The 144,179-nt window shown below is 43.2% G+C and overlaps 2 protein-coding genes across 3 annotated transcripts; one reads left to right on the top strand and one right to left on the bottom strand.

The window, feature by feature from the left end:
• Positions 1 to 8,983: 8,983 nt before the first annotated feature.
• CCN3 (cellular communication network factor 3) lies at positions 8,984 to 14,153 on the top strand (the record flags this gene model as incomplete). Of its 2 annotated transcripts, XM_084279771.1 has the most annotated exons (5): positions 8,984 to 9,049; positions 9,164 to 9,395; positions 9,723 to 9,974; positions 11,701 to 11,909; positions 13,857 to 14,153. In XM_084279771.1, 5 exons carry the CDS (start codon positions 8,984 to 8,986, stop codon positions 14,151 to 14,153), a joined length of 1,056 nt encoding a protein of 351 aa, XP_084135897.1. The 2 variants fall into 2 exon arrangements, with proteins under 2 accessions (XP_084135897.1, XP_084135896.1); XM_084279770.1 differs by having other exon boundaries at positions 8,984 to 9,395.
• A 44,781-nt stretch (positions 14,154 to 58,934) lies between these two features.
• Positions 58,935 to 131,147, bottom strand: ENPP2 (ectonucleotide pyrophosphatase/phosphodiesterase 2; the record flags this gene model as incomplete). The annotated part of the gene is given in 28 exon segments (XM_084280259.1): positions 58,935 to 59,528; positions 64,402 to 64,558; positions 65,157 to 65,289; positions 67,621 to 67,698; positions 68,801 to 68,936; positions 69,367 to 69,503; positions 71,945 to 71,996; positions 72,273 to 72,445; positions 73,799 to 73,886; positions 74,026 to 74,113; positions 75,923 to 76,050; positions 76,856 to 76,887; positions 79,441 to 79,566; positions 80,936 to 81,047; positions 84,390 to 84,545; positions 89,224 to 89,296; positions 90,024 to 90,089; positions 93,245 to 93,300; positions 102,241 to 102,360; positions 103,528 to 103,607; positions 104,662 to 104,759; positions 105,986 to 106,046; positions 108,057 to 108,182; positions 110,270 to 110,425; positions 116,238 to 116,340; positions 130,865 to 130,918; positions 130,922 to 131,065; positions 131,067 to 131,147. Coding segments are annotated over 28 exon segments (2,985 nt in total). The 3' UTR covers positions 58,935 to 59,357.
• Positions 131,148 to 144,179: the final 13,032 nt, after the last annotated feature.

Below are 144,179 nucleotides of genomic sequence, written 5' to 3'. Positions count from 1 at the left end.
GATTTTGGGAAGATCAGACAATTGGTCCAGGAACTATGGCTGGGAACGGTTCCCTGGAAGGGCATCCAGCTCACCAGCCCAAAATGTGTTACTCGCAGACAGTGCAGGAACCCAGAACGGATGATGCAGAAAATGCAGATATATTACTGCCTGAGATAAATGATAGATGCTCAAAATCACAGGTCTGAACTGAAATGTATGGCCTTCAACATTATTCCAGATAGGAGAAGGAACACTTCATGCCACGCATGTGTCTGACACAAGCCTCTTACATGTACTCAAGTTCCTGCCCTTTTCACTCTGAGACAGGAAGGCTGTCCTGCACTCTTAAGACCCGTCACAGAGTGCAGCTGCTATACAATGGGTCAGAGCTGGCTATGGAGTACTCTGTAGGGAACACATTGCTTTCACACTTCACTGTCTTTACTGGCTAGCCATTTGCTGTATGAGCAAACGATAGTTTTAACCTTAAAACCCATTAATGGTAAGAATTTCTTCTGAGACTTCCTCTACACCTGTGGCACAAAGCAACAACAGAGTTTATTAAGAATGTCCAGTTTAATTGTACTTCACTTCTTTGCCTTGCCTAGCATTCTCAGTAGTTTACAGTTTCTACTTCAGAGCATTCTCAATTCAAAAATCTCTGGAACTGCTCTTTCCCAGGACACACTGTAAGTCTTTGTTTATTCTCCCAAGCTTTTTCTTTTTCAATTATGGCCACAAAAGAATATGACAAAAGCACATTGGAAAATGAAATGAAAACTATAAAATATGTTTTCATTACTTATGGCCAGATTATGCAGCACTTGGCAGAGACCAATACGGATATGGGGAACAGGCACAAAGGACAGCCCTAAATCATGCCATTTGGTAACAACACTTCCTTGGAAACATCAGGAACTGTCAATTAGCTGAATTAGGATCTCATTAGCCATGCTCTTTTCTCTCAGACAAGCCCTGAAGAATGGCTATTCTTTAGAGAAGAAAAAAAAAAAAGATGGGCAAACCCCACTCTGCTGAACTAACTGAACTGTCTGATTGCAGAACACCCACTTTATCACCATTAGGTTCTTCAAATTGCCAGCCTCTTCTTCCAGCCCTTACTCATGCAGGTATTCTTATTCTCAAAAGCAATCCCAGAGGCAATCATTTAATAGCAGTTTTGTCCAGAAAGAGCCAAAACCCAAACGTTCCACGTGACCTATCTCTATAGCTCTTGCTGAAGCTCCTGAAATAGAAATTAGGTGATACATTCCTCAAGGACCTTATTGGCCCTCTGCACCAAAATGACTTTCATCTAGTGAATAGAGAGGAGAATTTTCCCCAAATCTGTTTATCTATCATCATCTCATGCAGTGAAATGGACCCAATTTAGATTCTCAGTAATGTCAGCCTGGTAATTTCAGACACAAAGCACAATTACACATTTAGGGATAGTAAACTTTAAAATCAAATTAAACAAGCAAATAAAAAAAGTCTTTCATTTCTTTTGAAGCAAATGTTTATGACCCTTTTCTGGAAGAAGTCTCATCCCTTTTATTCCCAGTGTAGTCAAAATTAATACTACAGAACATGAGTACATGTTACTGAATATACACACCTACTGTCACCCTGAGCAGGAGCAGGCAGCCACACCAAATCCCAGGGCACCCAACAACTACCCTCAAGTTCCTTGTAAACAAAAGTCATTTTGGTGGGCTGCAGCACAGCCCTTATTTTACTTCAAACACTTTGTTCAGTCATTCTGCCATCTCAAGGTAATTGTACTGTTTTATGGCCATAAAGGTACTGAGAATCCCAGGGCATGAAAAATTAAACAGAGTATCTGCTCTAGAGAATGACAACTTTATGCTGTATGGCCATTGAGCCACTCCTAGCCTGTTATTTGCACTATCTGTAACAGTGTGGATACCACGTTTGTGCTTCTTGGCTGTCTTTTCTAAAACTCTCAGCCTACATGAAACAGCAGAAAACACTTCCCTCTCCACTCTGACTACAAAGGGCAAGTCCTTGCTGCTCCCCATAGCTTTTTAGACATTAGAACCAATTATAAATGAGAAAATAATAACAAAAGCTTTCCTATAAACCTAAAATTCCTTATGTTCCCTAAAATAACAAAGCTGTATCTAGCAACTTCACCTGGTGATTTGTGCAATAAGCATTCCCAGCAGGCTCTCCAGCTGAGATAAGTCTGGAGGAAAGAAACTGATAGAACTGCTTTGGTAGGACATGCAGATTGGAATAAACTATAACAATTTGTGAATGTCTTTTGAGTGCATAGAATCAAAAGTAATTGTGCTGGTTTGGCCTGGGATGGAGATGATGTTCTCCACAGTAGCTAGTATGGGGCTTTGTTTTGGATTTGTGCTGGAAACAGGGCTGATAACACAGGGATGTTTTCATTCCTGCTGTACAGGGCTTGCACAGAGCCAAGGCCTTTTCTGCTCCTCACCCCACCCCACCAGCGAGGAGGCTGGGGGTGCACAAGTTGTTGGGACAGCTGACCCCACCCAACACAAGATGTATTGCATACCATATGACATCAGGCCCAGCAGATAAAGCTGGAAGAAGAAGGAAGGGGGGACATTTGAAGTGATGCTGTTTGTCTTCCCAAGTCACCATTGATGGAGCCCTGCTGTCCTGGAGATGGTTGAACACCTGCCTGCCCATGGGAAGTGGGGAATGAATCCTTTGTTTTGCGTTGCTTGTGTGCCTGGCTTTTGCTTTACCTGTTAAACTGTCTTTATCTCAACCCATGAGTTTTGCCTCTTTCCCTCTTCTGATTCTCTCCCCCATCCCACCGTGGGGGAGTGAGCAAGTGGCTGCGTGGGGCTTAGCTGCTGACTGGGGTTAAACCATGACAGTAACACTGCAACTCCCCATCCCCATGTAATTAATTTTGACATTTTCTAAATGATGTTTTAATTTTAAATGCTATTTAATTCCAAAGTTTTCTTTTTTTACCAAGTTTTAACTTGCCCAAACTGGTTTTAGGATGACACAGGAGGCATATCTCAAAAAAAAAAATAATAATTAAACATCCAATTCACTGTCACTTGCATGACTCTTCAAGTGCTGCAAAACTGACAGAATCATTGCATACCCCGTAGGATCTTTTCAGAAACAGATTGTCTTACTCATGGTGAACTACTGTTGCTCCTTTAATAACTGCTGAGCAGACTAACCTTTTTAGGATCAGGACCATTTTCCTTCTCAGAGTCTTTCTAGTAGGGTACACAGGGTATTTTCTGGGCATTCACTTGATCCTGCTGAAAAAGACATATCAAAAGACATCAAAATACAGAACCTCTTCTACGAACTGAGTTCTGCTGCCCGATGGGAACAGACATCCCACTACGAATAGGAAACACTGAATTTTGATCCAAAGCTGCTGGCACCATTCATGAATCCGCATAAATCTTCATAGGAAACAGCTTTCTCATCTTTCCTCAATAGCTCAATGAGAAATAAAACAGTTCATTAACATTGACATGAGAAGTAATGTAGCCAGCATCTGAGTCTCATATTTGTAGTTCAGGTGCCATTTTCAAGATTAATCACACCATTCATCAATATTAAAGCCCTAGAAGTTGAGGATGATCTCAAAACCCCAGTTAAATGTTCATGTCTGGTTACCTGTAGCATATATGGAAGAAAAGGAGGTAGAAAGCTAAAAACTCATGAAGTCAAGCAGCAACTTCAAAACTCCAAAGTACTTAGACTAGTCATATAAGCAGAGAAAAACATAGGAGAGTCCAGCTGAACCTTGGACAGATCTCTTCCAAACCACAATGACTGTGGTACATATCTCAAAGTATTAACCCCCAGGGAGGGTTAATTTGAATGGCTCAGGCTAGATAAGAATAACCATTAAGATGACCCTACATATTACTTTATGTACTCAGTCATCCAAGTGAACAACACGATTCATACCTCACAAATCTCCTTCCAACGTTTCTAGCAGTTCAGACAGATAGGACTGTTTTAGTTAAAGCCATTTCACCTGTGGCTGAAGAACCTCTCATGCTGTTGCCATGCATGTTGAAGGAGGAACCAAGTGTGATGGCTTGTTTTTGATCAGTCAAGGTGTGTAGAAAGCTGATAATATCACTGATATCATTAATTTACTGGGGCATTTATATAATTCTTGTTTGTTTCATATTTAGGTCATGTGTAACAATAACAGCCCTAAAAGATGTTAGGAATTTACAGCTGTCATCTAGGCTGAGGAGGGCTAGCTACAAATCTAAAATCACAATATTTTCAAGGAAAATATTTTCAAGGAAAATACTGTGATTTGTAGACTACCAGAAAGGGCATAAATTTATGAGACTGCAGGGCGAGGGATGAATCACCTGTCTAGGAAAAAAAATCGTAGGATAGAAGAGCAGAAAGAGAAGGATGTGGTATTTGTGGCAAATTTACTCTAAAAACCTCATCGCTTTCCACGCACAGAGAATGGAAGAGAACTCAATGGAGCTGCTTTTTGTGAAGCAGTGGCCTCACATGAGGCTGGACAGGAGCCTGGCTTTAAACAAAATGATGTTACCACTAATGTTTGAATTTTTGTAATGCTTGATACATACCAAGGAACCTCTGGATAGGAATAGGATCAACTAGAAACTCTCTAAAAGTTAAGCCAGTTTTATTTGTAACCTCTCCTTCCAGTCTTTGATAAAACTTCCTTTGATGTTTGAGTAGTAAAACATACATAACCCATCTGGTGGTGTGGAAGTAAGAGGGATAGGTAAAATTGACATATTTAGGGTTATTAGCTCTAGAGAGGTAAGGATCTGAATAAACATCATGTTCAGACAACCAAGACAGTTCAGTGGAGCAGAGTCTGACTGGAGACCTGTGACTAGCGGTGTTCCCCAGGGCTCAGGGTTGGGTCCAGTCCTGTTTAATATCTTCATTGACGACTTTGATGAGGGAATAGCATCCACCCTCAGCAAGTGCCGATGATACAAAGCTGGGAGGAGTGGCTGACACGCAGGAACACTGCGCTGCCATCCAGCGAGACCTGGACAGGCTGGAGAGCTGGGCAGGGAGAAACCAGATGAAGTTCAACAAAAGCAAGTGTAAAGTCTTGCACCTGGGAAGGAATAACTGCTTGAATCAATACAGGCTGGGGGATGACCTGCTGAAGAAGAGCTCTGTGAAGAAGGACCTGTGGGTCCTGGTTGATGACAGGTTGGCCATGAGCCAGCAGTGGTGTGCCCTCCTGGTAGGTAAGAGAGCCAATGGGATCCTGAGGTGCATCAGGAGGAGTGTGTCCAGCAGGTTTAAGGAGGTGCCAGGGCAGGTTTAGGTTGAATATTAGAAAAAAAATTTTTACTGAAAGAGTTGTCAGGGCCTGGAACAGGCTGCTGAGGGAAGGGGTTGAGTCACCATCCCTGGATGTGTTCAAAAAAAAGGGTAGATGAGGTACTTAGGGATATGGTTTAGCATAGGATGGGAATGGTTGGACTCGATGATCTTCAAAGGTCTCTTCCAACCTTGTGATTCTGTGATTCTGTGATCCTTCCCCTCTACTCTGCCCTGGTCAGGCCCCACCTGGAGTGTTGTGTCCAGTTCCGGTCTCCCTGGTATAAAAAAGACAGGGATCTCCTGGAGAGAGTCCAAAGGAGAGGTACAAAGATGAGTAAGGGCCTGGAGCATCTCCCCTGTGAGGAAAGGCTGAGTGAGCTGGGACTGTTCAGCCTTCAGAAAAGAAGACTGAGGGGGGGACCTTATTAATGTTTATAAATATCTGAAGTGTGGGATGCAGGGGGGAATGGCCAACCCCTTTTCAGTGGTCTATGGGGACAGGACAAGGGGCAATGGCTGCAAGTTGGAGCACAGGGAGTTCCGCACCAACATGCAGAAGAACTTTTTCACAGTGAGGGTGACAGAGCCCTGGGACAGGCTGCCCAGGGAGGTGGTGGAGTCTCCATCTCTGGAGATATTCAAGACCCGCCTGGACGCCTATCTGTGCAATATGAGCTAGGGAGCTGCTTTGGCAGGGGGGTTGGACCCGATGATCTCTCAAGGTCCCTTCCAACCCCTATGATTCTATGATTCTATGACAGAGATTTAGCCCCAGGTAGTCCTGTGGAAATCCAGAGTGAGAAATCTTTGACTGCAAAACCTGATATTGGCTGATGTAGGAGCTCATACCAATGTTGCTGACTTTGGGTATACACTGTCTGCAGTAAGAACAAAGTTACGTCCCTTCTCAAAAGAAAAGATCTCTGAAAAGCCCTTTGTGTCTTGACAATGCTGAAGTGCAGCTCCTTATGCATTCACAGCAAATTAGAAACTGAATTTTAAAGCTAAGATTAGAGACCACTTCCATGCTTGTTCTCCTTCACAGCTGCAAGTTAGCCTTTTATACACCTATACAGGTTATGTCCCTCATGACCAGAAATTACAGATTACTGACTTGTTTTCCTCCTACTCTTCCTCCTCTTTCCTTCACTGTGACCCTGGTGCAGGAAAGCCCTTAAGTATATTCTTAATCTCAGGATTCTGTGGCTGGACTCTGTTCCTGAACTCACACCTCTCAACACTGTTCTGCAACTGTGTTTTCCTGAAGAGTAAAGAGCAGAGGATAATTTCTTTACTTATTAGGAGAGATTACTCTTTGCAGCAGCCTTAACCAAGGTGGCAACCCAAATATTAACTCACTTAAATACAGTTCTTTAAAGGAAGCAAACCCAGCAAAACTAAAATATTTGTATCTACTAATTTTATATAACAAATAAATGGTATTCATTGCCTGCTGAGCCAGAGATACCCTTCCACCTGACCATTATTTTGCTCTGTGAGGAGTAACAAAGAGTACTTTCATATGATAAGAAAAGTATGTCACCCTTTAAAAAGCTGTAAAACAAGTACAGACAAAAGATTTGCTGTTAGGAAGATAAAGCTGCATCCTTGAACTGGCAGTTCCAAGGGACTCTGAATTATGCATGCTTTGGAGGGACTGAAATATCCGGGAAAAGGTATTTGGCCCTGCTGCACTAAACTGCAGCATCACTTTATTTTCATAACTGGTGTTTTAGAAACAGTCAGGGCCTTAGTAAATTTATTAAATGCATGTAAACCAGTTTCTTTTTCCAAATTAAGTACTCCAGTAAATATCCTTTTAATTTCTTTTATTCTCTCTGTAGTTTTATGTGGTGAAATTTTTTATAGACCAGAAAATACTTAAGAGTGGTGTGAAGTAATCTCATTGAAAGGGAATGTAACTCTCAGTGTCTGTGAATGATTACTGGCACTGAAAACCTCATCAGATTCACATATGAAGGGACAGGCAAAAACAGATCTTGTATGTGCCCGTCTGGCTTACAGCCTGGCTTCTGGGAAAACTTCAGGAACATTCATGTTTCTCTTTAGCAAATCATAACGCTTGGCCAAGAGCATCGGTTCACAAGCAAGGTACTGCAAAGAGTGGCTTTGTGCTGACTGCCTAGTTCAGGAGCAAGAGGCAAAGAAGCAATAAAAAAGAAAAAAAAAGAAAAACAAAGAAAAGGGAGATAAGGAAGGCGAAATGACCTATAAGGTATAGGATGATTGAACCTCAAACCCGTGACCAAGCCATTAATAAGACTTTAGCAACCCAATGTTCCCCTTGGCTCATTCTGCTGTTTGTGAATGAGAAAATGAAGGGCCAGTATGTCAACGGAGATTACGCGTTGCTGCGCCAGTGAAGTCTGCCTTGCCCAGAATGACAAGCTTCTCCAGAAACCCTGTTGCTGCCATTCAGCATCAAGAAAGGAATGGTGACTTCTATCCAAAACAAAATTTATATCTGGTGATTTCTGGGTTTGTGCCGAGTATTGCTTTGGCTTAGAGCTACAGCAGCCTTGTAAATTCATGAGTACCACTTGTGTCATGTCTTAAGCTTAAAAGGCATCTTGTTTTCACTAGTCTGTCTACAACTTTTGTTTATTTTTCAAATATTTTCTCTTTAACAAGCCACAACAGAATCCAGTGCATATTATGTGCCCCAGACAACCGGGAATAGAGAATATCTGTGTCCTAGCAAGACCCAAGCAGGCCTGCCTTGGGCAGAAGACAACTCCCGACAAATAAAACCCGTTAATAGATTTAGTCTTCCTTATGCTTGGCCTAAATCTGTCCTGCACACAGTGAAACAACTGCACAACACCACCAGAGTTGCTTCTCCAAAGCATTCCCAAGGCTTTGAGGGTCGGGTCTGCATCTTCCATGGCAGCACATTGTGTGAGCACTGGGGAGTCTGTTACCAGTGCAGCTCATCATGTTGTACACAGCCCAGAAGGCTCCCAATTCCCCACCAGCTGATACACCTGAGCTGCTCTGTCAGCCAGCAGTACCTGCGGCTTGAAACTGAAGCATTAACTGAGGAGCACACCTCACCCCCACGGCCCCTTGTCCTCCCAGGGCCTCCACAATGCCTCATGCCAGGGTCAGAAGTGGTGTAGCCTCGAGAGGTGCTTGAGCTTGGGGCAGCCAGTTGCAGAAACCGTGGTGGAGCCCCTCAACAGCAGGGAGGCAGCGTCGCGCTTCCCTACCATTCATAACCGGCTGCACAGCTCGTGTGGGAGATGCCTGCGGGCAGCGGTGCGGGTTAACGGGGGCCGCAGGGACGGGTTGCGGGCGGCAGCCGCCGTCTGGGGCAGCACCTCGCCTCAGGCGCTCGGCCAGCCCGACACCCGGGGGCGGGGCCGGCTCTCCCCTCGGGGCTCCGCTCCCTTCTCCATGTAACGACTCCGAGGAGAGGGCTCCTGCCTCTGCCGCCCGCAGCTCGGCGCCGCCGGGGCAGGTGGCGAGAGGAGAGGGGGGAGCGAAGCGTCCGGCCCCGTTCCAGCTCCCCGCCTCCGTCCCGCGCTGCCCGCCGCGGAAGGGGGGGAAGGGGGTGGAGGGGGGTCCCCAACGGCCTCTATATAAACGACTGCAATGGCTCTGCCCGCAGAGCGGAGCGGCGCGGCGAGAGGCGGCGGCGGCGGCTGGGACCATGGTGACGGGCAGCGGGCAGCGCCTGCCCGCCCTGCTGCTCCTCCTCCTCCTCCGGCTATGCGAGGCAAGTGCGGGGCGCCTGGCAGCGCCGGCGGGTGGGGGGAGTCGGCGGCCGGCCCACCCCTGTGACCATGGCCGGCTCTGTGACCTGGCCCTCGGGGTCGTTTTGTCCCCGCAGGTGAACGGCCGGGAGCCGGCGTGTCCCCGGCCCTGTGGTGGGCGCTGCCCAGCCGAGCCGCCGCGCTGCGCCCCGGGGGTGCCCACCGTGCTGGACGGCTGCTCCTGCTGCCTGGTGTGCGCTCGGCAGCGCGGCGAGAGCTGCTCCCCGCTGCTGCCCTGCGACGAGAGCAGCGGCCTCTACTGCGACCGCGGCCCCGAGGACGGCGGCGGTGCTGCCGGCATCTGCATGGGTAGGTGGCGCCGGGCGGGCCGGGGGGACCGCGGCTGGGAGGCCGGCACCGCGTACCTCGCCTGCGGCAGCGCTCCCTGGGCGGTGGGGAGACCCTCCCGGTCCGCAGTCCTCCGCGGTGCCCACTGGAGGGCGTCGGCGTCCCGCTCCCCTCCCGCCGTCCCACCGGCGAAGCGGGTCTCCCTCAGGACCGCCCGCGCCGCGGCGGGCCGGGTGCTCTCGCTGCCGCGGAGGGGTGGGGGTGGCCCGCTGCGGGACGCTGTGGGAGGCGCGGGGAGGATGCCGAGTGGGCTCTGTCTCAGGGAAACGCGTTCTCTTTTCTCACCAGTGCTGGAGGGAGACAACTGCGTGTTTGACGGGATGATTTATCGCAACGGGGAGACGTTCCAGCCCAGCTGCAAGTACCAGTGCACCTGCCGAGACGGGCAGATCGGCTGCCTGCCCCGCTGCAACCTGGACCTGCTGCTCCCCGGCCCCGACTGCCCTTTCCCCAGAAAAATTGAAGTCCCTGGAGAGTGCTGTGAGAAGTGGGTCTGCGACCCTAAAGATGAAGTGGTTTTGGGAGGTTTTGCTATGGCTGGTGAGGAAACTAAAGCTCGTTATCGCAGTCATGCTGATGTGCTATCACGCTGGAAATATCCGTGGGGTTGCTGTGTCTATGGCACATCGCTTTGTGCAGTTGGGTTCTTTCTGGTCTCTTTTCTCATCTAGATTCGCCAGGAAGTGTACCAGTGGTTATGAGTATGGGAAAAGCTCAATACATAACAGAGATTCAGGGGGTGAATGTGCATAGCAGTTTTAAAGGCAGGCTAACTTGAGTTAGTTCCCGGGTCTGGAATTCTTGTTTATCCGGTACAGAGTAGTGAGTGCAATGGAACAGGGTCAAGCTCATAATCCATCAAATATTTCCCCCCCCCCCCCTAAACCAAAGCTGCTGTCTTTCTAGCTGCTGTGCAAAGATACGTTACATCATAAACACTATTCTGATAGCTTAGCCTACAAGAGACTTCTTTCTCCTAAATTCCCCAGCTATTACAAGTGGTCATCATGGTACCTAAAATGCCAAGAAACTCCTGTCTCTAACCATTATTGTTGGCATCAAAGGCATTACAACGTACTTGGAGTTATAAATGCAATGTGTGGGTGTTAAAAACCCAACCCATTCCAAAATGCGGAATTCATAATGTGCTTTTGAAACTGAAAAAAGCTATATATTATTTTCCCCCTATTGTCTTACTGAATTATGTCTCCATGCTCTTTAAATTAGACTATTAGTTCAACACAAATAAAAAGCTACTTTTGCTGAGATTTGAGGACTCTCTAGTTACTGCTCTCTGTGGTCTTAAGCAGTTAGTTATACTGAAACTCAGCTAATCCATTTGAAAAACAAGTAAGGAAGGATCCAGGAAGAAAAGCTCTAAGAACTTTTCAAAGGGTTATGAAGTTGTAAGGCACATAAGGTATAAACAAAAAGCTTTTCACCTTTCTATCTCACCTTTTCTTTGATTTATCTGTCAGTGACAGGCTAATCTGTAAAATGCTGACAGATGGATTATCTGCATTCTTTTTAGGAATGACCATCCCTCTTGGGAGGCCACCATTTGGGAGCCATGCAAGCTGCAGAAATGCTGTTGCAGAGGAGCTTGACAGCGTGAGCTGTGACTGACGGCTCAGTCGTGTTGCCTCAGTCTGTTAGCTCTTACGGTAGCCACTGCACCAGCCTGTGTAGTGTTTGCATAATACAGCTTAATGCTGCTGTGAGAGCAGGATGATGATCAGAGTTGGCTATGGGTTTGAGTAGCTGTGGCAACTCCTGGAAATTGCACTTACTGCCTCCCTGCCATCACCCTGGCTATAATCTGTCAATAACTGACAAGAATGGGTGACTGCATGAGCATTGGAGTGAACAACTTCTGTGCTGTTTATTGGTTTAGATAAATCATTCAGCCTCTGTCATACCTTATGAGGTAGCTTTAGAACAGATTTTTGATGTATTTCTGTTGAAAAGAGGTAGAAGTAAAGAGTTACAGAGTTCTAAACTAGTTAAAAAATTGGCAGCAATTCTTCCAGCTGTGAACTTGAGTGAGCTGAATCTAAATGCTTTGCTGATTAGACATTGATATGCACCTTTCTGTTATTTTTAGGAAGTTGCCATCCAGGGCTACCAGAAAAGGCCGTTTTTAAAATCCTTAAATCCTGTCAAAAGCATGTGCATTTCGGATCTTATTTTGTCTTGTGTTTCTTCCCAGATGTAGTAGAGTTCAGTTTCTTCCTGTGGTAAAGTTCTGCGTGGTTTTTGTCTCCAGCCTACAGACAAGAGGCCACGCTCGGGATCGATGTGTCAGATTCAAGTGCCAACTGTATCGAGCAGACAACAGAATGGAGTGCTTGTTCCAAAAGCTGTGGAATGGGCTTTTCCACCCGTGTTACCAACAGAAATCAACAGTGTGAGATGGTGAAGCAGACACGGCTTTGCATGATAAGACCTTGTGAAAATGAAGAGCCATCTGAAAAGGTATGCTGCAAAGGGAGCAGAGTCTCTTCAGTTGTAATTCCAAGGTTGCAATATTATGGTCTAGAACGCTCCAGATGCAAGTGTACATTAATAGACCTTTGAGTGTACATGCAGCAAGCCCAATGTTTTTGGTAAGCAAAATGTTTTTAGGCTTCTGCTATTTGCTCAGTAGCTTTGTGCTGCATCTCCAGCAGGTCAAACGAGGTGATTCTGTTCCTCCATTCCACTCTTATGAGAGCCCACCAGGACTACTGCATCCAGATGTGGGGGTCCTCAGCACAGGAATTACATGGAGCTGTTGGAATGCGTCCAGGGGAGGCCACAAACATGATCAGAGGAATGGGGCACCTTTGCTGTGAAGACAGGCTGAGAGAGTTGGGCTTGTTCAGCCTGGAGAAGAGAAGGCTTCAGGGAGACCTTCCAGCAGCCTGCCAGTACCAGGAGAGGACCTACAGGACAGCTGGAGAGGGACTGTTTGTCAGGGAGTGTAGCAATAGGACAAGGGGCAATGGGTCTAAACTGAAAGAAGGTAGATTAAGACTAGATATAAGGAAGAAGTTTTTAATGATGAACCTGATTAAACACTGGCACAGGTTTCCCGGAGAGGTGGTAGATGCTCCATCCCTAGAAACATCCAAAGCCAGGTCGAATGGGGCCCTGAGCAACCTGATGAGGTTGACGATGTCCTTGCTCATTGAAGAGGTGGCTGGACTAGATGACCTTTAAAGGGTCCTTCCAACCCAAACCATTCTATGAACTGATCCCAAACTGATCAGATGTATTGTACGGGCAGACTGTTTTGACAGCTCACACAATCTGACTTCTCCCACAAATACAATCATACTACCTGTATGTATGCCTCAGAGCTGCTCCAACCATGCAGATGGCTATGCCAGAGTTCTAGTGTGTTGAGCATCTGAAATCCTGAAATCCTGCAAAATCTGCTTGGGTGAATTGAACCTTATCTTAATCCTAACAGTGCTTTCTTCCAAAAGCAGATCCAACACTGGCACTTCAGCTGCAATCAGTGTGTATCTAAGGGAGCTGACCATTTTCCTGCTTTCTACACATTATACAAGTGTTGCTGTCAGGGAGAATAAAGTAGCTAGATTAAAGGACCACCAGTTCATGTAATATTCTGAGTGTTGGAAAGCATTGCTAAGGCTTTTTGCTGAATACTCAGTGCAGTTTTAAATACAGTGTTTTGAAAAGGATATGAAACATGTGGGAAGAGTTGGGGAGATTAACAAGAATGATCAGAGGTCTAGAAAACATGTTCTGCTTATATAAAATTGATTGAACTGAAGTTTTTATGGATGCAAGAGAAGAGAGATGTGTTCTTATAACTGTGCTCAGATACTGTAGCCTGTTCTGAGTCCATGAGGGATACAAGAAGAAATGTTTAGACTGCAGAAAAATTAAGACATGATTGAAAAGCTTCCACGCAGTAAGAATAGTGAACTGTTAGGATTGTCTGGGTCAGATGTAGAGTCTCTGTCATTGAAGACTTCCAAGGACAAGTTAGACAACTGTCTGTTAGGAACAACATGGATAAAGCTGATTCTGCCTTGGGTCACAAGAGTTGGCAATCACTTCTGAGGTCTGTTTTAAAGCTCTTGGCTTCATGATTCTCTCACGGAACTACACTAGCTAGAGAAATTTTCCAGTATAGTTTCGTAATGAATTGTGGTTTGGCTTGTCATGGATGTCCAGAGCGGGCTTTAATTATTTGTCATTTATTGCTGGCCCAGTAACACACTGGTGTCAAAGGGCAGATCTTACAGGAGTTATCTGTAAGGAACTACTGAAGTAGCTGCAGAGTTTTATTGCTGTGGAACGAGCAAAGACAACAAATTCAAGTTTTCAGAGTATCCTTGCATGTCAGTTTTGTAACTGCTCTCTCTCTTAGGCAATGATGCATCTAATGTGTCTTCGTATTTCTCTTAGAAAGGGAAGAAATGTGTCCGAACAAAGAAGTCCCTGAAAGCTCTTCGCTTCGAATACAAGAACTGCACTAGCGTGCAGGCTTACAGACCCCGCTACTGCGGCCTCTGCAGCGACGGGCGGTGCTGTACCCCACACAACACCAAAACCGTTCAGATTGAGTTCCGCTGCCCGCAGGGCAAAGTCCTGAAGAAGCCGATGATGTTGATCAGCACCTGTGTCTGTCATAGTAACTGTCCCCAGAGCAACAATGCTTTCTTCCAGCCATTGGATCTGACGTCTAGTGAAGCAAAAATATGAAAAGTATTCATTAGGCAGCACAAAAGGTACGAACGGTTTATACAAAACTTGACCCACAATCAGGTGAATGTAACAGCTGCATATTTAAAATATCTAAGGTGTTTTTCAAAACAGGCTAGGCGCTTTCTTTTCTCCTATAGTTTATTAAATACCTCATTTTGCATTTGCCCCCTTCAAATATCTTTTATTCACTTGAAGGAAATTTTGTACCTTGGACAAAGCCTTCTTTTTTTCATGACGGTGGCATAAAGATTCCAAAGTGAACAGATAGTCTTTCTCCTTGAGGTAAGGGGATCGTGCCACAAGCTCTGTAAATGGATTCCTTAGGAAATGCATCACATAAGCTTCCAGGTTCTTAACGTCACTTTGCATGGTGCATATAAACATGTAAGCAGTGTTCTTTTTCCGTTCTAATGAAACTCAGTTCTGATGACAGTAAAAATCTTACTGATGGAAGTGTTGCATTCTTGTGTCTTATAAAATGCCTTCTATCTTTACCTCTGACTTTCTCTGAGGGTTAATTTTTCACATAGCCCCAGAAATGACATAGCTATGATGTCATATGCTGAAGCATAACGAATAGAGAGCAATTACATTTCTATCTGGTAACTTCACTAGCAGTCTAATCCAAAACCCACTGACGTCAACGTCTTAGAACCAATGTGTGTCTGTAGATAGAACTATTTGGATGCAAAACCAAAATTTCTGTAAAATCCTCTAAAACACTGACTGTATCATATGGTGCTTCATTTCTTAGAAAGAGATATATGTAAATAGAAACTGTATATATTGTAATATAACTTTACTAAGGAAATAAACTTTATGTCATTCAAAATATTTTTTCCTAGAGTTGTTTTTCTCAAACTACCAACTTTTAAACAGCTAAAAGCAATGGAAAGAAAAAGGGTCTGCAGAGTCCTAAAATCAAAAGCCACCCTCCCCTGATGTTCGTAGTGTCCCTCATTGTAACTGCTGCCCTAACAGGTACACAGTGTCTTGGGGCAGGAAAGGATGAGCTGTTTCTGTGGCAGTCATTAGAAGGGAGGTTTCTTCTGGAGTAAGTTAGCCTGGGAGATAGGATGAGATAAAAAAAAGTGAGGTTTGGATGCAGTGTGCCTTGAAGCATAGAGGTGTTGGGGAAGAATAATTGTGACCTGGAATTTAGGGTTGGGTCTGAAGTACTAACGACGTATTTAATTTTGCCTTGCAACATTTCTGCCTCATAACAGCAGCCTATGACCCCGCTTGTGCTAGATACTGTACAGCAATATCCCCAAGGAAGGTAGGGTGGTGGTTTGACATATATTAAATCATGTAGATTGTGTAAACAGGTTGTAAGAACAACTGTGGACCTTCAGCTGCCTAGTCTATGGACCCAAGCTTTGCTCGGTGTGTGGCATACTCTGTTAGATATACCAGAGTAGTACTTAAGCCCACTGATCCATAACCATGTGGTAGGAAACAGCTATCTCTTGGAAAAAAAGCAGCAGAAGGATAAATCTGAGCATAGTTGACCTAGTGTCCTACATCTCTCTAAGAGCTAGCAACCTCTAGTTTGGTAAGTCCTGAGATAACCGCAGGGTGGAATTCAGCTCCAGGATAAGTCTCCTAAAATTGGTGTCTACATGTAGAAAGCTAAATGCCAATTTCAGCCAATGGAGTCTAAAGTAAAGTGTGAGCAAGCATCAACAACTGAAGGTTTTTTTGGTAGCTTTAAGTAATCCTGGGAAGTATGAGGTGGTTGTGCTAAAACCCATATTGATTCAGGTAAGGTTTAATAGATCTTGGGTTCTCACCTGGGCTCACACATGGCTTTCCTCACTACCTGTGCCAATGATAAATCTGTTTTCAGTCATTGCTATTGTCAGCAACACATCCCTACCTGCGTTACACTCTTCAGACACCTGGAACAAGAGTGGTCTTGACCCTCATCAGGCATATGCTCATGTATGGATGCACACATACTGCCCATGCACCAGTTAATTCCTCATCACAGAATCATACAGCAAGGGTGAGGTTTAAACCCCAGCTGACAACTGAGCACCACACAATCAGTTGCTCACTGTCCCATGGTGGGATGGGGGAGAGAATCAGAATGAGAAATAAAGGCAGTTTAACAGGTAAAGCAAAAGCTGTGCACACAAGCAAAGCAAGACAAGGGATTCATTCCCCACTTCCCATGGGCAGGCAGGTGTTCAGCCATCTCCAAGACAGCAGGGCTCTATCACACCTAACAGTGACTTGGGAAGACAAACGCCATCACGTGTGTCCCCCTCCTCCCTTCTTCTCCCCCTAGGCTTTATCTGGGGAGCATGACATCATACATTACACGATATCCCTTGTGTCAGCTGGGGTCAGCTGTCCCCTCTGTGTCCCCTCCCAACTCCTTGTGCACCCCCAGCCTCCTTGCTGGTGGCGTGGGGTAAGGAGTAGATAAGTCCTTGCCTCTGTGCAAGCCCTGCTCAGCAGGAATGAAAACATCCCTGTGTTACCAGCCCTGTTTCCAGCACAAATCCGAAACAAATCCACAAATCCAGCACAGTCCCCATACGGGCTACTATAAAGAAAAGAAATTCTATCCCAGGCAAAACCAGCACAAAAGGTTCGGGTTGGAAGAGCCCTTTAAAGGTTGCCATTTCCAATGAGCAGGGACATCTTCAACCTGATCAGGTTGCTCAGAGCCCTGTCCAATCTTGCCTCGAGTGTTTCTAGGGATGGAGAATTTACCACCTCTCTGTGAAACCTGTGCCAGTGTTTCATCTGCCTCATAATAAAAATGCATTCCTTATATCTGGGCTGAATCTCCCCTCTTTCAGTTTAAAGCCCCTTGTCCTGTTGCTACACTCCCTGACAAACAGTTCCTCTTCTGCTTGCCTGTAGACCCCTTTGGGCACTGGAAGACTGCTGGAAGGTCACCCTGGAGCATTATCCAGGCTGAACAAGCTCAACTCTCTCAGCCTGTCTTCACAGCAAAGGTGCCCCATTCTTCTGATCATCTTCATGGCCCTCCTCTGGACTTGTTCCAACAGCTCCATGTCTCTCTAACGTAGGGAGTTCGTAGAGTCCTTCCTGGTTTAGCATCCCAGCAACCTTATGTCCTAGGCAATGAGTAGTGCTAGAGAGCATGAGGGAAGGACTCCTCTCTGTGGCTGAGAATCACTTAAGAAGCAGTTTAGAATCTAGGGATGAGGGAGGAAAGACTATTTAAAACTACTTCCACCTCACATGTCTAACATCTCCCCACCCCTACCTGAGACTCAGGCTGTTTTGTGCACTGCTTTTTCTGATATAATGCAAGCTATTGAGTATTTCTCAGGATCATCTTGCAAGTTCCATGCCTCTTGATATGCAAGAAATGCATGAGCTACTGAGCAGTGCAGCCCCTGATTGCCTGACCAAATATTAATAGTCTTTGGATTAATAAAATCCCGTTAATCCTGAGCCAGGAGTAATTAGAAAGGAATGCAGTCAACCATTGATTTTCTACAAAACAAAACAGTTCACTCAATCACTTCATTTTGACAGTTCCTCTACTTTCAAACTCAAAGTCATTTATACCTGTGCATAAGCTTATCGTTATTGCATTGCTTCCACTTCATGCCTTTGCTTTCCTTTCATGTTACCTGGATTTTCATATAATTCCTTATGTTTTTCTTTTATTGGATCATATGAGCAAAGCAGAGGCACCAGAGAGAAGCACTTCAAGTAGCTTTCCACTTTCAGGCAAGTTGAAGAGCTTATCTGGGATATGAACCCTCAACCCCTTGTACTTTAAGACCATCCACTACTCTTAAGTTTGTGGGTTTCTTCCCCTCTACAGACAGGAGTTTAATCTCTGATATTTTCAAAGAGACATAAACCCAGCTTCCTGCTGAGGCACTTCTTGTGGCTCATCCATCACTTCCTTTGAAAAGAGGACTGTGTGCACTGTGACATACGGGTTCAATTCTAACTCAAGCAACTCCTTTTGTCCATAGACATTTCCCCAGCACTTGAAACTACGGTCTCCACTTCAGTACATCCAGTGCCAAAATGCCCCCAACAACCTTCCTCAGTGCAGCTCTACACATCTTTAATCCACCTTGAGAGAAGGGAGCTGTATTGCTGTAAGCACTACAACCTTCACAAAAGTGCTGCAATGTTCAAATCCTTACTAGCTATCTTTATCAACACCAGACCTGTTGCAACTTCAACGTCTTCTCACAATGCTGTAGCACTTCAGCAGGAGAAATATCTGTTTGAGAGGAACACGAATGTTTCCTCTGATCAAAAGTAGCCGAAGATCTGACCCAGTCTGCCTTTGTTTTTCAGACTACATGCATAATATCAATTCAGTGGGTATTTTTACCTCAACTCAGTTGATACAGCTTTTCATCTGGTATCAGTTTTGTTTTTGTTTTATTTGAATACATCCACTTACCTATCATAGTCTTTGGGCCAATTTCAGCCTGTTCCTGCAAAAGGTCATAATACCGATTTAAAAAAAACCCTGTGACATTCATGTAAGTAAAATCCAGTGATAAAATCCTGAACTTCCCTGTTTGAGGGCTGTGATTTTCTCAAACAAGCAACATTAACTTATTCTGATTGAGCAAAATTAAATAATTCAAATGTCAGCAATTAATTTTCCCATCAGAGCATCTCAGAGAACTTCACATTCAACGTGGGGGTTCATATGTATTGAATATGATATGCTGATGGCACAAGCACAAAATAGGCTGCTTGACTTGTTCATCCCATACTCTCTGAATAAATTTACCATTCCTTTGATACTACCAGTCAAGGACTGCACTAAAAAGTAAGCTGGTTAGAAACCTTTTATTCATTGATTGATTGACTGATTGACTGACTGACTGATTGATTGATTGATTGATTAATTCATTCATTCATTCATTCATTCATTCATTCATTCATTCATTCATTCATTTACTTGTTCATTCAATTGACCAGCTCTTGGCTAAGTGCAAATTCAGTAAGTGATGTTGATGATAGCCAGTCTTACCCCTTCAGCACATATATCCAGTAGACCTGTTTGTAACCGCTTTGTAGCCAGAACTGTTTCATCTCTGGGACTTCATTACAGCAGCACGCTCCTTGCATTTAATTTGCTTTGAATTTGTCTATTTTGGCAAAATCATACTGCAAATGTACCCCTTTTATGCCTTCACTGACTATGTAAGAAGACCAGCTGCCAGCCTCATCGACTGATGCCTGATTAGTAGAGTGAAAACCTCTCAGTGAGTAAAATTCTACAACAGTAGAATCTTCACCCTTTCTGTTTTCCAGTATAATTCCAGGAGCTGTAAAATAAAAACCTCAGGAAAAATAGAATATCCCCCCTTTTTTTTTTTTTGTCTTTCTAGTTCAAACTACAATTTGTCTTCACTCTATTTTTATTAATGTATAGGTGTGTGGGTAGATGCATGGGAAGAAATTAAGTTACTGTTTCTAGTCCTAGTATTTATATCTTACAACAATTCTGAACTTCATGAAATAGGACCATATTTCTCTCCTCTCACAAACTGCTGCATTGGAATCTATTTTTCTTCTTTTTTTTTAATCAGTAATAAAACAATTCTTCTAAACCAAAGCCTCCTGTATTAACTCTTGTTTCTGAAAGCCATTCTAGTTAAGTCTGTAATGCTAAAGTTTGTAATATATGCTGCCTACCTCATATTACAGAAAATTGTGCTCTGAGTTTCTCATTATGCATAATTTATACATTACATAGGTATGAGCACCTAATCTACAACCAGAAGACACTACGCTGATGTCAGTCAAGAGACCTACTATGAGGCTGTGAAAGGAACAGTTTACTTGCAAATATCTAGTAAAAACATTTCATATTGGTTTAAATCCCTGCAGTCACCACTGTACAAAGTGTTGACTGCATGTGCAAAGTAAGAGCTAACAGCCTGTTTCTTTATGGTTAAGCACATGCTTAAAATTTCTGTGTTCTCTCTGAGGAGTGTAGAGGGAACCCAGATGATTCATTGCCTGCCAGTGAGCTTGCTGGAACTAAGCCTCTCCACTGAGAGAAACAGGTAATAGCCATTGCTGAGCTATTGGTTTGTAGATTAGAAATGGAAAAATTATCCCAGGAAGTGATAGATCTGCCATGGACATGCAAATGGTCACATTAAAATAATGAAGAGAAGTGTCCCACTGACCTAAAATGCTTCACTGTTCGTGGGTGTTAACCTGGTAGTGGTTATTCTCAACGTTAGAATCAAATATTGCCCACAAATATTGCATTTCAGTTCATACAAGGAGACCTGGTCTCCTAGGTTGTCTTTCCTCCTCTTTAGCCTGCATTTGCTGAGTCTGTTTCCCACCCTTTTCCACGTTTTTTCCACACTTTCCTCCACCTTTTACCCCAGTTCTCAAAGCCCACTCATTACTTTCTACAGTGCCCTCACATGGCAAATGAAACACTCATGTAGCATTGCCAGAGCCCTTTCCCCTGCACCCCCTGCACCCTTTTCACCTCCCTTTCTCTGTGAGCTTTGCAGCCCTCAGGGTATGTGTTATGTCATTGTGGTTCCAAAAACATTCTCTTGGAACTAATTGGACTTTTTTCATGCATACACATAACTTATTTTTGCTGAAAGCAAACCATTTGCAAGGACATTTTGAAGACAATAAGATGTGTTATTAGGAAAGGCTGAATGAACTGGGACTGTTCAGCCTTGACAAAAGAAGACTGAGAGGGGATTTGATCAGTGTTTGTAAAATATCTGAAGTGTGGGATACAGTGTGAAATGGCCACCCTCTTTTCAGTGGTCTGTGGGGACAGGGCAAGGGGCAATGGCCACAAGCTGGAGCACAGGAAGTTCCACACCAATATGTGGAAGAATTTTTTCAAAGTGAGGGTGACAGAGCCCTGGGACAGGCTGCCCAGGGGGGTGTGGAGTCTCCTTCTCTGGAGACATTCAAGCTCCGTCTGGACACCTGCCTGTGCGCCCTGGCCTAGAGAACCTGCTTTGGCAGAGGGGTTGGACTTGATGATCTCTGGAGGTGCCTTCCAACCCCTACAATTCTGTGAATCTGTTAAGGGAGGAGATTTGCTCTCCTGCACTACTATCAGAAACTCAGGCTCATCTCTCCTGATCCAGAGACATTAATAAAGGATTAGGCCAGAGACCTGAGCCTGCACACAACCCAGGGCCCTGTTCTGATAATCAGGATGGAAAAATAAGCATGTTAGCCCCTGTGGGTTGTTTTGCTTTTTTTCTCTAGTCTGTTTTTAATTAAGGAATTGCACTTCAATAGAAAGCTGAGGGGGTTGTACAAAAAGAGACAAATCCCAGAAATCCCTTCATGGGCTGATGTAGAGTTAAATCCTTTGAACTGCCTTTGTAAACATCTCCAGACATTGAAATGCTTGAAAAGTTGTACCCTCACCATTTGCAAAAACCCTGTCTTCAGACTGTTAACATGTCGTGGTGGCTGATTCCCTAACAAAATAAAACTCTGGAGGAAAGAATCAGCCTTTCTACATTTCTATACAGCTTTAGTGCTCTGCAGCTAGTGGTCTCTCACTCTGTGGGGTGTAAGTTTGTGATCACATTAAAACTGTCGTTCTCATAGCAGGACCGTGTTGAGGATTGCCCATCACTTGAGGTCAGAATTACAAGCAGCACCTCAAATTCACAGTCAAAACTGGATTTTGGTGGGATGGCCCAGTTCTCCAAACCGTGGAGAAGGGGGACACCTGGTGGCTAGAGGGCACTTCGGCTTCTCAATAAGAATCAACTTTAGGCCTCAAAGCAGGGATGTATCGGGAAGGATGAGGCCAACTGATGTTACTTATGACAACTGTCACTAGTTATGGGGACACTTCTTTGTGAGGTATGGCAGAAGCCTGGATAGCTGTCCCAGTTTTAAATGTCTTCAATTTATTATTAGCATTATGGCAGTCCCTGCAGGCCCCAGCCCTGCTGGGGACCTTGGTGTAGATATAAAATGTGGAAGAAAGTTTCTCATTATAATAAGTAAGTGGGAAAGACAAAAGGGATGAAGGGAAGGACTGACCCTTTTCTCTAATTAACACACAAGGCACTAAAAGCTCAGAATATATGAGCGACTTCCTCCCCACCACACAGACTTTGTGGTAAAACCAGGAGATGAGCCCATTTCTCGTCACCATCTCCAGCCTTAACCACTCATCCTTTCTAGTCCATCCACCACTTTAGAGGATCATGTTGCAGAGGAAATGAAACAATATGCTTTGTCTTTAGAGAACCAAAGAGGTCTCAGGCACTATATAAAACCTTTATAGACTAAAAGGACAATGAGCTCAGGGAAAATGACTGCCTCAGGAATGGTGACTGCTCCATGGTGAAGAGGCTGCTCTGTGTGTTATACAGATGTACCTAAACACTGTCTTATATCACTGCAAACCACCAAGTTTTGGGTTGCAAATTACCTGGTGGAATATAGCTTTGCATCTCTTTTCCTTGTGGAGGAAATGTTCATCTCTCACTTAAACTGACCATTATTCAGCGTGGCTGCTGAATATTTCGTCTTCCAGGCTGTAGTGAACATTTTTCTTTCCATATCAGCATGAAAAAAACAGAAAGCCTAGGAATTGGTATTTGTAATCCATGTACAGCAGCACAATGATGACTCTGGAGAGAGGCAAATGTGCTGGTTTTCCCTGGGATGGAGATGATGTTCCCCACAGTAGCTAGTATGGAGCTGTGGTTTGGATTTGTGCTGGAGATAGTGCTGGTTTTGTTTCTGCTGAGCGGGGCCTGCACAGAGCCAAGGCTTTTTCTGCTCCTCATCCCACCCCACCAGCGAGGAGGCTGGGGGTGCACAAGGAGTTGGGAGGGGACACAGCTGGGACAGCAGGGATATTGCATAACGTATGATGTCGTACTCCCTAGATAAAGCCTGGGGGGAGAAGAATGAAGCAGGGGGACATTCAGAGTGATAGTGTTTGTCTTGCAAGTCACTGTTATGTGTGATGGAGCCCTGCTGTCCTGGAGATGGCTGAACACCTGCCTGCCCATGGGATGTGGGGAATGAATTCCTTTGTTTGTTTTGATTGTGTGCCTGGCTTTTGCTTTACCTGTTAAATTGTCTTTATCTCAACCCATGAGTTTTCTCATTTCCCCTCTTTGATTGTCTTCACCATCCCACTGTGGAGAAGGGACCAAGCAGCTGCTTGGGGCTCAGTTGCCAGATGGGGTTAAACCATGACAGTCCTTTTCGGTGCCAAATAAGGGCCCCAAAGATAATGACAGTTTGATTGGAATGTACTGCATCAAATTTATAGCAGTTGTAACTGTCTAGCTATTAACTGGCAGCCTTGTATGCTTGCCACAGGGTTGATTTCCTTTCTGTATAGTAGAGTCTAGTGCTTGCTCATGGCTGCTCTCTGTTTTCAATTCTTGCTGTAGTGCTGTGCTGCTTATTGTCTCCTGTACTGGGCATGGGAACATTGTGATGGCCAGGCCATAACTGGTGTTTCCATGCTGCTGTACTGGCCAGGCTAGAGCTTCAGTGTGAACTTAAGTCAAAGGGACTGTGATCTGTGGATGAGACCGTGCAGGAGTAGGACACCCTGAAGCATCTGTGGCTGTGGTTATGTCTATACGGAGTCAGGTATACCTCTGAAGGAATTGGGGCCCATGAAGAAGGCCACACTGGAGCAGGTGCACCTCAAAGTGACTGTGGCAAAGCCACAGGCATACCCCTGGAGAGACTGTGGCTTGTAGATGCCCCCCTGAGGGACTGCAGTCTGTGGACAAATCCAAGCCAGAGCAAAGACAAGGGGAGGAGTTCATTGCAGTGTTAAACCTGATGATCTGACCTGAAGTGACCAGGGGTGGATATTGTAATGGATATAGCTGCAAGTTGTTGTAACCCATGAGTTGAGTTGCATATTACAGGAATTAGCATGGCAGGAGCCACCTGACACAACAGAGCACAAACCTTACAAGAAGCAGTGCAAGTGCCCAGTGACCTGACCCAAGCTGGCTTTCGTGCCCAGTAACTTGACACACGACACCACCTCTCCTGTCATGAGCAACCACCATAAAAGATGGAGCCCGAAATCATGGACTAAATGAACTCAGTGGACATTTTGTGGACATTTATGGATGTTTTACAGACATTTCACAGGGATGGTCCATAGACTAAGGGAATGGTTTCTGTGTACCCTATCAAAGGATGGGAATGGAGGTAGTGGTTGATGAGGCTGTATTGGATAGTGTGATACCTGAGTATGATGTAAATGGCTCGTCTCATTAAATAAAAAAATCACAGATACCCCACAGAACTTGGTGCAAATGGCATCTGCAACTGGCCTGAAGCATTTTTTACTTCTCAAAACTATGCTCTTGCCCTTCCCTCTTTCCTCTCACTTCAGACAGACCTGAATGTTACTGCAGAAACCTCTCTTCTTTTCTGTGCATCAAGTGCCCTTGGAGCAGGGCAGGGGCTCACTCCCCAGCCCTGGGGTCCCTGGTCCTAGAAAGAGCTGATGTGCTCTTGTTTTAATTCATATTTGTTCAGCATTTTAAACCCCTAAATCATCATCATCATCATCATCATCATCAATCATCATCATCATCTATTGAGAAGTGCTGAGCTTTGCCCAGCTTTACAGTGTTTCCATAAAAAGAGGGTTTTCAGTTTTACCACGAGGGGGAAGCAGCTGAAAAAATATCAGCAGGCACCTATTCTTAGAGCTCTGGGGGGTTGGTGAAAAACATAGGGACATCCACAAAAAGAACACAAGCAAATTAGTCTTCAGGCTTAGAGAAAACATGAACTTTTCATGGATGTTATCAATTCATATCCTTTTAAGCAAGGGGTTTGGGGTTGATTGTTTTTTTTTTCCCAAATCTTATTAATTGCAGTTAGAATAAAACCCAAAATTTCCCAGAGGAAGGAAGGCTGCTAATGAAAGCAATTGTGTTCCTTCTATATATGGAGTAAATAACAGAAATAGTTTCTCCAGAATTTAAATCAAGGAGCAAACACCTGCTATATGTTTAATATTTCAGGTGTGTTATACTATACATTGAAACAAAAAACACAGTTGAACTAAAAAAGCAGGTATTTTCTCTTTCTAAGAGAATGTTCTACACACTACAAGTCTGTTCCCCAACCTAATTCTTTTTGCCATGTGTCTGAAAGAGAACTTTTAAGGATGTAACTACCAAAACCTAAGTACATGAAAAGTCTTAGAGCAATAATGAAGGTCACTAACAACCTTCCGTTGCCCAGCACCAGCAGACAAGGCAGAGAAAAAAGCCAGATGAGGCAAAGACAGGTCAACATTTTTCTCCACGGTCAGCAGCAGATCATTGGCAGATCCAAACATATGAGGCACTAGCAGGGTATGTCTTGGATGGCTTTTCTTTTTTTAAGTGATGAAAATAAAAGGAGGTTTTTCTCTCAGTCCATCTCTCTGATGACTATACTTCAACAAGCCATGAAGCATTCAAAGTCCAAGGTCAACGTGAGTGTGGAGCTATGAAAAGCATCTGGGGAACCCTTTGGGAACACTAATTATGAACGTATGAGAAACGGTCTTCTCCCCTGTGTGAGACACCAGTCTATCAAAGATTGGCATTCAATAGCAAGCCTGTAGAATAGGCCACCTTTGAAAGCTATAATGAATAACCTCAAAAGAAACCCTTATAAAATCTTAAACATGCACAAGATACTAGCCAAGGGCTTAATAAAATACACAAGCCCCACACGTAAAAAAACAGACAAAACAAACAGAAACCTATGGCAACTCCAAACATAACAAGATGGACCTCATAGGGAGGAATTAACAGTAAATCTCTCAATAACTTGCCTTTTGTGGCCAGAGGTCTGCTATCTCCCCAGGGTACAGAGCACAGAGAAACCAAATTAAACTGTGGTTATCTGATGTCTCTGGTGAGATTCACTCTGTCCCACGTCAGAGCTCAGTGGGTAGCTGAAGCCCAGGACCGGGAGTCAGAAAGTCTGCATTCGGTTCCCAGCTCTGACACAGGCTTGCTGTGTAGCACTGGTCTACTTACTCAGCCTTTGTTTGCCTCAGTTTCCACCATTTAAGGAGTCAGGGATCGCAGCAGTGCTGCAGTGCAGGACGATGCTGCAAGGCCCAGAGCAGGGCAAGGGGGACAACCATATAGCTGTTTCTAGACGTTCACCTTCACATATTTTTAAGTTCTTAGGATTCCTGACAGTGAAGAGCTGCTTTCTGACTAGCTTCACTGTGTGGATGGTGGCTTAGGTGGCTGCTAGAAGATGTGGAACTTTTAATTGCAGGGGGTTGGTGTGCCTGCAAGCTGAGCAGCATGGCAAGGGGAGAGTGCAAGCAGCACCCCATCCTGGGAGCCTGAAGACGGGTCAGCCCAGGCAGGCTGTGCTCCCTCAGTACTCCACTGAGCTGCCTGACTGTTTTCCATCTACTAGCGACCAGGAGTTGCTCAAGCCACAGCTGTAGGAACAGCTTGCTGAGCTGCAGAGAACCGGGACGGTATCACATGGCAGCTATGAGGAGGAACAGCTGTGTAACCTTGTAATATGTCGCCACTGAAAAGGTATCTTGATTCCTGCAGTTATGTGCCACCATCTGCAGCAGTGTCAACCCCAGACAAGGTGCGTTTTATGCCCATGTGATCTGTGCAGTTTGCATGGTGTCTCATGGCCTGGGGTAAATTCAATTTCATAGAAAAGACATCTTTGGAAGAAGTTCTCAGACCGTAGAGCAGATCTATAATGTCGCTTGGCAAGGTCTCAGCCCATTAGGCACAGTCATTTCCCAGATTACCATGGTATGAAAATCTTGCATCCAGCCTGATGCTGAGGAAGATACACGTAACCACACGAAGAATTTTCAGGAAGCCTGTGGGAAGAGAGGGCTGGAGCTATGGGCAGAGGATGTAGAAATGGTGTGAAGAAACATGGCACAGGGGTGAGCTGGATCCTGGCACAACACTGGGAATTATCCTGACTGAACTTTACGTCAAATCGCTTCAAATCATAGAATCATAGAATCATAGGCGTTGGAAGGGACTTCGAGACATCATCGGGTCCAACCCCCCAAATCACATGAAAGCCAACAGAGCTTCTCCGATGCACAGGAGATCAAGGAATCAGCCTGCAAAAATGATTGCTGCAGAAGGAAATGTCTATATTAAAAATTATATCCAATTAAAAAGCAAACAATTAACATTGCCAATTCAGACCCTCCCAGTCTGGGAATCCACGGATAAGGCTGCCTGTGTGAGGTGCAAGTCAAGCAGGATCCCTCATCAGTCACACCCCTTGTTTGCTTTAGGAGTAGAATCTTGATGTTACAATCCCCACAGAAGAAAGCAGCCAGGGACTTGCATCTTACCTGGGCCAAAGCAACTACTGTGATCCCCAGGAAACCCCCTCTAAAGGTACTGGCTGTACTCGGTATAATAGATGTGATCCAAAATAACAGCGGGGGGAGGGTCCATGATGACAAACCAAGATGACAGGCAACAAGGAAGTAGGAGCTGGTTTTACCTCACAGAGAGAGAGGGAAACAAACTGTATCAGCCAAACAAGCCATGCTGTCTCTGAAGTAAGGTGACATCAGCCAGGCAGGAGATGGAATAGCTGTAGTGGAGGTGTCCAACTTGACTACAGACCAAATATGGGAAAGGTCAGTGGATGCCACAGCTGCTTTGAGTGGTTATAGAACACTATCCTGCTTCCTCTGGGTGTTTTCTCCCTGTCAGGTCCACATTTTGTATCTCCAGGGTCTTCATTTCATACTAACCCTTAAAGAAAAGGTTAAAGGAAGCAAGCAACTCATTTACCATGTTCTCCTCATTGTCCTCTACATGGGACTCATATATGGACCTTATCTTGTTCAAAGCACTTCTAGTTTCTACAGCTGGAAACATATGTTCTCTCATGGAAGTATGAATTAAGGCTTAAATTTGTCCCTTTGGAAAAATGATTTAATTAATTAAGTAGCTTCAGACAGTTTTATTGCATTAAAATATCTAGAATTACTTGCAGTGATTGACAGCCATTAAAATAGACAGTGGTTATATGGATTGTGTCATAGGAAGTGCTTTCCATTACTTGTAACACCAGTCACATCTTAGCTCCTACGATTGCTCATAGCCTCTTTTACCCTCTTGCCTTTTTGACATGAGTTCTTCATAAGCCTGCCTGGAGTCTTTGCATTCACAAGGTCATTTTTAGATGTTTCTATGTTTCAGATTAAGATTCGACTTTTTAAAAGAGCAGATAATGGCAGGACAAGGGGGAATGGACTAAAGCTAAAGGAGGGAAGGTTTGATTAGATATTAGGTGGAAGTTTTTTACAGAAAGAGTGGTGAGGTGCTGGAACAGGCTGCCCAGAGAGGTAGTGGATGCCCCATCCCTGGAGGTGTTCAAGGCCAGGTTGGCTGGGGCCCTGGGCAGCCTTGTGTAGATCCAGGCCTGGAGGTTGGTGTCCCTGCCTGTGGCAGGGGGGTTGGAGCTCTGTGATCCTTGGGGTCCCTTCCAACCCAGACCATTCTATGATTCTATGATTCTATGCCGTTTACATTTCACTTCTATGAGTACAACAGGGCAGCATAAGGCAAGAACAGGAGGCTGGGAAGCTAGAGGTGATAGAAATGTATTAAGAAGGTATCTAGGTCATCACTCAGCAGAAAGGATCCCAGGGATCACAGGAATCTTTACAAATTGTTCTGTATGCATGGAGGAGCTCTGCACAGGGGACACTTCCCATAAACGACTTTGGCAGCTGAAATACAAGTAGTGTGGACCAGTCTTCCAGCCTTCAGGGTTCTTTCTGTTGTGTGCCATTTGCAGGTCTGTTTTCCATTGTTTGATTTCATGTTTTTGAAGTTGTTTGATATTTGCATCCAGAAAATCATTACGAGAGAATTGCATCAAGATGTGTTTTAATAGACTTTATTTTTCCAGGCAGTCCTCCTATCCACCTCCCAGAATCATACTCCATAACAAAATAAGAAACAGGGTTGTGAAATCACCTCCAACATGCTGTAGCTCAGGTCCAGACTCTAAAGACCGTGTTGTTCATTCTGACCTACATCAAAAGGCAAAGAATCTTGATTTGCAATGCCCACACAGTGCTGTGGGTAGCGAGCCAGCCTGAGCACAACCCTGTCACTGCATCTTAGGATCTTTCTGCAAATCAGTACAATTTTGATCTGCTTCCTGTAAGTCTGAAGAACTCTGAACCAAAGCCAATTGTACAAAACCCATTTGTTTCTTCAGGGAACAAGTAAGTAATTTAATTGTGACAGATAAAGATGGGGAGAAAAGACAGACACTAACACCCAAAATTTTGTGTTAACTTAAAAATATACTTGTAGAATTTAATCAAAATAAAGATCTGTAGCATCTCACAGGCTTCAATGAAGTTGTCACCAGAAGAAAACTACCCCTAAGATGACTACTTTGTAGACACTTCTAAACTTTAAAAACTTTTGGCTCTGAATTTTACTCTTTTAGTTTCCAGTTTTACTGGCTTTGTTCTGGGCTTTCAGCCCCCCCATCAAGAAACTGTATTAAGCAGCACACACAAAGCAGGTACTTACCTGAAGCAAAAATTGTAAGACTCATGGAAAAAGCTATCTGAATAAGGGAGAGATGAAAATCTCTGCATTAACTTTGTACAGGTATTTTTCAAATATCACCTCTTGGAAACACACCTAGTTACCTGTGCCTAGCATGATGATGCTTGCACTTCTTACTCTGATGCAATGTAGGTCGTGATAAATTATAAGAATAATAGATGAAATGTGGAATTAACCTCAACACAAACACTTGGCATTTTTGTAACTGGGTAGCACTTGAGCCTAACCAAAAACTGAAAGTGGCTGACCTGAGGGGAGTCTGGGCCTGAGAGGCATTCCATGATTTATGCCTGCACCCCACAGCAGTGACCCACGCTGGGGCAGCTGGTGGAGATCTGAAGCCCTGTGGAAAAGACTCACATTGGAGGAGTTTGTGGAGAACTGTCTGCCGTGGGTGGAACCCCACGGTGCAGCAGGGGAAGAAATGCCCCTCCCTCCCCAGCTGCCAAAGGAAAACAACTCCTGAGGAACTGACAGAAACCCCCTTCCCCATCTCCCCACTGTGACACCTTGGGGGGAGAAGGGAGTGAAATCATGACTAAAGTGAAGAAGGGAGGGGTGGCAGGAGGTGCTTTAAGGTCTGGTCGCACTTCTCATTACCCAACTCTGGTGTCACTGGCTGTGCAGTGTCATAAATTAGAGAGTTTTCTTTCCTTTGTTTTCTGCCCATGAGACTAATTGTGGAATGATCTCTACCTGTCCTTATCTCGACTCCTAAGCCTCTTGATATTTATTTTCCCCCTTGTCCAGCTGAAAAGGGGAGTGATAGAGTGGCTTTGGTGGGCAACTGGCCTCCAGCCAGTGCCAAACCACCACACCTGGCCAGCCTGCAGGAAGAGAAATGCAGTGCCAAGGAGATTTGGATGAATTTGGGAGTTGGGGGAGCAGGAGTAGGATGCAACTTTATGGTATGTAATGCAGAGCTGTGCATTCTGTATCTGACAGAAAACACAGGACTGTGATTTGAGAACATCAGAGGAGGAAAATGACTGACATGTATCCTAGCTGCAGCTGGGATGTGTCATGGCATATACAGGGGGAGAGACTTCTGTAGATAAAGAGTATAGCAGATATTCCAGGATATACCAAGAACAGGTAAGAGGTTTTTTTGAGGAACAGTATTTGATATGCATTGTTTCTTAAATACCTATTTTCTCTAAAGGTAAATTTAAGCTAGAGAAGCTAGGAAGGAAAGAGGGGAGGGGAATGCCTGCCCTATGAGACACTATTAGAAGAGTCTGGGTTAGTCTGAAGCCAACACCCATGGAGAAAAACTGTGATTACTCTCTACAAACACAGAAAACTAGACCAAAAACAGAGAAGGGAAAGAGCTAATAAGTAAACTAGAAAAGCTCATCCAAGAACACTGGGGCACAGAGTGGCAATGACGAAGTTTAGGCTGGAAATTTTCAAAGGGCTCCTATTAGAGAAAGTCAGCAGCATATTCCAGTAGGAAGGCAAAAAGCACAAACCCTAACTTATTTCTAGGACAGTGCTTGTTACACTGATTTGAACCATCTGTTTTAATGCAGTTGCAAAGGGCTTGAGTTTGAGGTTGGATTACTTTACAAACCTAGACATTGGAGTCCTGGATATGCAGGGGAAGCAGACGGACACTTCATTGACACCTGAGTTTACTGGGAAGCCAAATTGGTCTTTTGCACCTCCTTAACCAGTTTAGAGGTTCAGGATAAGGTACCAGATTTGCTCTGGGACCAGCAGCCAGCAGTATCAGCCACCCATATGCACACAAAAGAGATTCTGCTTTCCTTCGGGTGACAGTGGCAGGGGTGCTGCTCTCCCTTAGCAGTGAAAACATTTGTTTGGGAAGCAGGATAGAGGGACATGGTGGGAATTCACCCTGACCCATATTCAGCAGGGGATAAGTTCCACATAGTTCAGCAAGACATAGAAGGATGAGGAGGTCAGAAGGAACTGTAGGTCTTGTCCCTGCTCCCAGGAGTCTCTGTAATGTTACCAGACATTGAATAAGATATGAAAACAGCTCTGGGAGCAGAGAGAAGAGGCCACACCACTTCCTTCCCAGCTAAATGCCCTCTGTTCTGAGGTCATACTGTTTCTCTCCTCAAATGCAGGCTGGCATGCCGAATCCTTCTTGCAGTTTCCCCAAGAGCCATGCAGTTTGCTCAGTCCAGATTAGTCTAGAGCTGCTGCTGTTTGAGGGGAGCCATGGTTTTGAATGATGGACAACTGTTGTAACCACCAAGGTGTGGGAGGAGAACCAGACTTTGCTGGAGGTGTAACTTTAGGCTGCTCCTATTTGCTAGCTAATGAAACTTTAAACAGCTTTCTGTAAGAGCTGTAAGCCTCTAGCCAGAGCTTCTAAAGATCAAACAAACCTTGTGAACAAATTCTTCCTTTGCCTAATCTTAAATATCCAGGCTAAACTGAGATGCTTTCCCTTTTCGGGAATTTCCCAGTTTTTAACCTAAGGAAGCAATAAAAGGACCAACAGAACTTCTTTCCCAAAGAAAATAAGGTTCATCTCCTTATTTACTCATCTCAGCTTAACCTCCAGAAACAGACTGCAATGAGTCTCTCTACAAAGTCTCTCTTCTACTCAGCTCTACCCGACCCCCATCTGCCCAAGTCTCACTTCCTTGGGTGAAACCTGGGAAACACCCCTTTTGTTTTCCTCCTCAAATACTACAGGTTCTTGGGAAAATACTTCTGATACATGACTACAGTAATACATGTGAAATGATGAGCTAAATAAATCATAAACTGTGAGGAATAGACCACTAAGATATTTTTATCTTTAAAACTGACAAGCAGAGCAGGCAACACAGCTCCTAACACTTGAAAGGAGATGACATGCTGTAGCATTTAACTTCAAACATCAGAACACAAATAGTCTGTTGATCTGCATGATTATTTAAGCCAGTGTTTCCAAACTTTTAAGGTAATGGGACCACCATTAATGCTAAGACCCTCTTGTGGACCACCATGCACCTTGTATCATTAAACCTTTAATTGAAAACACAGTGGAAAGCTGTTCAGTTTGGTTCTGCAGCCCAGCTGTGGACCACTTACCATAAGCTCGTGGACCACCAGTGGTCTGCAAACCACAGTTTGGTAACTATCGGTCCAAGTGACTCAAGGCTAGAAATGTGCCAGAAAAAGCAATGGTGAGGTACTAATGTCATTACAAAGATATTACACATAACTAACCATATGGATACAGAACACAGCTCTTTATACCACCCGCAGCTTTCCATGTGGGAACGTAATTCCCCCTCCTGATTGTCTTCTTGCTAATGCCTCCCATACACTGTATTTTTTGCAGCACATCCTGGGACTTGTTTATATGCAGGAGCTTTGTGCCACAGCCAGTAGCTACAATTAAGTCATAATTATAAATGGTAGGGCAGGGAGGAAAACTTGGCTACCAGTAAATTTCACAACCGATGGTTCTCCTACATCTAATAAAATAGTTTAATTGGGCTCCTTCTTGTTTGCCTCATTCTTTAACTAGTTACGGGCCTGAGCTGCTTTTTCAAAGTTCCCAAGTCTTGTGGGTCTGTATTTTAAGGCCTGGTTCTCCTCCTCACATAGAAGAGGTGGGGCAGTACAAACCAGAGATCTCTAGCCACAAATGACTACTTTGAGTCATGCCCAAATACAGTTTTTCTTATATGTTTTGGGCATTCTTGAATTCTTGGTTTATGTTTTTAGGTCCATCCAAACTCTAAATACACATTGATCTTTGAATAGCAGATACTTGTTTAATCTGGTGTAATATACATGCACACACACCTACACACACACACACACAGAGGGGGTTTACCTTTGGGACACAGTGAGGTGCTGTGCAGAAATGCATTAACTATCTGCAAACGGCCTCACTGAGGGCTGCACAGAGCTGTGCTCAGAAACCTGTCAGACCTCACAGGCCAGCCTTTTTGTTTCAGCTCTTGGTGGATACCACAAGGTAAAGAAGCCCAAGTTGTCTCTAAACAAGCTTAGTCAGATACTACAAATAGTGTAGCCATGATGCCATGGAGCAGTGAAGGTATTTTGTGAGATATTTTTTAATGCTAACGTGCTTACAGCTTCCATGGTGCCATCAGAAAGGAAAATTCACATTCAATCCTCACTCTCTTGGGAGAGGTAAACAAGCACTGTGAAGCTGCAAAGTCTCCAGGTAGTAACAGGCTTGTTACAATACACAGAGTCCAGGAAAGTGCAAAGGGATGATTTCAAGCTTCCAGGAGGGACGAGTGAGCCTCTTCAGCGCTCCTTAACCAGCCCTAAGGTCAACCCTTGCAAATGCATTTAAGGGCTCAGAAGACATTTTAATGCAAAATTCATTTTTGACACTTTCTGATTTGGCCTTTGTAAGGCTTCTCAGCCTTCTCTGGTTGCTGGGGAAGCCAATGGCATGTATCATTTGGACACAGACAGGTTGGGGCAGTTGCTCTAAATTGCACAGCAGATCAGTGGCAGGGCCAAAACCCAGGGTGAGGAGAGCTGATTGTGTGTTATGTTCTCTTGACCCTACGCCTGCATTTTGCTGCTGAAAAAGGCGTCGCTCACTTCGGCAAACACAGGAGAGGGAGTGAGGGAGTAAAAGAAGAGATTAAAAAATCTGGAAAAGAGATTGCAGAGAGGAAGATGTTGCATACCTCCTCTTTGTTTGTCACATGGAAGCAGCAGCAGTTTCCCCAGGCCAAGCCCGTGGAGACGAATTTATCTCTTGTGCAACATTAGCAAAGGAAAAAGACAGTGTTACTTCAAGAATGGACTTGAGCCAGCAAACCAACTCCTTTTTGTTTGGTTGTAACAGAAACTCGCCTTATTCTTCTTTATCCCTGACCTTTTATTGGGAAAGAAATGAAAGTAGAGCTGGGCAAAGCTGTACTCTGGGAAAAAAATGTATCAGCAGCACATGGAACAGCCATGGAGATTTGCTTTTTTATATGAGGAAGATCGTGCAGATAAGCTCGGTTTACACAAACACGATGCTGATGCTAATGCTTGCCCATTGCCCATTGCACTGCACCACATTCCAACACTGCACAGCCTCTGTGGCTGACAGATGAGTGTGACATCTAAAGAAGCGATCCCAAGTCCCTCTGGAAAAAAAGAGACTTTCTCTTCTTTCCCTTCCACTTGCAAGCACATGTGAACCTACGGTGTTCAGAGACATGCTTGAGCCCCACTTCCCATGCCTGGAGCCAGACTACAGAAAGCTGCCCATGAAGAGGTGGAGCTGCGCTGGGACATGTGGCACAGTGCAGGAGTGCCCACCCCACTGCTCGCCAGCTCCCAAAGGGGGGACCTGAAGGAAAGGCAGCTTGGCTTCCAGTGAGGCAATGGCTCTCTGTCCTCCTGCATCTTTGCAGCTCTCTGATACGAGGTAGCCAGCTCTTCTCTTCCTGACAGGGATGTATACATGTGAACTACCCTTTATACTTTTTTCTTTCTTTCTTTCTACCCCCCTGCCTTCCCCCCGCAATCCCCCACACCCTGTCCCCCCTCCCCTCCATGTTTTTCACAGACTGGTTTTGGAATTTGGGAGCTTATGGGTCTGAAATAACCCAAAGTCTGTTTTTCTCATGATACCTCAGATCCTGCTTGGAGGAAGTACTGCAAGAAGACCAGACCTAATCTCATCTTCTTTCATCCTGGAAGCTCCTTGAGGAATTTGAAAAGCCTGTGAAAACCCAAAAACAAACAGAGAAAGAAAAGAGAAGAAACCCACAGGCAAAGGAATCCAGCTTTATTTGGGTTTCCCCTAAACACGTATTTCTCAACTGCATAGCACCGCTCACTGAGATGATATTTCGTCAGCTGTCTTATGACTCACAGAGCTGCACAAATGTTGTTTGCCATTCGTTCGGGCACTAAGTAGTGCATATTTAGTTCACCTCTATCCCTCTGCATTCTTCTTATTAACTTTTCCCAACTGCCTGATAAGTAACTCCTTCCATCTCTGATTATGCCTATCATGCCCTTCCAGGATAAGGAGACTTGCAAACAAGTTGGTTTTTTTTTTCCTCTGTGACTTTCTCTCCTTGCTTTGGGGCAGATTTTGGATGTGTTTATTCTGTTTTCCAAAAGAAAATTTAAGTTTCTGTTCCCTCATATTTCAAATGTCCAAAGCCAAATAAAAGGTACTGGTATCGTTCTTAACAGTGGAAAGCAAAGAATCCCGCTGTTGTTTTCATTCTTCCACTAAGCCTGTGATCACCACTTACTTTCTAATCCAAACTTCCCATGTTCCAGTGCTTTTAATTGGCAGTCTGACACTGCACTGTTAGTACATAAGAAAGTCATATGCCCATAAAATAGCAGTGGCATCATTCAGTCACAACACATCTGGAGATTCAGCTGCTGAAAAAAAGGGACTACTTAGAAGGAGACAGACAAAGAAGTGGTCTGCAAATGCAGACACTTTCACTGGAAAAAAAATTAGGCTTTTTCCTCCAGTTTTCACTCCACTTGGAAGCTAATAAAGAACTCTTGTTTTTAAAGTCCCTTTGTGGGACTTGTCAGTCTGCATCAGTGTAGACAGGGTCTTCTGATACACCTCCTGCCCCTAACACTAGAACAATAACCAGGAGATGATTTACAGGGGACAGGATATCATCCTGAGTCCCCATCTCTCTCTTTGCCCTGTGGTACACCATACCTGTGAGGCAGGGAAACACTGATTCCCACTCCACACAATAACTGAAAAGCAAAGGCTTTCTGCCCTTCTAGGCAGAAAGACTTCTGGGCCTTAAATCCAAACTCCCAATTTGCATAACTCCTTGAGCCAGCAGCTTTCCTGTTTGGTGGGAGAGCTGCCCAGGCTCTTTGACTTGTCACCTCAGAGTTCTGCTTGCTCAACGCTGTCACCAAGTTACAGCATAAACCCTAGTGGGAACCAAAAATCGCAGTCACCTGGATGGAATAGGTCTTTCTGAGACCCTTTCAGCAGAGACATCTGGGCTCTGACACACACCAGCAAGATCAGATCATTCACAAAATGCAGACACAGACACTTTTTTGAAGAGGCAGCTGGAGTCTGGGGTGCAATCACAACCCCCATGCTCTGTCTAGAGGATAAGGCACAAGCCCAAGAAATGTGACATGAGACTGGAGACCTTCCTCAACTGTGAAGTGATGCAAACCCAGAGCTCATACTAAAAAGCACCCTGGCATCAGCCTAAGAAGTAAACAGCTTCCTCCATAAAACAGCAGTACACAAGGTACTGTACAGGAAGAAAAACCTTGCAAGTCTCAGCTGAGGAGGCAGGACTACCTTCAGTGTCACACCCAGAATGGCAGTCTGCTCTTAAAAGCCTGCTCAAGGCTGCTCCCAATTCTACACCTTATTTTGACCGAGATCCTGAGGTGATTTGCTCTCTCCTTCCTTGTCAGCCTTGGGCAAGTCCCTTGGCCTTGACATGGCTTGCTGCAACCTCAATGGATGTGCTGAGGTTCACATATGAGGTCTGTGGTAGAACAGGCAGCTGAAGATGGGATACTATGTAGTCTCCTTCATCAATCAGGTGTCCTGATTCTCCCGAGACACACTAGAAGCCCTCATACCCACAGTCCTGTGAAGTGTGATGTCACTGTGACTAGATACCAGACCAGAACATGTTATGAAGTATGCCAGGCTGTGACATGTTATATGGGCCAGGAACCTGGCTCAAATAAATGACATGTCATCAAGTCTTCATTTAATTGACTCGGGGTTGAGGCCAATCTTTTCTTTGCAGAATCTGAACCAGCGACCTAAAAGCGAAAGGCTTGTTTTTCCCATGCTAAAACAACTGTTTTTACCCAACCACGAGCATTCGTATTGGCTTTATATCAAGTGCTGCTTCAAAAACCCAACATTTTGTTTGAGTATTTTGAGGTTTAGAGAGGAGGGGTTTGGTTAAATGTACAAAAAAAATAAAAACCAAAACCAATTAATTGCTGAGAAAAAGCAGTAAGCTACAGCTGATTTTTATTTTTTTTTTTTAATAAAAAAGGGAAGAATCCCAAGGAGGATGGAATCAAAACAAAGCACTACTGTCTTGCTGTTTCTGTTATGGAAACCAGTTATTGTAAATATGAAAAAAACAATAATTAAAGAGAATTGGTGTAAACTGTAATGTACAGATATGTAAAGCCAAAAACTGCCTAGCCCAAGGAATGTTTTGACATCTGGAAACCAGTTTTATTTCCATATTATAAAAAAATATAGTCAATATTTATGTGGGAAAAAAAATTTAAAGTCATTCTGGAATGATATTTCTTTTCAACAAAATCACCTTGATTCTTTTAATTTATAAGGTCATACTGCATTTTAAAAGGCATGGTATTGATGTTAAAACAGTCTTTTTTAAACTTAAAAGTGAAACATTCCCTTCAAAGAAGGTCAAGAAATACATTTCAAGCTTTATCTAAACAGCTTAATTTATATTTCCCCAAAGCAAAACTTTTTCAAAACAGCCATGTTCTTGCGGAACTCTTGAGTTTGAAATTTGGAGAAATGACAGAACTGTTGCTGGAAAGGTTGTAACTCATTCTCCTGATTTATTTAAGGCAGACTGAAGCACACCTTCCATGCAAAAGAGGGTTAAACCACCTCGCTACATGCACTGCTCAGGCCTTGCTTACACTTAACTCCTTCTGCATGTCAAATTGCTTAAATGCCCTTCAACCCATGTTTCCAGGAGAGATGCTACACCACCTCAAATTGCCATAGAATCCCAGAATCTTTAAGGTTGAAAAAGACCTCTAAGATCATCAGGTCCAACCATCTGTTCAATACCACCATTTCAACTAAACCATGTCCTGGAGTGCCACATCTACACTTTTTTTTTTAAATACCTCCAGGGATGGTGACTCCACCACCTCTCTGGGCAGCCTGTTCCAATGCCTGGCCACTCTTTCAGTGAAAAAATTTTTCCTAATATCCAATCTAAACCTCCTTGGAAGCAACTTGAAAACATTTCCTCTCATCCTATTGCTAGTTACTTGGGAGAAGAGACCAACACCCACATGGCTTCCACTTCCTTTCAGGTAGTTGTAGAGAGCAATCAGGTCTCCCCTAAGCCTCCTCTTCTCCAGGCTCAACAACTCCAGTTCCATCAGCCGTGCCTCCGACTTGTGGTCCAAACCCTTTTACCAGCTTCGTTGCTTTTCTCTGGACACACTCCAGCCACTCAAAGTCCTTCTTGTAGTGAGGGGCTCAAAACTGAACACAGCACTGGAGATGCAGCCTCACCAGTGCTGAGTACAGGGGGATGATCTCTTCCCTGATCCTGCTGGCTACACTATTCCTGACACAAGCCAGGGTGCTGTTGTATTCCTTGGCCACCTGGGCACACTGCTGGCTCATGTTCAGCTGGTTTATCAACATTCCTCAGGCTGGTACCTCCACAAAAATCTGTGGGCAGCAGCTCCAGGGCAGGTTGCCTGCAGGCATGCCCCCATTGTCTTGCAGTTGTCCTCACTTTACATTTCACCTTGGTCCTTCAGCAGCCCAAGGCAGCCCAAGGCAGCAGGGAAGAACCTTGGGCACCACTGAAGACTCATCCCTCCATGCCTTCTCCAGAAATAGCAGTGGTGACCTACCTCTCCAGGCTGAGCAGAAGAGTTCAGCAGCTCCTGCTACTGCCAGGCTGGCTTGGGCTGGACAAGGACTCAAAAGCCAAGATTCAGCCCCTGCAGCTGCTGTGGTTAAACCATCTTCTTAATTACACAGGAAAATGTGCTTGAAACCATGATTTACATTGGTTCAGCTCACCCCTGCCTGAAACCAGAGTAAACTGGGCAAGAGGAAATCACTGCTCATAGCAGATTTTGCCGATCTGCACCAGTCTTATCAGGACACGGGGACATTTGGTGACTGAGAACCAACGGCTTTTTCTGAAGCAGAGAAAGTCAAAACTGAGATGCTTCTTAAACCACAGAGATCATTTTTCATAGTTCCCTTTATCATGGTTCATATTAGCCGTTGCTGTTGTTGTTTAACCCAAGAAGCTACTGCTGCTGCTATTTGTGTTTAGCAAGCACTGAAGGTCTCCCTAGTACGTAGTCAAATTATTTATGGATTTTTACTTGTCACAGGCAACTATGTCCAGAAACTCAAAACCAAGAACAAACTCTGAGATAGATCAATGTGCAACTACTACAACAAATGCCCTTGCTGTGTAATGAAGTTTAAACCATACAAATTCAGCTTTGCAAATGTAGGATAGACTGCTTCAGCAGCTGTGCTTGTAAAGACATTGTGGACTTCTTACTCCAAGCAGCCCATATTCATCATATGGTTTGGAAAAAAATAGCCAAACCTCAGGGATTACTAATGATGGGTAAATAAACCAAAGTTAGCATTCTGGGGAAGGAGTAAACAGTAGCAGTGCTTGAGATCTGATGTGGGGACCCAGGCAATGATACTGATCAATGCTTTCCTGGAGGAGGAAAAATTAGAGTGTGGAATTAGAGACACCATTCAGTTAAAATGAATAGAGCCCTAAGCAAAACAGAAGGTAACAAACTTATAATGTTGTAAAAGGGCTTTTTGTTTGGCCTGTACCATACTCCTTTCATTGTGCAAGGCTGTTATCATCTTTCATTAGCGACCCTTTTGGCATAAAATTTTTCACCCATGAAACATGCAAATTTTTATAGACCATATTAGGACCATTAAATTAAAAACCTAGGTGCTTGGCAATGAAATATGGCTGAGGAGAGAAGTTTGAGAGCACACAAGAAACAATTGAATCAGTTGGCAAAAGAATAAGCAAATAAATACTTTGTGGCTGGATAAATGTTATGTTGTGTTACCCTTCAGGAACATCCAGGGACATAAGCCCAAGACGGGCATAAGAGAGCCAATTTAAATTCCCTTCTAATTCAGAGGCAACCACATGGATCTCTAGAATGGAGTCTCATTTCTTCTTTAAAAACATGGCAATTTATTTTACTGAAACATTCACTATGTCTGGAATCCAAGTAAGCACAACTACTGAGCTGGGGAGTGTCTATTACTTCCTCTCCTGTAGGATTACGTGCAGTGGGAGCCAGCACCAGCAGGAGCTCAGGGGATATCCATACCATAAGGGCTGGGGTATGTGCCTGGAAAGAGGCACCTATACAGAGGAGGTGCAGATCTCCTCAAATGGAGGAGTGAACTGAATGTGGATCCTCACAACCTCTACTGGTGTCCCCACTGCCCACCCATGGCTCCCATGTTGATCCCTTTCCTGCCTCAGGTGGGGTGAGTCCTTCCAGACCGTATTTTCTGTGGTGCCTCCTTGTGATAGATGCTCAAAATAGGGGTGGGCAGAAGGTTCAGCCCCCAAATCAAAACAGGTTAGTGGATTAAAGAATAATGCGAACAGTCACTTAGGTGACTCTCATGGCAGGTCCTGCTCTCCTGCAGCAAAGGGCTGTGCAAAAAAAAGGAGTCAGAAATTCGCAATTCCTCTTCCACTTTGATCACAGTAACACAAGTTTTTTATCCCACATTATCTATTCTTTTCACAGTGCTCCTTACCAGCAGTGGAAAGAAAGGCAGGAGGAAGGCAGCATCCAGAAACACCTTCAGCTTGAGAAGGAAGAAGGGGAATCCCCACAGACAAGTAGGAAGACATGATGTGAAGGACTAGAGAGCACAGAGTTCTTAGAGCAATGAACAGGTGCCAACACCTACAGAAATTCTTATATAATGAGCAGAGCACCCAATGCAAGGTAGTATTAGGATTAGGTTTGTGTTGACAGCTACAAAGGAAGGAATTGGAAAGCCTGGTTTGCATTAATTGCATACAACCAGAATGAAATCCAAACCAGTAAATCTATATACTTAGTGCTTTCAAGAAGTTGAAAACAAAGCTGAAAACAATTATAAGCTGAATGCTTTCAGAGAAATAATTTAAACAGGAAAAATGTGAGTGATAATTGGGAACTATTTAACACAATTTACTAAGTGCCCCAAAAGTCACATCCTCACATTGCACAAAAGAGGTCAAGTGGAGCGAAAAACAAAACCAAATCAAAACAAAAGCACAAATTGGTTTGGAGAGGAAATTAAATCAGTTTTTCTAAAAACCTCCACAAACAATCCCCCTCCACCATCCTCCCAGCAACAAAATACTAAACAAACCAAACCCACATATATCGTAAGGAATCAGGAAGCAGCTGCTGACAACAACCGTGTGCCAGACACCAGCATAGGTAGACAACAGGAATGGGAAGCACCAGCAAACAAAAGCAGGTGTAGGGCTGTCACAATGTATCAGAGGAAAAAGGGCTCCTAAGAGTAGTCATTACTCACTGTTAGATGGTAAAAGTGGAAGAACAATGAATCATAGTTTTAGGATTCATTTTCTTGTTCTTCCTACGTGCAGAAAAAAAATTTCCTACTTTAGTTCTGCACTGTGCAGACTGGGGGCTGGCAAAATGCAACAAGGTTATGAAAAACAGACCTAAATGAAGTGGCAAGCCCACATCACTTTCAATCAAGTGCCTCACCCCAGAATCAAGTTTTTAAATAGTGACTTTCAGTTCATTAAGAATATTAAGAAACATAAAGGACAGTAAGAAGGTTAAAGTTTGGCCAGTTTTTCAGAGGAGATCACCAAGGGCAACTGAAGAAATTACAGACTTATCTGCCTGGTGCTGAGCACAGGCAAAAGAACAGAATAGCTGTGATGGGGCTCAGTTAGTAATGAACTAGGAGTGAAGGGGAGGCAGAAAATGCAGTTGGTGGAAATAGATACATGAGAAATAGACCCTGTCACATAAATACACATCTTCTTTCTGTTGAGGTTACAAATGTTTTTGATAAAGGTCATAATGTTGTCACTATGTACCTAAATCTCCAAAAGGAGATTTTAAAAACCTCCATAAGGAGATTTTGATTTGGAACTGAAGAGCAGAGCAAAAATAATGCAACAGTAGAGATTCAATTTAGTGAATTTTTGGTGGAAAAAAGCCTACCCAAAGCAGCACTGCTCAGTGCCTGGGACAGGTAGCAGCACACAGGCGACAGTGCATGGCAGGGAGGGTGTGAAGATGGACCTTTTCTGGTTGCGCACAGCCCTGTTCCACCACAGATCCCAAGTCAGCCATACAGTGTCACCGGGATCTCAGAGGATGCATGTTAGATGGAAAAGGCCACACTACTCAGCTTTGCAAGCAGATAGAGATGTCCTGCAGGAGATCCCTCTGCCATGCTGCTGTCCACTCTGTGTTATACCCACAGCAGCACAGACTGTGATGAGTTACAAAACTGGTCTCTGAGTATCTCAGGAGGCCAAATAGCAACCTAAGTATGATCTTCCCAAGGCTGTATGTGTATACTGAACACAGGCCTCTGAATCCCATGTCAATACCCCACAGCTGTCGGGGCCAGCATGACACTTCTTTCACCCTCCATGTCCAGCTCCAACAGCCTCTGACTTGGCAGGGCCTGAGACCTTACACAGGCACACGATCTCTTGGGTTTCATAGGCTTTCTGCCAGTTTGTTCAGCTTCTAATGCAGCCTGACACCCCACCCTTGAAAGATTATTGACGTCAGTGCTAGTGCTTGCTGGAAATACACTCATCTGCCCTGCAAGAGGCATCCTAAAAGTGACTGGAAGTCCACACTCCGATGTTAACTTGATCCATGGCATTTATGATGACTTCCAAGAAGTCAGGCCATGAGAACAGTGGTTTTAAATTGCCTGGGCGATGTTATGTGTTTTGCTCGCAGCTGGTTCTATGTGAATATGTTACGTTCTCTTGGAAAGATTTGGCTGAGCAACAGAAAGAAACCCTACCAGTTTGCCTCATCTACACTGTGGGTCAGGCAGTCATTTGTGGGGAAGATTGCCCTGGTTTTGGTCAGGATGGAGTTAACTTCATTTGTAGCAGCGGATGGAGTGCTGTGTTTGAGAGTTAAAATGAAAGCAGTGCTGATAACACCCTGATGCTTTTAGTTGCTGTCAGACAGTCAAGGACTTTCTCAGCTCTTCATGAGAAAGGAGGGGTGAAGCCAGGACAGGTGACCCAACTGACCAAAGAGAGTATTCCACGCCAGTTACGTCCTGCCCAGGATATCGGGGGGCTGACAGGAAGAAAGAACAGGGGCGGCTCCGAGACGCGCGGTTCTTGGGGGACGGTCGGGTTCTGGGACGGCTCTGGGTGGCACGGCCTGAGTTGTGGGTTTGGTGAGAAACTGCCTTGTGTATCAACAGCTTCATATATTTTTGCTCTAAAGTCCTGTCAGCATTGTTATATTGTATCTTTCTGTTATCTTAGTAAACTATCCTTATCCCAACCCACAGGCCTCTTAGTTTCTTGGTTTTGGGGTTATTTGCCCCTTCCTCTTCCTTTTCCCTTCCCTTGCCTCTCACCCTCTCCCCCCCCCCCCCCCCCCCCCCCCTTCCCTCTTCCCCTGCTCTTTTCCTTTAAGGAGCAGGCAGCTGCGTGGGTCTCGGCTCTCAGCTGGGATAAAACCACGACAAAGATACACAGTGCCTTCCCTGGAAATCCTGGGAGGGGGAGAAGACTGTCAGGTGAGAGGATGCTGTGAGCAGAGGGAAGGTCCTTCCTTTGGCAAAGGGGGAGCCCTTGGATGGAGCAGAGAGTTGGACATGCAGTGAGGTGCTTTGCTTAGATGCCCAGAAGGGATTGGAAGGGCTGGGTGCAAGTGAAGAAGATGGGAGGAGGTGGAAGGAGGAAAGGGCCTCTCTGTAGGGACACAGTAAGCAGGGGTGTGATTTGTTTACAAACCTTAACTTAATCCCAAATTTCCTTGAAGCTTTCTTTTTGTAATTTCCCTTCCAGTAAAGCCTGGCTATGAAGTTCACAGGCTCCTCCCGTGTCTGGGTGTGCTCTCTCTCAGGAAAAGGCACAGACCCTCCTGAGAGTACTGGGTACCACCGGCTCTTCTCACAGCCAACATCATCCAGAGCCAAGGCTCAAACCCAGACTGAGGGCTTTGAGCCTGTTGTTGCAATTCCAACCTCTCCAGACAAGTTTTTTTCCATTGAATATTACTCATAAGAGAAAAAAAGAAGAATAAAAAGGAAAACAAGTGTTGCCTAGTTCTATGAGAGTCTTAAAATAATTCTTTTGTGGCCCATCCTCCTCAGGAACCAAAAAGAAAAAAAAAACAACCCAACAATAAGCAATTAAAAGAGTATTAAGATAGCTGCTGGCTAGAAAAGGAAGAAATGCAGCAGCAAGTTTCTGCAAAGCAGGGCTTTGCTGCCTGTTTCTGCTGCATTTATGGGACAGCCCCGAGAGGAAAGAGCTACTGGGAAGTGACCAGTACATTAGGCTCTATGATCTTAAAGGTCTCTTCCAATTTAAATCAATTCTATGATTCTGTGTCCCTGTGATACCAAGCTGAGGCTGTGTGGAGGTTGTGGCTGGCTGGAGCCCCTGCCTTGGCTCTCCACTATGGAAATGCCCTTGAGCAGTGCCAGCCAGGACCTGAGGATTTCTTACAGGTTGGATGGACATGACGTTCTTTTTTCTTTCTGTCTACGACATGGCATTCCCAAACTGTGGTGGAAGTACTTGTAGAAATAAACTGCAAACACATAAGCAAGCACAGCTTGATCTGCCTCCTCCCCGCCTTGGTGTCCAGCTGTCAGGGGGCCGGGGCTGCTTCTGCCACTGCCACTGCAACCCCGGGGAGGACCCTGGTAGGACAGTGGGGCAAAGTAGTCAGAGAGGCATGCAAGCCCTGGAAGCCAGGGGGACTGGAAATACAGCCCCATTTCTATATATTTCTACAGAGAAAGGAGTGATGCTGCTCATTGGGTCTGCTGCACGGGTTTCCCTCACCTCTTGGGATTTTCTTCCCTTCTTAGGTTTTTTGATGATCAGTCTCTTCCATGAGCTCTCTCATCTCACCCTCTGACTGTACCAAGATAGCTGGAACAGAGAGAAAGACAACAAGATGGGGGAGCAAAGGAGTTGGGCATCTCTTTTGGAAACCATTCAGACGTGTTCTCAGATTTAAGTGCCTATTAGGCATACAATTATCTCTCACTTTAGCAGTTATTTCAAGGAATGTTGCTCAATGAAAATTTACTACCTCAAATTATGGTCTGCATTGCTTAAGAAAATTTTAGCTGGGAGACTTGCTCTAGTAAGTTCAGAAAAACTAATGATTTTTGTGTTCTGAATTAATCTATTAACCTGAGAGAAAAAAAATGGATTTGGTTTGAGCCTCCTCACTAAGAAAAACAAAACCCATGAACTGCTGCTTGATTTTTCATGTGGTCATCTTGTTTTGGCAGCACATTAGCTTCACTGACATCAATCTTCCAGGTTCGATAGTTTAAAATTTCACCTCTACTGAGAAGAAATCACCTGACATGAATGTACCACTTAAAAATATAGCAACACCCCCCCCCCCCCCAATTTGAAAGGCAGATACAAGTTAAACATGTGTTTTCAGAAGAGTTAAAGAGATTCTTCACTAAGCTTTGAAACTTGTGTGCTAAACCATCAGCGGCACGAACACTACAGGGTAGTCAACAGCCCATATAGAGATAACAGTCAAAATGCCAAAATCTGTTACAGCTTTCCCTCCTCCCCCACAACTCTGCAGAAACATTTTCTCAGCTTCCTGAATGACCTCAGGTCAAGGCAATTAATCTAACCAAAATCAAAGGCGATTTTTACATTGTTTTATAATTTGTAATACCAGTCATGTCATCAACAGACACAGATTGCTTGCTGTGTTTGTACTGAAAGCTCACTGCCTGGTAGGCCATGAAATACTAAACTCATTGTACACCAGCCAGCCTTTTAAACTCCGCAGGTACTCCTAGAGATACATAATAATTTTCTCATTTCCTTTATATGCTATTTTGCATAATCAATGGATATAAGAATTTACTGTTCAGCACACTTGAAGAACAACAAACTAATGAAGAAGCAGCCCTCTAAATGAACACATTGTGGAATAAACTCAAGCTAATGGAGCAAACAATTACTATTCCAGCATGCATATTCCAGTTACAGAGAAATGCAATGGGCCAATAAACTTATACATATAATTTGTAGAAGACAGACATAATACTTACTTACAAAGCTCAAGGTTGTTTTCAACCATACATTACCATTTCTGGAAAATCAATCTACATTATTTTTAGTACAGGTTAGAAACTGTAGTAATGATTGAGTGATTTGCCAAGGACGTGGTTAGACAGACGGAAAACTGGAAATTGTGATTTCTTTCCAAAGGGAACGTGTATCACAGTCACAGCTGGTATCACTATGTAAAAGAGCTCAGCCCTATAATTCATGGTGCAAGAGGCCGAGCATTTTTTAATACAAAGCTTCCTATTACCATGGTAACAGGAGCTATCCTTGAGCAGACTTTAGTCAAGTCTGGATCTATGCTGGGAACACGGTAGGACACAGCATGCTGCACTTAGTACAGTGTAGCACTGTCTGATCCTCACCGTGCTCTGGTAAATGTACATTAGATTATCACTCTGCTTTGCAAAGGGGAAGGCAGGCAATGCAGGCAAGCCAAAAGATGTGAAAGGATTTCCAGTTTACAAATATTTTTTCCTGGCACCCCAATGTATTTCTCCCCCAAAGTAAAACCCAATGCAGAAACATGCTTGAGAGCTTTAAACACATGCTCAGGTGCCCTCAAAACCCAAAAGGATTCAGTACACAAATGTGAGCTAATCACACTGGATTACACTGCTGGATTACACACTGACAAGGATTTGATGTGCCTGAGGGAATCCATAGTCCAGTGACAAGCATGTGTTTAAAGCCAAGGGAGTGGCATGGTACAGCACACCCATCGTACAATGCCCCGGTATTTCACCCAGGAGCTGTTCTGTGAAGGGACAGGTGACTGTGTGAAAGAGCTAGGAAAGGGTAGAGACACTGAGAAGAGTTTCCTCCTTTCCTAACATGCTGCTTTACCTAGAAAACCACAACTTTTTCATTTCAGTTTAATCAGAGCTCCCCTAAGGCCATGTTTCCTGCAGTTGGGAGTTGGTCCGGGCAGCTTCCATATCAAAGACTTGGTTACTGCTGCCCCTCCATCATGGCTTTCAGAGGCTTTGGATCCACCTTGGATTGAGCAGATGGTAGATGTACTGTGCATGTCCTGTGCACCTGATCTGGGGCGCTGGGATGTACAGGGGTGCTGCACTGACGGCAGCGGCATGTCCTGGGCAGGCTCTGTGTGTGTCATAGCCAGTCTGTCCTTCACTGCACCCATCTTCCCAAATCCCAGCCTAATGTATGGGATACTTACCTGGAATCAAACAGTATCACAGGAATGACATCACTGGTTCTTCCTCTTAATCAGACTTTTGAGACTCCAGGGCTTTGAATAACTGGCCAGGCCAGAAAGAAGTAACCGTTAGTTAACATGATTTTGCTGAAAGTATCAGTGTTCATCTATCCTCCCAATAAATTATGTTGTGTGGGATGAAATAATCATCTTTCCTAGAAAGGTCTGGAGCACTGAAATTCCTTTTGGCTGGAAAGGAAATTCTTGGAACTCTTTTGCATTTTTAAATTTAATAATTTGTGGCACTTGGGTAACCAGGAGACTCCCAAGTTTTAACCACATGTAGGACCCAATGTAAAACTAATCTCCTTGTTCCCTCAATAAATGTGGTTAGTAAATGGCTTGGCAATGCTCTGCCCGGGCAAGGAGGACAAAAACTATTTCACAGTTGAGAGCTGTGATCTAAAGATAATTCAGTGTAAAAGCAGGGTGAAAGGCAGCAAGAGATTAAGCACCCTTCAGAGGGAAATACTGTTCTTTAAAACGCAAATAGAGGGTATCAAAGAAAACATAGCTGAATCGGATGATAATAGGAGCTTTCTCATTCAAATGTTAAGCACATTTTCAAGACGAGATCCTGCACACACTAGGCTTGCAGAGAAGTGCTGCAAAAAACTCTTCCTCCTGTACTTTTGGCCTTGCAAATATATCTACTGAAAAGGTAAAAATGAACAGGAAAAAACTAGCGTTACCTAAAAGGGGCCTGGCAGGGTTCAGTGAGAGGGTTGTCAGCAAGGGGTTAAACAGCAAGGAAATGTTGGGTGCAGGGAAAAAGAGAGCAAGGTGGAGGCCTGGGGGGAAGGGGAACAGACGTCCAATGAAGTGGTTAAACCCCAGCCCTTGGGTCATTTGAAGTGAAGTGAAAACACACTGCAGGGAACATCTGCGCAGGCCAGAATAAGATCATCTAACAGGGATTTTCCAGGAATTGTGTCTGGTACAGTGGAAAAGGCTAAAATTGCATCCTGTCAATCAGACTCATCTCTCCTCCTGGCTGGTTGTTTCCTTTCAGAAAAGTGTTATGTGCAGGACATACCAAAATGGCAAGACATGCCCCCAGTGTTTGCATCTTCTACCTCTCCTGATAAGCAGGTCTGGGATCCGCCAGTTTATGCTTGTTAATTTGCAAATGTCCTCTCCCAGGGGAGCACTGGGCAGACCATCGCTCATATTTATGCCTGTTGGATCCAGATTTTCCAGCCCCTTGCCCAGTGGTTAAATGGGTTAAATAAGCCCATGGAGATGAAGGTTGCTGAAGGGAGATCACACAAACAGTGTGATCACATTACCAGGCCAGAAATACGTGGCAGTCCAGAGAGGAACATACTTTCCTAGCAGCTGCATCAAACACTGACAAGTACCTGGACTTACCCAGCTCCTGAATTGCTTTGCTGAACAGGGAGCTCAGCAAAGCCAAGGCCTTCTGAGCAAGGAATGAATCCTATCGGAGTCAGCAGTAACTGCCAGCACCATTAAAATCAAGTCAAGTGGCTACTCAAGCAAAATTATGACCTCAGCACATGCAAAGTCCTCATGCTTTGGACTGAAGTTCTCTTGAGCAAGAGATAGTTAGAATTATAGAATCATAGGGAGTAGTTTGGGTTGGAAAGAACCTTTAAAGGCCATTGAGTCTAACCCACCTTGAGAAGCACAGTGGCATAATTAGTCAGGAGAAAGCACAATAAAAAGAAGTTGGTGACCTCTGCCTCACCACAGCTAAGGATATACTCTGACCCATGGATATACTCTACAAACATATCCATTTTTACTTTTCATGAACAACAGCTGAGGTTCACCTCATTAACACCCGATGGCCCCTCAGCTAAGCCCCCCATTACTGCTCTTCAGAGCAGCTCCCAGGTGAAGCACCAGAAGATGGGCTGAGCTGAGCTGAGGGCACGCAGAAGCTCAAGGACGGAATGGCCATACCTCTGTGTAGCAATACATTGTTTAATAGGCTGGGCTGCCTTGGAGCACTGCAGGACAGGCCTGCACCAACATGGGTAACTGGATTAGTTTGAACCAGTAGTAAAGATGATTTAAAATAATCAGGCTGCTTTGTGCGTGAAGCAGAGAAGGGCTGTGAAAGATCATTTCTCCTAATTCCAGCAGTCCCAGATGCAAGTCACCAGACCGACTCCATCCCTCCATCACTAATTATTGTCCTTTTGGTTTTCTAACTAGGCATATCCTGTGTTGTTTCCCAGCCCATTTCCAAGTAAAATGAGCCCTAGCTTTTAAACTCTTCAGTGAAATAATCTGTTACTCCAACTGGAGCCGGTTAGTGGGCAGCAATTCTGCAGGCACTGAGGGAACAATAACCCTTGCAGGGAGAGGAGGCAATAACGTCTTCAGCCAACTCAGTGCAGCTGAAAGAGTCTGTGTCCAAAGCCCAGGAACATCACATGATCCGCTCCTGCAATGCCAAGAAATTTAACCTTCTGCTGGAGTCGGTGACTTGTTAAACTATTCCAGAAAAATCCCACAAGAATATATCCTTAGGCAAAAAACAACACTGAATTATATGGGGATGGACTAAGTGGCTGCTGGAGAATTATTATCTTTGTGCAAGCTTTATTTGCTGGTGTATATTTAATTATGAGAATGGAAAATACAATCCTCTCTCTCTGACATCCATATTGTAAAACTAGAATTAAGCGAACATACTCAGGGCATAAAATGTAGACATGTACTTCCATAAATCTAAATCCATAAAATAAATACAAATAATTAAACTAGCCTTTTTCCAGGAATCACTTGCAACGCTTTCTTTTCCTATTTAGAAGAGATGTGCTTGCAGCTTAAAAAAACCCAAAACTAAACTGAAAAATAGTGTTTTGGGAAGGAGTGGGTGGATTATTTAAATACCAGAGAGGAAGGCGAGCTTGTTAAGATAAGAATGATGTTGACATAAAAAGGGATAAGAAGATATAATCTGACCATGGAACACATTTCAGCTTGCCGTTTTTTATCATTGCACTTCTTGATCTAGCTTCCAGTCAGAGCAGTGAGGCCAACAGCTTAACTCTACTGGAGCTACAGCCTGTTGCAGTTTCTACTCATGGTTTCTTAAATGCATTTGTGGTGATCTGAGAAAATCTTACTACTAAAAATCTTTGTGCTCTCTTTTGGGTGAAATTCAGAAGTGCAGGCTCTAAGACTGTGGAGCATCAGATATTTCTTTCTCTGTCAGGTAATGCTCACGTTATAAGCAAAGCTCCAAATTCTGCCCCATTCTGGGTAGCCTCATGAGACCTGCTCAATTCATGTTTGATGCTGAGGTTGGATCCTCCATATCTTCAAACACTGTAACAGTTGTACAGGCAAGAAGCTTCAAACCTTTTTCAAGCCCTTCTGGTATGTGCTGTACCATGTTACAAGTTACAAGCCTTGAAGTATTTATCCTCATGAATACCAGTCTGCTGTTATGTACTCAAGGGCAGAGCAAGCACTGGGAATATCTGAGGATCTTAGTCCTTCTCTGCTAGTTCTGTGTAGTGAATCCAACATTTCCAACAGATCATCCTGGCATCTGCAATTAGCCCACAAACAGCCCTGATGTCATGGACATTAGATAGCACAAGTGTGTGGCTGTTCCCCTCTTTAGTTGTAGAGCAGGGAAGAACACGCAGCATCAGTGTTATTAAAGGCAATGGCAGAGGAGCTATTACTCCTCTTGCCATTCCTCTTTTTCACCTCACCCTTTCCTACTCCCTTATAAACCTGCTGCAGACAACTGGCAGTTGTGTTTCTCATGTACACTGACACACTGTCAAAAAGAAAGCAATTAGCCATGCAGGAAACAGAATTTTCCTGGAGGGTGGGGGGTGGACAAAGACTACAAAATTAATTCCCTGAGGAACCACAAAATTTTTTCTCCACTTTAGTGTAACATGAAAATTAAGCACGCCAAAGTCTTCTGAATCACATACATCTCCAACTTGGAAGACAATAAAAATGGTACATATGTTAATTACATTATTTAATGCACAACTGGAACATCCTTAGACAGACTGGTGGTGAGACCTTGGCTAGATCAGAGCAGAAGATGATAAGCCTATGAAGAACAGACAACAGGGAGGAGGAGGAGGGAAGAATGATGAAGTAATAGGCAGATTGCCAGGCAATCCCCCAACCTTGGAAAAGGGATGTGGACAGCATCCAATAAGGGCCAAGAGAAGTGAGGTGTAATAAGGTCACCCCCCCCCAAAGACCCAGAAAACCACCCTAGCTCCTTTTCTTTCTATCTTTTTTTTTTTTTTTAATTGAATGAAGCTTTACTCAATGACTACTCAAAGGATAAAGTTTAGAACTGGATTAAGGAGTACATCAGATTTGGGGTACCCGCCAGAATAATAGCTCATGATTTTGACCACAGGAGGGCTCCCAGGTTTCATGAATGCATATGGAAACCTTCTGAGAAAGGCTAGAAATAGATCATGAGGCACTGAAGATAAAAGCCATGGATCTGCACCCTTACTTCAGACAGGATGCCTGCTAGGCCAGCTGAGCATGCTACATACAATGATTTACTTCTTTAACAAGATAGAGGAGCAAACCAAACTATTTTTCTGCAAACTTCTTTTTCTCTGTAGACATAAATAATAATTCTGGAAATGTCAGCTGTTAGATCCCTGAAGCAGCAGTGTTTCTTCTGGTGTTACCAGAAAGGAGAATCTTTAAAGGGTTTTTGCTGGAATAAAGTTTGGGGATTTTTATTTTTTTTTTTAACATGGGAAAGAACTATCAACATGTAACCAGGCTGCAGCCCTCACAGAGTAGATACAGTCTGCCAGAAGATAATACATCCTCTGTGACCTGTTTCCTTGTCTTTTTCTCTAGACTCCACACATGTGGCCAGTGAGTAGACCATGAGGTCATCCTTGGGCATGGTGAGGCAACAGCAGTAGAAGGCAGATGGGTATCTGATTACATGAGGTGAGTAAGGACAATTGTCTATGTGGTTGCACAATGGAGGAGGAAGAGGAGGGGGAAGTTGCTGCTGACCCTGAATTTTCCAGAACACCATGTTCATGCAATGCAAAACACAGCCTGGCAGCCAGATAGAAACACTGGAAAAAACTAAAGGGACAGATGGCAGTGTGTAGCAGGTGAAACTACAACCATCATCAACAACCTAGGGACTTTGTTAGATGAAAAAGGGGAATGAGCAGAGAATTTGTTTGATGCATCAGATCTTTGATGCCCTACCCTTCATGACATTAAATGCCTCCATACAAAGCCACACACATAAGTGAAGGTCACCACCTTAAACTCTCTGAAGAGGATTTTAAGCTGCAAAAGCTAGTCCTGAGGATTTGACTGGACCAGAGAAGAAGCAGGATCTTCCTGTCTTCTCTTCTGCAGTAGGGAGTGTGTAAGGTCTGAGAGAGCCAAGAGCTGGGAGAGTGGGTGGCAGTGTAAAGATATGTGTGTGCAAAGAAATTGTACTGGCTGGGCTCACACAGGAACTATTTGGAGATGATGAGCTGGAAGAAAACTAGGAGGCCAGTAAAAAATAACAGCAGTGATAGAGAGATAAGAAGGGAAGTTTCTCACTTTGGAAGACAGAGGAGGCAGTTGAAGGTCTTGGACAGTTGAAGGTCCAGGAGATGCTGCCAGAAGGGAACTGGGGCTGGAGATTTATTTGACAGGTTTATGAACAAACTGTTTCCCCTGCATACAGCCTCCTCCAATAGATCAGTCCTTCACATTCTGCTTTCTGCACACAGCCAGGAAGCAGAAGACTTCTCAGGAAAATACTCCCTGAAAAGGATTTAATCCTTTTCCGCTGATGGTTTATAATGACAAATAATCCCACCTCTTTTCTAGTAACTTCCAGTTTTAGGGTCACTCAGTTACAGCTGTGCTAATCCACAGTTACTCACTTTGCCTGATGATGTCTCCATGGTGAAACCTGCAGATGAAACCAGGGTCACCTCCACCTGCCTTTCCCTAAGGTATTTAGAACACAGCGGGTGAGGTAAAATAACAACGTGCATAGCAGCAGATGCTCTAGCAAGGCAGGGATTTCTCTTTGAGAGGGCAAGTCTCAATAGGTTACATCCCAAACATTTGGCTCGAAAGGCAAAGAAACCCATGGGGTTTTTTTTTTAACTACAATTGACTGCAACAATGCTGCTTTTTATGTCAACATACATTTTAGTAAATGTTAGCTTGTACTCTGTAGTGATGGGCTGCTTGCAGTAACCTTGGGAATGCTGCTCTTATCTTATATTTACACAACAAGTGCAAAGAAATGAGATTAGATATTTTTCCACAGTGGTTAAAATGTCTTTTTTCTTGGTTTTTGTTTTTTCTCCTGTCTTGAATATGGGCTGAACTTTAAACATTTCAAACACGTATGACCCCACTTGGAAGATGTACAGCTAACACAGTGTAGTCATTTGCTGCCAGGTCTATCCGGATCAGAGTACACCGGGTATTGCCGTGACTATACTGGGTACCTCAGGTCAAGTGCAACGGTTGTCTGGGACAATTCCCCCACAGCAAGGGAAAAGGAAACGGGAGTCGCAAAACCAAGCTGGAATAAGACTACTGACAGGATGGACAAACATGTAGTATGCCACCCCTCCAGAGACATGGGAGGATTCTGGTAAGGAACCAGGCCTATCACATGCATTTTGATGGATGGGATTGATAGAAAACTAATTCAGCACGATTTATTGTTGAAACTGGGGGGAGTTTTGCTTCTATAGCCACACGATTCTGAGGCTTCTGCTTTACAAAACCTACCCTGTGCCCTCCCCACCAGTGGCCAGCACTACCAGAAGTGTTTTAAAATAGCATGCATCAACCCCCATGCAGGAGAGCTGTGAGCAGCTTTACTGGGCTCTAAAACGTATTCTTCAACCTCTCTGTGCCACAGTCCCACCCATGGCTGTCAGAACAGCCACCTCCCGGGGAGGCTGGGAAGTTTGATCTGTCCTCTGTGCCAAACCAGCAAATAGACCTCGCTGCTGTGGGTGCAGAACGCGTTTGCAGAGCACCACATGGTGCGGAGGTGGCAGGCCTGCAGCCCCCTGCTCTGCCCTGGGAAAGCCTGGCATGCGCTGTCCCTCTCCCAGGGCAGAACAAGTGCATTTCCCCTCCTGGGGCAAGGGAGCTTGCAGTTTTTAAAAACAACCCAAAGGTGTGGGGAGTAGATTTTCTTGTGCTGCTTAGTGCCACGACCAGTATCTCCTCTGTCTCCTGCCAAGAGCAGCTGAGGTAAGCTGGACGCCTCTAGAAAGTGAATTTAAAGTTAATTAAAGATGTTTGGGGTGGACGTGAGCCTGAAGGGAAGGACTGCTGGAATCATTCATTTCTCTCAGGTCATGTCCTGCACTCTGTCCTCACGGTATAGGACCTGGCACTTCCAGAGTTCACGTGCTGCTCCTGCAACCAGCAACACCTTCAGCAGGGAACTCCTTCAACTTTCCTGAGAAGTGTTCTGCTTCCTGGCTGTGTGCAGAAAGTAGGGAGCTAATTCATGTGTTGTACGTGAAGGACTGATCTATCAGAAGAAGCCGGATGCAGGGGGAATGGGGACTTCATAAACCTGTCAAATAAATCTTCCCCAGCCCCGGTTCCCTTCTGGCAGCATCTCATGGACCTTCAAATTGTTCAGCCTCCTCGGTCTTCTGAAGTGAGAAACTTCCTCTCTTATCTCTTTACCACTGCTTGCTTTTGTTTTCTGGCCTCTCTGACAAGAATTGTGTGTTTTCATTTGTTAAAGCCTTCACACCATCAGTTTAGTGGCATGTAAACCACCAAGAAGCTGGGGACTATGGCAGGACTGCTTGGAGCAGCCTCCAGGGACATGGCAAGATTGGCCTAATTAAACACAAGTATTTAAAGTTACTAACACAATGCTCTTGTGAATACTGGATAATCTTCATAAGATGGCACAGACCAGAGAATTACTATTTTTTTTCATTTTCTCTTTCATCTGGAACCGAAAACACTTTATAACACTGTACAAAGGGATCTACCGTTACCAAAGCACTGCCGGTGTCTGAGCAAGGACTGCTGAACGCTGCCCATGACACCACGAAGGGCCTAATGGCTGGAAATGAAGCACAAGGAAGTATCAGCAAGCAGAAAGTGTCGATCTAATCAAGCTGTTAGCTGACCAGCACAGCATATAACCACCAGTAACCAGGTATATGTCACTACTAACAGTGACATTTGCTGTAATTTTGCCATCATAACCATGAGGTTGGTTAGGTTAGTTGACCTGCTTTCAGCGGATTTCTATTACGGATTTTGTTCTGGTATGTGACTGTGAAAAAAGGGGTTAAAAAAAGTACCAGTTTCCTGCAGCAGGGATATTCCAGTTGCATAAACTACCTCTGGAGGATTTTTCCCAGAGCAAGAGGACTTTGTTAGGTGTGCAGGGCACGTACAGGCTTTTGTTGCCTTGACAATTGCTCAACTGAACTGCCTCTAACTCATTAAACATGCCTCAAATTTACATCTCCAATTGCAAACAGTAATTACCCAAACCCTCAAAAGTGGTGTTTGCTTGACAGAAAAAGCCAGTGCTTGTTCTCCTCAATGGACCTCTTGCAGAAGCCAGATAAACATCACGAAAAGGAAACATGCAACACAAGCAAATGGTATTTCATATTTTCAAAACGGTCTAACAGGAATGGAAAGCAGAGGGGTTCCTTCCTACATGCTTCCCTAAGCTAACATTCACCCTGATGAATACTAAAGGGAAATTACAATTTCCCTTAAAAATGTCTGTTGTTCCTGCAGAGCTCTGCGCTGCTTAAAGGGATTTACAAGGCTTTAGCTTTGCACTGGAGTTTTTGTCTTGATAAGGCATCTTTCAACAGAAAAAAACCCCTATGTAATTCACAGAATTCACCATGAGCTTTCCCCAGCACAGCTACTTCTGCCTGCACAGTAAAAGAAAACTGCAATATCATACAAGAGCACGTGGCCGAGGGCTGAAGAGAGGGAAGTAGAAGTAAATTACCAGTATTTGTTCTCACATTAAGCAACAGAATAAAAAAAAAAAAAAATCACATATCCCCCAACACACCAATCACCATGCTTTAGTGAAACTGAGATCACAGAATTACAAGGTTGGAAAAGACCTTTAAGGTCATCCAGTCCAACTGTACCCATCCTATGTTAAAACACATCCCTAAGTACCTGATCTACCCATTTTTTTAAACACATGATAGTTAAACCATCCCTCCCAAAAATCATCACTAACTGTATTTCAAAAGCAATATTCTATGAACACAAGAAGAATATCTTTCAGAGCTTAAACCTTCATTTGGAATAAATGTCTTGTTTTGGGAACAAATACAAGAATTATACTATTTGCTGGATTTAGTTAAAGAAACAGAAAAAGCAACAGATGAAGGTCAAAGCAAAACAGTAGTGGTGGTCTTTAATTTGTGAACCACCACATTGTATCGTCACTAAAGCTGATGTTAGAGGAATTAAGTTTTAAGTGAAACTGTTTTAAATCCAGAGAAAATACCCTCTGTAGCACATGTAAGAACGTAAAGTTTATCATGGCAGGAAGCCCTGTCAGAAGTTTACAGAAAAATATTTCTCTGCTACCAGACAACCACAAGAGACAATTTTTAAGTTGCAAGAATAGGATGTTTCCCAGAGCTTTGTGCAGTTATTACAATTTCCATCCTAACACTTGGAGTGGAGGGGGTGTTTAAAGCATCTGAGCATTATGCTCTTCTAATTTAAAAAGAATATGGCACCTAGAATAATAAAATTTTGTGTACTGGTCTCAAGAACTTCATTATCAGTGTTACTGTGATTAATTCCAGTTTACAACTTTGGGAACTTGCCAAAATTGTGCCAGATTAATTTCACTTAGGAGACCTGGCTACTTGTCTTTGTAGATGGCTGAGAAGGTTTCCAGCCCTTCCGGCATTTGCAATGCTCAGAGAGAAAACAGACACAAACCACTTTGGTATTGAGGGGGATATCTGCAAATGATGGCTTTGTAATAGTGCCACTGGTGGGTTCAGTCTTAAGAGGCATTCTAAACAATAAGATATCTTTTACATATGCCTTCTATAAAAGCTGTTCAATGCCAATCAGGCCATTATCTAGAAAGCAGGATGCAAAGGTGTCTCTTCCATCAGCTTTGGACTGTGCCATCAGTGTCACTCCTAGGAGCTTGTCAGGACTATGAGACTGTGATTGCACAGAAGTAACCACTTGGCCAGGTAGGTGATGACTGTAAATGACATGCACCGCACGGTTTTCACAGTACTAGGAGTTGTATAGTAGTTGGGTCAAGGGTCTTCCTCTGAGAATGAGGGCTGGCATTAAGCCTGAAACTCAGCCTCAGATTAGGAGAAAACTGCAAGTTCTGGCTATTAGAAGATGATGATAATCAGATTTTCACCCCTCCCCAGGTAAAAAGCCACTACTGGGTGTTTAGCCATGTCACCCCCATCAACATCTGCCTTATCTTAGCTTTTTTTTGAAGTCAAATCAAAAGACAATGGAACAGGTATCCCCAGGAACCAAGCCAGTGGTGGTGGAGAAGGGATGCGACACAGCCTGACTGGTGACAGTGGATGTTGTCACCTCGCATCCTCCCCATGGGTCAGGAACAGGGCCAGGTGGCTTCAAGCATGTGCTACCTCCCATCTCTGCTCCTATGGCAAAACCTAACCAGTAATGACCACTGTGGGTGTCTGGTTTGCGGTCTCACTGCCAAATACCAGGGCAGGGCACCTGGGCTCCTGGCAGTCCTCTTACCAGCAAACCTAAGCTCATGAGAAGTGCTCTGATTGGTGAATGAGAGAGATCTGGCAGTGCTCAGCTGCCTGCAAGTCCATCTGAATGTCCCTGTGAAAGGAAATCAAAACACATTAAAAAAACTGAACGTGTGGTTTATTATATTTAAGATGCTATTGTCTATAGGGTTTAAATATGTCTGTCACACAGTTAAGAGTAAATGACTGTAATTTTACATGTTCAGTATTTTGATACACAGTACAGGACTACAAGTGTGGTAAGGGAGCATGGGAAATTAATATTTCCTTGATGCACCTATCAAATCCTGCAGCACCGCTTAAAAGCTCGGAGTAAGGACTTAAGCTGCAGTATTACAAGCGCTACTAAATAAACCAAGAAACATACCTAGGTTAAACATTACAGAAACAAAACAAATGACACAAGGGTTTAATATTTAAGATTTGATACAGGATTAAAATACTAATATTTTTAATGTCCTGGTTTCAAATTAATAAATATAAAAACAATATAAAAAATATACACCAGTTGATAAAAGGATGCACCGAGTAAGGTTAGAAAGCTAAATTTCACTTTCAAACGTATGCAGGTATGTCTTTAGGGAGAGGATTTCTGTGTAGCTGCGACTGGTCTTTCGGAAGAAGTCCAAGCTTGTGAGCTGTTCGATGTCCCGCACACGCGCAGTGTGCATCTTAAGAAGATCTTCAACCCACTTGGATTCATCCTCCAAGCTCTGAAATGTAAAAAAACCCGGAGTTTTATAATTTGCCATGTCAAAAATCAGCTCCAAAAGCAAATGCAACTTTTCTAAACCCTGAGTTCATTTGAAGAATGTCTGTGCCCTGTTCAGGATGGCAAAGCTAAATGAGTTCCAATAGAACAGATTTGAAACTTGACATGCAAGATGACTCCTATAATTTTATTTTGGGACCAATTTTAGGGTGGGGTTGATACAGGGACCACAGTCTTCTAGGAAAAGCTGCCCCATGTCGTAGGTGTTTCAAGAGGAACAGCCATATACCAGATCCATTGATCACCCCATAATTTCTTATCTCACAGGAAGAGTTCCTGTGAGATCAATGGAGTGTTGCCAAACCTCAAAACTCAAGGCTGTTTAGCTTTGAACCCTATGCCTACACATTATTATCATCCAACCAGCACCTCATCTAACACAATATTATTTTAACCTTTCCACTTTACTGTCAGGAGACCATTATGATTCACTGCACAGCTGGGACCACTGTTCATTCTGGTACCTGTAAAATCCTGTTATTAGAACACAAGTATTGATCACTGATAGAAAAAAAGATTTTCATTAAGCATTTCCCCATAGGAAAAACATATTAAAGATCAGGAAGGTGACACTGCCAGAGTGATCAGGGTCAGATTGCCTGGGTGTGATCTCTCTTAGGGGACTGCTCTTACTGCATGTCTTGTGCCAGCTCTGGTGCTTGCTGGAGCCACGCACAAACATGCGTAACTCGCTCACACATCTGAAAATCAGCCCCTGAAAAACACTGCAGTTAGTGGCTGTTTGAGTGCGTTAACCAGCCCAGCAATGTGTACCACGAGCATTGCAGCCAGCCCTGGGGCCTGCACATGGGGAGCAGACATGGGAAAAGAAGAGAGCAATCAGGACCTTTCCTCTCTTGGCCTCTCCGGCTGGTACGTCTACACGGCTGCTGGGGAAGCAAGTTAGGCATGGAGCGTTGTACCTCCGGGCACTTGGACTCACGTGTGTGACTTGCAAATCTTGCTGATAAATAATCTGGTTTTACTCCTAAAACTAAAACCCTTTTTCAGATTGTCTCGGCAAGATCTTCTTGTCAATCAAGACTAAGCTTTGGCAATGCCAGAGCCTACCCAAGGCAGTAGACGTGCCACAGACCAGGCAGTGGGTCACCCTGCAAAGGCCAGGAGGGTTCGTGTGATCGTTTGCACAGAGAGGACATGAAGTACCAGCTAGGTCACAGCTGGCTGCTCTAAAGCAAACATCCATGACCCAGTTAGCACTTGTCTGTTTTGAAGCTTTTCGGCTCCGAACCAACTTTCCTCTTCATGTCACTAGGATCCCGAGACCCAAACTCAGGTCTGGAACATGCAAAGAAAGATGCAGATTAAGGGGGAAGAGAAGGGAGCATGCCCTGCGCACTCCCATTCACCTGAGGTGCCATCCTCTGGGAATGCTGCCTGGCAGCGTGTGGCTGCAGGAAGTCTCCTGCGCAGCTTTCAGCCTGGCGATCAGGTTGCTAGTCTGCAAGTGGGCCTCAACAAGGGTTTTCACTGCAAATAGAACCACTGTGACATTTTTGTTGTCTTCAAGGCTTCCTTCTGAGGAGGAAACCTGCATTTTACAGAGCTCAGAGAGAAGTGCCATTGCTAAAAAGCTCACTGTTTTGGATACAAGGAGGATTCCTAAGAGTTTGCAAAAGATCAATAAATCATAGGACTGTGAGTTGTCCAGAAAGGCAGCGTTTACATGACTCCAGGAAATCAATAAACTGATCTTGTTTTAAATTTTTCATTCCACAACTGGTCCATGAAACCTCAAGTCCAGCAGGAAGGACTTTGAACACAACAATCAGCTATCATGGCATTGAGTTGCTGTGGAGCAACAAATTAAGCATATACATTTAAAATTATAGCTTTGTCTCTGCTGATTAGTCTCACCTCTATAGTACAGTGAGTCTTAGAAGAAAAAATAACAATTGATAACATGCAGGTAAATAGAAATAGGCAATCAATTAGGACACTAAGCTAAAATCCATGGGAAGACATACCAGATAGTCTGCACAAAAGAATCTTTGTGGATATCAAACTATTAGCTAGAAAGCTGAACATGACCAGAGTATAGACAGGTGGGTGAGGAATTCATTCATCAAAGGAGAAATTTAAAGGTTTTGCCGAGAGGCAAAACAGTGGCCTGGAGGAAGTTTCTAGTAAGGTTTCTCCAGCTTTGGTCTTGGAAAGGATTTTGTGTAATGTTTTCATCCATGCGTTTTGTGCCAAGGTCATTAGTGTGCTAGCAAAACCAAAACAAATCTGAAAAAACCCACACAACCTAGGAGCTCCTGTCAGTGCAGAGGAAGACTGGAACAGCATGCTGGAGGATGCAGGTGGGACTGAAACACGAGCACAGGTTGCCCAGAGAGGTGGCACATGTTCCATCCCTGGGAACATTCAAGACCAGGTTGGACAGGGCTCTGAGCAACCTGACTGAGTTGAAGATGTCCCTGCCCATGCATTAGATGACATTTACCCTTCTAACCCAAACTGCTCTATGATTCCCTGGTATAGCATGAAATTGGGTTCCCAAACTGATGGCAAATTTTTCTGCTAAGCTAGGAGCTTCTCAGGTGAAACAGCAGGTAGAAGAGAAGGACCTGAGTGTACTGGCTGAGCATAATCGTGAGCCACCTTTATAACAGAACTATGGAAAAGGCAAATCCTAGATAGTACTAGAGGAGTTGTGCCCAGTGGAAAGAAAATAATTTCTGTTTTGGGATCTCAGCTGGAGTACTTTATCTCATTCATGTTCCAGGAAAAAAAAAAAAAATCAAACTGGAACAGATGCGTAGGAAGGCTACTGAAACGTTCATCTTTTCTTACAAATAGAGCACAAAAGATCCTGGGTCTTCCATGAATAGGGAGAAGTATATGCCTTGAGAATTGTCATAAATCATCACTCGGGTAAATCCCACAGAAACCCAGTGAAGGGCTATTTAAGCCATAGAAAAATGTTGACACAAGAATAAATGGGCATAACCTCACCATGAATAAACACAGTTTGGAAACGGAACAAATTCAAATGAGAAGAGTAGCGGTGTTCTCCAACGGCTGTGTGATGAGAGAGAAAGTGTGTGCAACAAGAACAGCGTGGGGGGAAAGCTAATATTTCTTTAGATCTTAAAAGAAAGCTGTGGAGAAGTTAAGGAAAATTTCTTATATTATCCCATGCATTTAATCCACGAAGTATGTGAGGCTTTACACAATCACTTCTTTGAACAAATCAGATGGAACACCATGTGCAAAAATAAGACTGACACTGTATTTGAATGGCAGAATTTTCCTGACTGTATTTTCACTCAAAAGCTACATTTAAATATTTTTGGAATGGCTTTTGCTATGTGAGAAGCATCTGCTAAGAATCTTGTAGTAGCACTGAAGATCCTCCCAGAACTGTAAATATATAAACTGTAAGTAGCATGCATGACCTACAGAGAAAAGAAGCCTGGGTTGGGATATAAGAAAGACTACAAGAGGCTAATACTCTAAATAGTTCATTAAAAAGATTTCAGTGGTTTAAGAGGACCATGATGTGCAACATCAAAATCGCCTTTGTCATGAAATTACATATGGGCAAAGATAGAAGGACAGAGGCACTAATAACTGCCAGATTAGTAACCTCCAGATCATCAACTGGACCTTGATTCAGAGGAAAGTGGTTGAGCAAAAAACCACGATGAAATATATGTAGGACTTTCCGAGGCTTCTGGTGGAAGACAACTCTGCCCAAAGCAGTTAAGAGTCTAAACAGGGGGAAGCCAGACCTGCTCAAGAGAGTGGGATGCTGCTCCAAAAGCATGGTTTTAAAGAGAGGGACCTGAAAGCAGGCGATGTTTGATGAATGAGAAAGAGACAGTGTTCCAGGTGAATTGTGTACAGAGTAGGAATGACTATTTCTGCCTGTCGCTGGAATAGGAGTCTCAACTTTTTGTGCCAGTACAAAATTCATAACATTAATGTGTTCATTCAGGAAACGGTCTCCTGGCAGCCTATAGTGAGGCGTCTGTGTGCAGGAATCCGCACAGCTGTGCAACGGGAGAACAAGTTCAGGCGGAAGGACAAGTCTAAATACAGCTGCCTGGGAGGACTGCTGTCCTTACAGAGCGCCAGCATCCATGGGGACTCAGCCGCTCTCCTGCTGCACGATCAACCACCGAGAGCGCGTGTTACTTTCTGCAGTGCTAACCAGGCTGAAGCCTTTGCACTTCACCAAGATTCCTACACTATATTGGATTTTGTATCCTAAAGGAAGATAGGAAATGAACCGTGAGAGTGCCTGGTCACCTCTGGTAATGAGAATCCAAACTTTTCCCTTGAATCGAGACATGTTCTGGAAACAGCAAGAGCAAGCACTCTACCCTCGGCAGGTTTTAGCATACAGTTTTAATACTGTGTGGGCTGGATGTAATCATGCTGTCTGATGCACTCAGACTCCACAGCAGACAGACTATAGTGTACCTGCATATGGAAACAGACCTCAGTAAAAACATCAGGCTGGCTGCCAGTACATCTACACACAGAGAGACTCCTCCCAATCTGCTTTGAGGTTAGTGACAGTGTCTGCCAAAACACAGAAGCCCACAGGTTGTTTACTGGCAGCATGCTGTATGTCAGCTCTTCCAGACAATTTTAGATGCAGTAATAGTTCCAAGTTTTCTCCGATATCATGGAGGAATGCTTTTCTCCAATGCACTGAACATGACACGTGCCTACCACCTACCTGTGCTTTCATTCAAGACATCAGTGAGCACTAGAATCTAACAGTAATGGGGTTTCACACCACATTTACCATGGGGCTACCGCAGAGCAGCAGAACTTACATTGCAGCTCTCGTCATTGTCAGGCCGGTGGGGAAGGATGTACGAGAGAACAGAAAGTGGTCCATCGCACTTGTCGGCTGGCTGAGTGAAATCTAAGCAGCTGGTTATGATGGCATAGTAGTGAGTAGGAACAGGGATGGCACTGCCTTCCACAAACCTGGGTGAAGAAAGCAAACGTTTATCCACAGAGGGTAAGCCTGTTTGGAAGAAGGTTACACAAAGAGCATGGTCTTTCCTTACCTATAAAATGTACGTGATTTTTTACATGCACATGAGGAAACATGTACATTGTTGTGTTTGGTTCCTAGATGCTGTCTGAAAACGAGCAATACAACACCCCAGTGCTGAAAGGCTTCTTCAGTTCAGGGACATAGAAAACATTACCGAGTTAACAAAAGGATTGACCATCTAACTCAATAGCACTGCTGTGGTTGGTTCTGGTATTTAGTTATCAACTCTTAAGTTCTGAAGAATATTAGAAAAAATAGTTCATTGTAACATAATTCAGCTTTGTTTCAAGGATGAATGAACACCTAATTTCAAAGTCATGGTGAACAGGTACCTGCTGAATTGCCATTTCCTTTTTTTTAACCACTGTCCTACCTAAAGGGGCACCGTCTTGATGAACAATAATTTTAGAGCTAGAAAATAGTATCTCCTCCCTAAAATCAACTAATAGGCAGATAATGAATTGTTTAAGATAAAGCCGTCATTAAGAGAAGCAACAGTAAACCAGTTTAAAGACAAACTCTTACTGTTTTATTTTGTCAGGCGTGTCATGTAAACCATCATAGTCATAGTCAAAGATTGGTCCACTTATAACATTGACTCCATTTCGTTCAGTGGCATATCTCTTCACCAAAACCCTTTGGAAATAGTTCCATACCTCTGCGGGGAAATAAATAAATAAATAAATAAATTAACAGACCACACCAAAATTTGCGCAAGTCAAAATACATCAAGATTATAAACAATCTCTCCCACCACCAAATAAAAATCCAGTGGACATCATTCACAGGATGGTAGAGGAAATCAAAGACTAAGCCTTACAGATTTACTGCAGCTTCATTCAGTTTGGTCAATAAAGCCTATTCAGGGTCTTTTGTTCTCTGTTGATTTTTTTCCCACACCAGTGATAAAGGAAATACACGGTACCACTCCCAGGCTGGCATTGCCATTGACATTGCACAGAGAGCTTGCTGTTCCTTCACCAAGCAGTAGAAACAGCTATTCACACGCTTTTGATGTCCCTGTGAACACTTCCTTTGTCTTTCTTATCTAGTTACAGGGAATAGTGCTGAGGGTTTTTTTAATTCTAGGAAGGAAACAGCTCCCTGATTAAAAGCAAACCCCAAATATTTTAGAAGAAGGGGAAGTACAAAGGTCATATTCTTCCAGTCAAATTCTCCTTGGATACAAAGTGTCTTTTTAATTAGCTGCCATCAGGGATGACCAAATTATGGTACGGCATCTCATTACAGCAACTTTTGGGAAGAGCATGACACACTTTCTCTCACCATACCCTCCTCAACCTTAACTAGTTAAGGTGCTTGCAGAGACTGGAAACACACTGGAATCCCCAGTTATGTCATTCTGTTTTCCTTTTTTATTTTAACACTAACAAGTGTATGCAAACCAAACATCTCAGACTTGTAAACATTTAACTTTTGTCTTGTCACCTCAGACCCTTACGTCCGTGGTTGCCAGCACTGACAGCAGCGCCCGCCTCAGCGGGTTCCCCAGTATGCCTTGTCCTAAGATTGCCCAGCACCACAAGGCCAAAAGAAAAGACTCATTGCCCTCTCCCTGAGTTTTTCAACTGAATCAGTTCCCCACTTGGGTTGCCAGTGCAAGGGGGAAGCAGCCCAGTGCCATCACCTTGTAGTTCCAGCAAAGCGGGAGCTGCTTAAGCCAGACTCACTGCAGAGAAGATGGATACAGAATTACTGCCTGTGGGTGAGTGGGATGGGACAGTGAATTTAAAACAGAGCAGAGGAGCAGGCATGTGCAGCCACCACCACCACCAAAGCCAGCATAGCATAAAGCTGCCACCTCGTTTTTTCCCAGTTGTGGGAAAAGCTCCATATAATCAGGTCTCTACACTGCAACCTGCACACGTGTTGTGGTTCGTAACTCCCCAGGAAGCATATTAACTCCAGCATTTGTTCTCACATACTTCTGATGGAGGGGAACGCTGCTGGACAAGATGAGCTGATGGTAGTGGGATGTTCTCCTGTGATTAGCATCTCAGCTAATTTGCCTAGACTAACATTATTATAAAGAGCATTTTTATGAAGTGATTTGAGAGTGGGAAATCCCCAATAATTTTGCACTCTGTAATCAGTTAAGTGCCTTTGCTCAAATTTCCATCAAACATCACCACTTGTTCCTACCCAGAGGTTTTTCAGTTAAAAAAACTCCTTTCTGGTTAAAAAGAAAAAACCTCCCATAGGCTTTGATGTTTGTCCAAACCTCTCTGGCTTAAAATCTGAATTGGAAATCTCACAAGAACAGGCTCTTGAGATTCTTCCAAGGCTTCTCAATTCCTGCCAAGCCAAAAATGCCACCAGAATAGTCTTATGGTTTTCCTACCTCTTGGCAAAACTAGAGAGAAAAAGGGTGTGCAGACAAAGAAATGTTAATATTATATCCCTGCAGTTTTAGGGTTTAAAAGTTTTAGCCAGGTTTAAGTTCTTCCTCATTTTCCATATATTGGTTTCCTCTTCCTTTTTCTGTATAGGTTATAAGTATGTTTGGTCTTCTTCTCAAGGTATGAATAGAAAATAGAAGATAATCATCAGTTGTCCCTGACCTACAAGAACATGCTAAGTGCACACTCCCAGACTTGCTTTGAGAGGTAAAACCATGTTGTCCAAGTACATTCTGCACTAGCTTGGGCTACAGACAAGAAAATCTGATTGGTCTTGAAAAACAGAATTATTATGGCATAAAGCAAAACACATTAAAAAAAACCCCAACTACAGTACATCCGTGCCCTTACCATAGCCCAGCACCAAGGAAATGAAACCTTTCTTAAAGCTTACACCTTTCTTGTGGCATTTTGCCTGCCCATACCTAGAACTATACAGGTGCCCACATGTATTATCTGCTGGCCTCAGATAACTAGCCATCAATTCATTCCATAGTCCAACACACATATCAGTAAAAAACCCAAAAAATGTCAGGAAAGAGAGGTGAAGCCATGGAAAGTGCACTTACTTTTGAAGGCAGGATACATCGGAATGATGTTTGTTATCAGAAAAGCATCGTATTTTGCTTCTGCAGAGGAACTTAATTCTGAAAACGAATCATAAACACATTAAGAAGGTGAACTATGAGAAATTCAAGGAACATGAAAGTATTTTGGAACATGGCTTCAGAGATCAACCAAAGGGAATACTGTCATCCAAACAGCAATCTGAATGCTATATTCAGAAGTGCACATTATAGGCATGAAATTTTTCTTTAACATGACAGCTGGGCATGGAAAGTAAGGATTTTATCTTTGCTTTAACTGTCAACCATTTCAAAATATTTTTATAGCTCATATAATTTTGCAGTCTCAAAAGTCAGAGAGCTGCTCTGCAGGCTTTTACAAGAGAGGCACACACAATTTCTGAGGAGCGTGGAATTATCTTCTAGTTCTGAGTGCAGCTCTGCACCAGTAATTCCATCTCAGAAATCCACCACAAAATATTTCAGCCACTGCGTGAGGAAGGCAGTGCAATGAAGCTCACAGCTGTGAAACAGTTGTGTCCCTTGAACATTTACTAATCCCAGAAGATCATTGCTCCAAGAATAATCCAACATAAATGCAATAGGAGAATCCAGGACACTCACTTACACAGGTTTTCTACTAGCACTTTTTCTGTGGGATGGTAGAAATATTTACAGAATTCAAGAGTCTAGTGTAGATTTATAAATTAAATATACATTTATCTATCTGCTGTTTGAATTCAAAATTAAAAGCTCTGACTAGATTCCCTGTTATATAAGCTGGCATCTATCCATTGACTTTAAAGGGACAGCTTTTGAAGATTGTCTTCCAGCTTGTACTCCTACTCTATGCAGTCCTTCAGTCACCTTTGTTTGTATTAACTAAATTGGGTCACTTCACTTTTGGCGCATGAAGGTGGGCAGCGGTTTGGAGCATCACTTCAGGAGCTGAGGGACCACAGCCATAATGGCAACTGGTGTCATTAGGCCCTTGGTCTGCAGCAAGAATAAAGTATCCACCCCGTCTAGCCCCGTATGTGACGCTGGTGCAGAAGCAGCTCCTCTGAGAAGACATCACAGAAGAAGATATCACCCCGGAGCAGGGGAAATCAAACCATTAAACCTTATCTAAATTAAAAAAAAATGCAAATCCTCTAGATATTAAAAAGCTATCTGGACTTACGGGGAGGGAAAAGGAAGCCGTAGGAGAGCTGCTTGTCGCCTCTGTAGGCTGCGCAGCTCTGGCTGTTTCCTGGAGAAATGCGGAGATCGGGTCTCACACAGCTGGCCAGGTGCTCTGGGACACCTGATACCTCTGCCTGTATTGGAGAACATACAGAGAAATGACCAGAAAGGTAATTCCAGCATTTATAGCCAAAAGAAAACAATTTCATACTGTTGGCAGATTAGATGGAAGGACTCGTGTGGAGTAAAATAAACCACCCAGCTGTACAACCTGCTCCTGCACCTGTCACAGAGCCCCCTTTTCAGGCAGCAGAAGTGACTGTGGGAAGTAATGCAAATGAAGTCACCAATTATGCTATCATTAAAAAAAAGAAGCCCTTCTGCCTTAAAATTATTTTCCCCAGAAGGAAAGAAGTTGTTTTGGAATTGTTTTCAGTGGTATTTGATATAAATTCTGGTGGGAAACTTGGGGAAAAGGGAATTTTAGGACTTTAAGAGTAAAGATACTGAACTGATTTCCCCAGGATCTTTAAAGTATTTTGCAAGAATAAAGCCAGCACTAACCTGTTTGGAAATAGTATAGGATGTCCAGAGAGGCATCAGGAATGTTTCGCTGTAGCCACTTTCAAAGTCATGGTGGTGCAAGATATTGTATTTTGTGCGGTACAGTACTGCAGGGCGCCCATATAGGAGATGCTTCTCTGCAGATCAGAAGAAATTACAGTTATTACTGAAAGCCTTAAAGTTAAAAAAATGTAAAAAAACCCCCAAAAAACCCAGGGGCGGTAGGGGGTGGCTTGCCGACACATGCTGATTTTACAGCGATCCTCAATGGGATACTGGCCCTGAATAACTGCCAAGAAAATCTTGTAACAGAGAGAGCAGCAGTTCTTCAGTATTTTTTTGGTTGGGATCCCTGTTCCAACTGACAACCCACTTCAAGATTAAAAGTCCCTTCTGCACTTAAAAGCTTGTTGGGGTCTTAGCATGGATAGAGGGTTTTTCCAAACACAGGAAACTCCAGAACGATCTTTGTGTCCACATTTCAGTCACACAAGGCGATGAGCACTTTTTTCATAGCCTTAAATCAGCCCTTGTCCTAGCACTCCTGACACTCTTCTTCAGACTTTCTCTTTCATATGTTTTTTATAAAGTCCTTCCCAAAAGAGAGGCAAAAGTGCTCACTTACTGAAAGAGCATTTTTTCCAATTTGGCTGATATGGATGAAGTTTGAAAACTGCTTTGCTGTTGTCTCAGTAATATCAAAGAGAACAAATAAACAATAAAAAACCCAAAACAACCCCTTTCCTAATTTTGGCTACACGATGACACCACCAACTCTGCAGAACCGGCTTTTCTTCTGTCTTGGTGATAAATTATGGGTAAATGTTACTAGATACCTCTGACACACTTGCTTATAAAAAGACAAAAATACCACTGAAAGGGAGAGAAGAAAAATAAATTTCCTAGCTAGCCTTTCATTGTGCTGCACAGTTAATTGGTTTTGATAACTGTTTGCCAAACATGCTCGGCTTGCTTTTGGAAATCAAAACATAGAAACAAGGAGAGCAGCCTAACTGTGTTCACAGATAGGCTTTTAATCTGGAAGGGGAAGTTTTATTAGTGTTTGAGTCCAAATAGAGGATATTTTTATAGGACACAGGAAAGAAAAGTAGGAAAAGCCTTCTCGAAGAACATTTGTGATAAGCATGCTTTATTCAAGACAAGCTTAAGTCATCTTTTTCTTCTGCATGTGAGTAACAACAACAGCTAAATTTGCGTGGTGCACCATGCTGGGGAGGTGAATTACCAACTAAATGCAGGAAGATTTGCGAACAGGTGCCACAGCCTGCCACAAAACATGACAAAGCAACTGCTTGTTGCTTAAATAAGGGGCACTTCATTCCACTTAAGACAACTTACAAACAAGTCAAATCACTGCTTGTATCTTAAAATACATTTTTGAAGTAAAGAAGCATCAAAACCTCAAACCAAAATAAAGATGTTGAGATATCTAGGAGTACAATGGTAAGCATGTTTTTTCTTGATGCCAGAAATTGCCACGGCAGGGAGTAGCCCTTCACTAATTGGAAAAATCAGTTAGAGAAGACGAAAGCTGCAGAAAGGCAATCTAAACTCACAAGGAAAAGAAGAAACTAAAGGACAGGCTGCATTGGAAGTTCACAACAGGAAAACTGAAAAAGTAGATTCACAAGGGAATTAAAGATACGTCCTTAGTCATCTGAGCAATATGATTTAAGTATTTAAAAAAATCTCTCTCAACTCAAAACTTGAGAATTTGCTAATTTGGACAATTGTTACGGTGAGGGGAACAGTGGGAATTGTTGTGCTAAAGTGGATCACAGCTGTGAGAAGGAAAGCTCTGCATTGGCATGTCTTTTGGTCAGTATTGCAGCTCAGAAAAGCAGTTCCCATCACCTCCCCTCTGGTCGTGTCGCTATATTTCAACCTGGACCACAGCCCTGATACAACTGAGAACGCAGCCACACACAAATCATCACTGGCATACAGCAGGGAGGGTGCAGGGGATGGTTTGTCTTGGGAGTAACAATGAACCCTGATGAGGGACAGAATTGTGGTGAGCATCCCTGAACCAGCAGAGCATTTCTGCACTAGCTTCAGCGGATAACCTGCGCCCTAAACCCCAAGGATTAATGACCCATTCAGAGGCTGTTGGAGCAGCTGTACCATCCTTTCTAACTCTGACCTGGTGAAATCCAAGCTGGTAAAACACAGCGTGCAGATGTGGTCTATGTGGTCTATGTTTTTCACCCCATTTATTGCTTGTGGTCAAGTGGAGCACTGTCTCCTGCTCCTTCTCCTTTCCTTATCTCTCTGCTTCTATAGCAGAGATTAAACCTCCTACAGATGGAAATGAAGAGCTGAACCTCCCTTCACTTTAGACCTGGTTACAGCAAAAAAACAGCATGCACTTCCTCACATGAGCTCTTTCCCACATATCTCATGTATATCTAGGTGCTATTTTGACAGTTACTTGAAAAGATGGTTTACTACATCTTAACTAAACCAAAGCAGGAGTTTTTCTGCTATTAATGATGCAAACTAAGTGGCAGAAGAACACCCAAAATAGGTTTTAGTAAGTGAGGCACCAGGCTCTTACCTTCTGTTCCCTTGACATGAAACCGTTTGTTGAGCTCATCCAATTTGTTCTTCTCAAGAACAGAAAAAAAAAGGAAGAAGATTAGGATCATTGGAGCATTATGCCACCTCATTTTACTAGGCATCTAGCAAAACAAAACTAGTGCTATAAAACACTGATGATTTGTTTGTTTCCTCTTACAAAAACCCATAATTGTTCCAAATGTTCACATTTCGCATGAAGTGAAATTCTTTCAGACCAAACCCTCTCAAAATAGATAAAATAGCTACAACTTTACTAGCCAACTACTGCTAACAGGTGGAAGCATCCGCAGATCCTAAACACATACCTTATCATCACATGTACATCCTATATCAAAATCTGATGCAGAAGGTAAAGCGACAGGATAGAGTGGTTTAGCAACTTCATCTGGCACAGCTGGTTTATAGACATTGGCTCTCAGCAGGTGATTTAAACTTCCATGGGTACCATTATTGGGAGCAGGCTTTAATCCAAGCAGATCTGTGAAAACACCAAAGATGAATGAATGTTGGTTAGATTGCAAATGTGTTTGCAGCAGCATCTTGACTGAGCTAAGATCATAGAATCATAGAATGTATTGGGTTGAAAGGGATCTTTAAAGGTCATTCTAGTCCAACTCTGCTACATTAATCAGGGACACCTTTACTAGATCAGATTTATTTACAATACTCTTTACCTCCATGACACGTTAATCAATGCTTCATTACAATAAAAATGCTATCCCTTTTGTTCAAATCATAAAATTGCACATGCTGTCTTAATAGTGTGGTGGCCTTTATAACAAGAAGGCTAATTTGCATCAAGACACTGGAAAGCAGTAGGGTTACAACTAACACTGAAGCTTCCAGTGCAAACCAACAGTCAGTGTACTGACCAACCAGCTGGACCACTGCCTGCTTTAGACATATGGGATTGTTCAGCCTGCAGAAGAGAAGATTTCAGGGAGACCTTCTAGCTGCCTTCCAGTATCTGAAGGGGCCTACAGGAAAGCTGGAGAGGGACTGTTAGTCAGGGAGTGATGTAACAGGACATAGGGTTTAAACTAAGAAAGGGTGGATTCAGATTAGACATTGGGGAGAAATACTTCCCTGTGAGGGAGGTGAGGCCCTGGCACAGGCTGCCCAGAGAAGCTGTGGCTGCCCTGTCCCTGGCAGTGTTCAAGGCCAGGTTGGATGGGGCTTTGAGCACCCTGGTCTAGTGGAGGATGTCCATGGCAGGGGACTGGAACTAGATGGACTTTGAGGTCCTTCCAACCGAAACCATTCTAGGATTCTATGTATTAACCATGCAGTGGGATGGAAATTTCAGAAAGGATAATGTTTGAAATTAAGTGAATTACACCTTCAGCTAGAAAGTTTTTTTATCTTGGAAAATCAGTATTAAAGAAAACATAATGAGTGTCTGTATACACTGTCAGATTCTGCTTCATGGCTACACCAGATGTTTAGGAAACAATCATACCAGGAGACACCGTAGAATACTAAGTGATGCCCTTGAACTGCTCCATGAGACATGCAGGTGCAAAAGCAGCCTCTGAAAGGAAACCTTCTTCCTAGACTACTGAGGTGTGGACACCACACAGCATAGTTGTATGTGTTTCACCTCTGCCAAACTGCACTCAGCAAAACTATAGTAACCGTCTTTATTGACCAGTTGCTGCAGTAGCTGAGGCCCCAGGGAGGACCTTCAGCTCTCCTGGCGAAAAGGCAGGTGCTTGGCAAGTGGATACTGGGGAAAGGACATGGGAGGGGAGTCAGGGCATGAGCTCACATGTGAAGCCCTGTTAGCTAAAACATTGTGTTTCTCTTGCAATTTCTCAAGCAGGTAGCTTACCACACATGACATTGTAAAGTTCAATGTTTTCAAAAGGTGGTACTTTGGTCTTGTATTTGAAGGTAGGGCCATAACCTATAAAGACAGTCTAAAAAGAAAAAAAAAAAAAAAAGGGAGAATACAAAAACAGCATTAAGATGTTTTTCCATTGAATGTTCACATTTTAGAGATTTCTAATTCTTCTGCATTCAGTGACCCTCCCACGAAGGTTACTGCATTCCTCATACCTGCATGCTGTTTATCTTGTTGTCATAGCCATGGTCTCCATGGAAGAAACATTTTCCTGTTGGTTTCTTGTAAACATCCACTGCTTTCCTAAAGTGAAAAATTTGAAAATTTCCTCAGAGGTATGGTGGCTGACCTGACAGTGCTTTAGGGGAGGAGGGATAAGGTTACATGGATCATCTCTCTTGAATACAGCCTGAGGGTTTCTCCCTCTGCTCCCACTATCAGTAAAAACCTAGGAGCCAGCTTTTACTCACTGATAACAACCTTAGTATCTATTCACTTATTTTCTCAGACTTTTTCATATCAAATCATCTCCCAGAGATTGGAAGTATTTTGAACCACACTCTTCCAATCCTCAAAAGGCCAGCAGAGGCTTCTAAGAAAGTATGTTTGTGATGTTAGTGCTGCAAATGTCACACAATGCTGTGAAGTGCTTTCACCTGTTTGCCTTCCACCCAATGAAGAAGAATATAGAGCAGAAACAAAGCTGGAGGAAAAAGAGAAAGACTGTAATAAAGATAAATAGCTGAGAAAATAAGTGCTCTATCGTAGGAGTACTAATTATCAGCTTGTTACTGAGGTGGTTTTCACAAAATATGTGAAAAAATAAGTATTGTGTCATAGGAATTGTGATTACCAGCTTGTTCCAGAGTACTTTTTTACAATTTTATGAGGGCCATGTGCAAGCATTACATGCAAGAGACCAGATTATCCTACAAGTTTCTTCATCTGCAATAAAATGCTCAGCCAAAGTTTTATTTTGATCTTGTAAATTATGAGTGTAATAGCAATCAGGTCTGTAACTATCATTTCCCTGGCTGTGAATATACAGTGAATTATGGTTACATTAACTAATGCATTACTGGTGAATGAGATTTCAGAAAATGAAATGAGACAAAGGAATTTGGATTAATTAATAAGAAATTACTAAATGCAAGTCAACTTGGGCCATCCCATCAGTTCCAGTAAAATTCTTAAAACTAAAACTTTCATAGGCCTAAAAATCAGAGTGGGATTCTTTGAAATGTACATGAACCCAACCACAGAAACTGTACAAGGCAACTGGCCAGCCAGCTAGTAGTTATGCAAGAAAGCAATTGGGGTTTCTCATTCACTGCTTCAGCAGAGTGATCCTTGCATAATTCATGGAAAGATAAGTACAGATGTCAAAACTTACAACACACCGTGTGTTTGCCTGGCAGCTACATGGGCAAAAAAACCCTACCATAATTTAAAGCTCATAACACACTACAATGAGCCAAAAGTTGTGTCATCTTCCAAGAACCACCGTGTCAGCTTTATGCTTAAAGATCCAGCCATACTCATACTGTAATACACAACATGTGTTGAACGATCAAAGCAAGAAAAAGAAAATACATTAAACCAGAAAGGGGTGCCCAGTTCGTAAACAAATGCTACTCCTCTCCTGTTCACTCTGTACAACGTGGGGCAACTTGTTTTTCCTTACTCCATTTCCATTCCATTTACACTTTGCATCCACTCAGCCTCTTGTTCCCTAACATCCCCCTGGTCACCCATCTCCCATATTCCCTGCTTGCTGGTTGGATAAGCTTGCACATCATTAAAAAAATCTTAGCAGCTCCTATACTTGAGCTGATCAGTCAAAAACCACGCTGCTGCTTGAGAAAACCAGTCTGGGTTTCTGCCCTTTATCCAGCTACTGATTTTCCCCAACTGAAAAAAATACTGCGTTACAAGCCCCCTGCATCAGATGTGATTGAACCTCACCAGGAGTTCAGAATTCCTCTTGTTCGTGGGTTAGAGGAACAGGATGCTGACAGACAGGGCAATCCCAGGTGTCTCATTTCCCCAGGGGAAAACAAAAAAAAAACCCCAAGCCTGAAAACCAGGATGGAAGCAAAAGCAGGAGGTTACCTTGCCACATGCCATTTGCGATCCACCAGCAAATGGACATCCTCAATTCTTCGGTTGTTAGCGTAGTGCAAGCGTTTGGGCAGGTGCTGTTTCAAGTAAGGCTTGAAGTGCTGATCTGGCTTTCTACACTAAAAAACAAATGGTTACAAACACCACTGCTGTCAGTTAGCTTAGACAGGCCTAAAACCTTGAGCTAAAGAAATCAAGCTGTTAAGGTCATTACTAATGATGTCTTGTAAACAAAATGTACATCTAGAGTATGTGGTCCGGCCCTTTCTGTGCAGTATTTACATAAGACTAAGTCCCAGGGAGTCATTCAAAGATGTATTTGGAAAGCTTCATTCTCATGACAGTTTTTTTTGAAAGCACCGTGAAAAAGATCACACTTACTTAGCTCACAGATGAAGAATTTTATTCTAACCAAACCAAAGCTAATTTTCAGAGGAAAGCTGAATGCTCAAAATACATCTTGTCTGCAGATATATTTAAAGCCATCTGGTTACAAAATTTAGTATTTTTTTCAATCAGCTTTTATTTTAAATACTTTTTTCCATTAAAAGCAAGGTTATAGTTGAAGGCTATCAAATAAACTTTCTCAGCGTCTTCAAAGTGCTAGTAAAATATTTACCCTAAAAGATTACTTTCCATTTCTGAAGAAATGAATAAATAGGCTCAATTCAGGGAGTCAAGATGGTCAAAGCGATTCTGGCTCTGCACTGCCCAAAAAAGCTATAAAAGCTACTACAGCAGCAAACAGTGGAATTTATTACACACATTAATCTGCACTCGTGAAGGGCACCATTTAACACTCTTTCTTCACGTTAATGATTGGTTTTCCTGCCTGAGTGAGCAGAGAGTGTTAAATAATGCCCTAAATTGAGATGACAAATGAACAGTGCAGTACAGAGATACCTCCCAGTCCTAAATACTTACTGTAAGGTTGGCAACAATCACTTTAGGGTCATCTGTTAAGAAAAAGAAGAAAAGACAAAAATATAAAAAATGAAAAATTTGCAGAAGAAATCACAGGGTAATAATCATAGAATCATAGAATGCGTTAGGTTGGAAGGAACCTTTAAAGGTCATCTAGTCCAACCCCCTGCAGTAAGCAGTACTCAGAGCCCCGTCAAGCCCGATCTTGAATATCTCCAGGGATGGGGCCTCCACTACCTCCCTGGACAACCTGTTTCAGTGATCTACCACCCTCATAGTGAAGAACTTTTCCTAATATCCAACCTAAATCTCCCCTTTTCTAGTTTGAAACCATTACCCCTCATCCTATCGCTCCATGTCCTTGTGAACAGTTCTTCCCCAGCTTTCTTTCAGGCACCTTTCAGGTACTGGAAGGCCGCTATAAGGTCTCCCTGGAGCCTTCTGTTCTCCAAGCTGAATAAGCCCGACTCTTTCAGCATGGCTTCAGAGGAGAGGTGCTCCAGCCCTTTGATCATTTTTGTGGCGTCCTCTAGACACGCTCCAACAGGTCCATGTCCTTGTGTTGAGGGCTCCAAAGCTGGACACTGCACTCCAGGTGCGGTTTTACAGAAATGTTCTTTCTAAAAGTTGTCTGGTTGTTACTAAAAGTACACTGCATGTGTCAGATAAGGGATCTGGAATATGAACTAAAGCTTAACTGTATAAACTTTACATAATGATACTTTAGTTGCTTAGGTTGCTCACTGTTTCTATGATTAGGACCTAAGACTAATATTTATTCTATTTTTTAAAAGCATATAATTTGAAGTCTTTTAACTGCTTTCCACTAAAATAAAAAATTAGCACTGACCACAGAGACATTCCTTGAAAAATTTTGAAAGCACATTTGGATGCCACAAATGGACTTTAGGAGCAGTAAGATTAATGTGTAGCATTTATTGTCCTTTCTGAAATGTCATATGTTTCATAGGTTACTTGAAAGTAAATGAAAAGCCACAGTAAAGTATTCCGGATACATCTTTGAACTGTTAAAGGGACATGCAAGATATAGAAAGCCCAAAACCAGCAACAGTGCACACTAACTTTTTCTTCTTCCAGAACAGGGGGGGGGGAGATTTTTCAGTCCTGAGAGAAAAAAAGAGGCTAAGAGCTCATCCCATATTCCTAGAGCATAAATATCCAGGTAAATTAATTTATAATAAAATAAGTGTATACATAAATCAATATCTAAGACAGTTTAACCACATTCTAAAGGGCATTCTAAAGGACAAGAGTCAGGAGGATGGAGCCAGGGTCTTCTCAGTGATGGCCAGTCATAGGACAAGGGGCAATGGGTGCAAGCTGGAGCATAGGAAGTTCCATGTGAATGTAAGGAGAAACCTTTTTACTGTGAGGGTGACAGAGCCCTGGCACAGGCTGCCCAGAGAGATGGAGTCTCCTTCTCTGGAGACATTCAAACCCGCCTGGATGCATTCCTGTGTGATGCTGCTCTGGCATGAGGTTGGACTAGATGATCTTTTGAGGTCCCTTCCAGCTCCTAACATTCTGTGATTCTTGTGATTTCTACTACTATCCTGAAAATCTTCAAACAACATTTTTTTTGTGAAATCTGTCCTCAGCCAAACTGTATCTGTAGTGTTTTAAGGGGTCAGTTGGCTGCCCCACTATCAGATCTTTCCCTTTACCAAAAACCGTTGCCCTTGTAGTGTATGTTGCAAAGCTCATAGGTGCTTATGGTTAGTTGATGAGTTTCACAGTTTGCATGGTAGCTTAAACTGCTGGCAAAGCCAGGCTTGCCCTGGTCTGCTGAACAAGAGCACCCACAGTTCTGGCACAAGCCCAGTCCTAGTACTGCCCTGGAGGTCATAGTCCGTTACAGAGCAGCTGGTGGGCAGCAGGGTCTGTAATGGCTTAAATCACAGAGCTAGCTTCACCAGTGCCTGAGCACTGAGTGCTCTCATCAAAGATCAGCTGGTCTCAAACACCAAGTCAGGGTGAATTTCTAACAGCATGGTACCAAAAAGCAGAAAGATTTACTGTCATCATTTGTCCTGAATACGTGCTCTAAGTCATGCTTCAGCATCCTTATTTCCTTCAACATCCCCAGCCTGTTGGAGTTTAGCAGCGCATGCTGCTTCTCATCTGTGCCAAAAGTATGAAGAATCTACTGAATTCAAAATTGATAATTCACTTTTTTTTTTTTCAATTAGCCCAGAAGAAGAACCAGACCCTTCTTTTACACCCAGTCTCTGCACTACTGAGATCCTCCAAGTCCTGGTTTTGTTGATAGAGAGAAGTGAATGAATAAACTCAAAATTACATGTAAACGGTGTGAACCTGGCTTTGAGCTCCCCCTTCTCCTTGATGTAAGAGTATAACAGATCATTTCAACTGTCCTCTTGAAATTGCTCTACCACTGTGGGGGTTGTGAACTACAGACTAGGAAAGGATGAAGCAAGTCTTCTTCAGTGGACTTCATTCTGAATGTTCAACGGACACACTGCAAACTCCTTGAACAACACCAGTCCAAGGAAGGGATGGAGTCTAGTTCTCAGGAAATAAGGAGTACCATTAAATTAACTTACATTTTAGGTTATTGCTAGACCTAGGGCGAATTCTCCCTAAAGATCCGGGCAGCAAAATTATATCTTCCACATTAGTCAGATAGTTGCTTAAAAATTCAGTTCTTTCACAAGTCGTGTCTTCCATCCCTGCAGAAGGAAAATGCATAATTAATCCAGCTTGAAAATAAATATGTTTTCCAAAACAGCACAGAAAGAGCCCCCAAACAGCCTGTACTTTTTTTTCCTTTTGGATGACTAATTTTATTCTTGTGCTTTCTAGTCATCTAATTCCAACATCAGACCCTGGAAGGAGCCAAACTCAGGGTGATTTAAACACTTGCCTACAGAAGAGAAATACCAGTCTCAGTGTCGTAGAAACAGTCACCACATATACCATGTGTGTACTGACACATCTCCAAACTAAGCTCATGGAAAAATCAAAGTCTGTTTCTAGTTTAATGTACTACTTTGGGATTTTTTTTTTTTTTTTCAAACAAAGGATTTTAAGAGAAGTTGCACACAAAAGGTATTGTCTGTTGGTGGTCTGTTCTAAGGCAGCTTCAGATAAACAATTCTCTCCTACAGCCGTTTGTGGTGGAGAGGAATGTATTGCCAGGCACAGGCGGTTCTCCAGCACAAAACTGCCTCCCCTGGAAATCCTTCCTGCCCTTTACCCTCCTCTCCCTGCAGCCAGACAGGAGGCATATGCCTTTTTATTGCTAATATAGCAGTTCTTGGGACACTTTCATAAACAAAGATTTAAACAGAATGGGACCTTTGGTAGCATTGCTAAAAAGTTATGCAAAACGAGGTTTATCTCAAACATGGTCAAGATTTTCTTTAATAAAGCTTTCTTTTTGTCTTTGCTAGTATTTACTATTTCTTCTATTGCAAAGTATCTTCTAATGTCCAAAAGAATGAGACCTACCAAATGTCTCTGGTTTCTGATGATTCTCCATCTCACACGAAATATCTTTTGACTGTTTTCCTCCTTCTTCTGTTATTTTAAAGTCATTTTCCATCTAAGCTGGACACAGTCCCTTACAGATATTTCAGTCTTTCTCCTAGTAGGATAACTTGACCTACTAAATGCCATGGAAATGCCCGATTCTAAAGTCCTTTAGAATCCTTCTCTTCAAGAAGAAAACAGTGCAGCTAAATAATTTCCTTCCATAAAAACTGTCAGATTACTCTAGAAACATTATAGCCTTCTAATACAAGCAAGAAGACCTGCACTTGGTTGTGATATCAAAAATGCCAAGTTTTGAAAAACTCCAAGTGGACATATGAATACCCAGATCCCTGTTTTGAAAGATAAGTGTCCACCAATGACAATTAACCAGCAATCTGAGTGGCCAGTCCACAATGACAGGCTGGTTTGGGGGATTTAAACTACAAGAAAAAAATCAACACAAAAAAAAAATATTAAACTGAACTTTCATTGAAGCCACCTATTATATGTACAGCTGCATTACTCAAGCATTTATATACTGATAAAGAATACTGTTTATTTTACCATGATCACCAACAAATATGACGTTGACACATCGATGCAGTTTCAACTGTTTCAGTCCATCCATTAGTTGTCCTACTGTCTTGTCAATCTCTCTCAGGGGATTCACCATCATCTAAATAAACACCCAGAAAGGAGAAAAAACAGTTAATTCTGTCATTGCAATATTCCTCCTTCTACAAATGGAGGTCTTTTGGCAAAACTCTGATAGGATAACCATCCAGGTCAAGAGGCGAAGCCTTGGCTGAGCTGTTACACCTACAATTATAGTACCATTTCCTTTCCTATATCCACACTGTGATTTCATTGCAATAAAGCCCTGCTGAGATGCTGACACAAGACAGGGAAAGATCTTTATGGCTGATCCCAGGCCTTCCATAGACAGAAGTACATTTGATAAAATGAAGTGTAGGTATTAGAAAAACGTATGTGACTTTGGGGCTCTGTTTCTAATAGATATGTAGCAGTACTTTAAAAAAGATAATTAATGTGAATGGTTCAGTCAAAACATGAGAATGAAATGAAGCTTTGGACTTGCAATTCATATGCCAAGTCACTTAATGAAATTCACTTCAAAGGACATTTGATACTAAGATGACAACATGCAAGTCACTTGAGTAGCACATGGGGCTCCGAGGGAGCATTCTTCAGCTTCAAAGCCAAGAGTTTCCAGCATCTCAAATGACAGTGTTGGAAAAATTGTCAGCAGGCCCCAGAAGACATGGATACAGTACTGTGATTTCTTCATTAAAGTTCCCTTTTCATTAAGAAACAAACCAGAAAACACTAAGCCATGCTGACTTTTTTGGTTTTAGCTGTAAGAGAAATGAAACATTTTTTACCAGAGAAGGGAAACAATTTAAAGTAAGATTTTAGACAAAGTACTCAGATTTTGTTTTGGTTTTGAGAAGAAAACATTTCTTATCACTTATATGCCAACTTCCTCCTCGCTTGTCTGTTTGATTTGGCTGGTCAAAGTATCCGCAACAAAACATCATCCCAGTGACAAACAGAATGCTAACAAATTTTGGATGAGAAAACCCCCTAGATTTTGGCAGAATTTTCTCAGAAGAAAAAATAAACACCATGTTAGTGTGACCCAGAAAGAGACGGTTCAGAAATTCTCCCTCTGCCCAAGTCAGTATGAGATGGATGTTAAAGGAGTCTTATGGGTTATGAGACAGGAAATGTTGTCTCCCATGTGGCACTATAAATACACAGAGAAGCAGCTCAGAGAGAGATTCACTCAAACACAGAGAGATGGACTCACAGTGGGGAACAGGAGGAACAGTTTCTGCAACATATGGAAGCGGGGTTCAGGCAAAGGGTGAAATTTTAAAATATTTTAATTCATGAAAGTCTAAGCAGTACGTTTAGTTCATACTTTGAAATATTTTGAGTTTAGAAAAAATGAAAATTGTCTGTTTCGACATTCTTCCACTCTCAAATACAAAGTATTTCTTCAACAAACGGGCGTTCTATTTTTATGAATCTCCATCTGTAGAGCATCAATCATTAGGGAAATACAACTTTTACTCAGAATCCAAAGCTTATTCAAGGAAGCTGGAAGTCCAGATGGATTTCCCATTACTGTTTACTTTTGTCAGCAGGCTTGAGGTTCCTGCGTTCTGTTTCTCTTCAATTTTTCAATTCAGCTATCTTTTATTATTCTATATGATGTTCAAGTTTTTCCTCAACTCATCTTTGCGGCCTAAGACTGGCTGTAGGTGGCATATTCAGACAAGGAGTTTTTGTGTGGACATGCTTCTCTCACACCTCATGTTCTTTCCCAGATGCAACTTCTAAAGAGTTACTGGCAAACAAATAAAACTCTTTCATATACCTTTCTTCAACTAGTAAGTTGAGATCAAGATTTTGGAAGGGTGTACAGAAACATTTTATCTTTCAAGATATGTAAAATTCTGAGGTGGTTTTACAATTGTGTGAAAGTCTTGGGCATGGGGTCTCAGAGATTCTCTAATTACAATTGGATTCTCTCCTGAGTTTTCCCTTAGAAGCAGCTTGATTAGAAGGAATAAAGAATTTCACTATAACCTTTTAATCCTTTTTAAAATTTTTTTAAAGTGGTAGGATCCAGCCTGTACTATATTCCATTGCTCACAAACAGCGCCAAAAGATTAACTTGGAGACATGATAACTATTCTAGAATATCAGGATTTTTTCTGAAAAAATAGTGATAAATTTTCACAGTTGACTTAGCAGGAAGACTTCTTTATGGATAAGCTGGATGTCCTTTTCAGTCAAAGAAAGTGGGGAAAAGAAAAGCATCACATATACTTACACCAGTGGGTATGTTATAAGCTCTCTGCTATACTTCAGGCCAGAAGGGTGTAACTTGGATTGGCAAATTAATGAGTAATAGTGATATGATTCATGGCAGTTATCAGTTCTCTCAGGTAAATCTGCATTAAAGCTTCTCTGGAAAATTCCTCTTTTCTTATACCTGATAATTTTTGTATGTCCTGGTCTGCCATGTCTTAAGGTTTAAAGAAATGGTCTTAAAATAACTCTTTGAAGTTGAATCACACAACAAGTCAAGAAACACCTCCACGAAAAAGCTGTTGAGAATAGTGTTTGTAGTCCCTTGTGGGATACAGAAGATCGCCAGGGCCTTTGCTTAAAGGCCCTATTTAGGTTGTTTGATCTATTTAGGTTGTTTATTTGAAGAGGCTTTGAATTATTTAGTTAAATTTCTGAAACAATATAGTAGCAAAGTGGTCTAGAACCCCTCACAGTGTGTTTGTTAGTGCCTGGAGGAGAAAGACAGTACTGAGGAAATACTCTTCTTCCACTTGCACCTTTTCCTAGTAGAGCAATTTCTATTTGGCCTTTTTCTTGTGCAAACAGACTGCACCACTTCTATTGCAAACGCAGCATTCAGAAATCATGTAATTAAGAATCCTCTACCCTCCAAAGTCACAACTGGCTTTACAGCCATTTTTTTTTAACAACAACTTTTAGAAGTTTTTTTCCCTTTTAGGTTTTATGAGTCACAGTTTCAGAACTTTTCCACAACCACGATGACTACACAGAATCTCAAATAATCACCAGGCTCCCAACAGCTGGGGAGTTAAGGAGGCTACAACATATTGCAGAATTTGTTATAGCTCAGGAGGGTTAGCAACATTGGGAATGTCTTCCCAGGGCTTTATCTGGCATTGCCTCCAGCTGATGGCTGGACTTAAAAATATAACGAGATTACAAAGATGACTTTTTCTAATGCAAACAGAGGGCGAAACAAGAAAAACATTGCTCCCAGAAGACTTGGTCTGGTTTGGCTGCTTTCCTTTGGGTCCTTCAGTGCATTTATAGAAGTTTTGTCTGCGAAATCCCAACCTGAAGCATGGAGTGAACTCCCAAGTTGAAAAAAATAAAGCTAGACTTGCCTAAAAAGTGGCACTTCCATCATAAAATTTTGGAACATATGTAAACTTACTTTCTTCCGACGAGCTTCCGCAGAATATTGATCCACTTTATGTACTTTTCTTCTTCTTTTCTTTGGAGCTGCAACTGGTCTTTCCTGTCTCCTCTTAGGAGGAAGCTTTCTCTTAGGTCTCTTGGGCGGAGTAAGAGGGGAGCCATAACTACTCTCCTGTACTGGCGGGGAGAGATGTCTGGACTCAGAAAAAAAGCCTGTCTTTGCTTACATCAGATAGTAAAGCTACCTGTGCCAGCTAATTCTGAAACATAAAGACTGTGGCCTTTCAAAAATGTAGGCATGTGGACAATTTAGGATCTGTCTCTCTTTAAGGAGAATTCCACCAAATTGTACTGAAAGCAGAACAGCAGTTACAAGAGCGGACAGCATAAAAGCAAATTAAAATGGTGTTTCAGAAGATAGGTGGGGGCTCCTGGTTTTGAAAATATGTAGTTATGTGGGGTTTTATATTGATCAAATATTGATCCATGCATATTATAAAAATTTAAGTAAACTTAATTTCAATTTACATAAAATTGTTTGTATACAATTTGATGGATGTCTGAGATAAAGTATTGGTGGAAACCAAACATTTCACTTGGGTGATGGGTCAGGTATGAGTAAAAGAGCCTGTCCGGTCCAAATGGCTTTCTGCTAGGCTTCCCACACCCACTTTTCTGGCTGAATCAGTGACACTAGGTACCCTTATCAGTATCATTAGCAGATGCCACCATTGTGTGCCAGGCTGTGCACCCCACTGAAATCACCAGAACCCCATTAGCTGCTATTTAGGGACTGCAAGTCTGCAGGACGAAGCTACGGAGGCAAGACTCAGTTAGCATGAGCTTGTATCCTTCAAAGCAGCCAGGCAGGGCATATTAGTGGCAGTGCACCAGGAAGCTGCACTGCTACCTGACTTATTACCAGCTTCACAGGCTATTTCAGAATTTAATTTCCTAGCACGTCCACTGTGGCATCTTACTGGGTCATAAATGCACAAATACTTAGGATAGCCTTAGAGAAAGGTAAAAAATATTTAAACTTAATCCCATTAATCAGCTTGCTCATAATTTTAAACCATACCACCCTCACTGACTTTAACACAAGTCGCAGGCTTTTGGCACTGCTCAGGATCGTGTGTGAGGTGCTGGTAGATGACTCCTACCGGGACAGAGTAACTACGATATGCTGTGAGTAACGGAGCACGCTGAGTGGGCTTGAGAAGAGTCGGAGATTTATGATGATATTTAACTTCTATGCACTTAGGCAGCTTCTCAGTTGTTCAGTTACAGAGCTATGTAAACAGGGAAGGGAAGGAAGGGGATGTTACCATCTGCCATGCTGTTTCATTGCTTCCAAGGCAAGCAGCTGGAAAGGAGATTCTAGTCCAGTCTCATTCGTCTCTCTCCAGAAAGGCATTTTAATAAAGCAGCACCAGAGTTTTCTGTTTTTAAAACGCTTCAAGCTTTGTGCAGTCCTGATGAGAGGAGCGGCAGGGAAAGGAAGGATTCTTGTTTTACTGTCTCTGAATCGGCTCAGACAGAGCTCCACAATGCCAGAAACACGCGAGCGCAGGAGACCCAGGTCTGAACACTGAAAATAGCCGTCTCAAGACAGCGTGTTAGAGGAGCAGCAGGAACGGCTTAGCAGTGCCAGGTTTCGATGTGGTTTAGAACTCATATGATAGCATATTTCTAGATTTTTTTTTTAAAGATAGCTTGGAGGGGGAAAAAAAAAAACCAAAAAACAAGCCAAGTTCTTATTAACCAGCCAAATCTTAGTCTTGCTTGAGAAGAGTCAGAACAGAGTTATGGAGGAGGGAAACGAATCCCTCCCCACTTACAGAAGGCAACTGTAACATCACAAGGGTAACTAGCCAGCCAAAGCTCTGCTTCTTGACCCGGACGAACCAACCTACCAGAGTTCAACTGCAGAAGCACAGAGGGAAAGAAAAAAAATATGCAGAAGTAAATCAAGAGCAAGCACATATTTGATAACTCCCATAACTACTCCTGGAAATGTAATGGAACCCACTGAAATACTTCCTAAGAAGAAAAAAAATCAACAAAAACACACACAAAAATGCCAAACCTAGCAACCAACTCATTTACACTAAAATTCATAATGTTAGAGGACATGCAAATTTACACTAGTGGACACTGGCCATAATCTGTATTTGATTTATGTCAACAACACTGGCAATTCACCAATAAAGTTCAGGAGCAGCTAAGTCCCTTTATTTCTAGCTTTTAAGATGCTCTGCACATAGGCTATTGTACACGTCCTGTGAAGCCCTGGGTGCCATCTGCTACAAGTCTACAAGCTGAAAATTTTCAGTCATGGACACAATTAGACCATCAGGGAAAATAGTCTTAAAATACATTTAGAACATTATTTGGCATAAGAAGTTGTAGTAAACACCCACATTAATTGACATTTGAATTTTGAGAATTCCAATGTGTATTTCTCAGCCCACTAAATGCAGCATGAAAAATTCAGCATAAAATTGTCACTCTTCAAAATAAGAAATAAAAAGCCCATCAAATATAACACAGAATTGTTAAGACCTCATTTTCAAACATCATTGACTGATCTGCCTTTGCATGGAGATAAATGAAGTGGTCAGAACTACTCCAACTGTCTAACTGCTGCCAGGTGTATGAAAGAAGGGAATGATTTCAAGGGGAGGTCATGCTCTTGCTGTCAAGGTAGCAGCTAGAACAAAGCCCTTTGAGGACTTCCTTGCAGATAATTTATGCAAATTTCATAGCTCCTAAAAATTATATTGAAAACAGTGTCAAGAGAAACAATACAGAATAAATCCTAGCTTTCTATCCTGAAAGCAGGCCCCCAGCACCTCTCAGCATCTGTATACTTACACAGCTGTAATCATTTATTTAAATTTCCATTCACAAAGTTACAGCCACTGTTTGAACTGCAAACCCATATATGCTCATCTGCTAACTCATCTGTTCTCAATTTGCTAAAAATCAATCTCATGCTCTTCTTGTGTTTAACACAAATGGCATAAAGCAATATATTTGTAAAACTTTCATAAGGTATTCATTCACACTTACTAAGAGCCTAAGCTTTGCCTGCAATTAGAAGTCAACTTTGGGGTAACCATCCAAAAAAAACCCCAAACAATCAAAGCCTTTGGGGGCTTTTTGCTTTTATAATGATTTTTCCTATGATGATACAATTATGCTTCATATTTTAGTCACTTATAATTAACCTGGAACTAGATTACCACACTTTGGTTGCTAAACTTGTTTGTTAAAGATTAAAATTCAAAGAACAATTCAATGCCATCATCTTCATATTCTCCTTTAAGTCCATGGAAAGAGCCCCATAACTCTGTTGAGAAGGAAGTGGTTGTCTACAGATAAATAAAATTAGAGTTGTCAGTCATAAGCCACAGATAACATTTGTCACACTTTGATAAGAGGAACTATAAAGCAACACTGAGTAATATATCCTTGAATCAGAGATCTCTCATTACCGATACTTTGCTTGACTGAATCAGACATCTCTACTGTTCTGAACTGAAAGACAACACAGAGACTTATTCATTGCCTGTCAATTTAGCAAGACTATTGGCACATTTTAACCATTGCTTATCCAGAAAAAAAGGACTACTTCTTCCTATCCAGTATGATGTTTCAGTGCTGGTTTGGAACAACTCAACACGTGCTGCACTGGGACCATGGTTCAAACTGGTCCAACTTGGTCCAATGCTACCCACAGCAAGGACATAGTCTCTGCAAACTTAAACAGCCCAAATAATTCAAGCATATTAAAACAAAAATTAATGCTGCTTCTCTTTTTTCTATCCTCCACTAGAGAACAGCTGTCAGCTGTATACCAAACAAGTAAGAAACTACTACTGGGTACCTGGCTGCTCAAGATTTGTATTACCTTTCAAAGGTAAATGATATGCTCCTCAGGTTTTAGGGATTTGCAAACATTTGCTTACTCTTTAAAAAAGTTTGTATGGAACATCCTAAAGACTTGTAACAGTGACCAGCAAGCATACATTGGCACTGGAACTGGGAGTCCTTTGCCAGATGTGAAAGATCAACAGAGATGCCAGGCCCCAGCCACCCAAAGTAGTAGGATGTTTGGGTGCAGAATTCATGTTCTCTCCCCACAGATCCTAGACAAATGTATAATCTTTAAATTCCTGCTACCTGGACAGTGTTGACAGAGAAGCAGTACTCATCAGTCCCAGCCAAAGCTCCAAGGGGTTAACTACTGTGGCCTTTTGGACATGATTATTTATTAAATACCTTATGGTGATTCAAAACTCTTTCCCAAGCTTAGCAGTCCTGTCCGGAGGGAGCAGTACCAACAAAGCTTTCTGAACCCCTGTAGGGCTCACATAAAACTGGAAATAGCAGCTTTATGCAGTTCACAACAGACTGCAATTATTCTTTTGGCTGCTGCAGGCTGTCAGCTTGAGAGAAAGCTTTTTCTTCTCTGCATTTTCCATCAATATTTTCTCCATTGTATCTTTATTATTTTTGAGAAGGATGAATTCTTTGAGGAAAGTTAAATCATGTTGGTGCACCCAAACATACTCCTGTCTTTGCCAAATAAATATTTCCATTTGCATTACCATATCATACACAGAAATAGCCTCCAGAAAGGCACGGGCAGTTCCTTCTCTCACAAGTGAATCTCACATGATAAATACTTTAACAATAACTTTGCTTTCTCTGGCAGTGTGGAAGCATTCTGCAGAAATATGTGGAAAAATGTTGCTAAAAATGTTACTCCTGAACAGTGGCAGTTATTCCAAAAACCAAATTTAAGCCACGTGCTTTTTCTGCAGAAGAAAACCTATACTAACCTCTGAGTTGAAAGGACCATATCTGTGGCCAGCAGCATCTGGTTGTTCAGAGTAGAAAGCATAAACATAAGGCCTACAAGAAAGAAAGATACCGTTCAGGATAACTTTCTTCTGACAACAACAAAAAACCCAGACCTGTTAGGTCAGGTCAAATCAAGTCAACCATCCAATGAAAGTTGGCTTAATGGATAAAGAAGTGTTTATCAGACATGTTTCCATGGTATGATTAAGCAATTAGTTGTTCTACAGTTTTATTAAATCCAAGAACACATGCAGGGAGGCACATGGGGTACCATCTGAGGACACACACTCTTTCTAAATCCTGTAGGGAAGATCACAACAGTTCGCCTGAGCTTTGCAGCCAGCAGCATGTGGAAACTTGTGTACAAAAAAATACTCATAATTAAAATCTTAACATTTTCCCAGTCCTCAGGGCCCAGTTCTGCAACTGACTTTGCCTGTGAGGTTGTTAAACCGTATTAGACTCAGTATGGTAACAATAATCCAGGTTAATCCATGTAACTAAATGCTTCTTGATAAGAAATAAATTCATACCATGAATTTACTGAGAAGAATCAAAATGCTGATATTTAAAAGCTAAGGTTAAAAAAAACCCCAACAAACACAACAAAACAAAATCAAAGAAGCCCCAAACACAACCCCCCCAACAAATCCTTAAATCAGAGAGAGCATGCGACAGAAAATAATAACTTAGAACTATATTTACCCTTGCTTGTCCAGCTACTTTTAGGGAGAAGACAAGCTAGCAGTTACCCAACAACAGATGACAAGTGCATTACCTTTCATTGTCTGGAAGTGTTAGCCACTGCAGTATTGTTAATATTCTGCGCTCGTGGGGGATGACACTGGACCACAAAATACCAAAATATATCTTGTTACCATAATATACAAAAAGCATCAATGAAGTCTGGTTATGAACTGATTCAAACATGATCAGAATCAATCAAAATATCATCATTTCCTTTTAGTACACACTATATTCTTTCTTTCTTTCTTGGTACCGATTCTTTTTGACAGCTTCTTACTTTGCAGTACAGACTCACCCTGTTTCACTGTTTGTATCCTGAGACTTCTCACTTGGCTGCTGAGGCCAAATTAATAGAATGATAATGATTAATCTTCTAAACAGCTGTTAAACTTCCAAATACCTCATCTTAGGAAACTTCTGCAGGTCAGTGGCAACATAGTTATTTTAATACAATAGCACAGTCAATTCAGATTCCGTTAGATCAGTAGCAGAATCCCAAGGTAGGAATCGAAGACAACAGTCTTGGATTCACCATGCTGAACTGACTTCAGTACTCTTTGGAAATACCTCACACAATCATTGAATATTCTGAGTTGGATGGGACCCATAAGGATCATCAAGTCCAACTCCTGGCTCTGACAGAGGAAAAGAGATCCCAACAGCCATTTTTAAATCAGTTTTTAGTGCCTTGTAGAACAGCAATGGTCCTCAGTCTCTTAACTACACTGAGAGCTTTCAGTTGTAAAACACCTATACAAATAAGAATCAATGCTAAAATTTTCAAAGATGACAGTATCATAAAGCAGAAGAATAATCTTGGGCATTGCCCAGTTTTGAAATTTGCATTTATGGTGCAGTATGAAAAAAATCCATTTTTTCAATTAAGCAATTTCTAAGAAGTTTGTAAAACTTTTTTTCAAAAAGAGTTGTCTGAAAATTCTCTTGAAGAACATTGTGTTGCAAATGAAATAATATAGCTTTAAGGTACATATGTTTTATTCATATATAAAGTGGCTGTGTCACTCCTTTTTGTCATTTATGTAACGTATCCTTGGTTATCTTCCATAGCATTTTATATTCCAAAGCGTGCATTGACCAGGGTCTTTATGGTGACTGTGTAGTTGTAGGGCTTAGAAATCACAAGAGTCACAGAACGGTCTGGGTCAGAAGAGACCTTGGAGATCCATCTTCTGTCAAATAACTAATCTAAATCTACCTTTCTTCAGCTTAAACCCATTTCCCCTTGTCCTATCACTACAGTACCTGAAAAACAGTCCCTCCCCATCTTTCCTGTCGGCTCTTCAGGTACTGTCAGGCTATTATAAAGTCTTCCCAGAGCCTTCTCTTCTCCAGGCTGAAAAAGCCCAACTCTCTCAGCCTGTCTGCATAGGAGAGGTGCTTCAGCCCTCTGATCATCTTCGTGACTCTCCTCTGGACTTGCACCAACAGGTCCAGGACTTTCTTCCACTGAGGACCCCTGAGCTGGACACAGTACAGCAGGTGGGGTCTCCTGAGAGCAAAGGGGCAGAATCATCTCCTTCAACCTGCTGGCCATGCAGGTTTTGGTACAGCCCAGGGTATGGTTGCTTTTCTGGGTTGTAAGCATGGATGATACTAAATTTGGTGGGAGTGTTGATCTGCCAGAGGGTAGACAGGCTCTACAGAGGGACCTGGACAGGTTGGACCAATTACATGAGGTTCCACAAAGACAAGTGCCACCATCCTGCACTTGGGTCACATCAATCCCATGCAAAGCTACAGTCTTGTAATGGAGTGGCTTAACAATTGTCTGGAGGAGAGAAACCTAGGGGTGTTGATCAACAGCCGGCTGAACATGAGTCAGCAGTGTGCCCAGGTGACCAAGAAGGCCAGTGGCATACTGGCCTACATCAGGAACAGCGTGGCCAGCAGGAGTAGGGAAGTCTGTACTCAGTGCTGGTGAGGCCACACCTTGAGTACTGTGTTCAGTTTTGGGCCCCTCACTACAAGAACATCAAGATGCTTGAGCATGTCCAGAGAAGGGTTGGAAAGCTGGTAAAGGGTTTAGAAGACATATCTTACAAGGATTGGCTGACTGAGATTAGAGTGTTTAGTCTGGAGAAAAGGAGACTGCGATGAGACCTCATCGCTCTACAACTACCTAAAAGGTGGTTGTAAGTGAGATGCGGATCTTTCTATTCTTCCTGGTAGCTAGTGACAGGACAAGGGTAAAGGGCCTGAAGTTGCATCAGGGGAAGGAAAAATTTCTTTACTGAAAGGGTTGTCAGATATTGGAACAGGCTGCCCAGGGAGGTGGTTCAGTCACCATCCCTGAAGGTGGTTAAAAGATGAATAGATGTTGTGCTTGGTGACATGGTCCCGGGTTGCACCTAGTAGGGCTGGATAGATAGTTGGACTCCATGATCTTGAAGGTCTTTTCCAACTGAAACCATTCTACAATCCTATTGCTAGATAACTAATGGTTATCTAACAGATAACCATCTTGCAAGCCTAAATCTATCATCAGCTCTGTACATGGTACATTTTATTATTCCCTCAATGTGACATACGATATTTAGAGTAGCAAAGAATTTTATTCCTAATGGAATAATAAAATAATAGGCAAACCCCGAGTAATTCAGTCTTGACAGTTTGCCCGTTTTCTTTGCTCCTGCCATTCTTTCACTAAAAAGAAATAGAGGGATTGATCCATATTAATTCCTCAGAACTCAGAAATTATCAATATTTGTTTATTTTCAGTTGGGAAGATATAACTTAGTTGGGAGAAGGGAAAATAATTTGGAACCATTAAACAAAAAAAAACCCTAAACCAGCAAAGTTCCTCAAGGCCGTCTTTTTGAAAAGGGAAACTGGATATCTCACTCAAAGGCCAGACTAGATTACAAAATGAATGAGTCAGGCTTTTGAGTCAGTTGGGCTGTTGATGTCAGATGACATAAAAGGACAATAAGAAAGTCTTCCACAAATGCTCAGAGGACTAGAAAATACTAAGGAGGCAAACCAAGACAATGCAAAATGCAAGAAAGTGATTTTTTTTTTACATAGTCACACATTTTTTCTTCAGACAACTGCTAAAATCAGTGTATGAACTTAAAGTAGCAAACTGTAGCATTAGCTTTAGTTATCAGAAACATTGCACAAACGAAACAAGGGAGGGTTTCAGATATGGCCTCCAAGCTGATTTACTAAACACTTCCATAAATTGATTCTGAATTATGAGTTACAAATCTGCAGAAAAGAGAGAGCACTTACACAGACCAGAAGAATGTGCCAGCTTTCACCCCTTGCTTGGCTGCAGTAATCCAAATCTAATGAGGAAAATATAAGAGGATTAGAACGTGTTCAAAACTTTAATGACCCTTGAAATAAAAATAAAATATTTTCAAGACACATTCTTCTCCCCTGAGCCTAGAATGAAAATTGCAGTCTTCAGCTTGTGTCCCTAATTCACACATGTGGAATGACAAACCTAGGCAAATTCTCTAGCTGTGGTCAGTCGCTGCGGTGTAGACTTTCATCCCCAAATCTTTGTGTTGCTTTTAATTGAAAGCATTAAGATTCACGGCCAAGAATTTCTCCAGTATTCCATTTAATTTCCATAGAACATCTATTACTCACCTGAGCTTTTTAGTGTTCATGTTTTGGAGGATACTCAGGAAAGAACATGGCTTAACACTAATTAGTGCTTGCATAAACACTCCTTTTTCCCTGCATCCTACCATCAGCAGCTGTCAACTGAAAATGTGTTAGGAAAGAGTACACAAAAAAGGGTTCAAGTGAGTGAGCAGGTAGATAAAGAAAGCAGGGCAGGACACCTTCCTCCATAGATGTTTAGAAATGTTTTGAGTTCACCTGAAGTGGTGATTAATGAAAATGACGGAAACAAATCTCCGTGAATTTTTCAAATCCTTTTTTTTTCAATCCTTCAAATCCCATACACTTTTCAAGCTATAAATCAGCTTGCAGCGGTTTGAAGGAAAGCAAATGATATGAGTCTGCAGCCCTGTAGAACTATCTGAATTACCTCAAAACTCATTTCAAAAGTGGCAGTGGTTTAAAGGCCAGCGTTATGTATACAACTAGAATATTCCTTCCTATTAACAAGTGGACTTGATGATCTTAAAGATCTTTCCAACCAAAACATTTGTGATCATTTAGGCATACTGCAATTTATCCATAGCATGAGCAGTTAAGCCCAAATATACTTCCCTTACTTAATAATTGCAAAATCTTTGGTTTACTTTGAATTGATTTTTGAAAAGACATTCAAGGCCCCTCTACTTTGCTCAAGCAAGCACTTCTAAACTGTCATCTGGGCATGCATTATTCAAATGTCATGCCTAAATTATTCTTGCATCAGTCCTAATTGAAATAAACTTGGTACAGTCTGATGAAAGATCATTTGCACACTGAGGCTATAGTTTATGGCAATTAAATGTGGATCTTGCTGTGTTATTTAGGGGAAAACTGGTCACTCTTGCCTTTCCAGTGCCCTAGACACGGCCCTTATCTTTCATCTTTTCTAAATCTTACTGTGCTCATACCTGTCAAATTAAAGCCTCAGCTACAAAAGATCATCTATTTTTATCATAGTGTAAGTGTTTGGTAAGGAATATTACACCCATGGTAACTCTATTGAAATGACAGTTTACCAAAGAAATGCAGCAATAGGAGGAGCAGAATGGCTATGAAGAATTTGCAGCCCACCCTTCTCTATTTCCAGGTGCTTCTCCTTAAGAGCCTGATTTCAGGGTTGGTTCATATTAATCTATATTCAAGATGACACCAAGTGGAGAGTTCCCCAAGCACCTCCCCAATCTTGGCAGCCCCAGCCTTCCAACAGCATTGGGTTTTACATGGTGATGATGACCACAAGGTCATGTGGCTGCAAAGTAACTCTCCCCCCAAAAAAAGGGGGGAAAAAAAAAAGCTTTCAATTTATATTGGAATTTGGCTTGGAATTTTTTAATATAATTTGCAAATTTTGCATATAATTTTCAAATGCTCACAGAATATGAGCCCTAATGGGATGGATCAGAATGATGCACGTGAACAGCAGAGATGAGGAAGTGTGCCTACAATCCACCAGTCGTGCCACCAAGCCCATTCACTGCAGTCATAGGTGTGTCTGCAATGCAAGGCTGCATCCACGAGCTCATTTACATCGTATAAACCAGCACAGGATACATAACGTCAGCCTGGACCCTGTGTCTAAGGTGGGAGCTAGTCCATACTCATTAGTAGTTTATGAGCTTCCCAGGTGAAAAAGGCCCACACTTAAAGGAATTACATCTTTCTCTGCACTGCAGATTTAGAAGAAAATAGGTCAAATGCAAATTCAGCTGGAGGTGTATCCGCTCCAGCGCCATTGTGCTCTTTGGTCTTTCCATACTTGGAATATCATTATCCCTGCAGAGCTGCAGCAGATTTATTTTTCTTTGAAAGTGTCTGTATTCCTCCAAAGGTTAAATCATTTTGCAGATATCTTTGGGAAGGTACCAACAAACTAAGTCCAGGGAATTCAGTATTTAGAACTTACCATCTGTTAACTCTAAGTTTGACTTTCTAGTACTTTGACCTGCACAGGATCCAAGTGGTCTAGCCTGCATGGTTGGCCAAATGAGCCCAGCCAAGTCCCACCCTCAGCAGCTGAGGCTGTGCTGCTCCTGAGTGCGAACACTGCTGAAACCACCCACGACCCTGTGGATTTTAGGCAGTGAATTTAAAACAGTGCCAAAAGACACAAACCAGGAAAACAGTAGCCATCTTGACAGATGAATAATTAGGCCCTGTGTACCCAGCATGCCTGAAAGAAGGTGGCAGCTAGGTTTTTTTATTCCTGTCCAGCATAGTGTGCTTCATGAGTGCCACATGGAAACGGCATGAACACCTTTCTGAACAGGGTGTAACACAAGTAAGTGGAGATCACTCCTAGTTGCACACTTCTAAGTGAGCAGTAAGGGGAGAGCAAGCCAAAGGCACTGGGACTGGCTTCAGGGAGAGAAAACCTGCCCCCTCTCTGCTCCCAAGTAGTTCACCTGAGGAATGCAGCCAGTTACATCGGCATTAACCATTTGGATGAGGACACACATGAAATAAGTTCAGCAGCTAAGACAATGATCTATTGATCAAAGACCAGCAAATCAGAAGGCCCATAGCTGACCATAATGTCAGAGAAACAGGACTGAATGACTCCATCCTGAACTTAGCAGGCAGACTGGCTCAACTCACTGTTACAACAAAGCACTATTGGACCTCACCTCTTTTTTTTGTTTGTTTTTATTTTAGGCAGAGAGGGAAAGTTTCTAGTTTATTTAAAACCAAAATAATAAAATTCAACAGCATACCTAAGGCTGCGACTCATAACAATACATTTGCACAGACATTTCTGTTCACAAGCTTTAAGTTAAATTTCCAGGGTGTTTTAGAGTTGTGACAGGTATGGCCGATGAGTCCAGTAGTATCAACGTCTACAGAAGTGCCCTTCATTACTCAGAACCTTTACTGGCTAGGTAAAGTTAGACAACAGACTGGAGCAGCTCATAGGAGCACATAAGTTTCCTCAGTACCCTCAGCTATAGGATAGTAGCTCTAACAGAGGAGCATGGCCAGCTGTTACTGCAGCCTAATGACCAGTGAAGATCTCTCTCTTCCTTTAAATTAAACCCATTGTCTTTTAAGGCAGACTGCAAGTCATGCCTCTCCATGCCTGTCACTGTGAGAGTCATGTCAGGCAGTGTAGGATAGGAAAAAAAAAAGCTAATACCTTCACAACATCGTCCATTCAAAACAGCTGAGATGAAGAAGGGAATAAGGGTTATTGTTCCATTTCCTCTCTGTTGGTTCGAATCACAGTCCTAAAGTTAATTAATCCTAGGTGTTCCAGTACTGAGCATGTAAATGCAATGCATTATATACTCTATGGCTGGTCACATCTGTTCAGGTCACTTATAAAGTTTGCTGTGTTAGGCACTGCGAGGTCAGTACCATTTGTGAGCTTATGTAATTTATTTGCCATATGTAAATACATTGGTTTTAACTGTTAATATGCTAGAATTTTTAATCAGCTGTTTAACTAGGTCAGATCTGCATCCTTGGTTTGCAAATGAGACAAGCCTTATTGTATTGCAAGTTATATAAAAGCCAAATTTCTGAATTAATTTGCTTAATCAGAGAGAAGAGCAATAAATTAAAAAAATAAATAAAATCAGAGGTTAACCACGCTGCCTTCACACCATGCCTCAGGAATTACAGAATATCTAACTTCTCCAATGCAGAAAGACCTGTTAAATTGTAGTCCCATAGATTCAACCCTTCTACGCTGGCAAATATCCCAAGAAATAATATACATGATTTTCTAAATCTAAATGCAACATATCATGCAAGTTAAATTACTGTCATTTTTATGTTCTCTGTGTTGAGTGACTACAATTCTTCTTTTATTTATGGATAAAAATAGACAGGCTAAGCAATAGCTTAGTTGGCAATGTCATATGGAACGTTAAGTCCCAAGTTTTCCCTTCTTCTGACTGCTGGATACAAACACAGATACTGCAGAGTTATTCATGAGAACTATTGAATTGTCTTTGAAAGCCTGCACAGAAAGTGGGGCACCTCCCTATTTTAAATCTTCCATGAACAAATAAGAGCCCATAACTTCACAAATACTGGCCCGTATTTGTTGCACTAGGAACAGACCAGCAGCAGCACATCTCAGGTCAGGGCTGTAGGGAGGGGTGACTCCGAAGTCCAGCCCTTGGGCCAAATCATGCAAACATGCTCCCATTTCAACAACCAGGGAAGGAGATTCGTGTCAGGAGCAGAGGGAGCACATGCACCCACTCGAGCAGAGAGTTGGCAATGCATGAACATGAAATCCCTTCCGTGTCCAGGCAAAGGTGGGACTGGGGAAATCTCAGCATTTCTCAGATAAAGAAACACATACAAGACCAGTGCAAGCAAGCAGGGTGGTGTCACATCTCATGCTCCCACACCATTTGCAGTTTAGCCTGCCAGAAAGGTAAAACACCCCTTCCACAGCCTTTACTCTTTCACAGGATACAAATGATCTCACACCCTTGGCAACTAAGCATTGTCTTCTTACCCAGACAGAAGATTTTGTACGAAGAGCCTATTAAATAATTTGACAGACTCATGAAGCCCTATTGCTTCTTCATGGCTCAAACTAGACAAAAACAGATAGTCGTAAAAGTACAGTTATAGACACCACAGATATATTGGTGGTTTCCCCCACCAATCAACAAAGCTATTGCAAAATGTGTTCAGGACAAAAAGGCATATGACACTTTTCTGCAGAGCCTGGGCTCCTCAGATGCCAGTGCTGAGGTAGAGTAGGCAAGAAAATTGAAAGAAGTCCTGTGCAATCATTAAATAGTTAAAAAAACCCAACAAAACTCCAATTAACATGAAAGCAAAATGGTTTTATCCCAAAGACTGATATAGAATTTGAGATTTAGATAAAAATCAGGAATGTCCAATTAAGACATGTGGCCATGATGCCTTGTGTGTACAGGCATACCTCCAGACTGTAAAGACAACTTTATAACATGCTGTCACTTATCTAGGAACCTCGCGGCCCTTTTTAATTACCTCAGCATCTCAAGCTGAGCCCTTTTCGAGAGTTGCATTCTCTTTAAAAAGGTTAATAGTGAAAATAAACTTCATACAAGGTGCCCTAAGAAACATTCAATACTTTAATTAAGATGCTTCTGAAGAGAAAAAAGCATCTTTGGAGCCAAACTCAGATCTAAGCTGGGTTACCTCCTGAAGGACCTTCTCTATCCCCATTAACTCCGGACTGGCAGTTTGATACCCATCATATTCCAACCTTCAGGAAGCCAAGGAATTGTTTCTGAGGAACATCACAGATCACAAAAAAAAAAAAAGCAGCTATGGATTGTCCGTAGTGTAAGCTTAAACTCACTCCATCATATCAAGACATGGAAAACTACTGCTTAACAGAAGCCAAAGGCAGCTGTGGCCTAATTTAGTGCTTAAAGCTACTTGGAATGGAAACAGCCTGTGTCATGAAAAATGAGCAGTAAATTTAGTTTCCCCCTTGGGAGCACAGGCCCTGATGCTCACCATTTCTGTGAGATGCTGTAGCATTACGAGGAGTGTTTTTGTGGCTGTTTCCTATCAAATACTTTTGTTTTGAAAACAAGGCAGTTTTAAGCTTATACTATAAATTGAGGTTGTGCACTAAATCAGAAAACTGTTTCAGAAAGTCCCACAATTGCTAATAAACCTCAAAAGACTTCCAAGCTACCTTCTCCCCCTTTCTCCTTTTCCTAATGCTCTTAAAATTAATTTCTCCTAATTCCTCATGTAGAAGCATTAAGGAACTCATCTGCCAAATCCCACTGATGTGCATGGTAATCTGGTTGTTTCCCAGCAAGATGCTGAGTATTAGAAAAAATAATTAAAAATCACAACACCCACCACCACCACACACAGACATTTTAACAAAGCCATATACAATAGGCCAGTTTCCAGGAGCAAGAAAGTACTTCAGAAATTACCAATATTAAAGCACATTCTCTTCTAGGCAGTTCTAGCCATAAGATGAAGTTGGGGGTCCCAGACACTTTTTCTGCCTTCCAGGACAGAAAAATATTAATTCCCAATTCTGTGCAACCTAATTGCTGCTCTGAAGTTGTTTGAGTACTCCAGTTCGAGACCCAAGACCTAATGTACACCTGAATGTATACATTCAAGACAAGTGATATGCAGACCAGCTTTCTCTTCCTCTTTCATTAGTTTTATTTTACTCTCTTGCCTTTCAATACCCAGCTAATTTTGGCAATCTGTATCAATGCAATATTTAGAGAAAATTACAAAATGCATTAGAAAGGGACATCTAATCCATAGCTAGATGGAGAAATCAGTTTCTGTCATCAAAACCTGAAATTCTCTTATCAAATGTGGAGTTATTCTACATCCAAAGATAGTGTAATTTATATATCTACCTCCTCCTTACCCAGACACTATGGTCACCCTATCAGGTCTGCCAAACTTACAGGTTTCCCTCATGTTAAGTGTGCGGGTACTGAATTATAGCCCTTCCTTTATGCATTTGTTTCAAATTCTCTGAAGAAATTCCCAGTTTATTAATATGTGGTTTTCCTGTTTAGCACTTCTTCAGATCAGATGGTTTAATTTATCATCCTTACTTGTATATGCAACACGTACCCCATCCTCTGAGGATTTAAGCCAGCATATACTCATCCAACTGTTGCGTAACTTTCTTCAACTCTTCTCAGCTGATAGTTTTCACAACCCATATTTACAACTCAAAAAACCTTTATTCTCTGGAGCAGCATAGGTGTTGCTAATCCACAGGTGTGGGAATTACCACTATTCCCCACTCAAGACAGCAGGTGATGCAGTATATCTAGACTTAGATGGTACTTCGCAAAGGTCTCCATTTTTAAACAATAATTTTTTTCTAGTCCCCAATAGTTAGTTCTCCCCAGACTCCTATGTAATTGTGATTTGGGTAAGAGGTACAATTAAATATGCAATGCATAATTAAGTTATCGCTGCTGAACTAGTTGTCCCACAGCAGTTGAGCCACAATATCATGTATGAGCTCAAAGTCTGGCTACAGCAGGCACAGTTTGTTAGCTGCATGGCTCTGGCTTAGGTGGTGGAAGAGGTCATCCGTGGCTGCCCTTTTACTGCTCATAGTTTTGATCCTGCCTGTTTGATCACATCCAGGAGAATAATAGCTACGCACCTTCCTCATTCCCTCCTCTCTACACAATCCCAGCTAAAAGCTAACATGGGTCATAGCTGGGTGAGCAAGTGACACCGACTCACTGTTATGCTGACAAATTTTACAAGAGCATAAATACCTCATTCTGGCTTAGTTACAGCCAGACACATCTGCCTGTCACACATCTGCCTGCAGCTCTAAATTGTCTTGTCTCGTATTTGTTGCAGACTGAAACCACATGCAGACAAACAACACATTTCCTAAGCCTAAAACCATCTGAATAACTTCTTTTAGTCTCTTGGGATATTTCTGTCTTAAGAGATTTGGAGGCTGACACCGATCAATTTAGCGAACAGCAGTGATGGATTATAGTGTTATGGAATCACAGAACAGTTTCTGCTGGAAGGGACCTTAAAGATCTCCTAGTTCCACCCCATTACCATGGGCAGGGACACCCTCCACTAGACCAGGTTGCCCAAAGCTCCATCCAAGCAGGCCTTGAACACTAGACATCCACGTCTTCTCTGGGAAACCTATGCCAGGGCCTCTTCACTCTCAAAGGGAAAAATTTCTTCCTTATGTCTAATCAAAATCTCCCCTCCTTTAGCTTAAAGCCATTACTCCTTATCCTATCACTACATGCCCTTGTAAACAGCATTCCCAAACTTCTTCCAATCTCCTCATCTCTACCATACCACTGTTTTGCACAGTTAAGCAGTCAAGGAACTTTTAAACAATAGCTCCTTAAGGAATCAGTGCACTGAAATGTGCATGCAACTTGGCCAATCACACGTAAAGTTATTCATTTGGACCAACTTTTGTTGGCAAAGCAATGTGCTAATACAGGGAAGTGCAGTAGAAGCAAGGGGACTTTCTTAACAGTAGTAAAGTAGGATAATTAGGAGGCCATTTCCTTGCTCTGAATGAGGATTCAGAGCTAGAGAAACCACCAAGTCCAGCACCAATCATAGAGTAAGGACCTAGTTCAGCCACTGCTGCTGTGCTCGAGGCAGAAATTAATTCAAACTTGTACAACCTCTGGAGCAAGTTAGGTAACAACGAGCGGTTGTGGACTTAAATGATAATTATGAAGTTGCATCATGCCACACTGACAGAACATTAATACTAAAGCTGCCACAAGAACATTACTAGGACGAAAACCTGAGAAACCCATAATGAAAAGGAAACATTGTGCCCCAGTGACAAAAATACAGTAATTCGTGTTAAACTGCTGCCTAAGGTGAGGTTTTTTCCCAGCCACATTTAATTTATACTTATCAATGCAAGCACCTTTCTGTAATCAATGGCTTTATTATTCTGAAGAGAAAAAGCCAACTCAAAATGTTATATTAAATGGGTAGACACAGGGCAAGCTGTTGGGGGGATTAGGTACAAATTGTTCGCAGATGTATTTTTTTAATTATTATTATTGGCTATGTTCCACAGCACAGGGGGAGGAGAGAGAAGAGGGAGAAGGGAGGGAGGGAGGAGGAGGGAATCTGAAACTTACTGGTTGACCTCCCCACCATCTGTGATTGAATTTCTCTCGCCCTCGAAGACTGAAGCTGGCATCAAACACTGGGTCATACATCGAATTGCCAACGATTCCATGTGATTCAGGATAGAGTCCCTTTGTGCAGAAGTAGATTAATTAGTAAAACCCTAATGCATACAAAGTGAGTTCCGCATGGCTATCTGCAAATACCACTACGTTATTTAAAAACAGGTATCTTTGTAACTGCAGAGCAGAAAAGGTTTTAAGACAAGCACATTTAAAACTGGCTGTAGTAATGAAAGCAGTAGGACATGAATTGCACTGAAAAGCACAGAAACTCCTATTATCCGATACTTTATTTTCAGCTGGTTAAAAGTTAGTTTGAGGCCATCTAAAATAAGCAAAAATTTATGTAAAGATGATTGATATGAACTGTCAGTTCTTCTTCATGAATTGCCTTGTTGGGAACAGCAATTAATTCTCTGGTAGAAAGAATAACACTTGGCATTTCCATTTTATAGTTTTGTGTCGTCAGAGATAAGAGTTATTTCCAAAAAAGAAACCCAAACAAGGCAAGTCACCCAAAGACACAGCTTTTATATCACAACTTCTCCAGCACTAAAGGCCATTTAAAGGGTTTCTGTTCTCCCTTTCTCTTGAGCCTCTCCCATCCCTAGCTATTCATTTCTCAATTCCTTTCTGTCTCTTCCCATCTGAGATTTGTGCAGAGGCTGCAGGAAAAAAAGTGGGTAAAAATGCATCTGCAGGTAGGAACTCCCTTAGTCCAGCTTTGGGAGCGCTCTGTCACACAGGAGCCCCTGAATCCCAGTGTGGGGACAGCCTGGCCACTAGCTGTGCCACCAGAGTGCAGAAGTGATGGTTCCTGTGACCGTAGGGCCAAGGCAGAATCCAGACAGCTCAGCAGCTGCCAACTGTTAAGCCAGCTGCTAAGTCAGCCCCACTGATTTTAGCCACTCGAATGAAGGAGCAACTGCTAGTTGTATCCTGGGTACAGTTTCAGGGTGGGATTTCTCCCCCTAGAAAAAACTGTGACCTATATTTGTACTGCTATGTAGTTAACTACAAAAGCAGGCATGGGAAAGCTGTCATAAAGCATATTATGCCACTATAGACTCTCTCAGAACTTCACAATACTGAAGAAAATGCTTATCATAACCAAAGGCCAACAAGAATGGGCAGCAAAGCAGCTTTATTAAAAAAAATAAAATCTTGCTTCCCACAACCCACATTTCTACAGCAATAAAAGATTTTATCATCAGAAAGTCCTTCGCAGCGACTTACAGTAGCAAGAGTGTACAAGTTGGGGAAGGTTTTTGTAGGGTAGACAGGTCTCATGTAAGGAGAATGTGTTCCACAAGATCCTGAAAAATCAATAGGGAATGCAAACATTAGGAAGGGAAGCTCTCAGACATGGAAAACAAAACCAGAGGAAGTCATTTGCTGTGACTCAAAATAGTGCAGAAACTGGTTAAATTTTAACCAATTTAAATGAACATTTTGCTGCTTAACATTGGCAGGTCTGCCTGCAAGGTAGGAGTAAATGCACTCATACACTCTTTGCCTTCACAATAAACTACTGAGGTAACACAGCCAGGGCTCTACAGAACCAGTTACATCTCCAGAGACTGCTTTTCTTCCTGAGCCAGCCTCCTTCCAGAGTCCCATCATTGGAACTATCCTGCTAAGTAAAAACAGCAGGAGAAAACACAGCCTAATTTTAAGCAACAAATATACTAAAGCTGCAGTTTCACAGTGGGTCTTGGCCACAGCTGCCCAGATGGCTACACAAGTATGAGGGTCAGCATACACATGGGGCAGAGGGGGGAAACACACACACACATTACCATGCCATACAGAGAAGCTCAAACATTGTGTCCCATACCCCACAACCCCAGCTGGATGCTCACTCTCCCAGAGGTGCGTGCAGGGCAGCTCATCACTGGGGCAAGCCCCCAGGCAGTTACCACACATTAAGGGCAGCTCCTGCACCCCCTTTACCCACATCCTCAACATATCTGAATTGAGCCAGAAATTTTGTGGGAACTTCAACTAGCCTACAGGAGTGCACGGTAGATATCACATCTTTCCTGATCAAACCACATGAAGGTGACCACTTCTGAGCAGCATTCCACAAAGCAGCAGCTCTCTCCCCACTCAGACTGTGGTGCACCACTTTAGCCCAGGTGCTACCAAGACATCAGTTGATACCTTCTAAACCAAAGGGGACTTCTGCTATTTCACTTTCATGGAAAAAGACTCAGTCCTTGTTAGACTTTTCTATCAGAGGAGCTCTGTGCTTTGTGCAGCCCTTCTACCCACCAGTCCCACACTGACTTCTGCTGAGCACTGAACAATGAAAACAACTGGGTACAAGAGGCTGTCATTCGTTCATTGTAAGAAAACAGATGTACTCACTCAGTTTTTCAATATTGGGCATGACCTTGTTCCCTTTCTTCATATACGATGCACGGAAACCATCAACAGAGAAGATGATCAAAGGAGGACGAACAAAGCTATAAGCAAAACCAGCAGGAGTGTAAGGCAGCATTTCAAAAAGAGCTTTTTTATTTGCTCACTCAGACCCCAGAGAATCTTAAGTACAGTCACTGCATATATGTCTAGAATTTGGCTTTCCTTGCTTTAACAGATTGTCACAAACTGATAATCTTCACACGTGGTAACATGCAGTGTTTGCTCACAGGCACTGAAAGGGCTGAGCTGCACCATAAAAGACATCTTTCCTGAGCAGCTTAAAGCATACAGCCCAAAAAGGCAAGTCCTTATGGAAGGAGATGGAAAAGGAGAAAAAAATAGTATGTCTGAGTACCCACCCTAGCATACAATCTGTAGTTAAAAACCACAGGTCTCACAACAGCTGGCCTCTTCGCAAACAAAAGTCCATGTGGCATTTTGAGTGAGCTCTGTGAGGCAGAAGCTAAGTCTCACATACTAAAGATGACAGTATTTCATGTTATTTCATTACATTTTTATGTACTATTACTACTGGGAGTTGAGCCTAAGCAGGCAGAGGTATGTTCTGGATGTACACACCTAGTGTTTTAATGTTAGTCACTTGCTGAGCAGGTAAGCAGCTGTCACCGGGAGAAGCAGGAGCTCTTATGTCCTCCAAAGTATCCTCCTAACAGCACAGACTGAGCTGCAGCCCAGCACAGCACCTGAGCAGATGCTTACCTTTAAGGATAGCAGTGAGCAAACTGGTTTCAAAAGTGCTTACTTCTTTGATGTTATTCATGTACTCAGATACCTCACTAAGCCAAGCCTCTATCCCACTGCAATTTAGAAATCCTTTAATTTAGGAAGATAAAGCTAAAAGTACAAAATTCAATTAAGAAAAAGTGGCCTGCACTGTGTTCACATGGGGCTTAACTGGGACTTTATTCAAATCAGAAAAAACTAAAACTTCCCAGTGACTTCAGGAGAGTTTGGTTACCTTCCCGCTGTGCGTAAGGGAAGCAGGCAAACCCACCAGCAGGTAATCAAAGGTCAAGAGTTGAAACCCACAAAACATTGAGCACTACTCATCCAGCAGCTCAGACACATACCTTACAACACTATCAACCTAATTGTATGAGTGGGGAATGGTGGGAAGCATCCAACCCCAGCATTCAGGCCGCATGACAGGGCCAGTGCAGAAATGCGGTGTTCAGAGGTCCAGGGCAGACCCAGGGACAGTTGACCTTGCTGCACTGGACTCTGAAGTTGCATGAAACACACTTACCCAGCTGGACATTCGGGAGCCTTTATCTCTTCACAGTCATCATCCACCCAGTGGGTTTCTCCTACAAGAAAAGTCACATTGGAGTTTCAAAAATATATATATAAAAAAAAAAATCTGTGGACACAGCTACAGGTTTCACAGAAAATGTCAAAAGAACAAGTCTACCTCCAGTTAATGGACTGTCCTGTCATGAACAATAAGCAGGTCTTTTCACAAAGCTGAACAAATTAACCAGCTATATTCAATTCAACGAGAATATCCTAGCACTCTTAGAAGTCACTGTTAAAACTAGAGTTAAAAGTGTTCTTTTGACCACAGGAGACAGTGGTAACACTTTAGGCACAGTGGTCACCTATTTTAATTTTTTTATTTTCAATCTTGCAAAACCAGGTAGTGCTCCTTCTGGCTGTGAATTCCCACCCTCCTCCCCTGATGTCTCCATGAGCTGATTCAGCTGGCTAAAGACACACAAAAAAATTCATTCTGGGGAAGAAAAACAACCCTAAATAGTTTCCAGCTGGTTTAGAGACTTGATCAGCTCATGGATCAGGTGAGACTCAGACACAGCTAAAAAAAGCATTAATACTCTTTCAGAGCAAGATTAGTTAAAATTACTTCATGTAATCAACTATTTTCATAAGGTTTTCACTGATGAATGCTGACTATAGAGTGGCTCATGACTTGCACTTTCACAGGTCAAGTGAAAAACAAATTATTAGCTAATGAGACTCGTTTCCTGAACCTGGAGCTATTAAAGGAACTGCAGTTCAATTAAAAGAACAAAACAAAAAGCACCATAGAAAAGATCTGCAGGAAGTGTATCCTGCAGCAATTCCAACTGACCATGACATGAGGTGGAGGGACAATTTCCAAGGAAAAAAAACGACAAAACAACCCAACACACTACCCTCAGATAGGCAGAGGGAAAAGAGGAAACACTGTTCTCATGTAAGGCTTACTCCTGTCAAGACTGCCAGGGTCATTGAGATCATCTGTTATTAGCCAATTAAACAACGATTATGCACATTAAAGCTGGAGACATGTAAATTCCTCTGTCTTGACCCTTGCAAGAGGGAGCTCACAAAAAAAAAAAAAAAAAAGGAACTGAAAAACTGTGACAGCATTTAAGTAGTTTCAGCTTTGGGTTTCTTCAGGAAGGGGACTTGCTCAATTCCCAACAGCAAAGCTCAAGTGAAGAACAACAGAAGCAAAGTATGGCTCTGGGTTATTACCATTTTTGAACATATGCAGTTGGCCAAAATGGTGTGGAAGGGAGTGTCAAACTGTAACACTTCCACCATTAAATTTAATGACTAAGAACTAGCTGAGATACCAAAGTAAGAACCTGTAAAGCTTACTACCAAGATCAAAAGACCTGATCCAAAGGGAGACACCTTACACATGGCAGGGCATACTTCACAAGATCAAGGCAGAAAATTAAAATTAAACCTTCACAGCCCATCCATCCACCCACCAGTACAAGCCACACTACAGTGATGGTGGATGGAGTATCTAGAAGGTGGCATGGTCCACACCTTATGTTGTCCAAAGCTCACAGCTGTCCATGCCACCCATCTGTGAAACAGCCCTTTAACTTTCCCAACCTCTCTCCCACCCACAAGAAACAAAAGCCAAGAGGTGTTAGGCCAAATAGTTTGAGAAGGAGCTTTTGTGGTGGAGGTGGGGAGCAGTCTTTGAGATGGAGATAAAATATCCAGGAATGCTCCATTCCTTGTGAAACCATCAGATATCCCTGCTTTCCCTGCAATGCAGGCAAATGCATGTGAACATTTTTGTGTTTTGCTTTAAACTCTTTTTCGCCCACCTACGCCGCTTCTCTTTCTATCAATATCTCTACAGGCAAAGACAACAGCCTTCTACTATCAACAAGTGAGAAGTATTCAACTCTGCTAGTGCCCAAAAGTTATAAGTGTAATTGCTGATTCTTCCCCCTCCTCCCACGAATCAGAGCTAAACAAGGAGAGCCTTCTTTAGAAAAAAACCCGATAGCTACAGGGCTGTCCTTGTATGGGTTTTGGAAAGATAAGAGGTAGAAAGACCAAAGTCATACCTTTGCAAATGACTTGGTAATTAGTGCAACAATCTCCTCTACTTAAGCAGTCTTCAGAGCAGTGACAGGCATTGTCATCATTCCTGGCCTCTCCACAGCGATCTTTGGTACATTCCCAGCCCCGAGCTAAAATATTCACAAGGCAAGCAAGAGTAAGAGATCGTGATCAAAACAGAGTGCTCACTCAAAACATAATGACAGCACTTCAGGTTGGATGTAGAGCTTATGGCCCTTCTGAAGAGGGCACCTTAACCAGAAACAAAAAGGACCCTTGTGCCCCATAGGTGCAGGAGGGCTCCTCCACTCACACTCAGGGGTTCTGCTGCCCCCAGGTGCACTACTCCCGGCTTCGTACAACCCCAAAGCCAGAAGTGTGGAAAGGAGAAGACAGAAAGGATCTTGAAAGATAAATGGTGGGGCCTGGAGCACAAATTAAGAATTCTGGTGTTTCTTGGGTAATCCATTCTTTTTCAATCGGTGGAAATAAAAGTTGAAAGATACAAATTGATTCGTTACTCCCACCAGTTTCTCGCACACAAACAACTGCAAAGTTCCGAGCACAGCCCCTGTGCTTCAAGGAAAAGCATGGGATGGCTGAGGTAAAACACTTCAGCTCCTCTCAGCCTGCAAATGAAGTTTAGTATCTAAGGGTCTGTCTAAATTAGGGTGCTCTTTCAAGAGCAGGACATTGCTATGCTTTGGAACAGAGCCTAAGGACGTAAACATATGGCTTTCCATGTCCTGGACCAACCAACAAGAAACCTTAAAAATTGCTTTAGAAAACACACACTCAGTAAAAAACACACCGCATCAAAGCAATGTCTTATACTCCCTTTTCTTACACCCCCTTCATTTGGGGCTTTTTTCTTCCTATAAATAAGCAGTGTTTACAGATTGTACATGTGATAACTGCCTTAGTAACTACCTATGGGAGTGTATGACAACTCACACAACAGTCCCAATGGCTATGCAGATTTCCATATGCATATGTGGACATGGTGCACTGCAGACAGGGGACTGAGTAACTGAAAATCTGCCCTTTGGTAGCAAGCGTCCCATATTGTGCTGACAGTCTTCAAAAAGAGCCCCTCATTCTGTAGTGGTATACACCAGAGGCAAAACAGCATCAAGCTACAATGCAGACATTTTTGCCCTGGAACCAAGGTAGTTTTTCATAGCAAATTCACTCATTTTTTGGTACCAAATTATTGAAATGATATCATTATAAACAACTGGGGAATTCAGGGCTCTCGAGCATGGCACTTCCCTTGGTGTGATATTTTTAATCACTAGACTTCTCTGCTGGTGGCTTAGGAAGTGTGATTCCTTGATACAGCAAGAAAATATTTAATGGGAAAAGCAGAAGGCACCTGTGTCAACTCTGACCACTTCACAAACCCTCAAGGAGATGGGTACAACTAATAATTTAAATGCACTATGCTAAGCAGCAAGACGTAACTCACGGGCCTCTTTGAAGTTTTCCTTCCCTATGACTCATGATAAAACCAAGAAAATGAACCCAGAGCTGTATTTCCATCCCCCAGAGTCCAATGAATTGAAGTAGAACATTTTACTAGTGCACTGTATGCATCCTGACATCTGGAAGTTGGAGTGTGGGGCAAGGATAACAGGCCCAGCCTGTCACCTGCAGCGAGCTGGTCCAAGAGGACTCACATCACTTCAACGCTCCCAGCTTCAGAGGGGCATTAACAAGTAACAGCAACACACAGTCCACAAGCAAGTGTGAATTGCTCCAATGTTATCACATGGGAGGAAAACCAGATGGCTGACACAGAATGACCAGCCTCCAACCTCTACCAGAAGTCTTTGCTGGCACAGAATGACCAGCCTGCAGCCTTTACCATGGCAGCTCTTTTCATTGGAACCTGGAGGTCAAACTGGTGCCTGAACATGGATTATTGCTTTTAACTGACTATCAGAAGATCTACTTTTCACCTAGTATGAATAGTACCCTGCTTTGCCTGCCCTGGAAACCGTGGCTGAAACCCAGCAGTGAGGTGCGCATCCCTACTGCTCCTTGCAGGAAAACACGAGCTGCGTTTTGGGCTGAGCCGAGCTTGCTTGGCAAGGTGAGGTGCAGAGGAGATGCAGGTTATGGCAGGGAGTGCTGGTTTATCGTGGCAGGTTCCAACCGCTGGCATAAGCCAGGCATCAGCAGTGCCTGGCAGTGTGGGACAGGAGACACGTCGTACCTGTCTTTAAGCACAGCTCATCAAAGTCGAAGCAGCAGCTGTTGTAGCTCTTGCACAGGTTGTCACAGCGGCAGCCAGGAGGCTCTGCCTCTTGAAGTTCAAAGCATCTGTTTTTGCAGGAGCCAGAGGTACTGATCCAGGGGGAATCTGACAGGACTGTGTGGAACAAGAAACAGGGCAACATCTGTCAGGCCAGCAGTGGTGGGACGAGGTGCTCAGCGCCGAGCCACTTAGATGAGCAAAACCTTGGCTGCCTGCTATGGGGAAGGAAAAGGAGCAGGGAGAGGAGAAGGGTTGCTTGAAGAAACAAAACCAAAAAAGAACAAATTCCAGAAAGGTTGCTCTTTTGGGGGAATAAAAAAGAACATAATAAAAAAATGGGGGGAAAGGAGGAAGCAGCATGCTGTGATCATGTCCTGCAAAGAAACAGCCCTGGCTTCACCTCTGTAACCATCAAGAGATCATTAGCAGAAATGTATTGATGTCTCCACGGCCCCATTCCAGGAGCTATAGCTATTCCTCAGAAGCAGGCCTTTGTTTTCAGAAACCAAGTGACATTTTCATGGCTGGCTGGGCAGTTTGCATAGGAAAAGACTGCAATCAATCTACAAGCACTCAGCAGGACTTGGTTTGCTACACTGGAAGGTGCCAAGCCAATGTCAAGCATAAAAGAAAACTGTAAGATGCTCTATAAATTAACAGGGAGACAAAGCAAGGCTTCTGGAGGGCTTCTGCAGAGAATTATCAAGACTTTTAAAAATACAAAAGTATGTTAGAAATCAATACATTTGATGTGTGTAACTAAATGCAGGACTGCCAGCCTGAAAACCATGAATAATGTATTAGACTTCAATAATCTATTTATTAGTAAGAACCCTTACTGTCAAAGCTGATATGCACTCCTTTGCTCTTTTCTCCATTGGTATTTCATCCAATTTATATATTCTATGCATTTTTCCCTGTAAGAGCTTATACAAAGCAGGAAAGTTGTGTCCTACCCTCCAGGGTTAATCGCATTTCATGAAATAAAATCACAAATGTATGTTATTCTTTAAAAACAGAGGTGTTCCAAGGAAAATTTCACAATGCCTTTTATTCCTTGAGAGACCTATTATAATTAAGTCTTTGAGATTGTCTTGAGGTTTGTTTTCTTTTAGACCACAGTTTTATTTTGGTTTTGGCAAACTTCACCATGATTAGCAGTATGATTTTAAGAGGACTGATGCAATGGCACTTTTGGGAAACAGTTGTTCTGATCTTTTCTTATAGATTTTCCCCCTACTCTCTCTCACACAGCTTAAAGTTTAGTCTCCACATAAACACAGGGGAAAAAAAATCTTCCCAAACAGGATGGCATTATCTCAATACCATGAGAATCAATGGAAAAGAAGAAGGGAGTTTGGAGGTGACACTGTAGGAGCTGATGTCACACCAGCTCCCATCCCCAGCACAGCTGATCCACCACTTCCTTTGGTTGGAGGGGCATGGGCACTGGCACTGGTTGGACACCAGCATAAACCACGTCAGGGAGCAAACCTGGCAGCAAATCAACCCTACAGCAAGATAGTGGGTAAGAAAACCAAATCTACCATGGTTGCAGTCGTAGAGGGTGGCCATAGTAAGGCACGATCATATGACTGCTGGAAAAGGTGGTAGTAGACAACTCTGTGTGTCTCTGGTTTTGGGTGCCTTTCAATCAGGTCAGTAACGATCAAAGCAAGTGACGTCATACACACAGCGAAGTTTCACTCTGTAGGTACGTACCCTGCAAGGATGTTCGTAACACGTCATCAGTATTTTGGCTATTTGGAGTCCCAAGGAGCTAAGGGTCATGTATCTATGCTGGCAACACACAGACCAGTATTTTCTTTGCTCACACAAATAGTCCACAAAACTATGTTAGAAATTAATCACGAGAACTGTTTCAAAGCATGCTGACACTCTGATTTTCAGAGATATGAAGTATTTTTCCTTATTTTTTTTTTTAGTGACAGCTACTTCCTGCTAAATGTTTCTGAAAAATCTGTTACTAAAGAATATTTCCACGTTATTTAACCTCTTCTACTAGCTTTCTTTTTTGAAGCTAGGCAATATATAATAACAGATCCAGTAAGCTACAAATCAAAGGTATTATGGACTCAAAGGTATTACATACTAGCTCATACAACAAATCCCTCACACTGGCATCGCCCTCTCCATTTCAAAGGGATGAGAGGGAGGTCGTTTCAGAAGGTCAGAAAACACACGTGAACATGTGTTTAGGAAAGAGAAGGTGTAAATCTGACAGCAGATTTCATAAGGGACAGAATCAACTGCAGCTCAAGGAATGTGTAGCTGTCATAAAGAGCAGCTCATTTATCAGGAAGCCACTGGAACAAATTGCCCACAGAGGCTGTGCAAACTCTGATCTTGGAGATTTTGAAGAACAGGTTAGGCCGAGATCTGTCAGGACCATTTCAGTAATAACTGGCCCTGCCTTGGAATATAAAGAAGACCTACATAGCTGACCAAGGTCCTCTCTAGCTCCATCATTCTATAATTGAGTGTAGAGTTTCCAGTTCACACAAGAAAGGTTTGGCCCAGCTACTTTGTTACATTTTCACATCTCTTGACAACTACTTTATTACTGATGTGACAAATTATCCCAAGTTGCTTAGCATACTCAAGTCACACCTCCTGAATCAGTGCAGGTCACTTTCCATATAGCAACACAAAAAGAGGACTTAGTTTAATTCCTCTGATCTCTGAATAAAGTAAGAGCATTCCTTTGTTTATCATGCTTGACCTTGCCTTTGCAGCCAGACCACAATTTTCAGGTCGTACACAATGCCATGGCATGGGTACTGGTGCATGCAGAATAGCTTGAAAATATAACATCAGGAGCTCCATCCCCGGTGAGCACTTTCAAATTAACAGAGTCCTTTCCAAAACTCCTTCATCCCTCCACAACTCCTGCAATCAAACCATGCAAAGGGACCTCAATATGAAGATCCTCCTCTCCTTATTTAATGCATAAACTTTTTCACATCCTTTTCCATGTATTCTTATGTCCAACTAAGCTCAGAGCAACCATCTGAGGATTGTCTTGTACCATGGGTTAGAGAGGAATTTAGGGCAATAGTGCTTCCCTGGTTCAATCCATGGAAGTTGTTACATTTCCATTGTAAATGTGCTTTAGTTACCTTGGAAGGCACCATATCAAACTACTTGTTCTGATTCTACCCAACTACAATATTTTAAAAAAATAATCCATTTACTTCCAGCAGCATTTCAATCATAGACATAGACACATTATAGACATGCTTCCACAGTCATTATAGGAAGAAGACAACCTGGTAAGGATTTGCCATTTTGGACCCTATATGGATCAACCAAACACTCATGCAAAACATTTGGAGCAACAGTTTTGCTAAATAACATTCATATTATGAACTTCCATTTCATTTAGCAGAATGCCACTGCAGCGAGTAAAATGTCATTGAAAAAAGTCACAGAAAGTAAAAAGTCACATAAAAAAGTAAAGGTCACATCCAAGCTATTCCAATATATGAAAGATATGGCTCTGTGGTAATGACATACTTGGGCATAGAAAAACCACAGTGTTTCTCCTTCCAATATTTAAGCTATTACCCTATGATGTCCAAGAAACATCCTTCAAGAGACCAAGGCCATTTTCCCTGAAAGTGCTTACAAAGATGTCTGGAAAGTTCATAAAGCAAATTACTTACAAAGGCAAAGCTATGTAAAAAAGGAGCCTTGACTCTCTAATATCTTTAAGAAATTTTAAGTCAAAAGTTATTCCAATTTAATATTGGTACCAAACAAATTACTAATAACTCAAATGTATAATGGTATATATGTACATATATGTACCTACACTGTAAAAAGAGGATGGGAGCTGGAGGGGAGTGGGGGCGGCATTATGGTGATACTTAGGCATGAATGTATAAGGGACTAGGAAATAAGAAAAAGTTTGCAATTTAGTAGAGGAGTTCCACACTAGATGAAAACTGAAATTTGCTTACAGTCATGGCATACCCCTGGTGAAATATCAAATTAGTCATATACACTAATGGTTGGTAAATAGACAGTGTTTTGTCAATCCAAAATAATTAAAGACCAAGAAAGTTGGATATAAATATGCCAAAGGGGAGTGGAGTTGAAAAAGAATTTATAACAATCTTTCACTCTGGGTATTTCACTGCACTGGGCTTCTGCATTACTACAACTGGAAGTCACACAACCACAGAGCCTAAATAGGTTCTTTCATCACAGTGCTTGAATTTTGTAAAGAAAAGCACCAGTGTAGCCTTTTACTTTCTCCTTGGGACAGATGGAACTATAATACTTCCTTCGCTGCTATCTTTTTTGGTGTTTTTTTTTTAACCTCAATAAAAGTAACCAAGCTTCATAAACACAGGAGGGACAGAACCCTCTGTTACTCTTCTGTCTCTCATTGCTGTACCCTGGACTGCTTCAATGCCAGGTTCGATCCCACCTGCAGGCAAAGTCTCAATAGAGCCCCTAAAGGCCCCCTTGCAAGAGGACACCCTGCATTTCTTCCTATTTTCTTGGAATGCTGAACTAAATCTCCTGCTACTGGAAGCAGTCCACAGAGACTGACCTGGGTGTTTCACAGCTCTGCCCTGGAGCAGTGCTGGCCGGCTCAGCAGAGGTGGCACTGAGGAGCTGAGACCAGTCCCCAGAGCTTTGGGACTTGGGTAAAAGCCAACTGAGCAGCCCGGCGCTAAAGCCGAGATGGGTCCCCAGCGGAAGCAGAGCAACTACCAGTCAGGTACTGAAGATGAAGCGAAGTCAGATCCTTCACGTCACTATTACACGCTACACAACCGCCCTACATTTAGCATGTTAGAGGACAGAAATTAATTTATTTTTCAAGCAATTTATTATTTTTAGTGTTATATAAAGATCAAATACCACAGCTGCTATCTGCCTTTGCTCAGTGATCGGCAGCCCTGGTTGTGGCTGGGATTAGACACCGATTCTCGTGAGAGACAGGGAAGAGAGGGGGACATTCATTACCAGGGATACAACAGCTCAGGCCACAGTAAGCTATTTTATAATTCAAAATCACAAGCTATCATTATAGACGGACATTGCAAATGAAACCATTTCACTTCAGTTGTACTAAACAGCTCTAAATCAATGATCAGAAGTTTCCTTTCTCCTGCCAAAGGAAGGAACAGAGACACAAGTCAAGCCTACCTTTTTTTTTTTTAAAAAAAAAAAAAGAAAAAAGTCTAGGTTTCCTTTTTATATATTTTTCCACTCGGGCTATGCCTGAGCTCACAAAACCCCGTGCTGCCCCAGAACACAAACAACAGTCCCTTCTATGGCATGTCCTCGCTCTCCTCCAAAGAAGAAGGTAGGAGGCGAAAGGAAACCGGAGGACTCCGGGCGAGCACCTGCTCCGCTCCCCGGCTCCCCCCGGCCCTCCCCGCCGTCAGATGCCTGCCGTCTGCTGTTCGCAAACCGGCATGACCTCAGGAGCCACGGCAATCACACAAGCTTTTCCCACCAGCGCTTCTTGAAAGCATTAACCGAGCTTCTAGAAACCCGGTTCAGTAGCTACCAAAATCAAACCGGTACCCTTAAGCCCGCCGGGGTGCTTTCCTCAGCTCCAGGAGGAAACCCCGCGGAGCACAGAGCGTAGCAAACGCTACGCGGGAGCTGACGGAGACCGGTCTCTGAGACTGACAGTGCTCGCTCCTAAAATAAGCGCGATTTTCCGTAGTCACATGCACACGGAGCAAAAGTTTAAGTAAATAGGAGACCTATAGGTGAGTCCCAAAGGTCAACTGACTCGGGCTCAGCGAGTTATTTATTCTTCTCTATATCCCAGAGGGAAAAGGAACAAGCAAACTACTGTTTGGGGGTAGGAGCGGTTTCTAACCACAGCACATAACATAAGGGCATCGCGATGTACGATTTACGTCCGTTACTGTACCTGAGACCGGGCCCTCATCCCATTCTTCAGATCTCCTAAATCGATTTGTTGTAAATCCCATGCAGACATTTACTCCAAAGGCAAAAGCAAATAAAGATATAACCTGCAAAAGTAAAACAGCAAAGTGAGCAAACTGTGCAAAAAGCAGGACTTTGGAGCCAAGAGCATTACGGTTAAAGGGGCAGAGATGGCCCTCTGTACATTGGAGCTCCCCAGCACTGCAGTTCCCATCACTGGAGCAGCAGCTGACAGCGTCACCGTTGGAGAGTTAACACAAACCAGAAGGGGTTTATGAATAAAACATCTCTTTCCGAGGCTGAAACGCTCCTTTTTGTAGGAACTTGTTCAGGAGAGACGGGCTGCTACTCCTCCTCTAAAAGCAAACAGGCTCCTCTCCTCCCCTACCTGGTGGGAGTGGACGCAGCCCTTCTTAGCCATACTAGAGATTCCTTGAAAAGCCTGCGCGGCACGATCGCCTTTTCTTTACCGTGAGCGAGGAGCTCTGTTTGCTCTGGGAGTTCGGGCTATTAGCCACAAGTAATCCCACCTGGTGAGGTTGACAGGCTCGTGTGATTTGTCCAGGAGGTGATTTCATCATGTTTCGCTCACAAATCGCAGCTCCGACTGCGAGAAGCTCCAGGCATCGTCCCTCGCTGCGCCCTCCCCCCAAACACACACACGCACGCTTTTATGTGGTTTCCTCTGGCAGAGCTGGGCTTTCTGATGTTGCTGCGGCCAATGGCTGCTCCTGCGCCTTTTATTCTCCTCGCAAAAGTAACATGGTTAAAAGAGAAACCAAATGCGTCTCCAGCTGGCTGGGAGAAGGAGGAGGGGGAGAAGCTCGTTCGGGGCCGGGAAATGAAAATGCCCCGATGCCACCCTCCAATGTCACCCAACGCATCAGCAGGGGCGGCTCGGCGTGAGCACGCTGCCACCCTGCTGACCCAGTAACGGCCGGGTGGGCAGTGGGGGCTTGGGCACCCATCTCATTCTCCAAGGGTTCTCCTGAAGTTTTTAACAGGGTCACGGAGCAGATGCCCCCCTCCCCCCCCACCCCCCCCAACCTGGGACACGGTTAGAGCAGGGAATTACTTCCCGGCGCTGCTCTCCCACGCTGCCGGGGCAGCGCGAGGCTCGGATCGATGGCAACACACGCAGTTTTATCTGAATAGCTGGAAACTGCAGACTTCCAGAGAGGAAGGGAAGCGGCACGTTCCCTCTGCCCCACATTTCCCCATTTTCATCAACAACAACAGAAAGCTCGGCTGTTTGGATAAGCGCTTCTATTTACAAAGCGAATGACAATGCTGAGCAGAACCACGGTTCAAATCAATGGCTTCAATATTATTTGCCAAGGCAAATTATTTACCAGTGTAGTTTCCCACTTTTTTTTTTTTTTTCTCTGATGAAAGCTTCTTTCAGAGAAGTGTTTACTAACAATTACATTTAAAGGGACAGAGTCAAGGCTTGTAAGCCCTCGGATGGACTGAGCTTCCCTTGGGACCTGTCCCATATTCTACACCGGCATTACGAAGCACAGCGCAGCTCTCTTTAAACTCCCTTGCAGTATTAAACACATACGGTTTCGAGCTTTGTTTAGAGGTGCCTTTTACCTGCTGCAATCTCTCCTACCCTGCTGTGCAGCTTTGCAGGACAGTGACTGAAAAGCCACCCTCCTCCTCACTGCCCAAGTCCTGCCAGCCTTTGCTGGGAGCTGATCCTTTTTTATGCAGTTTCTTAACCAAAAGTGGCTCCAGCTGCATCTTTGCATTGCAAGCCTCAGGGAATCGTAATTAGCCTTAGAAGACCTACATCTCAGCTCATCTGATTCCTTTCCCTTGCACAGATCAGCCCTGTGAAGCCAAGACCCATCTTTTAATGCTCATTTCATCACTAGCTGGCTTGAAAACTAAATAGGTTTAAAAAGTCAGGAATTTTCTAGAAAAAAAAACCCAAACCTGTGCCCAGAGGTCTAGAAAAAAAATAATCACCAAATTTTTTACTAGCTTTTAAAATAAAATTCTCCACCCTTAGCATCTAGTACATCCTGTGGTTAAACAACTTCACCTCCAAGCGATATGCAAGTACAGCAGTGTGTGACAGCAGCAGAAGGGAAGCTAAAGGTGTCACAAATAAAATCACTCAGTGGCATTGCCCACCTATCTCAGCTAATGAACTTGATTTCATGGGCAAAACATGGGAATCAGCAGCCCCAAGCCCTGTTCCAGCCTGGGATCCTTGGGTTACTGGGTGGCTCAGGCAAAACACAACTGAATTTTCAAATCTGGTGGCCAATTTTGCATGCCCAAGCTGAGACATCCAGTCTCATTTTCAGAGATGCTGAGCCTCTGTGGTTCCTATGTATCTTCCTAACAGGCAGGTGCTCAGTATTTTTGAAAGAAAGCTCCTACATAAGCTAAAAACGGCCACCCAGAAAAATAAAGCAGGAAACAAACCCAAAAAAATACAGCTTCATGCATGACTTCTGGTGATTTGGAAATACATCTTTCATTTTTCCATTCATGCAACCTCACTGGAGCTTGTAAACTGCACAACTTCACATGAACGGAGGAGCCCATTTTCTGTTCCTTGGTGCATGCTACAAGCTTATTATGTTAATTAGCCTCCTTTAAAATATCCCTTAGAACTATAGATGATGATGAATCTGGAACTGCTAATATTTTTCATATGTGTTGTGTAAGACACATTTTCCAGTAGCTCTGAACTGACCGCATACCCCAATGCACAATCAGCTTTTGTCACAGGGATTCTGCCTGAAGCTGCCCTGCAGATGCACAAGGAATTTATTAGCACAAACAAGGTCTAATGATTTCGTTCAGGCAAGATTTCACTGGCAATTAACTTTTTTAGCAATGAACTGCCATTTTACTCATCAGAACAGGGAAGAGTAGAACTGCAATAACATATCCCTGGCCCAAGAATGGTGCAAGTTTTAGGGCTCGAATGAAACACGTTAAAAACACGAAACACATTCAAACTGAATTCTGACAAGATCAAGGGAATATGGTTATTGTGCACAGGAACTGGCCTCTGGCTTTTATGGCTTATGTGATCACACTGGCTGCTCTTTACCTCGGATGCAAAGCTCTCGAGCAGCCACTAGGTGACACTTGGAATGAGAAGTTCATACTGTGACAGGTCCATGGTGAGAGGCATTCATCCTGTTCTGCTGTTCCACAGCAGTTAATATAAGGAAGGCAATATTTACAGTCTTGCATAAAACTGACTTTTCTTCGGTAGTTTTTATTTTTAATGAGAAAAGAAAATGCAGAGAAATCAAGTGTGCTGGCTGAGCCAGAGGTGGGGATGGAGTGGGCTCTGAAGAAATGAGACTCTACTCGTCTCGGCTGGATGCAGCTGCATCGGGTGATCGGGGGGGGGGGGGGGGGGGGGGGGGGGCAGGGTTAAAGCTTCCTGTAAGCTTGACAGCAGCATGAAAGCTAGCAAGGTAAAAGGACTTCTACAAAGTCTCCAAGGATCCAGGCTACAGCCTCACACAGGAATCCAGAAACACGATTGCACAGCTTGGGTATGCAAGAAAAAATACACAAGAGTTGCTGAAGGATGAGTGACCTATGTCTGCTCAGCTTGTAAGAGTACCACTGGAGACCCAAAATATGGGGTCAGTGAAAAGTCCTCTCTAGCTGAAAGAGGCAACATGCTCCAGCAAGTGACAGATTTTAAATGGCTGGTAAACTGGCTTGGAAATGAAAGATTACAATCTGCTCATAAAGGGTAGGAGAAGACACAAATGTTCTCGTGGATGCATTAAAGGAGCAGGCAGGGTACAGAGGAAAAGAAGCTATTAGCATAGACAAGGATCAGACTTCTCCTTCCTTGGGCTTTAGGACATGTAGTGAGAGTTGCAACAGCTTCTGCAAGTATCTTTTGTTCTTACCTACCGACGTAAAAGCTGCATTTTGTCAAGGAAGCGATTTCCCTGGCAGAGGGCACCAGACTGACTGCTGAGGAGCTGCACCACCATGCCCACTGCTACTCCATGAGACTGGGAGGATCCAGAAACCAGGATGTGCTGGTGAAAGTGCACCCTCCTCAAGGCAGTGCCTCAGAACCCTGCCAGCAGCACCTGGAGGCTTGAGGAGCAATTGCCAATTATCTGTCTGCTCATCACCACCCTGAGGGTAAAGGTATGCAAACCATAGTGCCTGGTGTACTGGAGGCATGCCTGAGGATGACATTCTTGGCCAGAAAGACCCATAAAGGGGTGCCAGCCCTAAGGGATGATCATGGACAAATTAAAGTCTTCAAAACTGCAGTTCACTGCAGCCCAACCCCTGAGGCACCAATGTGCCTTAGGCACCTATAGGCCCATCAACATTTCTGAGCACCCTACATAACACCTTGAGCGTTCATAAAGCTGAGAGGACAGCAACCAGAACCAGCCCAAACCCCACTGAGGACAACCAGCAAAGCACGTCCATCCCTTCTCCCCTCTCCTTCCTACAAGTGCTGCTACCCAGCTGTCCCAGGACAGCTACCAAATTGGGTCCTGCACAAGACACAGGTATATCAGATGCTCACTTGTCCAAAACTGAGTCTACAAGCTTTGCCTACCCAGAGAGAGAGGAGGGACTGATGGCCAAGGGAGGACCCAAGTCCCAGTCTCTGCTTTACTCATGTAAAAACACTTGTGTACTCACTGGGATGAGGACTGAAACCTAGGTGAGTGGCCTGGAGAAAAAAAGGGCATAATGCAGTACACTGCTCACTGTAGCTTTGGTGTCTCAACAAGGGCTCTGGATTTGGTGAGAAGACTGCTAGCTCCTGAAGCTGCTCTGATGCTTGTGGAGGTGCCTTGGCTCAAGTGCATCCTACACATGCAGTGACTATCTGTGCCCACAGACAAGCAAAGCAAGGTTTATAAGTGAGGTCACGACATTTTTCAGAGCAGCTAGGTGAGTTGAAAAGAGAAGACAAGTTTTCAGTGATCTGAAGAAAGCTTTGCATGCCTGAATGCCTGTCTCTCTCCTCTCAGCAGTACTACAGCTCCAATACAGGACATCACACCTTGCCCTGTGACCGCAGATATGACACTGACAGCATTAACACTAGTTTAACATTCATCCCTTCATTGTCTTCAAAGGAACTAACATTTTCCCAACTCAGTTGCTGGACAATAATATTATTAAGAAGCGGCATAAGTACTTACCTAAAAAGTATTGAGTTCAAAACTATAGTTCTGGAGATAATCCTGCATAAAGAATGTAGCACGCTGCAGAATGAAACCTGTTCTGTGATGAAAAGTCACTTCTTCATGGAGAGGATGAATGAGCCAAAGAGCCCATATGTGTTTTTAATGCAGCCCCTGTGTGGCTAAGTATATCTTCACATCTTCAAACTTGCTTTCCACTGTTTGAGATGCTGATGGGAATCACAGGTTCCCACCAACAGCTTTACATCCATCCTTTTTAAAAGAGCCGCAGAATTCAGGGATGTGGAAATCACCCACCGAACCCTGACAGTCATCTGGAGACCTCAAGGACCTTGCACAGTACATTATAGGTGACACACACAAACTTAATTTATTTGAATTTTACAAGTGATTCAACTTATTCTGTCCCCCAAAACCCATAGCCTTTTAGAAACAGCAATTTAAAGCTAAAAACCTCCCAAACCAACAAACAGAACCAAGATGGGAACTAACATGCAATAAAGCAGGTTTTCTACACTTCAAATCCTGTTCCTAGTTTCACTGTGTAACCTGTACATGCATCCTTCACTGTGTTTGAAGCTTTCTCAGTTGAATAATTAGCTTTGAATTTCTGGGGACTTCTACAATAATATGTCTCCTACTTAATCACATTTACCCTCAGCCCAAACTCTGTTTTGGCACACTTTCAAGCCCAAGGCTTGGCTATGATTAAAAAGTTTCCAAGTGTTAATCTCTTCCCTACAAGTAAAATGTGGATATAATTAATACTGTTTTGTTTACTTTGAACTTGTTTTCTTTTCCAAACAAGAGTTTCTGTTTGTTTGTTTTAAAATCTCTCTTTCTTAAATGATTTTGGCATTTGGATCAAAAAAGAAGTATTTTAATTAATATTTATCTTCGCATTAGTTTTAAAAAACCAAACACTGGTATTTTCTAAATAGCAAAATCTGATTTGATTTCAGTCTAGAGAGATGTGTCACTAGGAATATTGTTTTCAACTTGCCTGCAGTTAAGGCTTTGGACATCCATGCTCTGCAGCCCTGATACTTCTCCTGGGGAGAAACCAAAGTGGGATCACTTTCCCACTTTGGGGAAATGGAGGATTTCCCCACAACAAAGAGGGGGGACATGCCCTTACATGGGCACATTGTCCTCCTGTTCTGTGAGTGAGAAGGCATCTCAGGACTGAAGAACTGGCTGCTGTTATGGTGACCTAAAGGTGTCTGTAGCTATGAAGGCTTTTCTGGCACAGTAAATGAATGCATGAACATAGGACAGGGTGTGAAAGTGTTGCACTTAATTAAAAAAAAAAAGAAAAAAAATCAAAAATCTGTGGGCCTTCTGAAGTTTAAACCTATTTCACATGAACACAAGTCCAATCCAAGTGTGGAGCTATTCTATCTGCACAGGGACTGCACGACTGAACCACTAAATGCAATCAGTCCAGTGTAAAGAGAAGCAAAACCTCTATAAAAAAAAAAAAAAATCCTGAATAAATCAAGACATCTTCTGCAGTTTTACTCTGAAAAATTACAGTTATTAAAAGCTGGCTAAACTGCCTGGTCTGATTCACCGAGTGGCCCCATAACACTTACGTGGAGGAGCATGCCACAGGACCTGCATGGGCTTTTGCTCAGAGAAAAATGGACAAAATGAGGACACAGCTAACACTGTCACAGACTTAGTCCCACCTGCAACCCCCTTTGGGGGGTGCTGATTTGCTTCCTAGTCAAAGACGTACCTTGGTAACTTACATAAGCTTTAGCTATCCCCCAACTTTTGAGCAGGGTGAGGCAGGACAAGGGGGAATGGATTAAAACTAAAGGAAGGAAGGTTTAGATTAGATATTAGGGGTAAGTCTTTTACAGAGAGAGTGATGAGGTGCTGGAACAGGCAGCCCAGAGAGGTGGTGGATGCCCCATCCCTGGCCAGGTTGGATGGGGCCCTGGGCAACCTTGTGTAGATCCAGGCCTAAGGTTGGTGGCCCTGCCTGTGACAGGGGGGTTGGAACTCTATAATCCTTGGGGTCCCTTCCAACCCATGCCATGCTATGATTCTATGATTTGATTCACTTGGAAATAACTGGATTTTCTGCCCTCTTCCTTCAGAACAGAAATAAACCAGCAGGTAGAGCCTGGATACCACATGTCTACCAGCAGCCCTGCCAGACTAGCTAGTCATAGCCATGGCTTCCATTCCTCACCCAACCAACCATTCCCAGGGCCACTCTGTGAGTCAAAGCACGTAAAAAAAATTCCCTTCCTTTGACAGGTTTAGCAGTTGGACAAAGTTCCTTGCTCTTGTTCTCAGCTCTGGAAGCAGCATGTCTGTGATACAGAGAGTTGCAAACTGCTACTGCTTCTGAACCCCAAGCCAGGTACTGCACATAAGCAGCATCCCAAGGGGGGGAAGGGGGCAGAGCACCCTGGGCTCTTCACATTTCTTAAGACACATCTGCTGCCTCCTGTTTCAATGGCAAAGCACAACAACAGCGTAAAACAATTGCGTATTACTTATTGGGTCATTTCATGCAGATGGGCTACTTTCCAAGCACCACAGTTTTTCCCAAGTTGAACTGTGTCACCAGCACTTTAGTCGAGCGCCAGCTTTTTTCTTCTGATTACAGCCGAGCACAAAGATGACAAACGTAAGTACAAAGGGAAAAACATCCTGTTGGAACAGTACTCCCTGTTTGCTCCGGGTGAGGAAAGTATAAGCGACGTTTCAACAACAAAACAATGTGATCTATTGCTGGATTTTTTTAAAATTTATTTAAACCAATATCATAACGTGTAGCTGAATAAATTTAAAGATTCACCAAAGGAAAGTGTTTGAAATCAAATACATACAAGTCTGTGCTAGCATAGGTTTGCATAAGAATTATCAGGGGGATTTTGATGCAAATGCTTTTCTCACCTTTTTAGCATAAAAGTTTGGAAAGGATTAGAGAATAATTTTTTTAATGGATTAAACAAGTAGACTCTAGGGAAACTCGGGCCATTTAAGTATTAGTTTTCTGGAGCGTGTCCAGCGAAGGGCACCCAGGCTGGTGAAGGGGATGGAGAGCAAACCTGACGAGGAGCAGATGAGGGAACTGGGGTTGTTTAGCCTGGAGAAGAGGAGGCTAAGGGGAGACCTTATCACTGCCTACAACTACCTGAAAGGAGGTTGTAGAGAGATGGGTGTTGGTCTCTTCACCCAAGTGACAGGTGATAGGATGAGGGGGAATGGCCTCAAGCTGCTCCAGAGCAGGTTCAGATCAGACATTAGGAAAAAAAATTCTTCACCGAAAGGGTTATTGGGCACTGAACAGGCTGCCCAGGGAGGGGGTTGAATCACCATCCCTGGATGTATTTAAAAGATGGGTAGATGAGGTGCTCAGGAATATGATTTAGTAGAGGACAGGCATGGTTGGACTTGATGATCTCAAAGGTCTTTTCCAACCTAGTGATTTTGTGATTCAATATTTCAAAGCAAATAATCTGAGTTAAGTTTTTTTAAACTTTTTTTTTCCATCTAGCAATACAAGATTTTCAGAAATAATTTGTTCCTCAGTTTAATGATTACTGGCTGCTGTGAAACAAAAGCATCTCTGCTTTGCTCAGCTCTCACAGAAGGCTCCCCACCCCAGTAAATCTCTTTTTCACAGCAGACAAGACTAAAGTCAGCTTGAAATTATATTTGTTGAAATTTCCCAGGGCAAAGACAGATGTTCCTGGGCATCCACAAAGAGCCTGCAAAACATCTGGGACTATTTAATTTAGGGACGGTTTAATTTAGTGTCCTTTCACTGTCCATTGCCAGCCCTTCTCCAAGATGCTGAAACCAAGGCAGTGTCTGATCCAACCCAAGTGAAAAGGATTTGAGTAAACTACCACTCTGGTGAAGAGAGTGGAGAGACTGCCTTTTCCAGCAGTAGCTTTGCCAGCTGAAGGACAGGCCTCCAGTGCCTGCTTTCCCAGCTCAGGTGTGCAAACTTAACATCTCATTTTTCTGGTGAGAAGTTGCCCAGCCTGGCTGCTCTTCCCCTCCTCACTTCTGCAATACACTGACCATGGGAGTTTCACTGCTTGCTTGATCTTCCTCCAGCCTGGTGCTGAGGAACACTATGACTAAATGACCTTTAAAAAACACCAAAAAACCAGACTTTGGCTAAAGAAGCCAGAATGATGATGGAAACTGGCAAGGAGCAGCAATAACTTCAGGTGTTCACTTTGCAGTGAGACAGAGCAGGAGCACATACAAGAGTCTTCTGTGGTAGTTCAAGTCACAAGAGCTATACGGACTATATCCTCATGCTCATACCCCTGCTTGTAGGCAGCCTAAACCTGATGAAATATCTGCCTAATTCTGCAGATAATTCAGCATGGTTTTGGAAGGTATTAGATTTAAAAAACCCCAAACCTTAAGAACGCTTCTGAGTTTGTTGTTTCCTCCAGTGGGCATTATAAAAAACCCCAAATAAGTGATCCCCAAAGCCCCATTGTATAACTGCCATCCCCCGCCATGACAACAGCATGAAGTTCAACAAGGCCAAGGGCAAGGTCCTGTACATGGCTTGGGGCAATCCCAAGCACAACTGCAGGCTAGGTGGAGAATGGATTGAGAACAGCCCTGAGGAGGACGACTTGGGGGTGTTGGTGGACAAGAAGCTCAACGTGAGCTGGTAATGTGTGCTTGCAGCTCAGAAAGCCAAACGTGTCCTGGGCTGCATCAAAAACTGCATGACCAGTAGGTTGAGGGAGGGGATTCTGCCCCTCTGCTCTGGTGACACCCCACCTGGAGTATACAGCATCCTCCTTTGGGGTCCTCGGTACAAGAAAGACATGGAGCTGTCAGAGCAAGTCCTGAGGAGGCCATGCAAATTATCAGAGGGCTGGACTGCCTCTCCTGTGAAGACAGACTGAGACAGCTGGGCTTGATAAGAGAAGACTCCAGGAAGACTTTATTGAAGCTTTCCAGTACCTAAAGAAGCCTACAATAAATCTGGAAAGGGACTGTTTACAAGGGCATGTAGTGACAGAACAAGGCGTAATGGCCTCAAGATGAAGGAGAGGGGATTTAGATAAGATATTAGGAAGAAATACTTTTACTGTGAAGATGGTGAGGCCCTGGCACAGGCTTCCCAGAGAAGCTGTGGCAGCCCCCTTCCTGGCAGGGTTCAAGGCCAGGTTGGGCTTTGGGCTAGTGAAGTGTGTCCTTGCCCATGGCAGGTGTGTTGAAACTAGATGAGCTTTGAGGTCATTTCCAGCCCAAACTGTTCTAGGATACTATGATTCTATCAATAATGTTGATAACACTCTGATGGTTTTAGTTGTTGCCAAGCAGTCAAGGACTTTTCCTGTTCTCAACCTGCCTTGCCAATGAGAACGCGGAGGACACAAGAAGCTGGGAGGGGACATGGCCAGGACAGCTGAACCAGACTGGCCAAAGGGATATTCTATACCATATGACGTCATGCTCAGAATATAACAAGGGGTGGTCCAGGAGGTTGGTCAGCTCCAGGTCTTGAAGAACATTGACTTCAGGTGGTGAGAAATGTGCTGTTCAGCACTTGTTTTGTGTATTATTATCATAATCATCATCATCATCATCACCCTTTTTTGTCCTATTAAATTGTCATTATCTCAGCCCATGAGGTTTTTTTCTTTTCCATTTTCGACTCCCCCATCTCACTGGACAGGGGGAGTGAGCAATGGGTTGTGTCATTGTTTTAGCTGCCAGCCAGATTCACAGAATCACATAAACATAGAAAGTTAGGGGTTGGAAGTCACCTTGAAAGATCATCTGGTCTACCCCCTCTACCAGGGCAGGATCAGCTAGATTAGGTCACGTAGGAATACATCCAGGTGGGTTTTGAATATCTACAGAGAAGGAGACTCCACAACCTCTTTGGGCAGCCTGTCCCAGTGCTCCATCACCCTCACAGTGAAAAACTCCCTTATGTTCACATGGACATGAAACAACGATACTTCCAAAACTATAAGTTTTTCAGGTTAAAATTTTCAAATGGCCAAAAAACCCACATAAACCCAGATGATCAGATGAGGCTGAGAGTCCAGAAACATATAAAACTGTCCAACTGTTCCTTTATTTTTTCTTTTTTTAATCTGACATCAGGCTTTCCAGCTCCTGTATGGATGTCTGTAGCAAGGCACTGGCAGTGGGGGCTGCAGGGGGCCCTCTGTGAGGACAGGCCAGGGCTGCCCTGGGCCACAGACAGCAGCTTTCAGCCCAGCAGCCAAGATAGTAAAACATATTAAAGAAAGGGGAAAAAACCACTGTGCAGGTAGTGAGGAGTGAGGGAAAAAGTGTGAGGGAGGGAGGGGAGATTCCCCATCAGCCTGTGGAAGCAGCTGAGCAAAGTGGGGATATCCTGGAGGGCTGCAGCCTGTGGAAAGGGCCACAGTGGGACAGGGGGTGTGTGAGGAGCAAGGAGCAGCAAAGAGGGGCTGGTACAGACTGATCGCAACCCCCTGAGGTGATGTGTAGAAGGTGGAGGAACTGGGAATGAGGCACCAAAGTTGAGCCTGGGAAAAGGGGGACGAAAGGGGCTGTTTTAGTTTTTTTTTGCTTCTCACTACCTAAATCTATTTTAATTGGAAAGAATTTAATTAATTTTCCCCAAACCAAGTCTGTTTAGCCCATGATGCTCATGGGTAAGTGATCTCCTTGTCTTTATCTCAATCTGTGTACTTTTCCACCTTACTTTCTCCCCTTGTCCTGTTGAAGAGGAGGGGGGTGAGAGCAAGTGGGTGGGCACTTGTCAGCCAGCCAAAGCCAACCTACCACCACTTCCTATTAAAAATTTACAGATGATATTATGAAATTAGATAAACAAAGGAGACAGTTTAGAGATTAAACTTTTGAGGTACTTCACAATAAAAGGAGTGGAAGGAGGGCATGAAATCTCCCTCAGAACTGAAAAGAGAGTAGCTGAGCAGGGATTTTATTAGAAGAGGAGCATCTGCAGACACAATATATCTCCCAGTCACAGATGGGAGGAAGGTCCATCTGCATTAAAAGAAAAGCTCTGTCTGGCTCAGGGCAAGAAGGCAGGAGCTAATCTCCTTTCATCCTATTTTTCATGTACAGCACTAGCAACCAGAACTTATAAGCAGTTCTGCAATACTTTGAAATACAAAGCCTGCTAGGACAAAAGAGCATTTACTATGAATCTTTCTCATGGAATTTAAACCATACATGGCTGCAAATATAGTTCTCCAATGCCAATAGAGCCCATATGTATTTATTTCCAGATTTAAAATCTCTTGTGTACCAAAGTGACAGTGACCCTATTCTCCTTTACTCCAAATGTGTGGAGTACACACTGTTACATGGGATTTGAGACAAAGCAAGTCTGTGAGATCATTTGGTCCAACGCTCTGCAAACATAGTCATCATTTCACCCAGTGATGAGACCAAAGGAGGGTGCATCCCAGATGGGCTGGCATGGGTGGCATTGGGAGAGCAGTACTGGGACATTCAAAAGTCCCCATCAGGAAAGGTGCAGCAGAGATCAACGACGCCACCAGTTTTGCAAGCACATGAAAAAAAAAGTTTTCATTACTGGTGTGTCAGCAATAACAAATTTTGCTCTGCTTCTCAGAGTGACCCGTTAGTTTGGAGAAGCGCTATAATTGGGCTCTTGCAATGATGCACAGGAATTCAGACAAGGTGGTGCGAGCCCCAGAGCTGCCAGGGGCAGTCTCATGCCACCACCTTTCATTCATCTCTCAGAAATATTCATTTCCTCCACTTCCAGTTCAACTAATGTCAAAGGATTACATTTGGTGTCCTTGGGTAAAGGCTGCTATTCACAGCTGCAGCTTTCAGGAGCGATGCTGACATACCTTTAGTTATCTGGCACCCAAACTCAGCTGGCATCCGTTATGAATGACTGGAAATGTCCCTAATCTAGTGACTTCAAACTGATAGTTTAACCATCATATTACATCCTCTGAAATAAGGGAAAATGTTGTAAAATAAATAGACAAATATATTTATTTTGTAGAATAAATACACAAATGGAGCGCTGTTTTGTTTTCTTAACATGCTGTACAGGCCAGCCTGCTAGGAGGAAACATTTCTACAGCCTTGGATTTCTTGAGAAGCTCTTTCTTAATATAAAAAAGTCCATAGCCATCCCTGAATAGTTCAGCGGGTCACCCATGGGCAGACAGTTTTAGGGGCAGAGTCAGCCTCTTCTTTCTTTCAGGTACAAGCAGACCTCCTCTATGTCTCCTCACCCACCAGGCACAGCTGGTGCTCTCTGACAGCCCCCAGCCCACCTCCCTACCACATGTCCAATGGGGAGGGCTGGAGCACTGGTGTAAGCTGCAAACAGAGCCTGAACCTCGCTGCAGTAATGCAGACTTTCAAACCAGCTTTGCAACAGAAATGCTCTATTTCCCCCATTTTTTTGAATCTGACAAGTCAGCACCCAGCTTCAACTTGCAAAGCTCAGCGCTCCCATCACAGATGCAGTGGCAATAAGGAGCTGCCTGCAGAGCACTGACGCACGTCGACAGGAAGCTCTCATAGATCAGTAGCAATTAGAAGCAAATCACAAATAAAATCTAAACAAATCAGAGGCAAAAGAGACACAAAAGAGGGACCCAATTATTAATCCTTCAAAATCAGAGTAATCAAAACCATTATGAATCCAACCATATGGAAGGGAACTACAAGGCACGTGCTGGTTTATTAATGTCTTATCAGCTTGCCTCTCTAATCAGCCTTTTCCACTTATGGGATGTGGAGTTACAAAAAAATTACAGATCCTTGAGGTGTTACTTCCTTGATGGAGGAAATTCATATATTTCCTCTGCAGAAAAAGGCTTAGGTAGAGGTGCCTGTAATTGCAACCCTATTTAGGCAGATTGCCTTTAAGCCCAGAGTTTTTCCAGTGAAGCTCCAGATGCTAAAGATTTTGATATAAATGAAAAGCCAAGTGATGTGGGACTCTTCAATTCATAATTACATACTTGCATCATGTTAATATTGTAGGAGGTAAATACAAACAAAACATAAGATACTTTGCTATTGCCTGTGCTGGATGCCAGTTTCAACATTGCTGTAAGGGAACCTTATATATGAAAGGCAGTTTATATTAAAAAGGTCAAGAGAAAAGACATCTTCAGGGGGCAAAACAAGCTATAAGAGATCTACTATGAGATTTAAAATACATTTTCTTCTCTGTGCATTAAATAATTCTTTCTACTTTACTTACAAATCAGAGCACTTCCAGCATCACCCCTGAACGCACACTGAAAGGACTTCCAACTTGCCAAATCCCAATCCAAGTCGCACTTGGCAAAAACACGTTCATACTACTTCATGGCCTGACTTTGCTTGTAATTATATTTATTTAATATTTCTTTAACAAGCCAGAAAAAGACATGGGGTGGAAGGGGAGGGAAGATGCTCCTACCGTACCAGTGGGTCTTTTTTCTTCATGACTGAAGCCTGATGTGGAAACTTCATTTCACTCGGGGCCCGCGGCGGCTCCCGGCAGATGTGCTTTCCCAGGGAGTTTGTAGGCTGCCTTGTCCCCTGGATGGCTCCCAGGGGCTGCCTGGCCACCCTGGGCCTGGGATCCCAGTGCTGCACGTCTGAAGTCAGGGTGCCAGCTGTCCTGGCAGGACAATGGCTCCATTGGGAGATAGCTGGGGGACAAAGGCGCTGCTTTGAGGAATGATTTTATATGCACACATGTGACCTTTGCCTGAAATGACTCTATGGAAAGCGTCCCTGTCCTGAAGATCTGCTTTCAAATGTAGCGGTCTGAGGCGTTGCTTAATCTGTCCTTTTTCTCTTTTTTTCTTCTTTTTGGCCACAGATGCCTCAGAAGAGGTCATGTGCAGATAACGAGGTGGTGCTGAGCTCTTTCTGATCATTTGAGAGAGCTATTCTGTAACAGATAGGTTTATTTTCTTCACTTTCAAAATTCTTCAGCACGATCTACTAACTGGAGAGCTTTTATCTACTTTTAGGAATGTAATTACGAAACCAGAGTAATTCAATCCCACGTCCTGAGCCAGCCTACTAGCTGCTTCCAAGCTCAGGCCACCTTTGCTAAAGTGCATATAGGTTTAAGTTTACACATCCCTGTAAGAACAGCAAAGCCTTTGAAATTTTAATGGGTTTGCAAGACTATTTATTTCAAATTATTTTATTGTAGCTGTGATTTTAAAGTATTTTGAAGGCTTCCTGCCTGGCTGGCTATAAAATAGAAGCTGTCAATACATGGTGTATATGAAATCCAACTATCACTATAGCTAGGCTGGAGATTGGGGGGTGAAGATGGAGTTTATCACCCTTACATTCCTGTAGGGAATGCTGCAGCAGCAGCAGCAGGTGAAAAGATTGTCCCTCGGAGTGTGTGACTCTAAGGTTAGCCAACAGTTTCCTTTCAATTATCTTGATTTTTGCTGTTTATTGCTCTGACAAATTAACATTTGCACTGACCATTTTTGTGCTGGAAAGAGTAGAGGGTTTTAACCTATTTTAAATCTAAGGCAAGATATGTCAAACATTTGTGACATTAAAACAAAGGATGTATACTTTGCTATACTGATGTTAAACAAAATTCTCTCTCCTTTCTATAAACAGATCTCAGGCTTACATTGCCTAGAGCAACAGATTGGATTTTGGGGGCCAGGGAAGAATGGTCTTTGTTAAGTGAATATGTTCATCCATCCCTACCAAATTCCAGCCAGATTTGCTCAAGTTATAAATCTTTAAGAGATCTTTGTGTGTGCTCAGCACTGTGTGCTACTTGCTCATGCTTAATGGCTAAGCTCTCTGAAAAAATCACCTTCTCCAAGGGTATTTGTGCTCCTTAAAGACCCTGGGTCACATGTAGGTTTATTTCAAGGGAAAGGAGTTTTAAATGGTGTTCACAGTCATAACGGGATCCATAAGCGGGGTCGCGTTTGTACGTCTGTCTGTCACAGACACACACCCTCCTCCCCAGCCCCAGCACAGTTGCGTGCAGAGCCCACATCTCTCCCATAAAAAAGTTTGTGCTTGCGGATGCTGGAGAAGGGGATTCATTCTCCTGAAATAAATCCTCACCCCACTGTGAAATCTCCCCATGGACTCTCCATGCCTCCTTCCTGCGCCCTACAGGCCCTTCCCTCTACATCAGCGCCTCAAGAGAAGGAACACTGAAAGGGAGGATAAAATCAGAGCTTTGAGGGGCCAATGAATAGATGGTGGGCCCTGTATCATAAATGAAACAGGGCTGCTGTTGGAATGACAGCATGGAGTGTGTTATAATGCACAGAGACCACAAAAGCAGATGGATTTCAGAACATTTAGAACACGATGCCAGTATTTTTGCATGTCCAATGAAATGCTTGTAGATAGAAGTCCAGTTAGAGTTATATAAGCACAAAATGCAAGTGTGTTTTTTGGGTTTTCTTTTAGAAAAAAACCTCTGTAATGTCTAGAAGCAAAACAGCTGAGCGTCTTAACACAAGGGAGCAGAACAGTAAGGAAGAAGAAGAAACAAATTAGCAAACTGACACAAGGTCTCCCCACCTCCTAGCAGGCTGTTCCCAGCATTGTGCCCCTAGTAGTTGTTTGAATTCCATCTAGAAGATGCCTCTCACTTCCCTTAGCAGCTGATGTGCAGCCTGCTGTGCCACTGACAAATTTTTATCTTTTCATTCTCATCTGATTTTATTTTTTTTTTTAAATTTACTTTAATTTCAGTTTATCAATTCCATTTCTTTGTCACCCCGGGGGAAAATACATCCATTCTACAGCAGAGGGGCTTAAACTCATTGTTACAAAAGCTCTGCCCAATAAAAGACATGTTTACATAACAAACTAAATGGTTTCTCCACTTTTACAGAGTTTATGTATTATCAGTGTCTGGAGACAAGCACAAACTTCCCCACTTAGCCTCCTTTCAGCATGGTTGCAGGAACTAGCATGATTTAGTATTTCCCAGTATATTCACTGCAATCTAAAAATATTGTGGTAGATCTTTACCCCCGTTTAACACCAGAACATTCTTGGTCATACGGCTATCGACTGTTTTGAGTCATACTCAGTTAAAATAAATCTTAGTCAACACTCTCGTTCTGTATAAACAAACTCGGGCCATTTAGCAGAACAGACGCTGCTGTCTCTGGATGTCACGGGGAGCGGTGGGTATTGCTGTAGATAAAGCTTCATCAGAACTAACGAACAGGAACTAGCAGAGTTCAAGCAGGGGCAGTGGCCCAGGGCAGGCCACGGTCAGAGGAGCACACAGTGCTGTGAGGGGAAGCCAGCGCCCTTCCTTAAGGGCCCAAAAGGCACAGGAACCACTTTAGGGATGGATTTCTGCCCATAAACACCTGGGATAAATAGGCATAAATCTCGAGAGGTAGTTAAGACCCCTAGAGATGGGGTCTGCGCGGTGCCACCACCATTCTTTCACAAGCTGTGGCCATCACTGCATTGTGTCATTCACCCTCTCCCTGCGGTGCACCTCCAGTGAGGTGTGCTGACCAGAGCTGTTGGATTGGATTCCTGGACTCCTTGGCTCAGGTCAGGGCAAGGCTGCACGTGCACAGGGATATAGCTGCTGCGCTTAGGAAGTTTCCAGGTGTGGCTTGCAGCTACTGCCCACTTGAAGGAACAACTCAGCTGATCAGGCAGGGGATTGCAAGCCTTGGATGAGGAATTAGTCCTGTTTTGATCATGCAAAACATCGAGTCTAATGAAAACCAAACCACCAAGTTTCCAGATACACTAGATTCAGAAATTAGTATTCAGGAATTTGATTTTATAACAAATGCAGGGAGGAGAACACGTACTGTGGGGCATAGCTTCATGCTTTCATATGTAGCCCAGGCCAGGCTGTACCGGAAGGTTAATGAAAACAACAAACCGATTCTTTCTTGTTCAATATTCAGAATTTAAGGAGAGGACAGTGGTTGAGACTGGACCTCTGCTGCCACATAGGAGGAAAGGTTATACAAGCTCAGCTTTACAGCAGCTGTCGTCCTCAGCAGGATCAGAAGTCTCAACATATCGTGGTCTTGTGCAGTCAGAGGGAGTAGCTATATACTTAAATCAGGCCACACATTGAGCATCTATATATGGATTTACAGAGCTAACATTAAAATCCCATTTTTAAAAGCTGTGTTTACAGATGCCCCAGCCTGATAGAAGCAAAGTCCTTTTGAGCACTACTCCTTTTAATCCCTTCATTCTCTGCATGCAGCTTTGAACAGTTCTGTTGCAAATACATTCACCAGAAAATGCTGCTGACAGTTGCATACGCCTGGGCAGTACAGCATGAAAATCAACCGTAAAAAACAGCGCTTCAAAAACCCCCCACTGCAGATAGTCACGAATAAAAGAAGATTGTGACTTGCATGAAATATACAACCCCCCCTCCTGTTAATCTGTTCCATATTTGATGATTGGGCATGAATTACAGCTGAAAAATATCCCAAGGGATTACTTAATATACTGTCTAATCCAACCATCCACCCCCTGCAAAGCACAACCTCATGCGGTTTTGCTTCGTTAGGAGTTTCGCTGCAGCTCCGATGTCCCAGCTCAGTTTCACCTCCTGCAAACAGGTCTGAGCATGAAGAAATGGCTTCTGTGGCCAGAGCTGTGCAGAAATATGTAATTCTGTACAGGCAGAATTGCATGAGCTGAGCTAATGGAAAAAACATACTTTGTCCGGCTACCTTCTAGGCATGGCTGGAGTTACCCCTTCTGCAGTCTGAATGGATGAGGTCCTGTATCTCTGGCTTTTCTTTGACATATTTTCTTTTCTTAACCCTTGGTTTACAGTGTTTGGGCTGGATAACAGTTTTTGTCCCAAAGTCCAAAGCTTCACCCCACCTGTTAACAACATTGTTTCTGCTGTTATTGCCCACCAGCGGGGATGTTGGGGTATCCTTTACCCTGAGTTTATGCAAAAACCTATCATCACTTTGAAAAGTCATCTAGCCCAGAACTTCTAAAGAGCCTCTGTCAAAAAATTAATCCTCCTCCTCTCTTGAGCTCTGCTAACCCCAGTACACCAGGCTATGAGCAGCTGTAAGATAGCATGGCTGTACAAACCGGCACCAGCAGGATCCACCTCCTCGAGGGCAACTGCCACAGGGAGCTTGGGGTGGAAGAGAGATGGCCATAAACTGCAGTTGTGGGTAAACTTGTGTGGGGAGATGAAGCATGGATACATGAAGATTTGTAAAGATCTTAACTCAAGTTCAGTTCTCCCTGACCAGCACAAAAAGACTCTGCATGGGCTGAAGGTTTCTGTTGTGAGACCAGGGACCTGCAGAGAAAGCGTAAAGCTTTATCACTTGGGCCATCACACCTCACGCTCCAGATCCTGGATAAGGCCAGAAAAGAGCCACAGGAGAGAGCAGAGTATTACCAGCATCACACAAGACCCTGCTCCCTGGCTTGAGGGCTGACACCATGACTCCTTTATCTCCTTTCCATACCATTAAAACATAGCTTCCTACATCTCCTATCCTTCTCCTACTGGTTTTCTTGCCCTAAGCCAATCCCTGTGCCTTATCCCAAACAACACCTCTGTAATCTACCACAGGTAGAGCTCCACCTCACTTTGGAGTGCCTGGTCTTGTACAGTACAAAGCCATAGAATTGTTCTGGTTGGAAAAGATGAGTTCTGCCAGATTCCACATTCTGAACAAGACGTACAAATTTCTTAAATGAAACAGAACTCACAAACTGGAAGTAGGGACCAAGCTGATGAAGTCCTTCAAGACGTTTGACAGACATGAGTCCCAAAAGAGAACACCACAAATCACAAGGCTGCTCTTATCTGCTACAGAAAATCCAGTGCTGAAAGCTGGCTGTAAAAATGTGAAAAGAAATACTTCACCAGGAATAAGTGATAGGTAAATAAAAGAAATAAAGAAACAAGCAACCGATGAACCAGTAGCATGGCTATAAACTCCCCCCAAAGTGTACCCTTTTCACCAACAAGCAGTGCAGCAGGTAACACTGGTCCGTAGGTGAGGGTAGCAAACAAACACAGACTCAAATACAGACAACATACCCTAGAGAACTGAAAAATCAGAAAGCTCCAGAAGAGGCTCACAGACAAAGAGGTGACGATGACTTCCAGGGGGTCCCACTGCAGGACAGGGGCTGGACACACAGTTGGATTTGGAGGTTGAATGACAGGACCAGCCTTTGAAGAACACTGAGGGATTTTGACCAGCCACAGCAAGAAGCTGTTGGTCCAACAGTAATGGCTTGACTTGGATTGTTCATGCAGCATTTTTAATTTGAGATCAGCAGGTTGGCCACCATTACTATAGTGTCTGACTTTCAGAAAGCCCTGCATTTTCGTCTTTCTGAACAGAATCTGGGTAGAACATAAACATTTTGTTCCTTTGGGGGCTGGGGAAAATGGTTGGTTGATTGGTTTTCTTTCTAAGAAAAAATAGATACAGTTTCTTAATTATCATTGCCTATGATTGGGCTATAAAAGCTAATTCAAGTAAATTAAGAAGTCACCCTTGTGTTTCCAAGCATTTTGACTGAAGATCATACAATATCTGTTGTGAAAGTAAACTACAAGCCCAAATGCAACACAGATTAGTAGCTTCTGAGTGCCACTGAGCAGGTATCGATCCCGGTGACAGCTGCTCCTGCATGGAAATGCACTCAATTCTGGGGAAAAGTACCTTGAGCAGGCTGGCCTGCTCAGGTTCGGGCGCTGTGGAGAGGAGCCGCTGCGCAGCAAAGATTTTTGGGCTGCACAAATGATCCCTGAGTTGAATTTTACATATTACCATTTGAGACTTCTAAAATGTCTCCAGTTTGTTTGCAGAGCTCGGTTTATATTCCTGCTTATAATTTATCTTCTGCTTTTGATTCCTTACAACATCTGTGTCCTTTTTCCAGACCCCCCTGCATGGTTTTTATTCACTAAAGCTTTCAGAGTTTTGTTTTTGTTCTAACGTTTTTGCCTTCTCAGTTGTTTTTATTATGATGTACACCACACTGAGTGCTCTGGCAGACTGCGAGGGGTGTTTTCTAAGAGGAATAAATTATGGACATTAATAAAACAAAGCACAGAGCTTTTGAACATTTGGTTTCAACGTGGAAGGATTCTCTTTCATATGAGAATCATGTTGAGGATTTATTTCTAGGGGGAGTTTTTCTGTTATTAAGATCTAACAAAGCAGTATATTACTGAAGACTTTTTGTTTCTTTCCTTGCCCACTCTGTCACGGTTATTGCGAAGCTCTTCTGCTGTTTCTCATTTCGCTGCAAGGTACCTATGTGCATGTGAAAGGTACACTGTGCAGGGTTTGCTTTCAAGTTTTCAGTTAAGTGGGGGGAGAGTGGTTCTGGGGGTTTTGTTTGAGCTTCTTTTGTGGAGAAGGATTAAGGTAAGGATACGGAAACCTGGGGTAAAGGAGTTCTTTAAAATAAATCCAGCTCTCTCCTCTGTAAACACATGCCAACCAAATATACAAATTATGGCAAATTGGTTGGCTGTGTTCACAACTGGGTTAGCACTAGAAACAAGAGCGCTATAAGCATGAGTTACAACATTTATTCGGACCTCCTTCAAAAGTCTTCCTTTCAGTAGGCTCAATCCTGCAACATAAGCAATTTAGCTCTCATGAGTAGTCCCATTGACTAAAAGCAGGGCCTGGATTTACAGGGTCACCTAAACCAACAGAAGAGTTTTGAATGCAACATTTTCCCATAAGTCACTTCCCATTATACCCTTTTGCCACCTGGTCTCCATCTCCTTAAATCTGTTTTATTGGTCCCATATGCCTTTATTCAGCGAAGTGCTTGAGCTTTGATGGGATGGAAGGGATGTAAGTGAGCACCAAGCAGCTTTCCTGAACCGGCGCTGCAGCCACACTCCTGCTTAATGCCTCCTTTCATATAGCTGCGTCCCTGCACTGACATGCAGGGAACAGCCTCCTGCTTGTAGTTCCCAAACACGCTGTCTTTCTCTTCCAAACACTATCACCAAATCCACTATGTCCCAGCTGCCTCCAGCTCACAACTCTGTACCGTTGCCCTTCACACAGTGGCAGAGCCTTTTCCTGAGTACTGTTGTGTGCTCGACCCCACCGAGGGCTTAAACTCCCACAGGGTTTAGTCATTGGTAGCTCCCAAGAGCAAGGACTCACCCACAGCCCAGCAGGTCAGGGGGGTGGCAGCACCCAGCTGGCACTGCTGCCCCTTCCTTGTACCACCTCTGGCCCTCAATCGCCCCCAAGAAATTTAATTCAAAAGGCACAAAACATTTTTTACCCCTGATTTTGGTGGGGCTTTGGTTCTGGTTATTTAGCAAGGTGGCTCACCCCATCACAGCAAGAATCACAGAATTGCAGGAGTTGGAAGGGACCTCCAGAGATCATCAGGTCCAACCCCACCACCAAAGCAGGCTCCCTAGGAGAGGTCGCACAGATAGGCATCCAGACAGCTCTTGAATATCTCCAGAGAAGGAGACTCCACAACCCCTCTGGGCAGCCTGTGCCAGGGCTCTGTCACCCTCACCATGAAAAAAGTTCTTCTACATATTGGTGTGGAACTTCCTATACTCTAACTTGCAGCCATTGCCCCTTGTCCTGTTCCCACAGACAACTGAAAATACGCTGGCTATTTCCCTCTGTCTCCCACACTTCAGATATTTATAAACATTGATCAGATCCCCTCTCAGTCTTCTTTTCTCAAGGCTGAACAGCCTCAGTTCATTCAGCCTTTCCTCACAGGGGAGATGCTCCAGGCCCTTAATCATCTTTGTAGCCCTCCACTGGACTCTTCCCAAGACATCCCTGTCTTTTTTGTACCGGGGAGCCCAGAACTGGTGCACAGGACTGGTGCCCAGGCTGATGCACAGGAATTCCCAGAAGTGGGAGAAAGGCAGCAGGACAGGACCACCATGTTCAGAAGTACTAGATTAACTGATTGTAGAAACATACCCTAATTAGGAGAGAGACAGCAGCAGCTCCATGTATCCTTCTTGCACTGTATCTCTGTGCACCTTCTCCTTTTTGTTTGTATTTTATAACACAAAAGTATGAGAAAATCTTTTCGTGTAGATTTCCCCAAAGCAATGGCAACTTTTGTACCTGGGTGGGTTTTTAGCAGCATCTAAACACAATTCAAAGCTGGTACTTATTAGCTGTACACCTACTTTTAAGTCAAAGTTGCAAACAGTTTGATTACATCATACTCCAGATCAAAAAGTGGAGGGTGGGAACTGTGAACTTTGCAATGTTTGACTTGAACTCAAGTGAAAACACCTGAAGACCTTTATGGGTGTTTATATTTCTCAGTGACAGGAATCAAGGTAAAAGCAGCTTAGATTGTTTCACTTTCCAGCCGTGATACAAACCCAGGAATCAGTTAATTACTTCAGACACGGATGGGGTTGGATTGGCAGCACAGAGGAGCTCTGAGCCTTTTCCTTGTAACTGCTGTCATGAGAAACCCCCACGTGTTTCCTTCCTCGCCACATGTCTCACAAAGAGATTTACGGCCGCGTTTTAACCACACATCAATGAGCCATTCAAGATTTACAGCAGCAAATTCGGAGACCTATCTGCAGCAGGATTTTCCCACCGATAGGCCATCATTTATAATAAGTGCTTGCATATTTAATTAGCTGTATGATGAGATGAACTACTACGGAATGGTGGCCTAAACAAGGGAGGCAAGTCAATGGCACCGTATCCCTTCCTAGGAAGGCAAGGGGACCTGAGGAACGAGATCAGGTTTCTTAGCTGTGCCATGCTGCTCACCAGCAGCAGCAAGTAAGTGCATAGGAATACCAAGAACTGGGTGTTTGCTTGCATGTCCTGAGGTTTTGCTTTGGTTCAAGCAGGATCTCTTGCTATCAATGCTACTTCTGTCAATTCTTTTTCAAACAGACTCCCAAACTTCCCAGCAGAGACACGGCCCCATACAGGGAATTTTAGCTGGTTTAACCACCTTTTACTAGACAAAGGGTTCGAAAGGGCAGTTTTAATGGTAAGCTGGGAAGCATGAGGCTGGTGTAGGGACACAGAGCAGTGCCACTGTGGGGCACAGGTCTGGGCACACATTTACTTTCCCAGCAGAGAAGTCTCCGCTCCCCCCTGGTGGGGTTGGAGAAATATATGATGAAAAGGGATCTTTTCCCTGAAGAAAAAGGTTTGCAGCTGGAGCTGTGCAGTCCGTGTATGCAAGGATCGTGATTTGTGGGGCTGGAACAGTGAGAGGCAAAGGCCATGCAAGAGGATGCTAAAGAAGAGGCCTGGGGCAGGTGAGAACACCCATAGTTTCTTTACATGACATCACTTGCCTCTTGGCACCATGTTTCTTGACAGCTCTCAGCTGCTTTCATGACATGTATGCCAGGGAATGGGGCAGCCCAGCAAGGACACCCTGCAGTAGGTCTAAGCAATACAATTTCCTGTTACCAGAGATGCATTTTTTCCTCAGGTCTTCTCCCAACTGATGTACTCCTCGGACAGTGAAAGCTCAAATCCAGCTTAGGTGGTGTCAGCACACCTCCCTTTCATTTTTTGGCATGAGCCCAGAGTATAGTCTTCTTCCATGTTTCAGATATCAAAACTTTCATTGGAACCTTGACTGTTTCCAGTTTTGGCTCTTGTAACCTCTTCTGCAACGTGCCCATGTAGCCACAAGAGCATATACAACTCAAACACCACAGCAACCTGACACGTTGTGTCCAGCCGTCTCTCACTTCCATCTGGAGTTTGCTGTTGTGGATCACAGTATTGAGATCAGCATACCTCAGACCTCAGTAATGAAGAGTTATGGAGCTGACTCAGAAAACTCCAGAAAGCTCTCCATCACTTCCCAGTTTGCAGATGGATTTCTTGGGTTTGTCTCTAAGATTCAGTGACCCCATTCCTCTGGGCCCTTTATCCTAGTACCACTGTTGATATACTTATCACCCTTTTTGGCTCAAAAGGTGAAAACACTTCCAGGCTCAGTCTCTACTGCCTCCTGTTATCATCCCACCCATACTTTAATTCCTTCAGAGAAGGAACATAATGAGCCCAGGGGAAGCCCGACCCAAATTAACACGTGACAGCACTGGTCCTTCTTCAGCATTCTCTTCTTGCCCCACTGGTGACCATTTCTCTATAATGATTGGCATACAATAACCTTAGTTGCAAACCCCACATTTTAACTCAGCAAAAGTGTTCAGAGCACATTCAGAAATGGTGTAATTACCACAGAAGTAGAAATTTGCTCTTCCAGTCCTCATACATCTTCCAGGGGACTGATATGAATCTCAAAAGTAAAATTAAGCACAAAGTGTACTTTAAAAAAGAACTTTCCAAGGTGCCTTTATACACATGAAAGAATATGCAGAACGCAGTCCCGCTTTGATTCCCCTCAGAAGTTACCTGTAAGGCACTCAGGAATTCTTGAAGCACAACAAAAAGCAAACTTAGATATAAACACAACACATGCATATCAGAAATAAAACAAATAACCCCTTTTAAAAACTAATTCTTGGAGCATGTACTCCCCAGCAGAATTTCACCCCTCTATTAATTCAGGTCATTCTTCACCAATAGGTAAAAAAGATCAATGTGGTGCTGTGCAAATAAATAGGAGCAATAATATGACTTGCAAAGGGCTCCAAGAAGGTGTTGCCTCTCTCTTGCAAAGGAACAGTCTTCTTTCTCTGATCCCTTATGCTTTTGCCATTCATCTGAAGTTGGAAGTAAGACGAAATTGTTAGATCAGAGGCTGGGGAGAACGCCAGGCTGCCAAGCCCGGGCTGTGAAAGGCCCCCTCTGTCCATTACAGTGTTTTACTGCAGACAGCAGATCTGAGGCAGAATTTCAGGCCTCTCTTTATCAGTCAAAGCTCCTCCTGCTCTGGGGAGGAGCCCCCTGGAGACACTTCAGCAGCCCTGGCTGCGCTGCCGTGAGGGGTCTCAGCGGTATGTGTCTCCCACCAGCCAGACCCCCAGGCTGCCTGACTTTCCCTTCACGCAGCCAGTTGGCTCTCAAGCAGTGCCGTCCTCCCTCTGCTTGCAGGACCTCCCTTTCTTGCACCAGTGGAAAAATAAGATACCTGTCAATGGAAGAAATCGAGCCCCTTTCAGTTTCATTACATGCCTCCCATTTTATAGGCAGCCTGTTTCTCTCTTGTTTGCTTTGCAAAAGACATTACAATAACACTTCACCAGTGGAAAGAGTTTGCCTTGGATTCCCCTGGATGCCTCGCCTTGGAGAGACCGTGTCTGAAGTAGAAGAGATTAGAACTGTGTTTATTAACACGCCACAGGCTGAGAGAAGGGGGGAGTAATCTCTCCAAAAGGGCTGTTTGCTATAAACCCCACCACAAGTAACCAATATACCCCAAAAGAGCAAAGGCAGCGATGGAGCAAACCCTTAATGCGAACCAGACCGAGTAACATGAAACAATCAGCTTGATGGGTGAAGTAGTGATTTGGCAGATGTTCTGACACTCCTTGCCATGGGATTTCCGGACTGTCATGGTGAAAGTAAGTAAACATGCCTCATCAGAAATAGCGTTAGCAACGGCACAGCGGCAACGCAGAGCTGGGACGTTCATTCAGAAAAGGGGTGCCTTCCTTCACCTGAGCTAAACCTTGCCCCCTGCATGGTACCACGAAACAACTGGGGTAGGAACTTTACGTGGGGTTTGCTTCCATCAGAATGCTTTTAAGCTGGAGATGCAACGATGTGATGGTGAAGCGCACACTTCATAACGAAACGGAGAGGTTCCCTGAAGGAATCTCTATCCATTATGAACATTGGTGGAAACAACCCAGGAGCCGGCACTTCCTGGCTCCCCATCTCATGCCTTATCCATTACACAAAGTATTCCAGAGACAGGATTACCTGGGACTTTCTGGGGAGCCTTAAACCAAATCAATTTCCTCACCTGGAAAACAAAAAGAAGAAGGTTAAAACATGTAAAGGGCTTTAAACATTCACAGTGCAAAAGCTAATTGCTGTTTTCCATGTAGCAACTGAATCCTGTTTTTTTTGTTTGTTTAGATTTCATTGAACGAACTCCTCCCAGCCCTGGGGAGCAAGAACTGCATAGAGTGGAGAAAAGCAGAAAAGGGATGGTTCATTTTGTCATGGAGGGATTCAGTCCCTCCAGGAAAAGGAGTATAATGCATAAAATCACTTTGTAAATCTTAAGCTCCAGAGCTACTAATCCAGGCTTCCTTCAATGTTCCTTCAAACTCAGATGATCTCCTAATGCCCAGCCCTTCTCTCTGATTAGCTGCAAAGAAATGTGAGCCTTTTTGGTGACACCAAACTTGAGGGGGAATTTGAGGCAATCCCCTAGGGTGGAAATCAACAGCAACAATTGTATACAGAGGTTTGGATTTTTGGATAAAACATCAGGGCCCACAGGGAACATTCCTGCACTAAAGTCAGCATTTGATTCCAAAACTTGACATCTCCAAGATGCTAGAGAGCTTTCCAGAAAACAAGACCATCACTCAAAGTGTGACAGGGCCTTCTAACTGTTACAACATCATCTCCAACAGGCATTAACACTAAGCCTTAAACACTGAACACTGTGGTTTGATGCAGCTCCAGGAAAGTGCTTTGCTAAGCTTTGGAGAAGATGTGCTAAATTTGGAACATTGTCCAAAGAGAAAACCAATTATTTTCACCAGAAGTCCATCTAATGTTTTGCAATGACCTTAAACCAGGCTGATATAACAAGGGATGGCACGTAGCCACTGACATGCGTTGTAT

Source organism: Gallinula chloropus, assembly GCF_964237585.1.
Source record: "Gallinula chloropus genome assembly, chromosome: 2".
Taxonomy (NCBI): domain Eukaryota; kingdom Metazoa; phylum Chordata; class Aves; order Gruiformes; family Rallidae; genus Gallinula; species Gallinula chloropus.
The sequence above is the reverse complement of the archived record's forward strand: the minus strand, read 5'-3'. Positions and strand labels throughout refer to the sequence as shown.